The sequence below is a fragment of the Dama dama genome, chromosome 11, assembly GCF_033118175.1.
Source record: "Dama dama isolate Ldn47 chromosome 11, ASM3311817v1, whole genome shotgun sequence".
Taxonomy (NCBI): Eukaryota; Metazoa; Chordata; class Mammalia; order Artiodactyla; family Cervidae; genus Dama; species Dama dama.
In genome coordinates, this window is record NC_083691.1 from 56,585,759 (window position 1) to 56,724,168 (window position 138,410).

Here is a 138,410-nt window from a genome sequence, read left to right on the forward strand (position 1 = left end):
GTCTCTGTCTCAAGTGATGACTACTGGACAGTGGGGATGAGTGACTTTCCACTCTTTTCGGCCTTTTGTAGGAACCACAGGACTTGTGGGGCTGCCTGAAGGGGAAGCCCTGCTCCAGAACTGGATGTCGGGGTGCTGTGTGGTCACGTTCTCTGTATGCAGAGTCTTCTGTCCCCTTTCTAAAGCAAACCTCTGGCTTTAATCCTCTGGCTCTCTGCTTTCTGATGTAATCCTGAAGTTCATGTTGAAAAGAGTCACAAGTCTTAGAATTTTCCATTATGCTGACTATGGATTAATCTCTGCCAAGGAAGATGAAGAAAAACTTTCTGTTAGTTGTTTTGCTGTAAATGTATGCTTTTTCTTTGAAAAGACCAGGTTGTCAAATTTCTAGTGGAGATTATATTATTATAATCATGTACTATAAATACCATGTAGCTATTGGTTTTGAAAATATATATATATTGAAAATATTTATGTATTTTGTATATGTATTTTGAAAATATTGATTTTAAAAAATATGTGTAGCTGTCAATACCATGTAGCTCTTGATTTCCAGACAAACACCCCAATCAAAAAATGGGCAGAACACCTTAATGGACATTTCTCCAAAGAAGACATCCCACTGGTCAGAATGACCATCATTCAAAAGTTTATGGATAACAAATGCTGGAGAGGGTGTGAAGAAAAGGAAATCCTCTGACACTGTTGGTGAGAGTGTAGTTGATGCAACCACTAGGCAATGCAGTATGGAGGGTCCTCAGAAAACTAAAAGTAGAATTACCATATGGTCAGCAATCCCACTCCTGGTCATATACTAGACAAAACTGTCATCCAAAAAGATGCAGGTATCCCTATGTTCATAGCAGCACTATTTGCAATAGCCAAGACATGGAAGCAGCTTAAATGTCCGTCAGCAGATGAGTGGAAAAAGAAGCTGTCTACATATATACAACAAAACACTGCTCATGCATTAAAAAGAACAAACTAATGCCATTAGCAGCAATATGGATGCAGCTAGAAATTATCATAGTAAGTGAAGTAAATCATGAAAGAGAAAGACAAATACTGTATGATATCACTTATATATGGAATCTAAAATACGGCACAAATGAACCTAGGTACAAAACAGAAATGGACCTATAGACATAGAGATCAGACTTGTGGTTGCCAAGGGGAGATGGGGAGTGAGAGGGATGGACTGGTAGTTTGGGGCTGGTAGATGCAAACTATTACATTTAGAATGAATAAACAACAAAATCCTACCATATAGCATGAGGAACTATATCCAGTCTCCTGGGATAAACCATAATGGAAACAAATATGAAAAAATGAAATGTTTGTGAAGTAATTAGCCTCCAACTAATAAAAAAAAAAAAAAAAGAATCAACAGAGGTCTCAAAGGAGAAAGATGATCTCACAGGACTGGGACCAATAGGAGACATTGATCGATTTAAAGGGCAGTTGCTCCTCAACACCACCTAAGCATTACTACTTGGGAGAGAAGTTGGAAATCTGGATTTTTCTGTGAGATCTCTTTGATTTTTGTAAAGTGGGAATTAAGTAAAGTTATTAAAAATATTCTTTAAGTTGAACAAAATAAAAAAAAAGAAAAAATGAAATGTATATATGTGTAAAACTGAGTTGCTTTGCTGCATGCAGAGACTGTCACAACATTGGAAATCACTTATACATCAATAAAAACATATGTGGTTTTGACACAGACTGAGAATCATAAAATATAATGGACTAAGAAAATGTGTCCTAAAACACTGTGTAAATTTGAGGATCTGGGAAAATATCATTAAAAAAAATTATTTATTTATTTTTGGCCGTGCTGGGTCTCTGTTGCTGTACGGGCTTTCTCTAGTTGCAGCGAGCAGGGGCTACTGTTAGTTGTGATGCACGGGCTTCTCACTGCAGTGGCTTCTCTTGTGGAGCAAGGGCTCTCGGGTGCTTGAGCTTTAGTAATGGAGGTACTTGGGCTTAGTATTTGCAGCTCCCGGGCTCTAGAGCACAGGCTCAGTAGTTGTGGCACATAGGCTTAGTTGCTCTGAGGCAGATGGAACCTTCCCAGACCAGGGATTGAACCTGTATCTCCTGCATTGACAGGTGGATTCTTTACCAGTGAACCACCAGGGAAGCCCTGGGAATATACCATTAATGTCTAAAATTTATCAGTGGTTATCGCTAGGTTCAGAGATTATAGATGATTTCAGTTTTTCTTACTTGTGCTTTGTGTTTTTTGCCATAAATAATACTACTTGTATAGTAAAAAAAAAAAAGAAAGTCAAGTCATTAAGACAGTAGAGAGAACATCAGGCAAATAACTTATTCGTAAATTCCACAAAAATAGAACTGGCTAGTCCTTGTGTTATGTGCCAGGAAAGAAATAAAAGAGCTTTTCAAACATTTTCTCACACACACACATGTGTTTTGATCTCATAGGTGGGATAAAAGAACAGAGAAAGATTCTACTTATTGTGATAAAGTCTAGACCTATTCTTCTTCTTCTTTTCTTTATTTTATTTTATTTTTTTTACAAATGAGAAACTGAGTTAGAGTTTAAATAACTTACTTAAGGTCACACAGCCAGAAAGCAGAAAAGCCAAACATTGAACCGAGGCAGAGGATCCAGAGCCTGCTCACTTAACTACTCCAATATTGGCACTAACCTTCTCGGTGTTATAAAGACTAGAAGAGTGATGGGTGCAGAGACACAGGTCAGTGCCCATCAGCTATTACTATTCTCATTAGGAAGCTGGAATGACGGCTAGCAGCATTTAATGTGTTACTGGTGGCCTATTCTGAGAACTTTGTCTCTATTTTACATTAGTGTTTTGTCTTTCTAGTTAATTAAAATAAACACCTATTTGTGCTAAAAGTTAAAAAAAAAAAAAAAGTCACATCAGCCATATACACTGTAAAATCAAATAGTGGATTTTGGGTTTCCCAGGTGGCTCAGTGGTAAAGAATCGATCCCTGGTCTGGGAAGACCCCAGATGCCTCAGGGCAACTAAAGGCAACTAAACCTGTGTGCCACAACTACTAAACTGGAGCTCTAGAGCCTGTGCTCGGCAACAAGAGAAGTCACTGCAAATGAGATGCCAATGCGCTGCAGCAAAGAGTAGCCCCCACTTACTGCAAGTAGAGGAAGCCCTAGCACAGCAATGAAGACCCCTCGCAGCCATAAACAAAAATAAATAAAATTCCCTTAAAAAAAACCTGAGCTGATTTCTCTCTCCAGAGGTAACTACTGGACATATGACTGTTTTGGGGTGCCCATGGACTGAGGCTCGCCAGACTCTTCTGTCTCTGAGATTTCCCAGGCAAGAATACTGAAGTAGGTTGCTATTTTCTTCTCCAGGGGATCTTCTCAACCCAGGGATTGAACCTGGGTCTCCCACATTGCAGGCAGATTCTTTACTGTCTGAGCCACCAGGAATGCTCTATATTACTGTGTTCCTGAGGACTAAAACTCTGATCAAACAGGCAGGAGGTCAGATTGTGCATTCTGGTTTGCAACTCAGCTTTTCTTCCCAAACAATGTACTCAGACTCATTTTCTACTTCAATGCACAGAGTTTGTACCTTATCTTTATGGGAGCTTCTTGGTGTGACAGAACAGGCATGGACCATGATTCTTTAAAAAACAAACAGGGATTTCCCTGGTGGTCCAGTGGTTAAGAACCTGCCTTCCAATGCAGGTTTGATTCCTGGTGGTGGAACTACAATCCCACATGCCATGCAGCAACTACGCCCACACCCTACAACTAGAGAGCCCTCCAGCAGCAACTAGAGAGAAGCCTGTGCATAGCAAGACCCAGCACGGCTAAAAAAAAAATTATATATATAATTCGCTTAAAAAAAATCAGATCCCTGAAAATTTAGGTCCTCCTAATTTTTAGCTATGGTCAACAAAGCAGCAGTGTTTTGCAGACACTGACCGAGCGGCCTGGGTCCATGGGGCACTGTAGGGTGCTGCCAAGTGACGCTGGTGGTAAAGAACCTGCCTGCCCATGCAGGAGGTGCAAGAGACTGCAGGTTCAGTCCCTTTGCCAGGAAGATCCCCTGGAGGAGGGCCTGGCAACCCACTCCAGTATTCTTGCCTGGAGAATCCCATGGACAGAGGAGCCTGGCAGCCTACGGTCCATAGCGTCACACAGAGTGTGCTGCTGAGCAGCAGCAGGGTGCTGGCCCAGAGGTGGGCTGCCAGGCTAAGGCCCTCCTCCTTGGGAAGGATCTGCTCCTGAAACATTCTTGGTCAGGAAGAAAACTTCCTCCCCTAAATAAAATCTGAGAGGGGTTTGAATTTGTAGGAGAGGGGTTCAGCTTTTTTTGTGGGGGGTTCAAACTGATTCTGGATTCTGGTGAGGTGATTTCAGAGAGCCATCCAGTCATTTCCTCATTGTGGGAGGATGAAAGTGAAAGTGTTCGTTGCTCAGTCATTTCCAACTCTGTGATAGCAGGGACTGTAGTTCTCCAGGCTCCTCTGTTTATGGAATTCTCCAGGCAAGAATACTGGAGAGGGTTGCCACGCCCTTCTCCAGGGGATCTTCCTAACCCAAGGATTGAAACCCAAGTCATCTGCATTCTTTACTGCCTGAGCCACAAGAAGGGTGGAATGCAAAGTCCCTGAAAGGACTCAAACCCCAACCCGCCCCCCCCCACCCCCCCCCACCCTCGTCCCCCCGCCCAAGGCATAGGTGGGATCTGAGAGCCTTCAGGCAGGTTACAACTCTGTGCAGGTGTGGATCTGGAGTCAGGCTGCCACTTACTCATGCTTTTGACTTAAGTCAATAGTGAAGGACAAAGAAGCCTGGCGGGCTACAGTCTATGGGGGTCACAAAACAGTCAGACCACTTAGCGGCTAAACAATCACCACCACGCCTCCTAAGTATGCAACATAAACAGTCTTAACAAGCACTAGTAAGAGAGGGGTGTGGTCCAAACCTGTCCACTGGGAGGTGGGTGGGAGGGGACAGGGCTGGGGAAAGCAGGCCCTGCTTACATAGGGCTTGGATATAGTCATACACAGAAAATGTATGCACTGTGATATCTGCCAAGCCTGGCCTATTTTACCTACTACATACCCCTGGAAGCTACTTAAAGTCCTTCTTCCTGGCTACCACCTACCCAGTCTAACCCTGGTCTCTTCACCAGTGCCACATATCAGCCTCCATCCCTTTTCACCCACCCCTGAAACCTTCTCCAGGGAAAAGCAGCCAGAGAAGTCTTTTTAAAGTCAATCTGATTACAGCCAGCACTCTATGCTCCATATCTACAAATGTGAAATCGCAAATACCAGAGCCAGACTGTATTCATAGCCTGAGTCACATTATACAGGCGACCTGAGCATGGGGGCAGGGGCATCCTGGGACCAATTCCCACAGACCAAAGGACAACTGGATGTCTCCTCCAGCCAAGTCCCTCTGTTTCTTACTGCGCTAAAATTGTCCTTTGTCCCATGACTCAGCTGGTAAAGAACCTGCCTGCCAATGCAAGAGTTGCAAGAGACATGGTTGGATCCCTGGGTCAGGAAGATCCCCTGGAGAAGGAAGTGGCAACACACTCCAGAATTTTTGCCTAGAAAATTCCACGGACAGAGGAGCCTGGCGGGTTACAGTCCATGGGGTCACAAAGAGTCACTCAGGACTGACTGAGCAAGCATGCACGCACACACACACACACACAAAAGTCCCCAGGCCACCCACGTCTGACTTCTACCTACTCCTCAGTCTCAAGTACCAGCTGCAACTGCTGCCTGCCTTTCCGTTTCTGCACCCTACCCTCCCAGCCTTCATAGAATCCATGCTCCCTCTGGTCTCTACCCCCAACCCCCATCAGCTTCTCCCTTTCTTCATGGTCTGCTAGGTTATCCCTTTCCAGCCCACTCCTCCACCTCATCTCTGGTCCTCTGGCTTTGTTTTTAGTTGGGATGCTCTATATTAAGACAAACTTGGCTACACCATAGAGTAGGAAGCAAAATTTGTTAAATAAATAATAATATCACATCCGGTTAAAACCAAGTCCTCGAAGACATTTCTTTCTGCTCAGAGCGCACAACATTCCCTCCCCCTTCCCATTGCTCTCACTCTCAGAGATGGAGATTCCAGTCCACTTTTCTCCCAGGGAACTTGTAGGGAGTTTGGGGAGCTCGAACTGCCTCCGGCTCTCCACCTCCCTCCATTCCTGTCCCTCCTTCCATGATTCAGACCAGAACCCTATTAGACACTCGCTGCTCCCTACCTCACCGGGCAGCACCATCACAAGTCCTGCCTGCTCTGCAGGACTGGGGACTTCCCTGGTGGTTCAGTGGTTACGGCTCCCCTGCTCCTAATGCTGGGGGCCTGGGTTCAACCCCTGGTCAGGGAACTAAGATCACACATGCCTGAGGTGCCCCTTGGAGCCACACACACTCAAAAAGCATCCAGGAAGGGAGCATTTCTTTGCATGGAAGCTGCTCCTGTAGGGGGCGGGACCACATCTCTGCTGTATCACAGCTTTGTTGTTGTGGTCTTAAACAATAGTCTTTATGTTTACACAAAGCGGTACAAAATGAGGCAGTTCCTCAAAGGGTGACTTGGGGCTAGAAAATCCATCCTGAGCGTGAAAGTGTTAGTTGCTAAGTCATGCCTGACTCTCTGTGACCCTATGGACTGTAGCCCACCAGGATCCTCTGTCCATGGGGTTTTCCAGGCAAGAATACTAGAGTGGCTTACCATTTCCTTCTCCTCACTGTCCCTTCTTAATTGGCCTTCTAGCTTCTGCTTGATGAGTCTGTTTCCAAACCAGCAGTCAGAATAGTTATTTTTGTTTGTCTAAACTTTTTATTTTTTAAATTATGAAAATATGACTGCTATATCCTTCTACTTCTCTGTATATTCATTACATTAATTTTTGAGAGTTTGATATTTAAACTCCAACCTAAAACCTTATCTACTTAAAAAAAACAATTGTAATATGGTGGAATTATATGTAACCTTGTTCTGTATTTTCTAAGTCTCCTGCAAATGTGTTATCTTGCAGAACACTTGCAAAATAATTTTTTGACTGTATGTAATCCTGATCAAGCCATCACTCCTCTGGTCAAAATCCCTTGGGTATACTTCTTTCCTAAGAAGGAAGCCCAAGGGAACTTCCCTGATGGTCCAGTGGCTAAGTCTCTGAGCTCCCAATGCAGGGGACCCAGGTTCAATCCCCATTCAGGGAACTAGATCCCACATGCTGCCATGGAAGATCCCTCATGCTACAGTGAAGATCAAAGATTCTGTGTTCTGCAACCAAGATCTAGTACAATCAAATAAATAAATATTAAAAAAAAAAAAAGAAAAAGAAGGAAGCCCAAACCCCCAAGGGTCCCTACAAAGCCCAGCCACTATTGGTAGTCTCACTTATCTTAAGTTTCTAGTTTCTCTCTGATAAGCCTCCCCTTGTTCCTCCTTTCTAGCCTTCATTCTCCCTGCCAGAGGGGATGCGTGGGCACCCTCTAGCTCAGCCTCTTGGACTGTGGATCCCAGGGGAAGACTCTCCTTTTTTTTTTCAACCTTAATTTGAATATCATCTTCTCCCAGTTTTGACTGTCCCTTCCCCAACCCCGGGACACCCTAGGTCTGTCCCCTGATTTATTTTTCTCTAGGGCACGTACCTAAGACAGCACTTCTGGCTGTTGTTAAAATGCTGATTCTGATCCAGTGAGTCTAGGGTGGGGCCTGAGATGCATTTTTGACTGCAGCCCTGGGTGATGCTGGATGCTGCATCTGACATACATCTGCATCTGACATACATTTTTAAACTGAAAAATTTGGTCTATTTTTCATCTTAACCACCCTCTGATAGAAACCCCTCACCAAGGGAATTCTCTGGCCATCCAGTAGTTAAACCCAAGTGCTCCCACTGCAGGGGGTGTGGGTTGGATCCCTGGTTCGGTAACCAAGATCCCACATACCGTGCAGAGTGGCCAAAAAATTTAAAAAAAAAAAAAAAATAACTTTTTTAAAGTAAAAAGGGTTTCCCTGGTGGCACAGTGGATGAGAATCTGATTGCCAATGCAGGGGACACGAGTTCCATCCCTGGTCCAGGAAAATTTTGCATACCGTGGAGCAGCTAAGGCCACAACCACTGAGCCCATGTGCCCTAGATTCTGTGCTCTGCAATGAGAGAAGTCCCCGAAACGAGAAGCCCATGAACTGCAAGAAGAGTAGCCCCTCCTCACTGCAACTAAAGAAAGCCTGGGCAAAGTAACGAAGACCCAGTGCAGCTAACAGCAAGAACAAAAATTTGAAAAGAAAAAGAAATATTTCACCCAGCAGAGATTCCTTATTCACTGCTGTCTCATATCAAATTGTGCTGACCTAAGTGCATGCACGCTCAGTCGTGTCCAACTTTGAATTTTGTGACCACATAGACTGTTGCTCAGAAGGCTCCCCTATCCATGGACTCTCCCAGGCAAGAATACTGGAGCAGGTTGTCATTTTCTCTTCCATGGAATATTTCTGATCCAGTGATTAAAGCCAAGTCTTTTGTCTCTCATGCACTGGCAGGCAGATTCTTTACCACCACGCCACTTGGGCAAAGGTAGATGCCTAATTACATACTTGCTAAATGAATATGGGAGGGAAGAAGGGCCTTGACTTCTCTCCACACTTCACCCCCACAAGTCCAGGTGCCCTGGGAAGCCCAGATCCAAGGAGTCCTACCTGCCTCAGCCATGCTCCCCACCCAGCATCCTCCAGTTTGCCCCTCAAGCCACCACCTTTCCCAGCTAGCACGCCCAAAGCCATCAAACAGGAGTGCAAAACAAACAAAAAAAAGCAACCCATTTGGCTCACCTTTAACCTGGAATCACCACCATGCATGCACAAGTTTACTGAGAGAAATTTCCACAGATGGAACCCTTATTTCTCGAGCCTACAAGTCTTTGGGGTCATGTAAGTAGAAGACCTGTGGGCCCACAGAGAGCAGAGTTTTGCCTGCCTAGTACCTCAAATGGAAAGAAGGAAGGAAGGAAGGGAGGAAGGGAGGCAGGAAGGGATCCCTAGCCAGGGGTAGGTTTTACTCAGCTCCAGGAGAAGAATACCAACTTCTTCGCAGCTCAAACTTCTCTGCCAGGTCCCCTGGAAGCAGGGAAGCTGGGAAGCAGGAAGCCACGCCTCTTTGCCTGGGGATTTCAGGTTTTAGAATCTCACCATCTCACAGCTCCTGGCTATCAGGAGAAAGAAATCCAACCAGAGCATTTAAGGTGATTTAGGAACACTTAGGGCTTCCCTTGTGGCTCAGTTGGTAAAGAATCTGCCTGCAGTGAGGGAGACCTGGGTTTGATCCCTGGGTTGGAGTATCCCCTGGAGAAGGGAAAGGCTACACACTCCAGTATTTTAGCCTGAAGAATTCCATGGACAGTATAGTCCCTGGGGTCGCAAAGAGTCAGACAGGACTGAAGACTTTCACTTTTTCTTTATTTCAGGAACACTTAAGCTCATCACCTTGGGACACAGTCTCAAATCTAAACCTTATTATTCTATCCTGTTTGAAGAGTTTAGTTTGAAATATTTTAAAAATAAAGCAAGCCATTCTCAAATCATAAAATATAGCACACAAGCAGAAATGTGAACCTACAGCATGATGATTTATTACAAAGGAAAAGTTTATCAAAATACAGTTTTGGTTGGTAAATAAAATACTGCCATGCCCTGGCTCCTTTCTTTCTTAATCTTAACTCCCCAACTGTGTGGTTTTTATGGTCATCTCATCCTTGCTCCTTATAGTTTATCACTCAAGTGTAAATCTCAAACTATGATAGTTTTACCATTTTCTTGGTTATAACTTTATGTAAATGGAATCATATCACATACAATTCTTTTGTTCTGAATTTTACCACAGTGCACTCATTTTCATGGTGGTATGATATTCCATTCTATGAAAAAAATATACATACATACATACACAACCACAGTTCATTTATCCACTTGTGGGCATCATGAGGGTTTCCAGTCCAGGGCCATTTTTAAACAACAGTGTCATGTATATTTTTACATACATCTCTAGGTATAATTCAGCCTGCATTCCTATAGCCTGTATACCCAGTAGAGGAATGTCTACAATTACAGTCTAGATGGTGTGGCACATTTAGTTCTATCAGACACAGTTCCACACTGTGGGACACTGTTTTTTATCAGACACTGTTTTTCAAGAGGTTCTATCAAGAGGTTAAATCCTCCCAGAATCATTTGAGTGCTTCACATTCTTTCTAATACTTGGAATTGTCTGACTTTAAATTCTGCATTTAATTGCCGCGAATTAGAATCAATAGTATTTCCATGCTCACAATGATACTGAGTACCTTTCCTAATATCTATTGACCACTTGGATTTTCTCGAGCTCTCAAGTGAGTTCTTTGCTGGCTCTGTGTGTATGAATTCTCCTACTCTGTGCCTTGCATCTTCATTCTGTTGGCAGTATCTTTTGATGGACAGAAGTTCTTAATTTTAATGTTGTTAAAGTTAATAATTAAACAGCACTTTTTTGTGTCATATTTAAGATGTGATTTCCTAACCTTAGACCAGAGTTTCTCTACCTCAGCACTACTGACATTTCAGTTTAGGTAACTTTTTGATGTAGAGGTTGTCCTGTGCATTATACAACGTTGGACAGCATCCCTCTTCTTTACCAGCTAGATGACAATAGCAACATCTACCCCAAGTTTTTTAAATTAATTAAATACATTAAATTAATTGAATTAATCAATTTTTTGCTATCTGAATTGCAGCACATGGATCTTCACTGGGTGTTTGCTGTGACATGCGGGATCTTTAAGCTTGGTCTTGAGTGCACTGGTGTTTCCCTGGTGGCTCAGTGGTAAAGAACCTGCCTGCCAATGCAGGAGATTCAAGACATACAAAACCTGTTGGGAAGATCCCCTGGAGTAGGAAATGGCAACCCACTCCAGCACTCTTGCCTGGAAAATTCCATGGATAGAGGAGCCCGGCAGGTTACAGAGCAAGGAGTCTCAAAGAGTTGGACACAACTGAACACACACACCAAATCAAATCCCAGAGACAGAGTTTTGGTAAAGTAGAAAAAGATAGCTTTATTGCTTTGACAGGCAAAGGGAGATACATCAGGCCTATGTTTTGAAAAATTATGTGCCAGAGAACTTGAAAGTTGTTATAACAGCAGGTCAAAGCTAGGGTCTCTGACAAGAATAGGGTGTGAACAGGGCTTGTACTCCCTTAATCTCATTTTAGGTGGGTGGTTTCCTAATCTTGATGTGTTTCTCTGATTCCTTTAATCTTGCCTCAGGTGTTTTTTTGGCTGTTTCTCCCTTGATTAAGGGTTTCCCGGATCAGTTCAGTTCAGTCACTTAGTCCTGTTCTCTTTGTGACCCCATGGACTGCAGCACACCAGGCCTTCCTGTCCATTACCAACACCCGAAGTTTATCCAAACTCATGTCCATCGAGTCGGTGATGCCATTCAGGCATCTCATCCTCCATCATCCCCTTCTCCTCCTGACCCCAGTCCCTCCCAGCATCAGGGTCTTTTCCAATGAGTCAACTCTTCGCATGAGGTGGTCAAATATTGGAGTTTCAGCTTCAGCATCGGTCCTTCCAATGAACACCAAGGACTGATCTCCTCTAGGATGGATTGGTTGGATCTCCTTGCAGTTCAAGGGACTCTCAAGAGTCTTCTCCACCACCACAGTTCAAAAGCATCAATTCTTCGGCACTCAGCTTTCTTCACAGTCCAACTCTCACATCCATACATGACCACTGGAAAAACCATAGCCTTGACTAGACAGACCTTTGTTGGCAAAATAAAGTCTCTGCTTTTTAATATGGTATCTAGGTTGGTCATAACTTTCTTCCAAGGAGTAAGCGTCTTTTAATTTCATGGTTGCAGTCACCATCTGCAGTGATTTTGGAGCCTCAAAAAGTAAAGTCTGACACTGTTTCCACTGTTTCCCTATCTATTTCCCATGAAGTGATGGGACCAGATGCCATGATCTTAAGTTTCTGAATGTTGAGCTTCAGGCCAACTTTTTCACTCTCCTCTTTCACTTTCATCAAGAGGCTTTTTAGTTCCTCTTCACCTTCTGCCATAAGGGTGGTGTCATCTGCATATCTAATGTTATTGATATTGCTCCTGGCAATCTTGATTCCAGCTTGTGCTTCCTCCAGCCCAGCGTTTCTCATGATGTACTCCGCATAGAAGTTAAATAAGCAGGGTGACAATATACAGCCTTGACATACTCCTTTTCCTATTTGGAACCAGTCTGTTGTTTCATGTCCAGTTCTAACTGTTGCTTCCTGACCTGCATATAGGTTTCTCAAGAGGCAGGTCAGGTGGTCTGGTATTCCCATCTCTTTCAGAATTTTGCACAGTTTATTGTGATCCACACGGTCAAAGGCTTTAGCATAGTCAATAAAGCAGAAATAGATGTTTTTCTGGAACTTTCTTGCTTTTTCGATGATCCAGCAGATGTTGGCAATTTGATCTCTGGTTCCTCTGCCTTTTCTAAATGCAGCCGAACATCTGGAAGTTCTCAGTTCATGTATTGCTGAAGCCTGGTCTGGAGAATTTTGAGCATTACTTTACTAGCGTGTGAGATGAATACAATTGTGCAGTAAGTAGTTTGAGCATTCTTCGGCATTGCCTTTCTTTGGGATTGGAATGAAAACTGACCTTTTCTAGTCCTGTGGCCACTGCTGAGTTTTCCAAATTTGCTGGCATATTGAGTGCAGCACTTTCACAGCACCATCTTTTAGGATTTGAAATAGCTCAACTGGAATTCCATTACCTCCACTAGCTTTGTTCATAGTGATGCTTTCTAAGGCCCACTTGACTTCACATTCCAGGATGTCTGGCTCTAAGTGAGTGATCATACCATCATGATTATCTGGGTCCTGAAGATCTTTTTTGTACAGTTCTTCTGTGTATTCTTGCCACCTCTTCTTAATATCTTCTGCTTCTGTTAGGTCCATACCATTTCTGTCCTTTATTGAGCCCATCTTTGCATGAAATGCTCCCTTGGTATCTCTAATTTTCTTGAAGAGATCTCTAGTCTTTCCCATTCTATTGTTTTCTTCTATTTCTTTGCATTGATCACTGAGGAAGGCTTTCTTATCTCTCCTTGCTATTCTTTGGAACTCTGCATTCAAATGGGTATATCTTTCCTTTTCTCCTTTGCTTTTTGCTTCTCTTCTTTTCACAGCTATTTGTAAGGCCTCCTCAGACAGCCATTTTGCTTTTTTGCATTTCTTTTTCTTGGTGTTGGTCTTACTCCCTGTCTCCAGTCCAGTGTCATAAACCTCCATCCATAGTTCATCAGGCACTCTATCAGATCTAGTCCCTTAAATCTATTTCTCACTTCCATTGTATAATCGTTAGGGATTTTATTTAGGTCATACTTGAATGGTCTAGTGATTTTCCCTACTTTCTTCAATTTAAGTCTGAATTTGGCAGTAAGGAGTTCATGATCTGAGCCACAGTCAGCTCCCAGTCTTGTTTTTGCTGACTGTATAGAGCTTCTCCATCTTTGGCTGCAAGGAATATAATCAATCTGATTTCAGTGTTGACCATCTGGTGATGTCCATGTGTAGAGTCTTCTCTTGTGTTGTTGGAAGATGGTGTTTGCTATGACTAGTGCATTCTCTTGGCAAAACTCTATTAGCCTTTGCCCTGCTTCATTCTGTACTCCAAGGCCAAATTTGCCTGTTACTCCAGGCATTTCTTGACTTCCTACTTTTGCATTCCAGTCCCCTATAATGAAAAGGACATCTTTTTTGGGTGTTAGTTCTAGAAGGTCTTGTAGGTCTTCATAGAACCGTTCAACTTCAGCCATTCAAGTTGAAGTTGAAGCTGAAGTTTCCCTGATAGCTCAGTTGATAAAGAATCTGCCTGTAACACAGGAGACCCCGGGTCAATTCCTGGGTCTGGAAGATCTGCTAGAGAAGGGATAGGATACCCACTCTAGTATACTTGGACTTCCCTTGTGGCTCAGTTGGTAAAGAATCCGCCAGCAGTGTGGGAGACCTGGGTTTGATCCCTGGGTTGGGAAGATCCCCTGGAGAAGGAAAAAGCTACTCACTTCAGTATTCTGGCCTAGAGAATTCCATGGACTGTATAATCCATGGGGCTGGAGTTAGACCCGACTGAGCAACGTTCACTTTCACTTTCTTTCCCTTGATTCTGTTCAGTTCAGTTGTTCAGTTGTGTCCGGCTCTTTGTGACCCCATGGACTGCAGCACACCAGGCCTCCCTGTCCATCACCAACTCCTGGAGCTTGCTCAAACTCATGTCTATTGAGTTGGTGATGCCATCCAACCATCTCATCCTCTGTTGCCCCCTTCTCCTCCTGCCTTCAATCTTTCCCAGCATCAGAGTCTTTTCCAGTGAGTCAGTTCTTTGCATCAGGTGGCCAAAGTATTAGAGTTTCAGCTTCAACATCAGTCTTTCCAATGAATATTCAGGACTGATTTCCTTTAGGATGGACTGGTTGGATCTCCTTGCAGTCCAAGGGACTCTCAAGAGTCTTCTCCAACACCACAGTTCAAAAGCATTAATTCTTCAGTGCTCAGCTTTCTTAATGGTCTAATTCTCACAACCATACATGAATACTGGAAAAACCATAGCCTTGACTAGACTGACCTTTGTCGGCAAAGTAATGTCTCTGCTTTTTAATATGCTGTCTAGGTTGGTCATAGCTTTTCTTCCAAGGAGCAAGCGTCTTTTAATTTATCTACTGTTCAAATCCACCTTTTGGAACTCAAGGAAGGCCACGGAGGCTGGAAACTTACCTACAAGAAATGGGGGATAGAAAGGCTCTCCAAACCTGGGAACTCTGTATGTTACAGAGTCTAAGCCTGCTCATTGCATGACAGGTCAATTAACTGAGAGACAAGGTGTTTGGGCAAATAATATGACTTTATTCAGAAAGGCAGCTGACTGAGAGGATAGCAGATTAATGTCTCAAACTAGCCATCTTATCCAGGTCTGGGTGCCAGTTTCACAGGTGGGCTGGGTCAGATTCTAACAAAGGCACTTTAACAGTCAGGTAGAGGGGCAGGATTCCCTGACACAGGGAATGATTATATGATTATAATAACAAAAGCAGCAAAAACAAGGGTTAAAGTCAAAGAAACAGATCCATCTTGGAGTCAGAATTGGCTCTTCCCTGCTACAATTCCCCATTGTCAATGTCCATTCCACAGTCTTGTGGGAAAACGGAGTGATGACTGTTCTAAGTGCTTTATCAGATGGATCCGTCCAAGAGTGTCTGCTGTCGGTGTTCCAGTTGTTGATATTTGTCTTCTTCCATTCTTATTTGGAATGTGTCTACTTTACACCTGTAGACTTAGAAATATTGGACATATAACGCAGGAGGCAGCATCTCAAGTTAAGGAATTATGTGCTTTTCTATGTATGGGAAGATGAAAGAGTCAGGGCTCATTAAAATTACTTCCTTGATATGTACCTTAGCTATCTGGGGCCTGTATCCTGTATCTTCATATCCTGAATTTCCTCAGGGTTCATCACAGGTAGTGGCTGCAATCTGATGACTGCCTGGTGGCAGGTATTCTCCTTCCTCTGTTTTCTCAGGGCTCATCTGCTCACATTAGAGGGCTGAAATTGCTGATGATTGACAGGGCAGGAAGTATTCCATTTCTCACATTCTCCCCTCTTGGTTGGAAATTTGATCAACATTTGGGAGACATTTCATGATCAAATTTTGTCTCATGGTGCTGGGAGGCTCATCCCAGATTGGGTGAAAGCTCTTGATATGCCACTCCAGGTGCTAAATTTTAGATTAGACCCCAGCAATAATGAAAAATTCTCTGGATCTTGTGCCTAATTATGATCCAGCAGACATTTTCCCTTGTTGCTTCTTCCCATACCTAGAATCAAACTGTTACATTTATTTTATGTTATATTTTTAGTCATATAAGCTTTGTTGGAGGTCTGGTTACACACTTGGTATTACATGAGACAACAGTCTTATAAATTAGACAAAATATAAGTAATGCAGCCAGTACCACTGACAAAGACAAAGTGCAGCAGGGAGGCACAGAGCACAAACAGTTTGAAAACAAAGAACAAATTAAAAAGATGATTAGTATAACTAGTTTTAATCCAGTTGCAATAGTCAAGCAACCAAAGGAGTCATAACTGATTTAATGAGCTATCCATAGTTTCATTGTCCAAACTGTGCACAACTTATGCATGGCTTAATCTTTGAGACAAGCATTCGCAGGATCAACCAAATATAGAGAAAAAGATAAATGTTTCAATTCTTCTTACAAAGGTATAATTTACCAAATTATTGTAAGTCATAGTTAGTTTAAGGGGGAGATTTTCCTTATTCTTGGAAAACACAAATTTAAACCAGTAATCTTTTAGATAGAAGCCATGAAACTTATAACCATATTTACCAGTTCACTCAGTTCTATGTAACTAACTTTCCTGGACCACCAGGAAGTCCCTACCCCCCAGTTTTAACAACCAAAAAAGTCTCCAGACATTGTCAAATATCTCCTGGGGAGCAATATTGGCCCAGACTGAAAACCATTGCCATAGATCATAAAGATATATTCTCACAGGATGTCTTATAAAAAGCTTCATGGATACATGATTCAATTGGAATTGATTTTTGTCCAAGCTGTGAGGCAGGCATTCTATGTCATTAGTTCTCCCTTGCAGATATTATATTTTTTCAACACCATTTATTGAAAAATCTATCTTTCTCACTGTTCTGTAGTGCTGCTTTTGTTACATTAAAAAACAAAATTCAACTGAGTAAACTGGAAGATCTAATTGGCTTCATTTGATAGTCTGGCAGTTATCCCTTCTAACAAATAGAAAAGAACTCTGAGGACCTGAACAAAATGGAAGGTTTCATAGACAGAAGGAAGATGGGAAGAGGAAGTTAAGATTGGATTATTTTAGGCAAGGTCACCTCCCTTAGAGAAAGGCAGGGGGCTTTAGGCAGATTACATCACAGGATTTGATCGGGTAATTCTAGATTGATTGGTTTAAAATTCTACTCCTGGGAGGGGCCTAAACTAATCACAGTGGGGCTTAGCCCAAGGGACTCCATTTTGGGCTTTTGGGCTTTTTTTTTTTTGGTTTGTTTCTTAACACTTTTATAAACAGCATTTATTCTACAGAGTACTCTGAAGGAAGAAAGATATGTGCAGCTATTTGTGTTCATTAATACGAATGCAAACATTCTTTTTTGTCCTGAAATACTGAAAAGGCGAATGTGTCTGGTAGAAAAATAATCCTTAAGGGTTTCTAATTAGAAAACAACACCTTTCAAAACAGATTTTTCTTTTCCTGGTAGAAACAAAACAAAACAGAACTCTGGATTATGGGGAAGAAATTAAGCAAAATAAAGTCTAATCAGTTGTTGAGGTGGCTTTAATACAAAGTTTTGTCCATTAAACCAACTTGTCAAAAGCAGCAAGTGGACTTCTCTGGAGGTCCAGTGATTAAGAATCTGCCAAGGCACAGGAGTTGATCTGTGATTCAGGAAGATTCCACATATGTCTCAGGGCAACTAAGATTGTGAGTCAAAACTACAGAGCCCAAGTGACCTAAGAGTCCATGCTCTGAACCAAGAGAAGCCACAGCAAGGAGAAGCCCACACACCATAACTCGAGAAACCCTGTGCACAGCAACAAAGACCAGCACAGTCAAAAATCAATCAGTAAAATAAAAGAATTTTTAAAAACTTTTTTAAAAAGCATGAAATGTTTAAAATATAAATATAAATAGACATTACTGCCCGATTAGTAACACAGTTTCAACAACTTACAATAACACTTTTGGTGTTCTTCCTGCAGAAATAGTATCCCTTCTTGGCACCCTTATGGGGTACACATGCAGGAGAGCTTCACTTGGAACTGTGATTTACAACCGCAAGTCCAACCTCTCACTACATGGGACCATCTACAACACAACAAATACACCAAAATCAATTGGTTTAAAAAAAAAAACAAGTGGGTGGAGGAGGCAGGAGCACAGCCATTATGAAATCTTCCTGAAACCCTTTAGAATAGAGTAGATGTTATTAAAGGCTTCATTAATTTCTCTTCTGACTTTAGCACCTGTTAACACAACTTTTCCAGAAACAAAAATAAGGAGAACAATTCTCGGTTTGATCATTCTGTAGACTAAACCAGGAAATAACTCTGGCTCATAACTGGCGAACTGTCGGTGGCTAAGCAGAAGGGCTTCTAACCTTATGGGGAACTTCACGTCACAGCTCCCCACCATGTTCTGAATCTTGAAGTCCAAGAACTTAGCTGGAAAACCCAACTTCTGTATGATCCTGGCATATTTTCTTGCTGCTAGTCTGGACTGTTCTTCACTCTTGCCTCCTGTGCACACCATCTTCCCAGAACTGAAGAACAGTGCAGTGGTCCGGGGCTCTCTTATTCTCATGATTACAGCAACAAACCTCTTGGGATTATATTCAGCATTTCGAGCAAGAAGGGCAATTCTCTTTAGGTCAAGTTTACAACCAAGATTCACCATGCATACAATATTGTGCAGCTGCGGCACCAATTCAGTGATCTCTGAGGCTGGCATGGGAGGAGTCATGGGGGTTATGGGAGTCATGGGGGATGGATACAGGGGAGTGGTACCCAGCAAGGGTGCGGTCATAAGAGGATGTGAGTTGAAGAGCGGTGGTGTCTGGTCCGAGGCCTCCTGGGTTGCCTGCTGGGACATTGTCGAAAGCTGACCTGTTGCCACCTTCGCCTGCTGCTGCTCCTCCTCCAAAGTAGACAGACCGTCGGTGCTCTGAACTGGCTGCGGAGTCAGTCCTGTGCCATAATGCATCATTGGACTGAAGACAGGGATTCCAGGACTCATGGCCCCTTGAGGGGAGGCCAGATACCGGTCAAATGGAGAGAGGCTATCATTCCGATCCATGATGTTCACTTTCTTCTTGGTGAACCAAAACCTTCAGAATGGAGATTGCCTAGGAAAGTGTTCAGTCTTTTCCTGGAGCTAGTCTAGCACACTCTTCTCAGCAACCGACTTCTGTTACTGGAAGCTCAGCTCCTCTGTACTTCCGTGTCGAATCAAATCCCGGAGACAAGAGTTTTGGGTGAAGTAGAAAAGAATAGCTCTACTACTTCGCCACGCAAAGGGAGATGCACCAGGCTTCTGCCTTGAGAACCTATGAGTCTCAAACCGGAGAGAGCTTGAGGGTTTTTATACTGGTGGGGGTCTGACAAGGTTAGTGTGTGGGCGGGGCTTGCACTCCCTTAATCTCATCTCAGGTGGGTGGTTTCCTACTTTTGATGAGTTTATCTGGTCCCTTTAATCTTGCCTCTTGTGGGTTCTTGACTGCAGCTCACTTTATTAGCAACTTTTCGCATTTGCCCTTTGGAACTCAGGGAAGGTCATAATGACTGGATATGGATACACTAATGCAGTCTAATAAGCATACAAGTGGACTTCCTTCCATTTCTTAACCTCAAAACTCCACTTAATGTTACATTATACAAAGCAGTGTGGTGTGTGTGTTATTTGCTCGGTTGTGTCCAACTGTTTGTGACCCCATGAACTATAGCACACCAGACTCCTCATCACTCATCAGTAGGCAGTGTGCCTCCCTGGGATGCAGCTGACATGAATTAGTGATGGAGGAGGAGGTGGCCTGCAGCACCCTGCATCCGGCAGGAAGACAGCAACGCAATGAAAACAAGGCTGCTGGGCTGTGCCCAGCTGAGGGGTGCCGTTCGGGCTCACTTCCTGCTCCCACCTCGCCAGCAACCTTGGGCGGGAAGTGAAATGGAGTGAAGTGTGGTGGGGAGACCTGGGAGGGCAAGACAAGCAGGCCTGGGGAGGCGCTCACAGGTGCTGGGTTCAGGCCACTCCAGATGAGAGATGAGGTCCCCTTGTGGCAGAGCCTGCTGCTGAGCTCCATTCTCCCAAATGGAGGGGAACCTTTGAGATCACCCATTTCAATGCCCTCTTTTTCTGCCTAGAAACCACTCATTACCCCCTTTCCTATCAGACCAGGACAATAACCTCACTTTTCAAGTGAGGCCTGTGCCCACCGTCACCTGCATATTCTCTCATATACCCTGAGGCTGGGATTCCCTTCTTCCCTTCAAGATCTATGGTAAACGCCATTCCTCATCTTTGGCCCCTCCAGGAAGGCAGCACCTATGTGCCGCGTGCCCCCACCCCCACCCAGTAGGCTTCTCCTGGATTCCAGCTCCCTGAAAGGGGGGTGGGGTGTTTCAAACCTCAGTCCTGGAAGGAGAGATGACTGGGCTCCAGAGTAACCTTGGACAAATCCATTTCTCAGAGCCTCAGCTTTCTTCAGTTTCCTTCAAGTAAAATGGCAGGAGTATTGCAGTTCCCTTTGTGGTGCTTGTGGGCATGAGGTATACAAGGATGTTCAATATTTGCCAGGGCCTGGGGACCATTTGGAGTCCCTTGTTATTAGGGACTCTGTTCTCCAGGCGATCTGTGGTATATTGATTTGATTTGGACATTCACCCTGCCTTTGATGGTTATCCTTTCCTTTGGCCTATTTCTTGCCTGCAGAGGGCCATACATTATACTCCCAGAGGAGCCAGCTAAGTCGCTGAGTTCCCCTGCATCCATTGCTGGGGGTGTTTTTGAGGGGTCTATTGAGGCATGTGGGTCTTTGTTGCCTAAACAAGGATGGAGCCCACATCTCCTGCTTTGGAAGGAAGATTCTTAACCACTGGATCACCAGGGAAGTCCCCTGCTTTGTATTTGGATCTTCTTTGCTCATCTTTTATCACCTACTCGCAAGGTGTAAATTTACTCTTGTTGGAATATTTTCATTACTCTCCTTCCTATCCTGTTCTTTCTATGGTGCCTATACTCTCTTGTATTCCTTTTAATAATTTGATTTTGTTTACTTTTACTATTTTTTCCCCCCTATATCTGTCAAGGTCTTTATTTAGTAACCATGTCTGGCTCTAATTTGATGTTCAATGAATGCCCAATGAATATTTTTGAGTAAAAATTTGAATTACTTTTTCATTACTCTATTATATTTTATTTTTCTTGGAATTGACTACCGTCTTTTTCAGCTGCATAATTGGCCTTTTCATTCCAGAGTTCTTTTTTTGTTTTGTGCCCTTTTTGCTTTTTCCTTTTTAAAAAAGCTAATTTGACCGTTCAGGGTCTTAATTGTGGCATGTGGGAGATAGTTCCCTGACCTGGGATTGAACCCAAGTCCCCTGCATCATGAGCAGGGAGTCTTAGCCACTGGACCACCAGGGAAGTCCATTTTAACTTTTCTTAAAGTTTTAACTGTTTTCTTAATCTCTTTCAGCCTTGTTTGAAGTGTTACATTAGAGCTTTTAATTTGCTTTGTGTTTGCATTTTTTTTGGTGTCTTCTTATCAAAGTATTTTAGTTCATTTTTCTCTTGTAACACTTTGTATGGTTAGATCATCGTCTCCTCCTCCTTTCCAACGTTTAAATGAAATATGTTGACCTGGACTACTGTGAGGACATTTCTGTGGAGAAGGAATGCCCTAGGTACCTTTTCCAGCTTCATGGCTTGAGGGATTTCGCTCGTTACAGTGAAGGGCTCAAGATACGGTTATTTCTCTGTCATTCGGAGTGGAGCTTGGTTCAGAAAAGTTTTTCTGTTGTTTCTTACAGGTCAGTGGGGCTTGCCTGGCAAGGTGGTATTCTCACCTCAGATGTTGTATTTTGCTGTTGCAGAATTTTCTGAGTTTTTCATCTGGCACCTTCCCCTGCTCCCTACTCTTGGAACCTTTTCTTTCCCTTACCCCCAGTGCTACTTCCCTGCCCAATTTGGTTTTTCAGTCTAGCAGTTTTCTTTTCAGGTAAGATTTTGTCTTTCTGGAAGGAAATATTTGCTGGGCATTTCTGAAGTCCACAGTGCTAGATGGCCATGACACTATTTGATCTCTTGATACACCTGTTTTTGGTTTTTACATTCATTAACTCAGAGCCTGTGATGACTTCTCCCAGTTTTCAGCTCTTCTCAGACCTGTTAGTCCTGTTTGGTTCAAATAAACCCAAAACAATACCAGGGTTAGTTTGGGTCAGGGTGGTGGCAGTGAAGATAGAATTGGACAAGAGGAGAGATAATTTGGGGGTAAAACCATGAAGAATCACTGATGGCTCTGATGTAGAAAAGAGTTAAGTGTGATTTTAGTGATTTTTTGGCTTGAACAATTAAGATGGTGTTATTATTTGCAGAGATGGGGAAGACTGAGGGAAGAATGATTGATAAGTGTGTGCTCTTTTGGTGTTCTAGTTGGAAATAGCAACAAATGCAGTTGGTTATGAGTCCAGAACTCAGGGGAGTAATCTAGCCTAGAAACAGAAATTTAGAGGTCACTGTCTCTGTCAGTTTGGGTTGCTTTAAACACATTATCATAGACTGGGTAGCTCAGCTAGCTCTCTGACCTTTTTTTTTTTTAAATTTTTTAAAACAAGTACTTGCAGTCCATCAGCTGAGAGAAAGGGGGCCTGTATGGGAGGCACCAGGGAGGAGAAAGTTTGAGGAGAGCGGGGAGAGAATAAAAGACATTTCTGAGGGTGGGATATTTACTAGGGAAACCTGATGGACTGGAGGTTGCGATCATTAGTTTAAAATAAAATGCATCACCTATGCCCTCTCCCTCCTACACTTCCTTCCTTTCTTCTTCGCTATTTAAGGCCCACTGAGGTAGGAGGCTAGGCAAGGTGGGGACCCAGAGAGGGTTCAGGGCTGAGTAAGGTAGCGGCCTAGCAAGGGTGGGGAGACTGGTTGCATGCAGAGGGTTGAGCAGGTGAAGGAAATGTGTGTGTGCGTGTGTGCTTAGTCGCTCAGTTGTGTCTCTTTGTGACCTCATGGATTGTAGCCTGCTGCGCTCCTCTGTCCATGCAATTCTTTAGGCAAGAATACTGGAGGGAGTTGCCATTCCCTTCTCCAGGGGGTCTTCCCAATGGAGGGATTTAACCTGGGTCTCCTGTACTGCAGGCAGATTCTTTACTGTCTGAGCCATCAGAAAGCCCCAAGGGAATACATAATAAAATACAAAATAAAAAAATCACATTAGCAAAATAATGTTAAAGTTAATAATATATACACACAACATTGTAGAATGCAAAGAGTTTTCATATCATGGCATCTTCTTGTTATCCAAGGCATTTTAGAGGCCAGTGCTTCGAGTTATATTTAGTAATGAGGAAAATAAAGTTGAGAGACTTCCCCAAAGTCACGTAACAACTTGAAGACATAGCTGAGACTAGAATTTTGAGATTCAGATTTCCAGCTCACTACTCTCTACAACAAAAGAGCAGTGCTTGAATACTTGATATGTTTATCATAAAAAAGGGGGTCTATCAGAATGGAAAATACTGGTCAGGAAAGAATAATCTAATGGCATTTTATTTCTTATAAATTCCCCACTTTCAACTATTTGGAAAAACTGTGGTCATTCAGAGATTTCTATCCAAAAAGTGGGTTTAAATTTACTTGGCTATTGCTCTTCCAGAAGAAAATATTCATTGAATAGGAACAGATCATTGACACAAAACAAACAACAAACAGAAATGTAGAAATTAGAACTTTATTATATTATAAACATTTCCAGAATATAAACTGATTTTGTATCAAGACTCTTTTTTAAAACTGTATGTAACTTAAGCTTATTATAATGTATGTCATTTTCCACTTTTCAATCTAGAAAATATACTGCAAGTTAGATCTAACAGAAGAAAATATCTATCTAAATTGCTTCACAGAGAAAACTAATGAATGTAAAAATACCCACCCCAAACTAAAACCCAACCAAGAAACAGACTCTGTTAAGCCTATTAATCTTACTTAAATATAAATGACCTCCCAAGGGAAAAATACTTCCACCATCACAGCAACCAGATGAATAAAAGCAGAGCCACTCTCGTTAAGGGAAATTACATTATGTATAAGAAAAATGTAGTAATGATTTTAGAAAATGAGGAAAAATATTTCCATGTTGGATAGCAAGCGTACTCTGTTTCCTGTTCTCTTAGCCTTTGTACCTGCTCATGTAAGAAGAGGGATTTGAACATGAACACTGTAAAACCAAGCTTCTCAACTATTAGTATAACCCTGGGGGAACCAATGCAAGAGCTTCAAAATCCAAGAATAGACTGGTCCCAAAGCATTTCCTCCTCTGTCCTTTCTTGGCCTTGTTCCTTTTTCTCTTTTCTGCGCTTACGTTCCTCTTTCTTAGAGGCTACATCTCGGCTTTTTTTCTCCTTCCGGTTCTTAAGCTTTTCTGTACTGACTCTGACTGTTTCTGCCTCTGTTTTGCTTGTTTGGATGCTCTTGTATTTGTCTAAATCTATTTCCTCACAAGCTTTTTTCCTCTTATGCTTGGGCCGCTCCTCCTCTGGCTTTTCTCTGCCTTCCTCTGTGTGCCTTTTCCTCTTCTGGTGTATGTGTTTATAACTAGCCTGATGGGCACTGGTACTATTTTCTGAGGAGAGGTGCCTGTAAACTCCAGATTCTACACTGTATGCGCTACAGTTAGACTCGTGCTGACTCAGGTTCGGGGGTACAGGCTTTCCTGAGAAACAGTCCCTGGTGACCTGAGAGCAGCTCAGGGAGTCTAGTCTCAGCCTGCTGTCATGAGCTGGTAGCCATTGAGGTAACTGCTTTTCCACTCTTTGTGAAATACTGCATGATCTTGGGTAGGTTTGGACGGTTCCATATGGGAGTCTTTGCTCAAACATTCTACACCTGGGTCTAGAGTCGACCTCTTCTTTGTACCCATAGGTTTCCAAATAATCCTCTCTCATCTTCCTGAAACAAGTCTTTGGCTCTAAGCCTCTGGCTTTCTGCACTTTGATATAATCTTCAAGTTCATCTTGAAAAGAGTCATAAGTCTTCTTTGAATGCTTCATTAGCTTGACAAGGGATTCTCTGTAGGTAGAAAAGATGGGAGAAAATTCTTCTTACTAGATTATTTAATTCTGAATATTTCCTTTACTCTTGAAGAGTCTCAAAAGACAAAATAAAGAAGCCCCTTCCCCTATCCCAAAATTAAAATCTACTTTGGTGTAAAAGTTAAATATCAAGATATTATATGCCAAAAAGGAGCATAAGGAAGTCAAATATTGCTTACGCCACTCACAAGTAATTTTATCCTTCTCAGAAGTGAGATGAAGGAGACAAGGAGCTGACATGTGTAATTCTTTTTTTTTTTTTTTTTTAATGTATAATTCTTTTGTAGGGCCAAAAATGTAAGGCTTGTAGGGATGTATGGATAGAAGGACTAACACATCCATGGTGAGCGGCCTGATCTGAGTGTTCAAATAATTTCTAAAGTTCAGATTCTTGAACACTGTTGTCTAAGAAAAGTAACAAACCATAGAGAGGTAATTTTTAAAATCTTCTGTTCACTCAAAATAAAATAAACATACATACTCACCAGACAACAGTATTGTAAGACTTAAAAATAAAATTGTAAAATGGTTTGGGAATGCTGGAAATTAGAAATCCAGCTATGAGACTAAACTACTCTTAGGTATAGGGCATGAGAAAAGATGAGGGAACAGAGTTCTGTGTCTTCTGCATAGGGAATTGGATTTCATTCTGTTATTTCTGATTGGTGGAAAAGACATTCTAGAATGCCTTCTGATTTTTTCTCTATTAAAGAGCTCGTGGGAGGGTTAAGAGGAAAATGGAAGTGAAAGCTCAGAGTGGGTATGGATTTATATAGAGAAAAGTTTCAGAAGAAATTTCAAGCAGATATGCTAATCTTTGCTTATGTTTTTGGGAATGGGGCAGTACAACTACTATTTCTCTTTCTGTCCCCCACCTCAAATCCTGCATTACAAATATAGCAGAAAATGTACTTAGTATGAGAAGATAATTTTGGTGATATTTTTGGTGATATGCTTTATTTCCAAAAATTATGAGGCAGTATAACCCATGTAGTTCCTTCCTTTAACAGAAACAAGTCTGACAGCAATCTAGAGTCACCAATGATCAGCTAGTTTTACTGGCAATTTGACTTTAAAAAGGAAGTTTAAATGAAGCCTAATTTGGTGAGCCAGAAAATTTAGCTCCTATTCAACTTAAATAGTAGAAAAATTCTGACTAGAGCAAAATGCAACATAATGATTAAACATGGGCAAAAAAATTTTGACCAGACACTTCAGAAAAGAATATATACAAATGGACAATAAGCACTTGAAAGATGCTCAATATCATTCATCATCAAGTAGATGTCAATTAAAACCACAAAGCGATATCACCATGCACTCACTAGAATGACTGAAATTAAAGAGATTGGTGAGGATGTAGAACAACTGGAATTCTCATATATTGCTGGTAGGATATAAAATGGTACGACTGCTTGAAAATAGCCTGGTAGTTTCTAAGGAAGTTAGACATACACCTACCATATGATCCAGTTATTCCACTCCTAGATATTTATCCTAAAGAGAAGGAAATACATGTCCACATGAAGACTTATACATGAATATTCACAGCAGTTTTATGTGTAATAGCCCCAGAAAGAGAAAAAAAAAACCCCAAATATTGATCAACAGATAAATGCATAAATCAAACAGTGGCATATCCATATAATGGAATCAATGATAAAAAGGATCAGACTACTGATACACTTGACGAAATGGATGAATCTCAAAATAATCAAACTGACTCAAAGAAGCCTGAGAAAAGAGTACATAATTCATGATTCCATGTACATAAAGCTCTTGAAAAAGGAAAACCAACCTATAGCAATACAGTGGTTGCCTGGGAAAAAGTAGTCAGGAAAAAGTAGAAGGAAGCTCAGCTGGTAAAGGATCCACCTTCAATGCTGGAGACCCTGGTTCCATTCCTGGGTCAGGAAGATCTAATGGAGAAGGGAACGGCAACTCATGCCAGTATTCTTGGGCTTCCCTGGTGGCTCAGACAGTGAAGAATCCACCTGTAATGTGGGAGAGCTGTGTTTGATCCCCAGGTTGGGAAGATCCTCTGGAGGAGGGCATGGCAACCCACTCCAATATTCTTGCCTTGAGAATCCCCATGGACAGAGGAGCCTGGCTGGTTACAGTCCATGGGGTTGCACAGAGTTGGACATGACTGAGCAACTCAGCACAGCATTATAAGGGGCATTTCTGGGGGCATGATACGTTTACTATCTTAACTATGGTGACAATTTCATCAATACATATGTTTCAAACCTATCAAATTATATACCTGGAATATGTACAGTTTCCTGTACATATCTCAACTATACTTCAATAAAGCTACTTTTAAAAAGTCACTAATAAGATTAAAAAGATGTTCATAATTGTCAAAACTGGATGATAAGTACAGAAGGTGTCATAATACTGTTTTCTCTATTTTTATGTTTAAAAATGTTTTATAATAAAAAGATTAAAAAAAAAGATTTTACTTCATACTCATAGGATGGCTATAATCAAAAAGATAGATAATAAATAATGTGTTGGCAAAGAGGAGGAAAAACCAGAAACTTCACTCATTCTTGGTGGGAATGTAAAATGGTACAGCAACTTTGGAAAACAGTTTGGCAGTTCTTCAAAATGTCAAACACAGAGTCACCACATAACCCTAGCAATTTCACTCCTATATATATACCCAAGAGAAATGGAAATCTATTGTCAACACAAAAACTTCTACAAAAATGTTCACAGCAGCACTATTACTGACAGCTAAAATTAGAAACAATCAATGTTCATTAGCTGATGAATGGATAAACACAATGTGGCAATTCACACAATGGAATATTATTCAGCAATATAAACGAATGAGGTACTACAAAATGGTGTAACACAGATGAAACCTGAAGACATGCAGAGTGAAAAAAAAGCCAACCCCAAAAGATCACAGATGGTGCAGAGATCAATGAAGACATGAACTGAACCTTACCCTTATCAGATTGAGACCTTGGTGGAGAAATCTGATCATATTCACTCATTAATTGCTTCCGTTTTTTAGCATGAACTTTCTCCAAATAGCGAGACTGTGCAACAACTGAGGAGCTAAAAACCATGACAGCAGAGATTAAAAAAAAATCTATTTTTGCCCAATATTCCACTTCCCTTCACCTGAAACCAAGCAATCTTTTCTTTTTTCTAAAAAAAATTAAACTTGCTTTATTTTGAGGTTTGAAGTTATTGAAGTTAATTGCTCTACAATATTGCAAGCACAATCTTATTATAATGATTAAATAATTCAAAGTTTAGAATTACATCAACATAGATCAATCATCTGAAAACTCACAAAATGCACCTTCAATTTCTTATTTTGCTTCCTGTAAATCTGAAAGCAAAGCCAACTTTTTGAGTGTGTGTTTTGTGCTGTGCTTAATCATTCAGTCGTGTCTGACTGTGCGACCCCAGGGACTGGAGCCTGCCAGGCTCCTCTGTCCATGGGGATTCTCCAGGCAAGAATATTGCAGTGGGTTGCCACGCCCTCCTCCAAGGGATCTTCCCAATACAGGGATCGAACCCAGGTCTCCAGCATTGCAGGTGAATTCTTTACTGTCTGAGTCAAGAGGGAAGCCCAGTGTGTATTTTACACTTGAAAAATAAGTAATATTGTTTATTTTAGAGAAAGTGATCCAAAATTTACACCTCTGAATTTGAAAACAGCACTTGCGAGTTTTACTCAGGAATTTTACTATATTTAGTCTGAACTAAAAGTCTTACACTTTCACTTGCTTTCAAGTCAAAGTATTAGTATAAAATATATAAATAATTCAGGATAAATACATATAAATAATGCTTCAGTATAAATAATGCTAACAATTGAGATGTCCTTTATTTTCAACCTACCTCATAATGTGAAATCCATTATGATTCAAATTATGGCACTAGTTCTTATAAGCCTTCTACAAAATGTATCTGTAAAATGTTCGGTCTTTGCTCACTCAAAGTGGTATCTATGAATAAAATAAAGGCAGGTAAGACATTTATGATAATATTTTCAATCTTCAACCCTGTATCATTTCATATACCATATTAAATCTTAACTTCTGAAGTTAAGACTGCTTACAAGGCTAAAGTACTAGCTTTTTGCTCATTGGAATGGCAATTTCAGTATGAAAACATTTAGCAAGGCTCTGATATTGCATATGAGCTTTAGCAAACTCCAGGAGACAGTGAAGGGCAGGGAAGCCTGGCATGCTGCAGTTCATGGGGTCACAAAGAGTTGGATATGATTTAGTGAAGAAAAACAACAATAATGTATTTTTTTAGTTCAGAAAATACTGTTCTGAAGGAGAAGTTACTGGGGTACATTACAGTAGGACTCTGGACTTGAGGGAAATGATCTGGGGCATCCAGCCTTAGTACTTTGTGTCTTAGAGCAGACATGTTTCTGATTTCTGACCTTTGTAATTGTTAAAATCCCAGCAGTAGCATCTCTCTCCCCATATTGGCTGACTTCTTAATGTAATTGATTTACTTTTCTAAATGCAAGACTTTATACTCTATCCTGTTATATGTTTAGGCCACCATTCTCATCTCTGACGATCTCTAAAATTCAGATTCTTTTAATCTTGGCATTTGCTACTAGTTATAATCTAAAATGGTACATAGTTTTGACAGTTTCTTTAAAAGTTAAACACCTACTATAGGACCCAGTCATTTCACTCATAAGTATTTGCCCAAGAGACATGAAAACATGTCCATGCAAACACCTGTACATGAATATTCATAGCAGCTTTATTTCTTATAGCCAAAAACAGAAACAACTCAATCAGCAGGGGAATGCATAAGCAAAGTGTGGTATATCCATACAACAGAATTATTCAGCGGTGAAAAGGAACAAAATAGCAATACATACAACATGGATGAATCACAAAATCATCATGCTGAGAAAAAGACATAAGAGTACCTATTATGACTCTACTTATAAAAGTTCCAGAAATACAAATTAATCTGTAGCGATAGAAAGCAGATTAGTGGTTGCCAGGCACAACCTCCTGGAGGGAGGGATAAATTGTAAGGGAGCAGGAGGAAAGTGTTCAAACTGGTGGAAATACCTGGCATTTTGTTTATGAAAGTAGTTTCATGTCAAATATCTACCAAAAACTCATTGTACACTTTTAATGAGTGCCGTGTGCTATAACTAAGTAAACCTCATTAAAGTTTATGAGAGGAGCTTAAAGATCTAAAATGAATGTTTTGGGAAAAAATTCTACCTTAACTTGTTAAACTGGATACAGTTTAACACGACTGCTCGGTCGTGTCTGACTCTTTGTGATCTCATGGACTGCAGCCCGACAGGCGCCTCTGTCCGTGGAGTTATCCAGGCAAGAATAGTGGAGTGGGTTACCATTCCCTTCTCCAGGGGATCTTCCTGACCTAGTGATTGAATCCAGGTCTCCTGCATTGCAGGCAGATTGTTCCGTCTCAGCCACCACATATATACACACACAGATATCTGGCCAAGCAACAAGTGGATCTTAGTTCCTAGACCGGGGATGGAACCCACCTGTGTGCCCCCTGCAGCAGAAGCACAGAGTTTTAACCACTGAACTTTAGGGAAGTCCCTAAACTGGATCTTTAAATGTTGGCTTTGTTTCCAGGAAGATCATCCACCTAACATAGCTTAAGCCAACTATGCAGAACTACTGGTTGCCACACAATGTTAATTTTCTCACTGCTTCTAGGAGCTAGACATGGGACCCTGGAGTTAGTTCTGGCACTTATATAGGCTTGGTCAAGTTTCTCAGGTATTGTGGATCTTAAGGAAATTAACAAATGTAAAGTACTTAGACGAGTATATGACACATAGTAAATGCTGTTTTTTTGTTGTTGCTATTGTTGTTATTCGGGATTTCATCCATTTAAGTGAAATGTTTTTCCAACCAATTATTCCAGTAACTGTGTGCTCAGTTGCTTGTCGTATCTGACCGTTTGGGACCCTATGGACTGTAGCCCGCTAGGCTACTTTGTCCATGGGACTCTCCAGCCAAGAATACTGGAGTGGGTTGCCATGGGGTCTTCCAAGCCTAAGGATGGAACCTGCATCTCCTTCGTCTGCATTGCAGACAGATTCTTTACCCACTGAGCCATCTAAAAGCCCATTCCAGTAACTACAGAAAGCCAAATAAAGAAAAGATTATGGCTATACAAGTCAGGAGTGCCTGACAGGAGTACCTAATTCTTTGCATTTCAAGCTAACTCATGTTTCAGAAGGACCTTTTTTTTTTAAATGAAAGATCAAAGTTCAACTTGATTCTTACTATCTTTTCTGATTGCTGATTTTAAATCAACTATTATAAGATTTCAGTTTATGTCCTGTGTTAATGTTTGCTATATGTACTTTGATGTCTAAAAGAATAATGGAATGTCAAGCAGAAACACCCAATCTATTTACCAGTTGGTATTAGGTCTCAAGCAAGAAATAGTTTGTTTCTTCTGAAACTCATTTGGAGTATTTTTCTCAGATTAGGGTTAGTTTTTGTGAAAAAAATCTAGCAAAATTCTGAAAACTTGATGTTCCTATTTGTATACCACAAGTCTAGTTATAGATGACTATCCACAATGCCATTCACTTCCAGGAAAGATATAGTGCAAATAGAAAGAAACTGTAATCTTTTATTTGGAGAAATTAAACTATGTACCTTGTTATTCAATATCTGTACAAGGCTTGGTCTTATTTCAGTGTTAGTAGGTAAAGCCATTGCAAAAGCTAAAGTAATACAAACACTGCGCGCGAACTACTGAGTTAAATATGAAAAATGAGGAGTATGAATTACTTGCAATTCAAAACTGTCTAAAAAGACTTAGTATTTAATAAAATACTAAGAACCACTCCACTTTTCCTAATTCTAGTCTTGTCAGAAAATTTGTTACACTCCAATCACTCTTTCAGGGGCTTCCCTGGCAGCTCAGATGTAAAGAATCTGCCTGCAATGCAGGAGACCAGGTTTGATCCCTGCGTCGGGAAGATCTCCTGAGGAAGGGAATAGCTACCTATTTCAGTAATTTTGCTTGGAGAATTCTATGGACAGGGGAGCCTGGGAGGCTACAGTTCATTGGGTCACAGAGTTGGACACCACTAAGCAAGCATACAATCACCCTTTTAGAAATTGCAAAACCTGAATTTAACTTTTGCATCATATAATATATGTTTTTAATATGCCACAATAGGTTTAATAGGTTTGATGAGTAAATCAACTCGAGTGAAAAATTTACTAAAAATTTTCATGCCCACAGGACACTACCTGATTTGTGTTGTGACATGACATTAAAACTAAGTTTTTAAAAATACTTATTAAATACCTTTAATCACTGAAGGAAAAATGTTTGAGCAAAATTAGAATGTTAATTTGGCAAGTTTTAGGTGTAATTAGTTTCCCTTTAATAAACTCTTATTTAAATATACCAAATTAATGACACAGTACTACACTTCTCAAGTGAGTTCACTAAGAAGCATTAAAGGACATTTTCCCCACCATTTGCATCTTCTCTCAGCAGTGTTATGTACCATTCACTATACTTTGTTGAAGTTACCCAAAAGTATTTTGTTTTTTTCATGCAACAGGTAATAGTATTTTTTAAAAATCTCGATGTCTAATTGCTTGTTACTAACATTTACAGATAGTATTGGTTTTGTATATTAACCTTGTACTTTGTGTCCTTGCTAAACTCACTTATTCTAGTAGCTTTTTCAAAATTCCTTGGGGTTTTCTACATAGATGATCATTTGTTGTTGTTTAGTTGCTAAGCCGTGTCTGATTCTTCTGTGACCCTGTGGACTGTGAACTGCCAGGCTCCTCCGTCCATGAGATTTCACACTGGAGTGGGTTGCCTCTTCCTTCTCCAGGGGATCTTCCCGACCCAGGGACTGAACTTGAATCTCCAACATTGCAGGCAGATTCTTTACCACTGAGCCACCAGGGAGCCCAGAGATGATCAGATCATTAGTATCAGCAAACAAAGACAGTGTGATTTCTTCCTCTCCAATCTGTAAATCTTTTTTCCTTGCCTGACTATAGGATGTCCAGGACAATACTAAAAAGAACTGGTGAGAAGAGACATTCCTGCCTTGCTCCTGGCTCTTGAGTTTGGCAATCTTTTAATACTGTTATAACCTTAGGGAAGACCAGAGCACAGCATATATCATGAAAGGAGTTCCCAACCTCTGGGCCACAGACAGTTAACTGTCATGGCCTCTTAGGAACGGGGCTGCAGAGTGGAAGGTTAAGTGGCCAGCGACCAAGCAAAGCTTCATCTGTATTTATAGCCGATCATCATTGCTTGCATTCCCCAGTCTGTGTAAAAATTATCTTCCACAGAACTGGTCCCTGGTGCCAAAACAGTTGGGGACCGCTGTTTTAGGAGACTAGGTAACTGATTCCGTTCTCTTAACCAAAGTATGCTGCTGTATTCCTTTTTACCAGAGGGTCAAATTCCCTTTAAGAAGTTTTGAGAGATGCAGTGTATACTTTCTAGCATCATGAATATTCTTAACTGAGTTAGTTATTAACCTTGCCTTTTCAGGAAATGAGATTAGTATATGACCTATGAGTTTGCCATAGAACTGGATGACTTATAGTTATTTTACACTAATACAACCACAAAAGTAACAGGATTTGCTATGGCACATTTCCAATGACAAAACATAAAGGAATCAACAAAATCATTAATTGGGATTACTGGTTACACATGTAATACAAAATTTATGTCTATTTATTTTGGTTGTGCTGTACAGCTTGTGGGATCTTAGTTCCCCAACCTAGGCTCCAACAGGAAAAGTGCTGATTCCTAACCATTAGAGAGTCAGGGAATTTCCTGTCTTTATTTAAACTGAGCCTTTGGTAAAGAATCCACTCATGAATTGGACTCAACTCGTGGGTCGGGAATACCCCCTGGAGAAGGAAATGGCAACCCATTCCAGTATTCTATCCTGGAAAATTTCATGGACAGAAGAGCCTGGTGGGCTACAGTCCATGGAGTCACAGAGTTGGACATGACTGAGTGACTGAGCACACCAAATGGTTTGAAAATCAATCATTGTAAGTAACCTATAGCTAGCTAGCTCAAGGATCTTGACTAGATCAACTAAGAAATTAGTTTTACTTGGGCCCAAGGCAGACATTGGCCTTGGGCCCAAATCAGAACGTCATCAAATATGTACCAGTCCTTCTAAAAGGTCAGAAAATGTAAATAGGTCAGTAAGAATGATCACGTCCTAACTTAAGAACCTGGTTCATGGGAGGGGCTCTAAATGGTTTCTGAATAAATATAAGGGCTTATTAGCTTGATTTTCTGTCATTTGTCTTGAATCTCTGCGAAAAAACAAAGGAACACTTCAGACAATTGCTATGTAAATGGGTTAGATTCAGTAAGTAGTTAGAAATGTTCTTTGTTCTCAAAATGAGTCTAATCTTCTTTTAAAAAGCCAGATTGGAAAGAACTGTTTGCTGTGGTTTTGTTTCTACTGATTTCTTAGGAATATTATTATTCTGAAAAGTTTTTAACTGTCAAAAATATTTGAGAAATTTCTTTTAATGAATTACAAAATGTCCTGGAAAATCTTACTACACTTTCACCATAAATGTGATGTATATTTCTTTTCAGGTAAGTCTGGTCATGTGGTATTTGAGTTTTTGTGATTGAGTTTAATTTCTCAATTTCCTATTTGTAATTTACACCTTCTATATATTCCCTGCTTGCAAATTCTTAATCCTTACTGATCTTTATTATCAAGCCCAGTTTAAGAGAAGCTCCTTCATAAGTACTACAGCTATAGGTGAAAATGGATCAGGAGTTTTAATAGTCCTTTCAGGATCTTGAAAATGGAGAGTGGAATTTAATAATTGAAAGGATGACAATTCTCAAACACCTTTTGGAGGAATCTTAAGAAAAAAAGATACTGGCTAAGTACTAGACAAATTTTTTTTTCTCTTCTGGCTCATGTACAATTGGAAATTACATTAGGTGTTTATAAATATCTAAACTAAAAATATACTGGGTCCTACCAGTGTTTTAAATAGCATATTTAATGTTTTATTTATGTTTAAAACATAATTTATGTTTTAAATAGCATATCAAATATTTACCATTTGTTAAGCAGCACTTAACTGAACAATGAACAAGGATATTTACTTAAAAGTGACAAGAGGTAATTTTTAGGTAGTAAATTCTATTTTCCAAATCCTAACAAAACCTCAGCTGTAACTCACTACTCTTTGAACGTCATTTGATGGCCATTGTAAGTCAAAGTTTCACGTTTTATGAATTGCTGTTCTAGTACACAGCCAAGCCAAACCACTTCATAATTTTAAAGCTGGCGAGGTCCTCAGTTTGGTTAGTGCAGACTTCCTCAACCTTGACACTGACATTTCGTGTAGGATAATCCTTTGTGGAGGTTGTGGTGTGTCTATGTTGGTGCCCTGTGCATTTCATGTTGTGTGTGGCATCTCTGGCATCTAGCAGATACCAGCAGTACTGCTCACCAAGCCGTTCCTTGTCCAGTGGCAAAAACCAAGGAAAAAAGTCTCCAAACATTGCAACTGTCCTCTAAGGTAGGGGTGGGGCAAAAGCATCTGTTTGTGATAGTCACTCAATTGGGCTAGTCCAACTCCCCTCCTCACAGATGGCAAAACAAGTTCAGAAAGTTTGGGACTTAAGTGTCATACAGCTAGTTGAGAAATTAGCACTAGAATCTATTTAATCGACTCCTATGCCCACATAACCACCTTGAAGCAGTACAGAGAGATAACTGCCTGCCAACACTCTGTTTTGAACTGATTTTGTTTAGTCTTTAGTAACTGCACATATTCAAAGTCATTGCAAAAAACAAAAAAACCCACTCTGGCAAAAGCTGGGTTTTTTTCCCCATGAGAAACTGTTTCCAAATTTCTGTGATGTAGCTATGGAAGCTAAACTGAATTTTAGTCTTGACATCTTGAACAGCTCAGGCTTGTTAGTGAAAGGCAGGAAGTTTGGTATGAAAGCAGAAAATTCAGATTTTATTTTTTTAATCTCAGAACAGTAATACTAACCCAGGCTGATTGAAGACACTAAACCTAGTCTTCTAAAAGTTGCTATCACTAAGGTACTTAATGAAACATCATTTGGTTGCAGTTTCTGATTTCCATTTTTAGTGAATGGAATTTATGTAAAATACTTACAAAATGTTCTAAGAAATTTATAATATTTTACTGCTTTGCCATTCCTCCAAGTGAAAGGTATAAAAGATTATCTAAGATTACACAAAAATAGAGTATACTGTGGAAGATGAAAATAAAAATTATTTTAATGAAGTTATTATATTTACTGCTGTCCCTCAGGAAAAAGGAAAATTAAATTATCCAACAATGTTCCGGCTTCCACCAAAAATAATGTTTTGGTTTTGTCTCTCTGGAGACAAAAAGCAACATGAGGCAACACTGCAAATACTAAAAATTAACTATGAAACTGAAGATGGCTGAATGTTCTACTAGAATTTTCTGCAGTGGGATCAAGCTCCACCATCCAAAATCATTTTCAAAACTGCCTTAGAGAAAAAAAAAAAAAAAACTGCCTTAGAGGCTAAACTCATAGTTTGGAACCAGCAGTTTATTTGCAGGTATACAGTACTTGTAAGAACTCAAACATCTCTTAGATGGAAATGGTCAAGAAGTAGCTCTTTGTCTTAGGGAAAATGAATTGGTGAAAACTCTAAAAGCTCTAGGCAGGTATACTCCTTTCAAACTTTTGCAGAGACTTGACCAAATTTTAACATGGTCAAGTTCGAATGAACCAGCCCCATCGCTGAGCTCAGGTCTGGAAAGGCTCACGGCTGTCAAAAAATATTTACTGTTTGTTCTAGCCACCACCTGATGAGGTCCCTGGGCTCTCTTTTATACAGTTCTTACTAAAGGGTTTACAATTGCGAACCCTTCCTCAGTCTCTTTGAAAAGTATTTCTGTCTCCTATAGCTCGGGAGTGTCTGAGTCTCGTGATCTGAAAGTCATTCCTTTGAAATGTGATGATCATGTATTTCAGAGCCTCTGTCTCCCAGTTTCTTCGGGAAAACAGAATTCTCACTTCCGTAACTGCCAGCAAGCTGACACTGCCCAACCCTTTGTAATTCCGCACTTCCCCGACTCTACTTGAACCCCACCTTTCCCCATTCCTTCATTTAAGACTCCCAGTCACTTCTGCGAAAAGTCGGAATGGAGCTCAGTCTTTTTCCTACTATCAGTAGTTACTGAATAAAAGTTGTTTTAGCCGCCCTAACTCAAGTCCTGCTTTGACACTGGCAGGTACCTATTAAAACTCACACCACTAATCAAGATGAGCCTGTACATCTTGGAGGCTTGTTTTAAATGGTGTTATCCTCAAAAAACCCGGGGAAACTCTGCGAAGTGATCCCTCAAAAACTTCACCCCCTCTTCTCTTCCTCCAGGGCCCCAGGACCTTTGGGCTCGCGTGTTTACTTCCTATTCTCCCCAAACTCCGACTCCACTTCTCCCTCCGTGTGAGTGAGGTCGCTACTTTCCAGGATGTTGAATTTCACCCAGCGCAGGTCTACGCCCTTCCGCGTCTGGGGCCTTTCCTCTCCTTGCCTCTGTCCCCATCACATCCTCCCCTTCCCTCGCCCTGACACTCTAGATCTACAGTCTCGGCCGGGTCGCCTCTCTCCCGCTCCAACCTCAGCTCCCCCGGCAGCGGAGACGTCCCTTCTCCCTCCGCGATCCACGTGGGAGCCCGGCGCCCGTTTCCCAGGGGTGACGGGTGGGGAGGGGAGCGGAGAGTCTCAGGTCCTGTCCGCTCCGCCATTTCGCACTCTCCGGGCGCGCCGGGCCTTTACCGGGTCGCAGGATGGAGGGGCTGAAGGCCCGGGCCGCCCCCGCCGCCGGGGCGGGAACTCACCTTCTCTGAGGCAGGGGCAGCGTCTACAACTACTGTCCCCCTCCCCGCCAGCGCCGCCAGCCCGGGGATAGGCCGAGGTGGAGGTGGCGGAGAGGCAGGAACAACCGCTGCCGCACCGCCGCCTCCGCCGCTGCCGAACAGGCGGGATAAGAGGAGGAGAAGGAGGCGGAGACCGGACTTCCTGAGGGGAAGTCGCCGCCACCACCAGCGGCTGACTGGACGGAACCGGGGACCATGGCGGCGAGCCGCGCTACTGCGCTTGCGCAGTCTCCGGCTCCTCGAAAACCCCGCCCTCCCGGTTGCCTGACCCGCTGAGTCAGCCACTTCGCGAGTTCTCTTCTACCCTGGCTTGTGTTAGCCTTTCTTTTGCTGGTGCTTGGTGTTCCTTGGTCTTTTGGTGTTCTTTGGTGATTTCCCTGGTGGCTCAGTCGGTAAAGAGTCTGCCTGCAATGTGGGAGACCTGGATTCGATCCCTGGGTCGGGAAGATTCCCTGGAGAAGGAAAGGACAGCCCACTGTAGTATTCTTGCCTGGAGAATCCCATGGACAGGGGAGCCTGGTGGGCTACAGTCCATGGGGTCACAGAGAGTCGGACACGACTGAGTGACTAACTTTAACTTTGCTGTTCCTTGGTCTCTCCATGGGCCTTCCCCGGTGGCGCGAGGGATGAAGAACTCAGCTACCAATGCAGGAGCCACAAGAGACACGAGTCCGATCCCTGGGTTGGGAAGATACCCTGGAGGAGGCAATGGCAACCCACTCTAGTATTCTTGCCTGGAGAATCCCATGGACAGAGGAGCCTGCCGGGCTACAGTCCATGGGGTCACAAAGAGTCAGACAGGACTGAAGCGACTTAGCACGCACCCACCATTGGAAGAGAGGAAAAACTCCTGGGGCAGCTCACCTTGGGAGAGTGAGTCTGAAACCAATTACGAAGCCGGTACCCGACGATTCTACATGCAGGGCAGCAAAGGAGACACAGATGTAAAGAACAGACTTTTGGACTCAGTAGGAGAAGGCGAGGTTTTGAGAAGTGAAGTGAAGTCGCTCAGTCGTGTCTGACTCTTTGCGACCCCATGGACTGTAGCCTATTAGGCTCCTCCATCCATGGGATTTTCCAGGCAAGAGTACTAGAGTGGGTTGCCATTTCCTTCTCCAGGGATCTTCCCCACCCAGGGATCGAACCCGGGTCTCCCGCATTGTAGGCAGACACTTTTACTGTCTGAGCCACCAGGGTTTTGAGAGAATAGCACTAAATCATGTGCGTTACCACATGGTAGTCATATACATTACCATATGCACTTGTACCAGTGCAAGTTCATTACATAAGTTGGGGCACCCAAAACTGGTGCTCTGGGACAACCCAGAGGGATAGGGTGAGGAAGGAGGTAGGAGGAGGATTTAGAATGTGGGGGGCACTGATACATGTGGCTGATTCATGTTGCTGTATGGCAAAACCCATCACAATATTGTAATTATCTTCCCATTAAATTAATTGAAAAAAACAAAAAACCAAAACCAAAAAAACCTAGGACTTTCCTGGTTCTGTAGTTAAGAATCCACTTTGCAAAGCAGGGTACTTGGGTTCACTCTAAGATCCCACATGCTGAGGAGCAACTAAGCCTGCACACTGCAGAGAGTGCATGTGCACCCAGGAAAGATCCTGCATGACACAACACAGACCCTGACTGCTGCAACTAAGACCAGACATAGCCAAATAAATAAAAATTTTTAAAAAATCAGAAAAAGACATGCCTTCCTCCCTTACCAGTTTTTTTGTTAGAGCCTTTAATACAGGGTGGAAAATCCTTGGTCTTGATATGTTGTCATCATTGCTCCGTAAATGATCTCTTTCTCTCTCCTTCTGACACCCTCAGTGTATGCATATATACATACACACCTATTCATTTCATCCTCTAATTCCCTATCTCCCAAGGAAATTAATACTCTGTTTGTGGTCATTTCCTTTCATATGAATATAATATATGTGAGAAAGATATATTCATTTGAAAGGAATATATATGTGACTAGGGAAAAAGGTTTCGATTGTTTTTGAATTTCATAAGATTTATGTCTTTCTCTAGCAGTATTCTGGGACTTGTTTCACTTGCTGTTTTAAGGTACATCCAAGCTGTTGCATATACATGTAATTTACTCGTTTCATTGCTGTAGAATATTCCACCCATCTCCCAGTTGATGGGCACGCCCCCTGGTGCACTGTGCAAAAGTTTCTCTTCCGTATGTTCTTTCTTGTCAAACTAGCATTGCCTAATTTCAGGTTCTCATTATCTTTTGTTAGAGTCATAGCAATATCTGCCTTACTTATCATCATTCCTGATTTTGTTACTGAAAGTGGGTTCTGGCTGATCGCTGCTCAGAAGTCAATAAAGAGGCCAGTGTGGTGGGAAGGAAAGGTTTCTTTATTTCGGATGCCAGTAAGGGGGAGGTAGGGTGGAATCTGTGCAAAGACTAACTCCTACCCTTGACCTAATCCACTGATTAGTGGATAAGAGCTTTTATAGACAGAGGGAGCAGCTCCATGCAGAAACAGCACAGTCAGCTCTGACAGTCACCTTGAAATTGGTCATCAGTGTTCTGACCAGTGTCATCTTGATTGTTTTGTGTGCTGTGCTTTGTTTGTTCAGTTGTGTCTGACCCTTTGCGATCCCATGGACTGTAGCCAGGCTCCTCTGTCCATGGGGCAAGTCTAGGCAAGAATACTGGAGTGGGTTGCCATGCCCTTCTCCAGGGGGTCTTCCTAACCCAAGGATCGAACCCAGATCTCCCGCTTTGCAGGTGGATTCTTTACTATCTGAGCCACCAGGGAAGCCCATGAATATTGGAGTGGGTAACCTACATCACTTACTGGGAAATAGATGGGGAAACAGTGGAAATAGTGTCACACTTTATTTTGGGGGGCTCCAAAATCATTGCAGATGGTGACTGCAGTCATGAAATTAAAAGATGCTTACTCCTTGGAAGGAAAGTTATGACCAACTTAGACAGCATATTAAAAAGCAGAGACATTACTTTGCCAACTAAGGTTCATCTAGTCAAGGCTATGGTTTTTCCAGTGGTTATGTATGGATGTGAGAGTTGGACTTTGAAGAAAGATGAGTGCTGAAAAATTGATGCTTTTGAACTGTGGTGTTGGAGAAGACTCTTGAGAGTCCCTTGGACTGCAAGGAGATTCAACCGATCCATCCTAGAGGGGATCAGTCCTGGGTATTCATTGGAAGGACAGATGCTGAAGCTGAAACTCCAGTACTTTGGCCACCTCGTACAAAGAGTCGACTCATTGGAAAAGACCCTGATGCTGGGAGGGATTGGGGGCAGGAGAAGAAGGGGACGACAGACGATGAGATGGCTGGATGGCATCACTGACTCGATGGACATGAGTTTGAGTAGACTCCGGGAGTTGGTGATGGACAGGGAGGCCTGGCATGCTGCGATTCAAGGGATTGCAGAGTCAGACACGACTGAGCGACTGAACTGAACTGAACCTACTTCTTCTGCAGGGGATCTTTCTGATCCAGGAGTTGAACCAGGGTTTCCTGCATTGTAGGCAGATACTTTACCAGCTGAGCTACCAGAGAAGCCCCTGATTGTTTTAGGTACAGTTAATCTTCAGGGTGGGTTTGTTCCCATTTCCTTGAGGTCAGTTCTTGGAACTGTGGCAGCCTATATCATGGCCTACAGTCTGGTCATCATGTAGTTAATGTCACCTGGGGGGAGAAGTATCTATAAGACAGCTCACAGGATATAGCTCAGAATATTATCTATACCTCTTGAGGAGGAACTAAAGGCCCTTGACTTTGCTTAATGACTGCATTATTATCATTTGGTCTCCTTTGACTGTTTTCCTTTGTTTATGCATTTTCTCACTTCTCTGATTAAACTTATTCTTTAGCTAAAGTTGTTCCATTATTTGGCCCACAAAGGTCTGAGTAGTTAAAGCTATGGTTTTTCCAGTAGTCATGTATGGATGAGAGAGCTGGGTCATAAAGAAAGCTGAGTGCCTTCTTTCAAAGAAGAATTGATGCTTTTGAAGAAGACTGAAGAAGACTTGAGAGTCCCTTGGATTCCAAGATCAAACCAGGCAATCCTAAAGGAAATTAATTCTGAATATTCTTTGGAAGGATTGATGCTGAAGCTGAAACTCTAGTACTTTGGCCACCCAATGCGAAGAGCCAACTCATTGGAAAAGACCCTGCTGGGAAAGATTGAAGCCAGGAGGAGAAGGGGATGACAGAGGATGAGAATGGTTGGGTGGTATCACTGATTCAATGGACATGAGTTTGAGCAAACTCCAGGACATAGTGAAGGACAGGGAAGCCTGGTGTGCTGCAGTCCATGGAGTTGAAAAGAGTTGGATAGGACCGAGTGACTGAACAACAAAAGTATTCCACAGACCAAAGGCAGGCTGAGGACATGGCGGGGTGGGGGATGGCAAGGACCATAGGGTGCTGCTACATTTCAATTTCACCCTCCAGTCTACTCTCGGTACTGCCAAAGGGTACTACCTGGAAGTCATTACTGGCTCTTCATTCAGTCAAACATGAATACTGTACTGTTGGGCTTCTGGGCACCTCCCTGGTCTCATTATCCTCCCACTGTTCTCACCTCCCCACCCTGCTTTCACTTTATGATTCAGCAACATTAAACCTTTACTGATTCCCATAAACGACACGCATAACTCAGTTTATTGCATCTGCCATTCCTTCCTGAAACACCCTCTCCCTACTTCTGAATGAATTCCTCTTCTCCTCAGAAGTAAACACTATCCTGAATTCAGCATTTCTTAGTCTTATGCTCAAAAGTCAATAAAGAGGCCAGGTTGGTGGAAAGGAAAGTTTTCTTTATTTTGGATGCCAGCAAGGGGTGAGGTAGCCTGGTTCTTTATATTTTTACTACATAGATATGCATCCCTAAGTAACATGAAGCATTACTTTGCATGATTTAAAACTTTACATAAATGTTGTTTTGCCTACTATTTATTCCCCTGCAGGTTCCTTTTTTCACTTACTATTTTTTGATATTAACCTCTCTTGAATTGTGAGGTTGTAACTGATTCCCTTTCACAGCTTCATAACATCCATTGTATGAATATACATGAGCTATCCATTCTCCTGTCTTAAGACTTTGAGCTTATTTCCCATTTCTAATTTTACAGACGATGCCGCTTTAGCTTTCTTGTTCAGTCTCCCTATGCACACATGTGGGAGTTTCTCTGGGGGGTTATACTTAGGAGAGGTATCTACTTTTTAGCTAGGAAGTCTCAGTAATACCCACCTCAAAGGATGTCGTGACAGCAATATGAAGTAATGCAAATAAGGCACAGTTTCAAGCATTCAAACACTTATTTCTGCTGTATATGAAACACTGGGACATAAAGGGCAAGATAGTCTGGTGACAGAGGATAAAGTGAAGTATAATATGTGTGCTTCTTTGGCTCCCAGAATACCAACTGATTGTAATTGTCTACACAATATCATGCTGTTTCTTAACCTCCATATCTCTGCTCATACTGCTCTGTCCTTGGGCCTGAAATGGTTCCCCCCCACCCCCACACTTCTCTTTGTCTGCTACTTCTCTGAGCCTTCCCTGATTTCTTAGGCTGCCATTACTACCCTTTCCCCTTTGCCTTGGACATCTCCATATGCATGCGTGAGTGCTAAAGTCATTTCAGTATCTGACTCTTTGCAACCCCATGGACTGTAGCTCACCAGGCTCCTCTGTCCATGGGATTCTCCAGGTAAGAATACTGGAGTGGGCTGCCATGCCCTGCTCCAGTGGGTCTTCCCAACCCAGGGATCGAACCCTTGTCTCCTTTGGCTCCTGCATTTCAGGCAGAGTGACCAGGGAAGCCGCCATTTCTTATAATTCGCTCTAAATGGTCAATGTCTTAGATCCCGGGCCTGTATTTAAAAAAAAAGTTTTTGTTGGAGTAGAGTTGCTTTACAATCTTGCACTAGTTTCCGCTGTAGAGCAAAGTGAAACAGCTATATGTATACATATATTTGGGCTTCTCAGGTGGCGCTAGTGGTAAAGAATCACCTGCTAATGCAGGTTAGATATGAGACTTGGGTTTGATCCCTGGGTGGGGAAGATCCCCTGCAGGAGGGCACAGCAACCCACACCAGTATTCTTGCCTGGAGAATTCCATGGACAGAGGATCCTGGTGGGCTACAGTCCATGGGATGGATCACAAAGAGTCGGACATGACCGAAGTGATTTAGCATGCATACATATATCCACTCTTTTTTGTATTTCCTTCCCATTTAGGTCACCACAAAGCACTGAGTAGAGTTCCCTGTGAAACACACTGGGTTCTCATTAGTTATCTATTTTATATATCATACAGGCCTACATTTTAATCATCTTTGTATGGGGGCACTGAGTATAGTGCCTGGGAAAAGTGCTGATAAATGCATGTGGAATGAGTGCCTTCAGGAGCTCTTGAGAAGAAAGCAAGTTGAGCTGAGAATTTCTAGGAGTTGAAGGAAGAAAGATGGAAGCAAGAGTGCTACTTTAGTAAGAACGCAGGGACCAGAGAGAGTGTGAAGTTTTGTCAATGATGTAATTTTATAGGATTGTTGCTGTTGTTGGATAGTCACTAGGTCATGTCCGACTCTATTGCGACCCCATGGACTGTAGCCCGCCAGGCTCCTCTGTCCATAGGCTTCCCCAGGCAAGAACACTGGAGTGGGTTGCCATTTCCTTCCCCAGGAGATCCTCCCGGCCCAGGGATCCAAACTGTCTTCGGGGTCTCCTGCATTGGCAAGTGTATTTTTTACCACTGTCCCACCTGGGAACCCCGATTACACAGGATATAATGGACTATTCAGGCAGGAACCTGCTCCTCTCATTCTGGAATGTGAGGGTTAGGTGTGCCCACAAACCTCTTTGATCCTGTGATTATGAAATGATAATGAATCAGCCAGTGAATGCACTTGAAAACAGTGAGCAACCCCTGGCTTATTTAACACTGCTAGGTGTTAGCTACTATTAGTCTAAAGCAGGATTGGCAAACATTTTCTGTAAAAGGCCTGACAGTAAATATTTTTGACTTTGTGGGCCATGTGGTCTTTGTTGCAGATATTCAACTTTGGGGCTATAGTGTGAAAGAAGCCATAGAAAATATGTAAACATATGAGTATGGCTGTTTTTTTTTAATATGATTTTATCATTACTGAAATTTGAGTTTCACATAATTTTCAAGTGTCACATAATATCCCTCTTTTGATTTCCCCCACTCTATTCCAGTGCCAGTCATTAAAGAATGTACAAACTGTTCTTAGTTCACAGGCCTAAAGGAACCTTTTCAACCCCTGGCCTAAATGGATCTTAGCTCTGGGTACAAAGGAAGGTCGAATCCAATGATAAAGTGCTGTACTTTTACTAAAATAATAAGGGTGAAGAGTTTCTCCCCTGGAGTAGGAAATGCAACCCACTCCAGTATTCTTGCCTGAAAAATCCCATGGACAGAGGAGCCTGGTGGGATACAGTCCAGGGGGTCGCAAAGAGTCAGATATGACTGAGCGACTGAGCACAGAGTTTCACAGTGGGGAATGAGACAGGCTGGGAGACCTGGGAACCTTTGCTAAAATGCTTGCGCCTGGACACACCTCTCCTCCGAACAGCAAAATAGGAAGAAACTATACAGGACTAAAATTAACTGCCTGCATGCACAGTTGGGGCAAACTCTGGACAAAAGATACAGAGAGACGAAAAAAAAAAAAAAAAAAAAAATCTAACTGCCACTTTTGAAGAGCCGGGAGCAAAAACTGGGTGTCAGGAACAAAAGCAGGGTACAGAGCATGCCCTCTGCCCACAACACCTAAGCCATCCCTTCAGCCCAACTTCTGGGCAAATCACCTAAGCCACCCCTCCAGCCCAACCTCTGGACACATCCCTACCCTCACCCCAAATAAGGAATAAGCTTGTCCCCTCCCTAGGGGAGCAAGCAAGCAAGGGAACCTGTTGTTTATTCTTGCTCCGCCATGCTGCAGCAGGGTCCCCAATAAAGCCTCGCCTTCGGGGGAGGGGGGGTGGGGGGAAGGCCTTCAAAGATTTAAAATCTTGCAGCTCTCTTGATTTGCCACTAGGTGGTGGTCTCTGCAGGTGTGTGACTGAATCTCACCAAAAGGAAGGATTGAGTGTGGTCCCTCAGCTACCATGATACACAGGTACATAAACTGTCTCAGTGGTTCAAAATCATTACTCTGGGTTTCACTGACATCTCCACCTTCACACTTATTTCTACATATTCCTTGAATTGCAGCATATCCAACTGAAGGGAATGCAATCACTCTCTCAAGGCCTCTGAGATTATTTGCTCAAAAATCCAGGATAATAATATGAAAACAGAATATGATTAAAGATTTTGGGGCTTAAAAAAAAGATTTTGGGGCTGCGATGTGGAATCTGGGAACAGATTCTACCCTAGATGAAAGTTAACCAGTGGCAAATTATCATATTGCATACCTTAAACTTATGCAATGTTATATGTCATTATATCTCAATAAAGCTGAAAAAAATAAAGTAAAATACAGGGGTAAATAAAAAATGAAAAAGAAAAAATAATAACAATGGCTTACAACTTATTGAATAAAATAAGAATCTGAGAATCTATACCATAAATAAATAAATACATACATAAATTAGAAAAAGAAAAAGAGAAAGTCTCAAGAATACTGAAGTGGGAAGCCATTCTCTTCTCCAGGAGATGTTCCCAACCCATGGATTGAACCCGGGTCTTCCACATTGCAAGCAGATTCTTTACCATCTGAGCCCCCAGGGAAGCCCCCCCAAAAATACATAAATTAAAAAAAATATGTTAACCAGTGGAGCTTATGGTAAGGGTTACTTGAAGCCCATGTTTAGGCTTGTGATGTTATGCTAACAATTCTTTCCAAAATAGGCCCCAGTCTTGGCCACTTCATGTTAGCTTCTTCTACCATGGAGGTGCAAGACTGGGGACCCAGCAATGGTTGCCCGCACTGCTTTAGGGTGCTCAATAGCCATAGTAATGTCCTTGGTATGTGTGTATGGCCCGAGTGGGGAGGCGAATTCAGCTAAAATTGAGGTAAATGGAACCGAAATGGAGCAGGACCCTACGGTCCTGCCACCTTCTTCCCCTCCATTGTCCCACCCATGTTTTCTGCTAATCTTTTGCCTGTGGAAAAACTTCAGCCAAAGAATACGTCCAGGGGCTTCCCTGGAGGTCTACTGGTTAAGAATCTGCCCACCAACACAAGGGACAGTTTCTCATCTGGGAAGATTCCACATGCTGTGGGGCAAATAAGCCCATGTACCACAACTACTGAAGCCCTCTCCCCCTAGAGTCTATGCAGTGAGAAGCCCCTGCAAGGATAAGTCTGCGCACCGCTATTAGAGAGTAGCTCCAGCTTTCCTCAACTAGAGAAAAAAGCCTGAGCGCAGCAAGGAAGATCAATGCAGCCAAAAATAAATAAATAAATAAAATAAAAATATTAAAAAAAAATAAATCTAGTCAGAAAAGTAAGAAAATGCAGAAACAAAAGAAAACAGTCAAAGGAGACCAAATAATAATAATGTAGTCATTAAGCACTGTTAAGGACCTCTAGTTCCTTCTCAAGAGCTATAGATAAAAATCTGAGCCATATCCTGTGAGCTCTTTTATAGACACCAAAACCCCCACCGGGTGGGGAATTTAACTATATAATGACCAGACTGTAGCCATGACATAAGCTGCCACAATTCTGAGAACTGGCCTCAAGGAAATGGGAACAAACCCACCCTGGGACTGAAGATTAACTGTACTTAATCAAGATGATGCTGCTCAGATCACTGATGACCAACTTCAAGATGACCGTCAGAGCTGACTGCTGTTTCTGTTGTTTCTGCATGCAGCCCCTCTCTCTGTCTATGAAAGCTCTTGTGCCCTAATTGTCAGGGGTTGGGGAGTAGTTGACCTTTGGACAAGCATCTGCCTTCCTGACTCCTGGTTGCCAGCAACCAAAATAACGCAAACTTTTCTTTCCACCTGCCTGGCCTCTTTAATGGTTTTTGAGTGGCGAGCAGCTGGATCCCACTTTCAGTTACAGAACCACTGTAGTCATTCTCATCACCCCCTTGTCTGCAGTCTCCTAACTCAGCCGGTACTCGTGGGACCAGGGGTCCTTTGACTTGCACAATCTCATTTTTCTTTCTTTCTTACCACCCTTCTTTATCTGTTAATAGATACATCAAAGAAAGAGCCTGGATGACTATTAAAGTCATTAACAATGGGAAAGTTTCCATCTTCTTGGAGCAGAAAAGTGCTCAAGAGAGATAGGATTGTGAGGGTCTGTGAAGCTCAAGTTTACAATCTTAACCTTGACACCACATTGCCAAATGGTTATGTTCACTCTGGACCCTCGTTTGCTCTCTTAAGAAACGTGGAATGAATCTACTGCTTCTTCCATGCTTTGATGAATGATGCTGAAGAAAGCTCTCATGTCCTTCTTGAATCTTTTCTGGTTAAACATCTCCAGTAGAGCGATAAGAAATCCACTAAAAACTCTAGATGTGCTTTTTCTGATGATGAAGACAGCAGTTTTCAATGGAGGCAGTTCCACTAGTTAGGGGCCATCTTAGAAATGTTGGGGGGATGTTTTGCTTGTTATGATGATTGTGGGGTGCAATTGCCATAATGTGGGCTTCCCAGGTGGCGCAGTGGTACAAAATCCACTTGCCAAGGCAGGAGACCTGGGTTTGATCCCTGGGTTGGGAAAATCCTCTGGAGGAGGAAATGGCAACTCGCTCCAGTATTCTTGCCTGTTAAATCCCATGGACAGAGGAGCCTGGCGGGCTACAGTCCATGGGGTCGTGAAGAGTCGGACACAACTGAGCAGGCACATGCAAGCACTGGTGTATTGTTGGCAGGAGTAGGGCTAGGGCCACCAAGAAAGGTTGGGATCCCAGTGGGAAAAAAATGAACTGGAGGTGGGTAGATGGGCAAAAAGCCTTTGCACAGGATTTGTGTTGGTGTGTGATACAGCAGGGCCCTGTGCTCCCTTCTCCATCACCTGCCTGATAACTAGAGTCAACATCCCCTGTCTCGCTGGTCCTGGGATGCCAGATGTCCTGGGAAGTAAGTGACAGCCTTGTACTTCAAATATCTGGATATTCATTTCATTTATGTAAAATCTTATTTATAATTATCTGAGTCTAGAACACTGTCTTATGTAATCATAGATCAGTTTCTGTAAATTTTTTAAAAAACTGGGTCCTTTTATTTTTTAAATAGTATTAACATTTATATAAGCTAGTTTTTTTTTGTGTGTGTGTTGTTCAGTTGCCAAGTTGTGTCCAACTCTTTGAGGCCCCATGGACTGCAGCATGCCAGGGTTCCTTGCCCTTCAACATCTCCTGGAGTTTAGAATGAATATATGTTATTTTATTATAATTTAACTGTCATTTTTCTTTTTCCCGTACTAGGTTAGATCAGAGTCTTAGTCCATCTGAGTTGCAATAACAAAATACCAAAGCCTGGATAGTTTATAAACACCAGAAATTTATTTCTTACAGTTTTCGAAACTTGAAGTCCTAGATCAAGGTGCCAGCATGTTTGGATGAAGGCTCCTTTTCAAGTCACAGAATTCTCCTTGTATCCTCACATGGCAAAAGAGAAGGGCCGAGGCAATCTCTGGAGCCTCTTCTGTATATAAGGCACGAATCTCATTCATGAGGGTTTCACCTTCATGATTTAAGGATCTACCCAAGCCCCCACAAAGTAATACCATCACCTTTGAGGGTGAGGATTTCTACGTATGAATTTGGAGGTGGAGGGGACAACTATTCAGACTTTGTGAAGTGAACCCATTAGTCGCTCAGTTATTTCTGACTCTTTTGTGACCCCATGGACTGTAGCCTGCCAGGCTTCTCTGTCCATGGAATTCTCCAGGCAAGAATACTGGAGTGGGTTGCCATACCCTTCTCCAGGGGATTTTCCTGACCCAGGGATCGAACCTGGGTCTCCTGTGCTGCAGGCGGATTCTTTATCATCTGAGTCACCAGGGAAGCCCCAGAGAAGTTAGTAATTTATGTTTTTTAGGTTCAAGAACTAACACATTATATTCTCTATGAATTTAATTTCATATATCAAAAAGGAGTTTATATAATATTTACTCTAATGTAAAACAAAATATAATAATGTATGTGTTAGTTTCCTATTGCTGCTTTTTAATAAATTACTTCGTGGTTTAAAATAACATAAATTTATTGTATTAGAGTTCAGTTGTCAGAAGCCAGAAATGGAGGGTTCACTAAGTTTAAATCAAAGTGTCATCAGTGCCATGCTCCCCCTGGGGGCTCTTGGAGGAGCAGCCATACCCCTGCCTTCTCCAGTTTCTAGAGGGCATCTGCCTTTCACCTTGCTCCTTCCTCCTACTTCAAAGCCAACCATATAGCATCTTCAAATGTCTCTCTGAGTCTAACCTTCTTGCTTCCATTGTTACATCTCCACCTGACATTGACCACCTCCCTAACTCCCTCTTATAAGGATTCTTATGATTTCATTGGGCCAACCAGACAATCCAGGGATAACCTCCCTCTCTCAAGAGGTTTAATTTAATCACACTTGCAAACTCCCTTTTGTCATGTAAGATAATATATTCACAGGGCTGCGGAGTAGGACCTGAGTATCTTTGGGGAACCATTTTTCTGTCTATCATATTTTAAAATTTATTTATTTATTTATTTAGGCTGCCCTGGGTCTTTGTCAGTTTGTGTAGGCTTTCTCTAGTTGTGGCGTGCTGGCTTCTCATTGCGGTGGTTTCTCTTGTTGCAGAGCACAGGCCAAAGGCATGTCTGCTTCAGTAGTTGCAGCTCTCAGGCTCAGTAGTTGTGGCATACGGGTTTAGTTGCTCCACGGCATGTGGAATATTCCCGAACCAGGGACTGACCTCATGTCCCCTGCCTTCTCATCTACTGCACTGCCCTCTACCATGTTTTAATAATATAATATATTAAATAATATAATATAATATATATTAAATAATATAATCTTGTTCTGAGAAGGTTGAGACTCACCGTTGAAACTAAAGCACCAGGCTTGATGCTCCTTGATGTCTTCCTTGACCTTGGGTTGGGCTGAACTGTGTGTCCAGAGAAGAATGAGGTCATCTCTACCAGGCAGAGCTGCTGGCTCCCAAGGGTAGACCCTGGCTATTGCCAGGCAACGTGGGTGCAGACATTCATTTGAGACTAACCTGAAGAACTCCTATTTAATCATTTATTTTCCCCCAAGAGCATGGGATGTTTACTTTTGGGGGCACCCAATTTTAAATGTCTTAATGTGCTTTGCCCTTTGGGCTAGATCAGAGTTTGCTGAATTATTCTCTAGTTCCAGGAACTATGTGTTATGACCTAAAGACTGGGATACATGGAGAGGGCTTCCCAGGTGGTGCTAGCCACCCGCCGACGCAAGAGACACAAGAAAATTGGGTTCGATCCCTGTGTCAGGAAGATCCCCCGGAGGAGGGCCTGGCAACCCACTCCGTATCCTTGCCTGGAGAATCCCAGGGACAGAGGAGCCTAGCGAGATACCATCCATGGAGTCGCGAAGAGTCAGACATGACTGAAGTGACGTAGCATGCATGCAAGGTCTGACAGATGATTCTCCAGCTGCTTCCAAGAGCAAAGAAGCATCAGGAGATACAGTTAATTTGAAGACACATTAGAATTTCGAATGTATCTTGATGGTTTTGGGGAAGAAAATGGACAGAATAAATAAAATAAATTTGCCATCATTTAGTAAGTTCTGTATGGACACAGCCAAGTGTTGGGCCATGTCCATTGTACCTATTATCTCATTTACCAGTGAGACAGAAATTATCACCCTTGTTTTACAGGTACTATCTCAAAGTTGTCCCACTAAGTTGCTTCAGTCATGTCTGACTCTTTGCGATCCTATGGACTGTAGCCTGCCAGGCTCTTCTGTCCATGGGATTCTCTAGGCAAGAATACTGGAGTGGGTTGCCATTCCCTTCTCCAGGGGATCTTCCCCACCCAGGGATCGAACCCCGGTCTCTTATTTCCCCTGCATTGGCGGGCAAGTGCCACCTGGAAAGCCCACGGTCCTAGAAGGCTCAAAATTCAAATGCAGACCTGTCTAACCCAGAAGCCAGTGCTTGTAAACTAGTACACTTACAGAAACCCAGAGCACAGAAATCTGTAAATAGATGCATCCCAGGAACTAAAAATATTATCTGGAAGATAAGCCATAGCTCCAGATCTGCAAATGTCTCTCTTTTCAACCTCAGTGAGAGCTGCCTGGTGATCAAGATGAGCGATATCCAGTTCAATAGCTGGGATTTTAGACTAATCCTTCCAATGTCCTCATTCTTGGGAAAGAAGGTATTGGTACTTTTCTGGTAGCAGACATAATGTTTAAGGTAGATTTGACAGAATGATAATAGACATGAGGGCTTTCATCTTTAAAGCCAGCCTCCTTTCATAACACATCCTAGGGTCCAACATACCTACATTCATCAGAGAATGCTCAGACCTCCATGCCCTGGGTGGGGCACTATGGGAGAGCCACGGAATATTAGAGAAGAGGGAGGCCCTTTGGAGCCTAGAGAGTACGTAGTCGCTCAGTCATGTCCGACTCTTTGCGACCCTATGGACTCTAACCCGCTGGGCTCCTCTGTCCATGGGATTCTCCAGGCAAGAATACTGGAATGGGTTGCCATTCCCTACTCATGGGATCTTCCCGAGCCAGGGATTTAACCTGACCCTCCTGAATTGCAGGCAGATTCTTTACTGTCTGAGCCACAAGGGAGGAGAGAGGTTATATATATTGGCAAAGGGTCAATTTAGCATCTGTTACTTTCTGCCAATAGTCTACCCATGGAGGAAACAAGGGGCCCATCTCACTTGAGAAAGTCCAAGCCTGACAGCTGAAGGGTCCCAGAGCAGCAAGCATCACCTCGCCTCTTCTCTTGGACCACTTCAGCTGTCTCTGCTTTGGATTGACAGAGGCATCTGGTTGCTAAAAATACCCTACTGACCAAGTGCTGCCCATTCCAACTAAAGCTGAGCATGACTGCAATCCAGGACTTAACTACTCTTTGCAAAGGAACTTTTCCAAAGTTTTCAGGCCCAATTTGAGAAGCACAACAGCCCATGGTCTTTTTCTACTTTGTCAGCTTGGCTGGGCGGTGGCGGGGATCCTTCCCAGATCAGTGTCCTCTGGCCTGCCCCATCCCGGTCACAGGAAAAGAAGCAGAAGGGGGAGTGAGAGAGGGCCCAGGGGCTGGAGGGGGTAGGGAAGGGGAGGTGCTTGTCCATTTATAGACGTGCTCTTTGGGATGCTGAAGGTGCTGAAATAGCTGCGAGGACAAGGGACTTGGCTCAGTGTTAGATATCTGCCGAGCTGCCTGAAGACTCTGAGATGACAATAGGGGAAATGGAGAATGTGGAGGTCTTCACTGTTGAGGGCAAAGGCAGAGGTCTGAAGGCCACGAAGGAGTTCTGTGCTGCCGACATCATCTTCGCGGAGCGGGCTTATTCCGCTGTGGTTTTTGACAGGTATGGAATTGGGTTGTTGCCTTCTTTCCTCCTGGTGATTTGGCCAGTGCCACACTCTCAAATACTTTGCTCTCAAATTTGAGGGAGAGTAGCACTGACATATATACACTACTGTGTGTAAAATAGGTGGTTAGTGGGAAGCTGCTATATAACACAGGGAGCTCAGCCTGGTGATCTATGATGGCCTGGAGGGGTGGGATAGGGGTGGGGTGGGAGAGAGACTCAAGAGGGAGAAGGTATATGTATACATGTAGCTGATTCCCATTGTTGTATGGCAGAAGCTAACACAACATTGTAAAGCAATTATCCTCTAATTAATAAAATGAAAAAATAATCATGGAAAGGGATGAAATTCATGTGGCTGTTGATAATGAAGGGTACATGCACAGCTAACTGTTTGCTGGCATTACTTTTTCTGCAAAGGGTCAGGGTCAATGGGATTTACTCTGGTGCCTAGGAGGGTTGCAAAGGTGATTGAAGGCTTTAGGGCATGCTCTCAGAACACTGGGCTTCCCTGATGGCTCAGACGGTAGAGAATCTGCCTGTAATGCAGGAGACCTGGGTTCAATCCCTGGGTGGGGAGGATCACTTGGAGAAGGAAATGGTTACCCACTCCAGTTTTCTTCCCTGGAGAATCCCATGGACAGAGGAACCTTGCGGGCTACAGTCCATGGGGTCGCAAAGAGTTGGACATTACTGAGTGACTAAGCACAACACAAGCACTCAGAACATAAGTGAACTTGGCCGAGTGGGAGTGCTGTGTGTGGAGACGGTAGAGGGAAAGGGAGTGAAAAGGGGGTGTGGTGTCTAGGAGACAGTCTCCTATGGAAGGCTCCATGTTGTTTTGCTTCTGAGGTGTAATAATTATATTAGAGGATTAAGTAATTGCTGAGACTTTAAAAAAGTAACTGCAAACACACAAGTAACACCGGAATCCATTTACCTTTTAAAATTAGAATATCACCAATGAACTGTAATCCTGTTTCACCTTTCCCCCTTTCCCACCCCTGGTCCCAGTTCCCTCTGTCTTTCTTCAGAGGTAATCCTTGTTTTGATTTTAATGTGTTTCCTTCTAGAATGTTCTTGTACTATTATATCTCTCTACCTACATACATATATATATACTTACCAAAATGCATAGCTAGTTTGTTTTTTCTTTTTAACAGAAATGGTAATTTTTTTTTCCTGGCCACACTGTGTGGCTTGGGGGAATCTCAGTTCCCTGACCTGGGATTGAACCTGGGACATGGCAGTGAAAGCACAGAATCCTAACCACTACGTCACCAGGGAACTCCCAATAATATCATACTTTCAATGTTATCCTTGAACTTGTTCCTTTCACTAAACAACATGGTTTGATATTTATCCTCATGGAAACTGTTAAGTCTATAGCCACTTCTTTTAAATCTTCAAAGATCTGTGAGGTTTTTTTTCTTTTTTTTTTTTTTTGCCCACATGTAAGTCTATCCATTTTGGTCCATATGCTATATGGACCACCAATTTTAACTGCTGTGGGTATTTTACCATATGAATATATGAACTTTTGAAAATCTATTGCCCTGTTGAGAGACATTTGGTGGTTTCCAATTTTTCATAAAAGCAAATGTTTTTGTGATTGAAATCCTTGACCGAGTCCACTTGCATACATGTGTGATTATTCGCTAGGCTAACTCGCTAGGAGAGAAATCACTGTGCGGTTGGGGTGTGCTGTTTTCCATTTTAATAGGCCCTCCAAAGCGAATCTATTAAATTTACATTCCCATTTCCCCTACAGTCCTGTCCATACTTGACCATCGCACTTTTGCATGCATGTGTGCTCAGTTGCTTTAGTTGTGTCCGACTCTTTGCGACCCCATGGTCTGTAGCCCGTCAGGCTCCTCTGTCCATGGGATTCTCCAGGCAAGAATACTGGAGTGGGTTGCCATACACTCCTACAGCGGATCTTCCCGAACCAGTAGTGATAATCTTTATTTAAAAAAACCCCTCTACTGTGATAACATTATGACAATATTCTCTGAGTCCCCAAATTGGGGTGACCTGACTGACACTGACGTGGTCTTAATTAAGATGGCCTCTGATAACCTAGATTTCTTGGTTGACTCACTGTATGACCATCCTAAGAATAGGCACAGCTTTTCAGGGATAATTTAGGTAGCATTCAAATTCTCATTTCTTCCTGCCCACCAAGACCTTCAGGGAAAAGGCTGTGAATGGTGTATGTGGCTAGCTATAGCTGAGGAATTTAGAGAGGCTGAGATGACAGTAATACTTCTTCAGGGGGAGTGTGTCTTACTTTATTTACTTGTGTGGGTGTGTTGGGGGCAGTTGAGGAATCAATTGGATTCAGAATTAAGACAGAAAAAGCTAGAAACACAGGAACTCTGAACAATGATCTTAGTACTACTACTGAGTCACCATCTTGCCTTTTATAGAACATCCATGGGTGTTCCTAAAAACCAATATTGCCAATCAGTTTCCCTTTCAAGAGTGTCTGAAGTTGAGTGGATTTTGCTTCTGTTACAAGAGTAAAACTCAGGAAGAAAAAAATGTATCTTCACATGAAGCTAACATTGACATGGTTGTCTATTTCCTTCCAGCTTATTTTAAAATGTTGTTGTTGTTTAGTCATTAAGTCATGTCTGACTCTTTGTGACCCCACAGGCTCCTCTATCCATGGGATACTAGAGTGTGTTGCCATTCCCTTCTCCAAGGGATCTTCCCAAGCCAAGGATTGAACCTGAGTCTCCTGCATTGGCAGGTGGATTCTTTACTACTGAGCCACCAAGGAAACCCATTTTAAAACATAGGTTTCATTTATTTGTACTATTAGTTGGGATCTTATCTAAACTTCGAGCATGCCCAGTCATGTCTGACTCTTTGGGACCCCATGGACAGTAGCCCACGAGGCTACTGTCTGCAGAATCTTCCAGACAAGATTACTGGAGTGAGGTGCCATTTCTAACTCCCGGAGATCTTCCTGGCCCAAAGGGATTGAACCTCCCCCTCTTGTGTCTCTTGCGCTGGCAGGCAGATTTTTTTTACCACTTCCCGACCTGGAAGATTTTCATTTAATGATTTAGGTATCTTCTGTGTTACTATACTCTCTTTGTAGAGTTTAAGACTGCATACTTTCTGACCATTCCTTTATAACTGGACATTCAGATTGTTTACATGTTTTTTTTATTATAAAAAATTCATCATTCATTTTAAGCAATAACTATATAAAAACAGCTTTAGTGCATGTTGCAGATAAAATGCTAATCAAATCTTATTGTTATAATAGTAATAAAGATTAGGATGATTAGAGTAAATGCTCTTTAAAATGATTTAAAAAATAAAAAGGATTATTTTTAAAAGTGATTTACCCAGTACACCTGAAACTAATACAACATTTCAAGTCAACTATATTTCAATAAAAAAGAAAGAAATATAGAAATTGAAATGACTGCTTTATAGTTAAAAAATAAGTGATACAATCAAACTTATCACTGCAAAGATGAGGGAACTGCTCGGGTGTACCTGAGACAGCCTGGAGAAGCTTCAGAGGAAAGCTTTGCTCATCCTATCCTCACTCCAATTTTAGGCTCCTGGTGAGATTCAGCCACTGTAAGGGAGAAACCTGACTGGGGAGGTAGGACCAGGTGACCCACAAAAGTCACCTTATGAAAGAAGCATTTTCTAACACTGTGTTACTGCAAACCAGGCTATCTGTATTAACTTCCAAAGACAAAAATGAAGATTTTATCTTTAGTTGAGTAGTGCATTAAATGAAAATCTCTTCTTGCAAACAATACATGAAATATATATGTATGTATATATATATATTCTGTAAATCATTACAGGGCTTCCCAGGTGGCACAGTGGTAAAGAATCTGCCTGCCAATGCAGGAGACGCAACAGACGAGGGTTTGATCCCTGCATCAGGGAGATTCCCTGGAGTAGGAAATGGCAACCCATTCCAGTATTCTTGCTTAGAAAATTCCATGGACAGAGGAGTCTGGCCAGCTAAAGTCCATGGGATTGTAAAGAGTCAGAAATGACTGAGTGACAGCACACACACGAACATACATGAAGCATTACAATAAATGAGCCCCTGTGAAAACACCATCCTACTTAACTAGAACATTCTATTACATTCATCTTGCCTATCTTTCCCTATCCTGTCCCATACTTACCCCAAAGGTAACTACAGTAGTATCCTGAATTTCGTGTTACTTATTCCCCTGTGTTTTCAATGACAGTTTTGTCATGTATGTACATATTCCTAAACAATATATAATTTAGTTTTTATAGCTTGTTTTTCATCTTTTAAACCAAGGTATACAGTTATAGGTGGTTTTATGCTCTTAGTTCTTTCATTTAAATGTTCTTCTATTATTTATCCATATGGTTTTCTGTAACTAACAAAATGAGTAAGCTCTGTATGTGTATGTACCACAATTTATGTTTCCATCCTCCTGCAAGTAGTTGCTATGGACATTTTTGTTTGTATCTCTTGGTGAACAGATACATGGGGTGTGTATCCTAGGAGTGGAATTTCTGGTTCATAATGCATGAGATATTTAGCTTTAAAATATAATGCTGCACTGTGTCATGTTGACTTGCAAGTTGAATTGTGTCTTTGCTAGAATAGTCTGGGCTTAGCATTCAGAGCAGCTCTCCAGGCCCTTATTATATAGCCCTTAGTCTGGTTAGAATCTCTTTAATTTGGTTGGTTGGAAAAACAGGTCACCTGCTTAAACATAAGAGGCCAAGAATAAAACAGAGATCATCCATTGAGACTTGGCAAGTGTGCAGCACTTGGGCACCAGGATCCCTGGTAGACATGGCTAATCAGCCAGGCAACACCTTCTTCCTGAACTCCAACTTGGCCTCACTGTTCTAACAGGGTACCCCAGACAGCCACTGTGAATCAACTGAAACTGATGTTTAGAAGGGAGCCTGTGTGTCATGCTTTTTGGGGATTCTGAGTTTCATGCTGGAAAGGGATGAAGGCAAAGTAGGTGGATAAGGTCAATTTACCAAGGAGTCGTCTTTCATGGATTTGGTCTTTGAAAGTGGGTGTGACCCCAAGCATGGTGGATGAGCTTGAGTTGTTCAAGGTTTCTCTCTTCTCCTTTTGCTCTGCACTTAACTTTACATAGGCTTATTTGTCCCGCGGCATGTGGGAATCTTCCCTGATCAGGGATTGAACTTGTGTCTTCCTGCAATGGCAGACAGATTCATTTTTAGGAGCTTCCCTGGTGGCTTGGATGGTAAAGAATCTGCCTGCAATGCAGGAGACCCCAGTTTAATCCCTGGGGGAAGATCCCCTGAAGAAGGAAATGGCAACTCACTCCAGTATTCTTGCCTGAAGAAATTCATGGACAGAGGAGCCTGGCGGACTACTGTCAACAGGGTTGCAAAGAGTTGGACACTTTCACTTTGACACAGGAAAAAAATGTTTATAATAATAAACCAATGTGTTAGTTTCCTTTGTTGTTGTTGTTTAGTCACTAAGTTGTGTCCGACTCTTGCAACTTCATGGACTGTAGACTGCCAGGTTTTTTTTTTGAAAGTTCTTGACCAACTCCTAAATAATTCTGTTTAAAGAGCTGGAAGTGCCCAAGAGAACCTATCTATCTATCTGAGCAGGTAAAAACAAAGATGAAAATATGAGAAAAAGAAAGATTTTTTTTAAACTTTTTATTTTGTATTAGAGTATAGTCAATTAACAAGCAAAGTTGTGATAGTTTTAGGTGAACAGCGAAGGGACTTAGCCATACACATACATGTATCCATTCTCCCTCAAACGCCCTCCCATCCAGGCTGCATATAACATTGAGCAGAGCTCCCTGTGCTATACGGTAGGTCCTTGTGGGTTATCCATTTTAAATATAGCAGTGTGTACAGATCCATCCCCAATTCCCTAACTATCCCTTCTCCTCATCCTTTCCCCCGACAACACAAATTCATTCTCTAAGTCTGAAAGTTTGAAAAGAAAGTTATTTTAGAACAAATTACTGTCAGCTGGGCTTTTTTGAAAATTAAACCAGCTATGAGCTTCTTCAGGTCCAGCAGAGAGGGCAGGGTTTTCAGCACATGTAATTCTATGTGGACCCAGGGGAACCACCAGAATTAACCATGGCATATGCACAAATACATGTGTGGCCTTAATCTGGTAACAGCTGGGAGGTAGGTGGTGGGATATAAATGATGCTATAAATGGAAATAATTTAATAAAGGGATTAGAGAAATTCCTGAACAGATAGTTCAGAAAATGAGTGAGTAACTGTGAAAGTATTCAGCTTACAGTCTTCAACATTTGCATTTGATGTTAAGGATAACCACAGAGTAGATTTAGACATATATCTTTAATTTGGCACTTTAATTCATCTGCGGAGGTCAGACGTGTTGATATGTCACATGACCCATAGTGAGCTGTGTTGCTAAACTTTATTAACTAATCCTTAAATGCAGAAGTTTGGGGATAATAGCCTCTTAAGCATAGATTAGGTCAAATGCCAAGTTGTCCCCCAAACAATGTCACCTTCTCTCATTTGCATCTGAAGATGTGTTCTGAGTCTGGGAAGAGGGGTTTAGTAGAGTGTGGGAGGTGCATCCAGGTCTGAGTGAGGTGTGTGAGCCTTGTCCTGGGAGCTACGGCAGAGAAAATCTTGAAAGTTGCTATTTTAATCAAAGAAATGTTAAAAATCTCTAGGTCTGGTCTAGGGATGTAGCACCACCTAACTTCTGCTAAGGCAAATAACTGTACAAACGTCAATCCCTTAAGGATTTACCTGGGCCATTTAAAAAACAAGATTAGGGGGCTTCCCTGGTGGCTCAGTGGTGAAGAATCCACCTGCTGGTACAGGAGATACAGGGTTTGATCCCTGATCCGGGAAGATCCCACATGCTGTGGAGCAACAAAGCCCAAATGCCACAACTACTGAGGTCTAGAGCCCATGTACAACACTACTGAAGCCCACTCGCCTAGAGCCCATGCACTGCAACAAGAGAAGGCACTGCAATGAGAAGGCTATACACTAGAGAATATCCCCCATCACAACTAGAGAAAAACCCGAGCAGCAACAAAGACCCAGCAAAGGCAAAAACAAACAAATAAATAATTTAAAAAATGACATTGGGTAGATGCCGTAGTAAGAGAAACTGAGTGTCCCAACTCTGGCCGTGTTTCTCCTCTCTGCAGAAGCCTCCACTGGACCATTCTCTACCCTCCCCTCCCCATCCCCGCCCCCCCACCCCCACCCGCCACCTGCAGAATAAGGTATTACCACTGAAAGATGCATTCTAGGTCCCCCACAGTCCAGTCATTTTTCCAACATTATTTCCCAGTAATGTGATCTTGTCAAACAGTTCCTCCTGTCTCCTAGACACACCTGCCCTAAACTGCTTCCCCCATGGAAGCCCTTGACTCATGCTAGTGCCTCTCCGTGGCAGAAGCACTTGACCTTCTATGTTCTATGTATAACTCAGCTCATCTTCAGATGGTCAGAACCATGCCTCCCTGCCTCCCTGGTGATGGCCTTCCCAGATTCCACCTTCCTTGACTTTGAATCCTGCAGCAGGATTCCTGGGGGGCATGCCTCACCTTCCTTATATGTGTTTATGCCCCAGCCCAAACTGGGGACTGCTTCAAGGCAAAGTCTGTATCTTCTTTATCTGTCAGCTAGCTCAAGGCAAGGCACATAATAGATGCTCAATAAAAGCTTTTTAATAAACTTAGAACTTTTAATTTACTTTTAAAAATGGAACTATAGTAAAAAATAGAAATAAAACAAAAAATGCAAAAATTGAAGTATTTTTAATTTACAATATCATGTTAGTTTCAAGAGTACAACACACTGATTCAGTATTTTTATAGATTATACCCCATCTAAAGTTATTACAAAACACTTGCTATGTTTCCCTGTGTTGTATCCTTATAGCTTATTTCCTTACAGCTTATTTATTTTATACATAGTAGTTTGTATTTCTTTTTTTAAAAAATATGTCTTTACAGAAGGAAGTGGTAGGATCATGGAATCATTATCAACGATGAGACTTTTTTTTTTTTAAACAATACCTTCTTTTTAAAAATTTTCTTTATTTTTTTATCTTTTGGCTGCATGTGGGATCTTAGTTCCCCAACCAGGGATTGAAACTGCATCCCCCAGCATTGGAAGCACAGAGTCTTAACCACTTGACTGCGAGGGAAATCCCAGTAGTTTGTGTCTCTTAATCCCGTACCTCTATCACGACCCTTCCACCTTTCCTCTCCCCACTAGTAACCACTAGTTTGTTCTCTATATCTGTGAGTCTGTTTCTGTTTTTGTTATACTCATCTGTTGATTTTATTTTTTAGATTCCACATATACGTGATAACAAACATTACTTATCTTTCTATTTCTGACTTATTTCACTAAGCATAATGCCCTCCAGGTCCATCCACATTGTTGTAAATGATGCCCAATAAAAACTTGTGAAAGAAGAAAGATGGGAAGGAACAAGGAAGAAAGAAGGAGTTCAAAATATTGTAAAGTTCTCTGGGTACTTGAGGGATGCGATGTTCTTTTTTAAAATTAATTATTTTAATTGGAGGATAATTATTTTACAATATTGTGATGGTTTTTGCCATACATCAACATGAATTGGCCATAGGTATATATGTGTCTACCCCTCCAACCTGAAACCCCCTCCCAGATGTGATGTTCTTTAAGACAGATGCCCTCCCCCGCAATTTTTGAGGGGAGACCTCCTCTCAGGCTACAAGTTTTTAGGTAGCCCAGGAAGCCAGAACAGTTAGTCCAGTCCTCTCTGGCTGTGTTTTTAGAGGGCTCCTCTACCTTGCAGGCGCCTTCTATTTGCATTTATCTGTCCAGGAACCGGTTATTTCCATACAAGGAGCTGAGCAGCAGCTGCCTTTCCATCCCTCTTGACTCTGACAGATGATACAACCCAGGGCTGCAGAGGAAAGAGCGAGCAGGGACCCGATGGCTGGGGCAGGGCACACTCAGGGCTGTATACAGAGCAGGTAGGTTTGGGAGCTTCCTCTGCCTTCTGTGCTGGGAACAGTGTCAGGCACCAGGGACCCCTATGGGAATAATATCCCTGGGAAGACAGTGATGACCTATACACTAAAGGGTTGTTGCGAAGGTTTAACGAAAGAGAATTGCTTAAAAATATCTCTGAAAATTGCAAAGCACTGTGTAAATGGGACTCTTGTGGGGACTGAAAAAATGAGACTAAGGAGGGGAAATGTGGCTTGGTGAAGGTCATCCGCTAAGCTGGCTGGCAGAAGCAGTCTTTCTCCTGGAATCTAAGACATGGTTTTAAGCGGGAGAGGGATAAGCTGGGAATGTGGGATTAACAGGTACACACTACTATATATAAAATAGATAAACAACAAGGACCTACTATACAGCACAGGGGACTATATTCAATATATTGTAATAACCTATAATGGAAAAGAATCTGATAAAGGATATATATATGTATAACTGAATCACATTACTGTATGTCTGAAACATTGTAAATCAACTATACTTCAATAAAATAGTCAGAAAGTGGTCTTAGAACTTTATTTATTTAATTAAAGTACAGTTGATCTGTGGTATTATATGTCACAAGTGTACAATGTAGTGATTCACAAATTTTAAAGATTATACTCCATTTATAGCTATGACAAAATATCAGCTATATTCCCTGTGTTGTACAGTATATTCTTGTAGCTTTTTTTTCCCCAAAATTTAAAAATTGTAGAATGGAATTTAAAACAGATTGGGGGCCTGAAGACAATGATTTGGTGGTTAACATTTGGGACCCACCATGAGCTCACTAGAAGACTGATCATGTTTTCTTCTCATGAATTGTAATTAAACATTTATTATAACAAAGTGATTGTAAAGATTCTGATGAGATAAAATGAAGGCAAGATATTGTGAACTGGTGGCTGAATTGAGTTAAGGCCTGATAAAGGATTATATACATTGTTGCAAAGGTCTCTCCATCACCCAGTATGGGGTGAGGTCTATACTGTAGTATCTTGGGGCTCTGTCCCTAGCCTTCTCCTGGTCCAAGTAGTGGTAGTGGCATAGTAATTAATGGGCTGCAATTCTGTGCAATTGCAAGTAATTCTACACTTCCTCTCTCGCTGGGAAAACTTCAGGGAATACAAGGGAGTGAGGAAGACATTACAATGGGAATAACCTAACCTGTAAGTAAGCACTAACCTTTCAAACCCTTGAGCACTTTATGATTCATTACCGGCATTGCACTTCACAGCAGATGGGGCAGAGCAGTTTGTGGAGTTGGCCACCCATCGCTTCCAATTTCTCTCTGAGCCAAGAGAACACATCACATAACACTGGTGACATCAGTAACTCTGTCCTTCTTACTCTTGCCAAACACGCAGAACTATGACATAAATGTGTAGATGTCATTTTGGGTAAAACAGGTCATGTCCCATTATACTGTAGATAATTATGACTTTTTTATTCTTTGGGGCAACGGACAGTCTATTTCAACAATGAGAAGGGCACGTGACACAGAATGCTCTCTCCCAGGCCATGGTGCTAATGACCTGTGACTTTCAGCGAGAGGACTATGAGGAATTTCCACCCACTCCCTTGGCTTAGAAGACTTCCCTGGGTCCTAAAGGGGAACTCCTATGTCGTGATCCAGGAACACCCTGTGTCCCTCCTGTTAAAATGCTGCTCATGTTGCCTGGTAACCCCAGGTTCAATTGTTCCTCCAGCAACTTGTGATATTCCCAATGCCTAACGCATACAGGTCGTAAATCTATACTTACTGAATTAAACTGAAGGGTTTATTGCAGAGTTCAACAGTGCCCCCTTCATTAGTTTCACTGAAAAATATCTGCCAAAAGAATAGTTCCAGGGCTTCCTTGGTGGCTCAGTGGTGAAGAATCCACCTGCCAATGCAGGAGACATGGGTTTAATCCCTGATCTGGGAAGATCCCTCATGCTGTGGAGCAACAAATCCCGAGCACCACAGCTACTGAGTCTGTGCTCTAGAGTCTGTGCTCTAGACCCACGACTACTGGAGCCCTAGAGCCTGTGCTCTGCAACAAGAGAAGCCACCGCAATGAGAAGCCCTGGGACTGCAACTAAGGAGTAGCCCCTGCTTGCTGCCACTAGAGAAAACCCTCGCAGCAAGGACGACCCAGAAGAGCCAAAACTAAATAAATAAAATTGTAAAAAAGAATGGTTACAGCTGGAAGGGACCTTTGGAAACCCAAGCCCCTCATTTTGAAAGGTGGGACTCTGAAGCTGAGAAAGACAAGGACAGCCCACTGAGCCCATACCCAAACGTGTCTCCCAACAGCCAGTGTGGTGCCCGGTGGTCACAGTTTTCTCCCTCTATTTCCAGCCTTGTGAATGTTGTGTGCCACACCTGCTTCAAGAGGCAGGAGAAGCTCCACCGATGCGGGCAGTGCAAGTTTGCCCACTACTGTGACCGCACCTGCCAGAAGGATGCTTGGCTGAACCACAAGAACGAATGTTCGGCCATCAAGAGATATGGCAAGGTGCCCAACGAGAACATCAGGTCAGAGCTGGGCCCTGGGGTGGGGCTTTGGATTCCCAAACGTCAGGTGAGGAGTGGGGTGGCAGTGGGGGCACCACGCCTCGGTCCGAGCAAGCTGGGCTAAGAGCAAATCAGGAGAAAGCCCCAAGGAGACTATGATTGCTTCTTCTGTGCCCTCCCTTGGTCTGGGCTGTGCTTAGTCACTCAATTGTGTCTGGCTCTTTGCGACTCCGTGGGCTATAGCCTGCTAGGCTTCTCTGTCCACAGGGATTCTCCAGGTGAGAATACTGGTGTCGGTTGCCATGCCCTCCTCCAGGGGCTCTTCCCAACCCAGGGATCGAACCCAAGTCTCCCACATTGCGAGTGGATTCTTTACCGTCTGAACCATCAGGGAAGTCCCACCACACTTGGTCTGGGAAACCCATTTATGAGGGAATCTCCACTGGGTGGAGCTGGCTGCAGACTTGTTCTGTGTGGCTCCTCAATGTTAAATTTTAAAAAATTGATCCGAATATCATATAATATGGCTTATACGGGGAATCTAAAAACAAAAAAAGTCCAAATGAACATATTTACCAAAGAGAAATTGAGTCACAGATGTAGAGAACAAAGTTATGGTTAGCAACTGAAACTAACACAACGTTGTAAATCAAGTATACTCTAATAAAAATTAATTAAAAACTGACCTGCGGTGTCAAAAAATTAGGAAGTTGCACATTAAAAAATTCAGATTTCTGGCTTCTCTTAAAAAAATGTGAAGATGTGGCAAAATGAGAGTGCAATAGCAACTAACCTCTTTAAAAAAAAATAGAACTTCTCAAATTATCACAGCTCCACTCATCCCCATGGTTGTACACTAGCCCTCTGGACTCATTACACCTGAAAGGCATTTGCATTTGCAAAAATCTCTGCACCAATACCTTAATTCCAGAGCTACCAAGTCCAGGAGGCTCCGCCAGGGTAGGACCTGATGCTAGATTGCAGGTAGGTGCTTAGGCAGCCGGCAATGGAGAGTGGAGGAGATGGGGATGGTGGTGCTGGAGCATTTGAACTGAGCTTTTTACTGTGAAGTTAAAGCCCAGACTGGAATCATCATATCCTGGTAACTTATGGGAAACTGCAAAATGAAATTGCTTAGTCAGCCTCCCCACCCCCTGTCCCCCTTAGTTCCATCTGTTGAAATCTTACTTCTTCTTTTCCCCCATTCCTTCTTTTTGTAATTTCATGTGAAATTTTATTTATTTATAAATTTCCCCCTTATTGAGGTGTAATTAAGTCATAAGATATTGATATTTAAAATGTACATTGTGTTGATTTGTTATACATGTATATTGTGAAAGATCCATTTATCCGTGGTCACCCAAGACAAGCTTTCTAAGCGAGTGCCCCGCAGGTTCAGAATGCCACCACCAATCTGGAGTGGTGGGCCTCTTTCTTTGGTCTCCTCCTGCCTTCTGTAAAGGGAGGACAGCACTCTGGAGGTTAGCATGGCAGGGAATGTGTATTACCCTCACATTGGAGAGGTTCAGAGAGGGCAAGCAACTTGCCCAGAGTCACACAGTAAGAAGTGGAGTCATCAGACTTCTTCTAGTGCTCATCTCAGTTAGCTGCAGGGTCAGGAGAGACACAGGTGACTGGACCTCACTGTGTCCCCTGACCCCTCTCATGGTTTCCCAGACCCACACAATATGGCTTGTGCTTCCGTTTTCACCTTTATTCACTTTCCTCTCCTTGCTTCCTAGCTCCAGCACCTTGCTGTTTCTCCACGCCCCCCCCCCCCACCCCCACCCTGCTTCTTTTTACTGGACCCTGCAGCATGTGGGATCTTAGCTCCCCAACCAGGGACTGAACCCATGTCCCCTGTTGTGGAAGTTCAGTCTTAACCACTGGACCACTAGGGAAGTCCCCACTTTGCTGCTTCTAATCATGCCAAGCTCTCTCTCTCTCTAGGGCCATTGTACTCGCTGCTCTTTCCCCATCTGCACAGGGCTGGCTCCTGTTCACTCCACTGGCAGCCCCGTGTGCCTCCTCCAGCCTCCCCTGAGCACCTTGGCTTCCCCTCCCCCTCCCCCTCAGGTCACCGTTTGATTTTGGGCACAGCACTTAACACTAGTTTAGATTATCTTTTCAACTTAGGTCTCCCAGACTCTAAGAGGGCTTCCCTAGTAGTTCAGTCAGTAAAGAATCCACCTGCAATGCAGGAGACGTGAGTTTGATCCCTGGGTGGGGAAGATCCCCTGGAGAAGGAAATGGCAACCCACGCCAGTATTCTTGCCTGGGAAATCCCATAGACAAGAGGAGTCTGGCGGGCTACAGTCCATGGGATCGCAAGAGTCAGACAGGACTTCGTGACTAAACTACCAACCACCATTCTAAGACGCTTCATGACACAAGACATTCCATCCATCTAATTCAGAACTGTTATCCTGAGCCCGACACCACGCCGGGCGGCAGGAGGCACTCCGCAAGTGGTTGTAGAAAGAAGGATCGCAGCAAGGCCTCACTCACTCTGCCCTTCCGCACAGGCTGGCTGCACGCATCATGTGGCGGGTGGAGAGAGAGGGCAGCGGGCTCACCGAGGGCTGCCTGGTCTCCGTGGACGACCTGCAGAACCACGTGGAGCACTTCGGGGAGGAGGAGCAGAAGGAGCTGCGGCTGGACGTGGACACGTTCCTGCAGTACTGGCCGCCGCAGAGCCAGCAGTTCAGCATGCAGTACATCTCCCACATCTTCGGCGTGGTGCGTAAGAGTTCGCCCAACGTGGGGGTGGGGTGGGGTAGAGGTGGGCTGCCAGGTCAGAGAGGAGGGGGAGGGACTTCCCTCGTGGTCCAGAGGTCAACACTTCCCCTTCCGACGCAGGGGGTGCAGGTTCAATCCCTAGTTGTGGAGCTAAGACCACACATGACAAAAACAAAACAAAACAAAACAGAGGCAGTGTTGTAGCAAATTCAATAAACACTTTAAAAATTATCTGCATCAAAAGAGAAAGGGTGGACTGGGGAGGCCAAGAAAAGCTCTGGAGCACGAAGGAGGCCTTAGATGGGGAGCTCTCACTCAGTTTTCTTTCTGGTCTTGCTTTACTATGAGATCATTCCTGTGGGGTCTGAAATCAACATCCCACACGAAAGCTACTCTTTATCTCCCACCGCATATTTGGATGATGATTGACTTTCTTGTTCATCTGCACTTCCTATACGTTCTCTACTCCACACTGAAAATGAAGACCCAGGGGGACTTCCCTGGTGGTCCAGAGCTTGAGACTTTGTCTTTCAATGCAGGGGGCATGGGTTCCATCCGTGATCAGGGAGCTAAGACCCCCACATGTCTCATGGCCAAAAAACCAGAGCAACAGAAGCAATATTGTGATAAATTCAATAAAGACTAAACATGGTCCACCACCGCTCCCCCGCCAAAATCTTGAAAGAAAAGAAAATGAAGATCCAATCACTATTTCTTCTTGCCGATGAGGCACTTTGGAAATAAGTTTCTTCCTTTCTCCAGATTTAATGGGCTGATCATGGGAACCCAGGGAGAGGAGAGGAGGGGCTTTCTGGAGGGCGCTGTCTTGGCCGCAAATCCAGGCCTCCTGAAGCCATGAGGGAGGAGGGGATGGGAGCCCAGTGGGTCAGCAGACTCAGGCTGTGGGCTCTGGGGGCTTGTCTCCCATCTGGCAGGCTGAGTGCCTCCTGGGCTGCTGGTGAGTGGGCTGAGGAGGGAGTTCTTGTAATAAAATAGTATGATCATACTCAGCACCTCTGAGTCCTCCCCATGTACCAGTGCTTCTGTAGTATAGTTTTCCAGAGAAATAGAACCACAAGGGTGCGCGCGCGCGCGCGCGTGTGTGTGTGTGTGTGTGTGTGTGTTGTGTGTAGAAAGAGAGAGCTCGAGTGAGAAAGAGATTTAATGAACTGTCTTTTGTGATTGTAGGGGCTGCTGGTAGGCCAGCAGCCTGAAGACCCAAAAAGAAGAACTGTGTTTCAAGTACAAAGGCAGTTTGCTGAAAGAATTCCTTCTTACTTGGGGAATCAGTCTGGCTTTATGAAGGTCTTCGACTTATTATATGAGGCCCACTTCCATTGTGCAGGCTAACCTGCTTTACTCTAAGTCTCACAATTTAAATGTTCACCTCATCCAAAGAAAACCTTTTAGAAACATACAGAATCATGTTTAACCAAATATGTGGTCACCACAGCCCAGCCAAATTGACATAAAATTAACCATCCCAGTGTCCCAGATATTATTTTATTATTGTACGCAATCTCTGCAACACAAGAGGAAGTTTGTGGCTTTTTCTGGCACTGCTGTGTAGCTTGTGAGATCCTATATCCCCAACCAGGGACTGAACCCCTGCCCATGCAGTGAAAGCAATGAGTCTTAATCACTGGGCCACGAGAGAATTCCCATCTTGGACTTTTTTAGAATACAGCTACCCCAGACTTTCAAGGTAATGGTGCAAATTGAGACTCTCACAAGGTACTAATCTTGAGGGTCATTTGGAATCACATAGAGATCAGGAGACTAACTGTTTTGTTTCCAAACTCTCTAAGCATTTCCAGAATGAAAACAGGTCTTCTATTTTTAAAAAACTTTTAACAGCTGGTTAGTGTTCTGCACCAAGTCTGTGTCTGGTCTGTTAGCTGACTCTCATCTTTTCTTCTGGGCAGATTAATTGCAATGGTTTCACACTCAGTGACCAGCGAGGCCTGCAGGCTGTGGGCGTGGGCGTCTTCCCCAACCTGGCCCTGGTGAACCACGACTGTTGGCCCAACTGCACTGTCATATTTAACAATGGCAAGTGAGTATGTCTTGAACTTGGGTTGGTGTGCTGGGGATGGGAAACAGTAGGATATCATATCTACACTTGACTTAAACCAAAAGTAAACTGTTGGACCTGAACCAGCATGGATTTCATCTGGATAAAAAATTGAAATTTTATTCCAGAATAAGTGTAGAGAGGACAAATGTAATGAGGAAGGTAGCAAAGTGATTTCTGAGTCTTTGTATATTTCTTGAGGTTGCTGAGATATGTTAAATAAACCTTTAACTACTATGTAATTTTGAACTTGAAGCCTGAGATTTTCTTTCTAGGGGTCATTGCAGAGCATCATCGGCAGAGAAGGTACTTGTCAGGAGCATGTGTTAGTCAAGTTACCAGGAGAAATCAGAAGGCACACTCAAGGGTTACCCTAAGAGAATTTAATAAAAGGGCAATTGATAGAAGTGTAGGTAGAGCTGAAGAAACTGACAGAAGAATGGTGAGGTGTCCAGGGTCTGGGCAGCAACATGAAATCATGACCTCCTCTAGACCTGGAGGGGTGATGGAGGAAGTGCTGTTCCTGTGGCTGATGAGAGCTGTAGCCATGGGAGGGGGCCCTTTGTCCCCCAGCCCAACAGCTCAGCTGTGCCTGTAGGGAAACCAGGCACAGCTGGAACTGTGGTCAGGCAGAGAGGGAGCCAAGAGACTAAACACCCCAATTTCTCTCTCCTCCCACCTTCTTATCTCCTCCCATTGGCTAAACCAGAAGCCAGAAGACCAAGGAATCTGGTGATGAAAACTTCAGAGGTCAGCCTCTCCCCCAGGAAGGCACAGATCAGGGGACCGAAGGGCAGAGAACAGAATTTGGGGTGGGGTGCAAATGGAGAAGCGTCAGAAAACATGATGAACCCAGGTTGTCCGTGGTTCAGACTGGGGGAGCTTTGGGGATACGAAGAAAAGTGTCACTCAGTTGGTGTCTGACTCTTTGCGACCTCATGGGCTATAGCTCACCAGGCTCCTCTATCCATAGGATTCTTCAGGCAAGAATATTGGAGTGGGTCTTAGCCACTGCACCACCAGGGAAATCCCAGGAATGTGGGGGCCTTCCTGACCCAGGGATTGAACTTGGGTCTCCTGCATTGTAGGCAGATTCTTTACTGTCTGAGCTACTGGGGATGAAAGGCCTAAGATATATTTCTTTTACTCTTAGAGACGAGCTCTTATGATGATGCAAGTTGACTATAAGCCATCAACAATAACAGGTTTCCCCCCAAAGATAATGGTTTCTGGTTCTTAGCCAAGAAACAAGTGCATGCTCCAGTGGAGCCTGGACTCCGATTTCCCTTTTCCTTCCTAATTCTGGAACAAGGGCAGGCCTGACTTTTGAGCCTAGGCTTTTGAGCATTTGAGAAAGTCCCTCAAGACAGGAAAGTTTATTTTGGACTCAGATGACAATCTTTTTCTGGTATATTTGTGTTTCCCTTCCTAAACATCTTGGCGTTCCTGGCCTGGACCTCATGGAATCCTCCCCAGAGGGACTGGTGTCTGGAGTTACCCTGGTAGGCAGAGAGGATCAAATTCACAAGTGGGGCTGGTCTTTCTGGGTACCACTCCCATAAGTGGTGATGACCCAGTGCCTTTCTTGTCACTACCACAGAAACCTGGGGGCCCTTTCTTCAGATCATCACCAGTGTCTGCTCTGGCTTTGATGCATCCACTAATTTTGAACAGGCACATGGTACCTGAGCTTCTTGGCTGTTGTGTGAAAGAAGGTGACTTTGCAGTAACAGTCTAGGTGCCTGCCATAGTGGAAAGAATACTGGTTGTGGTGTTAGGAGTCCAATTCTAATCCCAGCAATTTTTACATACTACCTGTGTGACTGGTCTCCAGACACATTCAAACTCTTCCCAAGACAGACATCAAAAGAGGCCACCCTTATGCCCAAGAGGCTTGTTTAGAGGGATAATAATATGTAGCTTCCCATGTGGTTTTTTAGCACTCTACCTTATTTATGGAAAAGAATGCTTGCAGGAACATTTATTTCATTAAAAAAGAAATTGATGTTGTTCAGTCGCTTAGTCGTGTCCAACTCTTTGTGACACCATGGACTGCAGCACGCCAGGTTTTCCTGTCCTTTGCTATCTCCCGGAACTTGGTGAAACTCATGTCCATTGAGTCGATGATGCCATCCAACCATCTCATTCTCTGTCACCCCCTTCTCCTCTTGCCCTCAATTTTCAATTTAAAGAGAAATTAGCTAGAGTGAACCATGCAAAGATTGTTTGATTCTGCTTCTTGATGGCAATGCAGCTGGTAACTTGAAGTTGAAGCCCTATGGGTGTACCACTCAGAAGACCCTAAGGCTCTGAGGGGCTACTCCAAGCCCAATTTGCCCATGATTTGGCGTTCAAACTTGACTGGGCAACCAGGAGCATCTTTCATGAATGGTTCACATGCTTTTTTTTGCCCTGCCGTTGAAAAATATGGTAGCCCTCTACTTTTGAATTCATTGTCTTATGACAGTCTTGTTGCCAGCTTACAGATGAAAATACCAAGGCCCAGGGTATTTGTCCAGGGCTGAGTCCTTTTGAACCCAGAACTTCTCATTCCATATCAAATGTATTTTCCATTATACCAGGCTACATCTTGGCAAGGAAGCTCAGCTAGAAGGGGTTGGGAGAGAGGTGGTCTTGCTGGCCAAAGCTTTGATGGCATAACCTGGAATGCTGTGCACTGTTGCTGGTTGTACGGGATGAGCCAATGGTAATGATTTCCATTTGGGTGTCTGTTTTGTTTTTCAGTCATGAGGCAGTGAAATCCATGTTTCACACCCAGATGAGGTGGGTCAGTCTTTGAAAACCTCCCTGTTCTCTGACCCATCTCCCTCACTTGCCTGATTTTTGCTGGGACTGCCCCTTCCTGAGATCCCTTGGTTGCTGTCTGTCTGTAATGCCTGTCTGCTCCCCCAAATCTCGTCTTTGCTGAATGCTGTATGTTTAATGCATTTATGTTCATCATCTTGTTCTTCACCCACCACTACCTGCTGTGCTGTGCTTTCCTTTGCTCCCTTTCTTTCTTCTGTTTTACTCCTCATTTCTTTCTCTCCTCCAATCCCAAAGTATGACAGTCCCTTCCAGTCCACATCATCTTAGAAAACCACACATGATTCCTCTAAACCCTGTTTACCATGAAATGAGGACTGTTGATATTACTGACCTACTAAAGGACTGTGTGTTTGTTCATAACCTCCAATTTCTCACTCAGACTAGTTCTAAAAATGGTATCTGTAAATGTGATGTTTTTGGTAAGTATTTATTCATGTATTCTCTTTACGGCTTCTGGGCCAACTATGAATTAGTGGCCAGTATGATATGATAAAGCTCTTGAGTTCAAAATCTTGGCCCCATTGCCAAAGTGCTGTGGGACCTTCAGGGGAGTTACTTCACCTCTCTGGGTATCAGTATCCTCATCTGTGAAATGAGGAGGTCAATGCCCTGTAGCTGGGACATATTAGGATTCTAAGCAGAGCTGCGAGTAGGTCATTTTGCCCTTCTCTCCTTTTGCTTTTCACTCCTTCAATAACAGTCAAAAATTAGAGTGGAGATGAAAGGAAACAAGGGACTAAAGATGACAATTTTGCCGGTCTCCATATAAGGGGTGTGTGTGTGTGTGTGTATGTATAAGTGTATATATATATATATATATATATATATATATATGATCACATTTATTGGGCATGGCAATGTACCCCACTTTGAGAGAAGCAGTCACCTCAGATACCTGAACACACGTGTCACTGCCATTCCGCTGTTCCTTGCTGGGCTGTCATCTCAGAACATGTGGAAGGGGTTGCCTCTGACTGAGACCATCTCCTGCCTTTCACATGGCATCTGACTCAGCCTCTCTGGGAGGTGAAGGGAATGACTGTGGACCTCTCTGCAGATGCTTTCCTAGCCCTCTGCATCCTGCCCCTTACTCTCTAGGTGATGGGTTCCCTCTGGGAAGGAAGGTGCCAGGATCTTGGGGAGATACAGGAGCACAGCTTAGATACAGAAGCACAGTTTGCTGGGCTCACTACTCTTACTATAGCTTCTGGCCTTGTGGGTAGAAGTTGCATGGCTGAGAGGGCCATGGGCTGGTCTCTGCTGGTTTGGCTTAGCTGGATGTCTGTTGTGCAGTGGCCTTTTGTCTTCAGCACATTCTGTCTCTATTACATGGTGAGGTGTGTAGTGTTGTAGGTAACTGGAGGCTCAGGTCTAGGCTGGAAGGTAGTTGAAATGTCATCTGCTCTCTCTAACCGACCTTCAACCCCAAATCCATGTGCCCCAGTAAACAAAAAAGTGAAAAATGCAATGGGCTACTAAAGAGCCAGCCTTTAGTTGCCTTCAGAGATTTCCAAGCATAACTCTCCCCATTTAATGTTGGCTTGAACCATTGGGCCAAAAGTTTAGATAAGCCAGGGCTTATAATTAGACACAAAAATGGGCTAAGATTGTGGGTAACTGAATATGTGTGTTTCTGAGAGAAGCAGTCCCTGACTAACCAGACATGACTATTAAGTCTTCTCTTGTTTGAAGTTTGTACCTTATTATTTCTCCCTTCTTTTGTTACAATCAGTGGCTAAACACACAGGGATAATTGCAGACATGGAAGCTTCATATGCTTTTGTGACCAAGCCCAGCTCTGTACTGGGAGTCTATTTGAGCTGATTCCAGAGCAACAGACTGAATGGAGCAGATTTGATTGTTATGACAAGTAGAGCAGACCTATTCAGAAAACTGTCCTTTATGTCACAATTCCCCCTTTTGGAGGAATGTTTTCTCAGAGTGTTAGTGGAAGTTGTCTTTGAGGTTCAACTCCTTGAAACCTTGAAGAGCATGTATCCCACCCTGGATTTGATTGACTCTTCTGCTTTACCTTGGTCTAGAATTGAGCTCCGAGCCCTGGGCAAAATCTCAGAAGGAGAGGAGCTGACAGTGTCCTATATCGACTTCCTTAACATCAGTGAGGAACGCAAGAAGCAGCTGAAGAGACAGTACTACTTTGACTGCACGTGTGAGCACTGCAAGAAGGGGCTGAAGGATGACCTCTTCCTGGGGGTGAAAGACGACCCGAAGGTACATGCAGCCCACTACTGGGGTGCTCTTGGGCATCTTCCTCAAGAGCCGGACCAGGGTGGATTGCCCAGCTACCCACGGTGCCCTTGCCTTCCTGACTGTGGACAGAGCACCACAGATGGGTCCTAGCTAGTGTCTTAGTGCCACTGCTTGCCAGGTTTTTGAGTTTGGGGGAGTAACTCTGTTTTCTCAATTGTAAAATAGGAACATGACATCCACTGTGAGGGGCTGTTATGAGGATTAAACAGGATGATCTATGTAAAGGAAATGGCATAGAGAGTAGACACTTAGTAAATTTAAGTTCCTCTTCTTGCCCCCTTGCACTTTAAGTGATGCAGAGAGTTTCTCATAGAGAGCCCAGATGGGCTAAGAGATTTGTTGTCAGATTATCACAAATATTTTCCTAGTCTTAGGGAAATGGGCGATGTGCAGACCAGGTGATATTTAGATTGGTTAAAATGTTTACCTCCTGAGTAGCTCTTTCCTCATCAATGGTGAGACTACTGAGCATTGACAGTCTTGTCAACGAGGAGGTCGGGGCTTGCTGAATTGGGAGAGCTAGGCTTCTAGGTGTCAGAGTAGCCAATGAAAGCAGCAAGCCTTTAATTGCTTCCTGTAATGGTAAAGCATGAGGCTGAGACTGGAGTGGATGCTGATTCCCCCAGTCCATTTTCCCCCCATGGGAAGGCACACAGATGGAGGGTCAGGTAGATTAGCATAGATGTGAGGGTTGGCTCACTGCTGAGGGACCCAGAACTGAAGGCTTTGTAGTTTTATGGACCCTGAGGCATGTGAGTGAGGGGGTCAGAGGTGGGGGAAGAGTTAGGAGTGGAAAAGTCCTGGATACAGAGTCAGAATGAGGAAACATGTCTTAAAATCCCCCAGGGACTTCCCTGGTGGTCCAGTGGTTAAGACTCCATGCTTCCAATGCACGGGGTATGGGTTCCATCCCCAGTCCAGAAGCTAAGATCCTACATGCTATGTGGTGCAGCCAAGAAAATACTTAAAAAAAAAAAAGAAAAGAAAATCTCCCTCAACTCCATTTTCACAATAAGCAGGCCTCAGTAGAGGCTCCTGAAGACCTCAAGACCTCAGTTAATCAACTATACTTCAATTAAAAAGAGAGAGGGAGAGACTTAAGAATGAAGGCACATGGGTCAGGAATGCCCGTATGCGAAGAGTGTGACCTGCCAGGATGGGCCTGAGCCCTTGGCTGCACCTCCCTTCAGAGACTGCGGTGCACTGGCTTTGCACCAAGTCTCTTGTGGGGAGGGCAGCTTTCCCTCCTACCTGTGTGGCGTGCCAGGTACAGCTTATAGTCAGACCTGAAAAAGCACATATAGGTTTTTAACCAGGTGCCAGACTCCTTGGAGAGACTAACTCAGTACTTCTGTATAATGCACAAGCCATCAGTGCATTTGAAGACACAGATATACTTGTGAATTAACTTAACTTCTGTATCCTATTGGGCTTCCAAGGTTGCACTAGTGTAAAGAACCCACTTGCCAAAGCGGGAGACATAAGGGACTCGGGTTTGATCCCTGGGTTGGGAAGATCCCTTGGAGGAGAGCATGGCAACTCACTCCAGTATTCTTGCCTGGAGAACCCCCTGGACAGAGGAGCCTGGCGGACTGTAGTCCATAGGGTCGCAAAGAGTCGGACGTGACTGAAGTGACTGAGCACACACACACTGCATCCTGTGTGTTGGCAGAAACTTGTTTCTGATTAGAGCAAAGGCTACAAATAAAATTGACTTCTAGGTTCAGATGGTGGGACCCCACTCAATTACTTAAGGCATCAGTGCTACTGTCCCCCACTTGTTTCTCTCTCTCATCCCCAGGCTTATTCTAGACTTTTTTTTTTTTTTGCCACTAGCTTATTTTTATTTTTAATAGATAATATTTTTTACCCTTTGGCCAAGGTGTTCTAAGAATTACCCTGCAGATATACTTGCATACATGCATGGGTATATGTATAAAGAGAGAGGACACTGTGGCATTGTTGGAAACAACAAAATATTGACTAATACCTAAATAACCACCAATAGGGAAATATTTAAGTTAAGGCAATATCTCAAGCTCACTAAAGCTGATGAGGTATATCTTTATGTACAAACATGAAAGGAGTTCTATTTCTTTTTTTAATTTATTTTTTTAATTGAAGTATAATTGATTTACAGTGTTGTGTTAGTCTCTGGTATACAGCAAAACGATTCAGTTATACATGTGTGTGTGCATGCTAAGTTGCTTCAGTTGTGTCCAACTCTGTGTAACCCTCTGGACTGCTGCCTGCCAAACTTCTCTGTCTGTAGGATTTTCCAGGCAAGAATACTGGAGTGGGTTGCCATGCCCTCCTCTAGGGCATCTTCCTGAACCAGGGATGGAACCTGTGTCTCCTACGTCTCCTGGATTGGCAGGCAGGTTCTTTACCACTACTGCCACTGGGAAGCCTATACACACACACACACACACACACACACACTCACATAATTCTTTTTCATGTTTTTTTCCCATTATGGTTTATCATAGGATACTGAATATAGTTTCCTGTGCTATATAGGAGGACTTTGTTGTTTATTCATTCTATAGATAATAGTTTGCATCTGCCAGCCTCAAACTCCCAGTCCTTCCCTCCCCCCACCCCTTGGCAACCATAACTCTGTTCTCTATGTCTGTGAGTCTGTTTCTATTTTGTAGACAAGTTTGTTCATCTCATATTTTAGATTCCACATGTAAGAGGTACCATATGGTATTTGTCTTTCTCTTTCTGGCTTACTTCACTTAGTATGATAATCTCTAGGTCCATCCATGGAGCTGCAAATGGCATTATTTCATGCTTTTTAAATCTCTGAGTAATATTTCACTGTATATATGTGCCACATCTTCTTTATTCATTCATCTGTTGATGGACATTTAGGTTGTTTCTGCATCTTAGCTATTGTGATTAGCTGAGCTCTATTTCTTTTTTTAAAATAATTTATTTGTTTATATTTGGTTGTGCTGGGTCTTCCTTGCAGCGCACAGGCATTCTCTAGTTGTGGTGAGCAGGGGAAACCCTTCGTTGCAGTGCTCAGGCTTCTCATTGTGGTGGCTTCTCTTGTTTCAGAGCACATGCTCTAGATGCTTTTGTAGTTGTGGCACACAGGCTCAGTAGTTGTGGCTTGTGCACTCTGGAGTGCAGGCTTAGTAGTTGTGGCACATGGGCTTTAGCTGCTGTGGTTTAGCTGCATGGGCTTTAGCTGGCATATGGAATCTTCTCGGACCAGGGATCAAACCCATGTCCCCTGCATTGGCAGGTGGATTCTTGTCCACTGTGCCACCAGGGAAGTCTGAGCTCTATTTCTTAAGGGAAAAGAGTTAAGGGGCCAAACATTGACATATGAATTTGTGTCCTGGGGCTGCCATAACACCCAAGACCCAAACTAGGTGACTTACAATAGAAAAATATTTCCCAGTTCTGGAGGCTAAAATTTGAAATCAAGGTCTTGGCTGGACTGGTTCCTATTGAGGGCTATGAAGGAGGGATCTGCTCTAGGCCTCTTTCCTTAGATGGTAGACAGCCCTGAGCTTCTTTCCATGGTCTTCCCCTCATTCGTGTATCTTTCTCTTTACCTGGCATTCTTTTTATGAGAACACCAGTGCCATTGGATGACGGGGCCACCCTTAATTAAGTATGACCCCATCTTAATTAATTACATCTGCACTGACCCTATTTCTAAGTAAGGTCACATTTTGAGGTACTAGGGGTTAGAACTGAAACATATGAATTAAATTTGGGAGGGGAATGTAACACTGTATGCAAATTAAAATTAAATTTATTTAATTATTAAAATTAGAAGGGACACATGCACTCACACAGATAGGCGTACCCACATGTGTGTGCAAGCAGAAGTCAGTCAGTCTCGATACAGGGCAGGATACAAAACACTCAGGAATGTGTTCTTTTTAAAAAATTATTTATTTATTTATTTATTTTTGATTATGCTGGGTCTTTATTGCTGCATGTGGGCTTTCTCTCGTTGAGTCGCGGTGAGTGGGGGCTACTCTTTGTTGGGGCACACTGGCTCTAGGGCCCTCGGGTGTCAGTAGTTGCAGCACGCAGACTCAGTAGTTGTGGCGCACAGGCACAGTTGCTCAGTGGCATGTGGAATCGTCCCAGACCAGGGACTGAACCGATGTCCCCTACATTGGCAGGCAAACTCTTATCCACTGCTGCTTGCTGCTGCTGCTAAGTTGCTTCAGTCGTGTCCGACCCTGTGCGACCCCATAGACGGCAGCCCACCAGGCTCCCCCGTCCCTGGGATTCTCCAGGCAAGAACACTGGAGTGGGTCTTAGCCACTGCACCACCAGGGAAACCCCAGGAATGTGTTCTTTATAAGAACGACCCCATTTTCACAGAGTCAAAGGTTCTGTATTCCGGGAAATGTGTATTGGCGTGTATGTATGGGGGCACTGAGCTCAGTACCACAGGAGGTACAGAAAGGAATAAGCTACTGTGTCCACCCTTACCCTGACCTTCCAGAACCTGCAGGTTAACATGTGTCTTATCTGCAAGCCAGCCAGCCTTCCTGCCTGCTGCCTGGACCTGAGTAATTTTTTCATAACTTGCTTCTGCTGCTGCTGCTGCTAAGTCGCGTCAGTCGTGTCCGACTCTGTGCGACCCCATAGACGGCAGCCCACCAGGCTCCGCCATCCCTGGGATTCTCCAGGCAAGAACACTGGAGTGGGTTGCCATTTCCTTCTCCAGTGCATGAAAGTGAAAAGTGAAAGTGAAGTCACTCAGTCGTGTCTGACTCTTAGCGATCCCATGGACTGCAGCCTACCAGGCTCCTCCGTCCATGGGATTTTCCAGGCAAGAGTACTGGAGTGGGTTGCCATTGCCTTCTCCATAACCTGCTTCTACCACTACCTAATTTTTAAGAGGCCAGACCTTCTTTCTCCCTTCTGAAATTAAATGAAATAACTGTAGTTATTTCTTTGAATCTTTTGAAATTTCTTTTTATAGAAACCAAGTTAAGGTATTAGTTTAATTGTAAATTAATTAGTACAAATGAACTAAAAATAAATTAGATAAGAAATAGGTATTACTTATTTTGACATGGAATATCTGTTTCTTATCTAATTTATTTTGAGTTCATTGCAGGCATGCTCAGTTGCTTCAGTTGTGTCTGACTCTTTGCAACCCTATGAACTGTAGCCCGCCAGGCTCCTCTGTCCATGGGATTTCCCAGGCAAGAATACTGGAGTAGGTTGCCACGCCCTCCTTCAGGGAGTCTCCCCGACCCAGGGATCAAACCTGTGTCTCTTTATGTCTTCTGTATTGGCAGGCTGACTCTTTACCACTAGTGCCACCTGGGAAGCCCCTTTGAGTTCATTAGTACTGATTAATTTATTTCCCATTTACTTACCCTGAAAGGACCCATGTATGCTCATATAATACACTGTACATGTAGATTTTAAGATTTTTGTATATTTTATACATTTTTAGGAGAATATCCTTATACACACCCAAAACTCTATAGTTACATTTTAAGATTCTGAAATCAGATATGTCGATTTTTCTTTTTTTCATTTAACCTTTTAATTTTTTATGGGAGTATAGCCAATTAGCAATGTTGTGTTAGTTTCAGGAGCACAGCAGAGCAACCCAGCTACACATATACATGTATCCATTCTCCTCCAAACTCCCCTCCCATACAGGCTTTTGAATTTTTTGATATTTACCTGGCAATACCAATAGTTAAGTAGGTGATGTGTGGTTGTTTGTTCCTGCCCCTTCACTTTAAGCTGCTACCAGATGATGACCATATGCCCACATCTTCCAATCTGAATTGAAGAGCTGACATCTCTCTTGATACAAAACATCAATGATTTCTGCTTGAACTGACCTGGATTCAAAGCAAAAGCTTTTTATTATTTTTATATCAAAATGGTTTCTCTATTAAAATAAAGAAATAACAATAACTTGGGTTTTCATGGTGGCTCAGACAGTAAAGAATCCACCTGCAATGCGAGAGACCTGGGTTTGATCCCTGGGTTGGAAAGATTGCTGGAGAAAGAATGGCTACCCACTCCAGTATTCTTGCCTGGAGAATCCCACGGACAGAGGAGCCTGGTGGGCTACAGTCCATGGGGTCGAAAAGAGTCAGACATGAATTTGGTTTCTCTATTAAAACAAAGGAATAACAATGACTCAACCAAAACAAGTGAGCAGAAAAAATTTTTTGAGTACAATTTTTTAAAAGCAAGTGCATTTGAAGACATAATAAAAGGCTGTTATAATATAGCAGACTGAAGAAGGGAATGGCTACCCACCCCAGTATTCTTGCCTAGAGAATTCCATGGACAGAGGAGCCTGGCAGGCTGCAGTCCATGGGGTCACAAAGAGTCAGACATGACTGAGTGGCTAACACTTTCACTTTTTTTCCCCTCCATAATGTAGTGGAAAGGACACTGGAGAAAAAATTAGGAGGCTGTGTTCTCATTCTGGCTGTGACCCTGAATGTCTAAGCTTGGGCAAGTTTCTTCCTTGTGGGTTTCAGTTTCCTCATCTGTGAAGTGGGGCATTGGACTAACTTATTAACAGTTCCTTCAGGCTTTTCTATGATGTCATCACAATTGCTTTTATTTATTAAATAATGCTTTATCACAGCCTGATAAGCTCTCTCTGTAGACCAGCCTTTGTGAGTCAACTTCAAACCTTCAGTTGGCATCAGATTGTTTCAGACTCATGTGTGTGTGTGTGTGTGTGTGTGTATATATATACATATATATATATATGTATGTATATGTATATATGTATATATATATGTATACACACACACACACATATATATACACACATATATATATATACATATAGAGCTGGATTAAAATAAAAACCAAATATTTTTAAAATGAGAAAATAACACCAATTTCCCTCAGTTGTAGCTTTGAACCCTCCTTGTTTAGGTTGCTGTTTTTTTAATTTTTAATTTTTTCCCTCTTTCTCCAGCCTTCACCTATTTCACAATAGGAATGTTTCAATTTTTCAAGTTTGGGGAGCCAGTGTCCCTCTTTCCCTCCCCTCCTCTTTTTGGTTCCTCCTCTGGTTCCTCCCGCTTTTCACCACTAGCTCCTCCCCCTTCTCCTCTGGCTCCTCTCTCTTCCTCCCTGTTTTCTATTAATCTTGGTGCTCCTGGAGAGTAGAACCTCTCTCTGCGGGGTTCCTTAAATCCTATCTGCAGATCAGGTTTTCCTGCCTTTACTATGAAAAGAGAGCCAAGTGGAACAGCCCATTTCTCTTCTCAGAATAGCTTTATCACATGTTGCATGGGTCAGTTAACAACTTTTCAGCCAGATTGTTTTGAGAACCTTGGCAGTTGCCTCCTTGAAAAAATTTAACTCCCTTCAAGAGCTTAAAGTAGCACTTTTTCTTACAGCATCAAATTGAAGAAGATTTTTAAAAAAATGCTTTCTATAAGAGATGCACTTTATTTTTTTTAATTTGTTTTTAATTGGAGGATAATTGCTTTACAACATTATGTTGGCTTCTGCCATACAACAATGTGAATCAGCCATAAGTATGCAGATATCCCTCTCTCTCGAATCTTCCCCCATCTCCCCATCCCACCCCTCTAGGTTGTCACAGAGCACCGTGTTGACCTCCCTGCACTATACAGCAACTTCCCATTAGCTATCTATTTTCCATATGGTAATATATATATTTCATTGTTACTCTCTCAATTTGTGCCACACTGTCCTGCCCCCGCTATGTCCAAGGTCTCTTCTCTATGTCTGTGTCTCTATTCCTGCCCTGCAGATAGGTTCATCAGTACCATTTTTCTTAACATCTAACAGCTTGGTATTCTCTGAGTTTATCCTGCAAGTTATTGGTTACTCGAGAAGATTCACTAAGAATTTTGAATATGATGGAACTTACAGTAGCTTGGAGACTAGTAGTCATCAACTAGATGGGATTTTGAGCCAACACTTGGGCAACAAATGATAGGTGAAACTGAAGATATAGGTTTGATGGATGGATGATACGATACACCTCTGGACCCTACTCACAGGACCCTGCACACCAGGCAAGACGTGGACTCCTCTCACTAATGTGGTTGATTCAAACGCGCTTAGGGAAGCAGACACACACTGAAATGATGTGGTCTGGGACCAAGACATGACCAGTTAACTAACAGGGGGCTGAGTAGTACTCAGGCGGGAAGTCAACATTTGGGTCATCAAACAGGAAAGCAGCCAGAAATCTCAGCCAAATCAAAGGTCAAGGTGAAGTTTAACCCAGGGGTGAGACCCAATAGAAGGCAGAGCACTGATATATGCATCAATTGTTGGGGTCAGGCTGTGAGGCAAGTACAGAGACAAACACAGAATTGTGGGGAAGCCCAGGCTTTCCTGGTAGCTCAGACAATAAACAATCTTCCTGCAATGCAGGAGGCCTGAGTTCCTTCCCTGGGTTGGGAAGATCCCTTGGAGAAAGGAATGGCAGCCCACTCCGATATTCTTGCCTGGAGAATTCCATGGACAGAAGAGCCTGGAAAACTAGTCTATGGAGTCACAAAGAATCGGTCATGACTAAGTGACGGACATTTTCACTTTTCAGGTACAGAAGGATATGGAAATGAAGGTAGTTAGAATTGTAAGGATAATGAAGAATTCTGCAGAAGTCAAAGTAAGTGGAGGGGAGGGGAGAAAAAGAAACATAATCCCACTTCTTTAAGTGATCCTGATGTTTGAAGCAAGCTTTTCTTGGTTGGCAGCTCTCCTACTGCAAGGTGAACACAGCAGAACTGGCTCAAGGCAGCTGGGAGCCTGAGGGAAGACCCTGATCTCCATTTATGGAGGAGGGTTGTTTTTAAGGGAATAGATGCCCATTCTCTTGTTAGTTTTTGATAGTTTAGGGAAGGTGACTCCACAAAACAATTTAAGCAGAAAATCTAAACAGAGTTGTTGACCCCAATTCCCTATGGTAAAAAAATATTGGATATTTGGAGACCTGATTAAATAAATTAGTCTAGCTTCATATAGTAGAAAATTCTAGTTATTAAAAATGCAATATGGGTTTTGTTTTGTTTTTGTTTTTTTTTTTTTTTTAGAAAGCAATTCCAGGGCTTTTATTGCCTGGGATAGACATTTTCTTTAGAGAATTGGTCTCATGCTCCTTTCCCTCCAGACTGTTATGCTTAGAACACAGAATGAATGAGAGCTTCATGTGGGAAGCATGATAATGTCTGTAAAATTCTGTAAAATGCTTGGTAGTTTTGTTTTCATATTTATATTGAGGAATACCTACTGTTCAGTCACTAAGTCGTGTCCAACTCTATGCGAACCCGTGGACTGCAGCATTCCAGGCCCCCCTGTCCTTATCTGTCTCCCTGAGTTTGCTCAGATTCCTGTCCATGGAGTCAATAATGCTATCTAACCATCTCATCCTCTGCCATCCCCTTCTCCTTTTGCTTCAATATTTCCCAGCACCAGAGTCTTGAGTCGGCTCTCCGCATCAGATGGCCAAAGTACTGGAGCTTCAGCTTCAGCATCAGTCCTTCCAATGAATACTCAGGACTGATTTCCTTTAGGATTGACTGGTTTGATCTCCTTGTACTCCAAGGGACTCTCAAGTCCTCTTCAGCACCAGACTCTTCTTCAGCACCACAGTTCAAAAGCATCAATTCTTTGCCATTCAGCTTTCTTTATGGTCCAACTCTCACATCCATACATGACTACTGGAAAAACCATAGCTTTGACTATAATAAGTGGAAAAAAAAACAAACAGGCAATAGAGAGAAATATGTTACTATACCAGTTAGAAAAACATGATGCTATTGACGTAGACACACTCACGCATGTGTGAACATGCAGGACCGAAGTTAAGCCAGTGTAAGGTGATATGGTCATGTAGACATATTATTGATGTGTCTGTGCCTTTGATCTGTCAGTGCTTTTCCTATACTAGTTGTTAAATATTTAAAATATTATTCTTGTGTATATGTATTAGAAAATACTCCTCAACATACTGTGTCCATCTTTGGGTGAGTTCTGGGGATTTCCACTTTTTTCTTCATATTTTTTTTAACAGTTTGCATATATTAATTTTGCAGTCAGAATAAATAATAAAGGGGTTTTTTTTTTTTGGAAAAAATTATATCAGATTTGCCTAAGCAAAAAACTTTTTTTTTTTTTCCCAGAAAAGAGCTTCTGATATTGGTAAGCATTGCAGGCAAACTCTTTCTTTGGTCTTTGAGAAATCTGGCACTTTTTCTTCAAAATTATGCTTTCATGGGAACTGGCTTCTTAATTATGGTACCTCAAATATCAAAACCTCATTTTTGTTTTACAAGGTCACTAGACTGCTTAGGCAAACATAGGAAGCCTAATTGGTCTAGATTTCACAGCTAACAAATTCTCTCATGATAGCCTTTTAAAAAAAATCACGCATTTATTTATTTTGTTGCATCAGGTCTTCATTGAGGCACACTGGGCCTTTTGTTGCAGTGTACCGACTCTGTAGTTGTGTAACCCGTGTTTCAATAGTTGTGTCATGTAGACTTGGTTGCTCCGAGGCATGTGGGATCTTATTGAACCTGTGTCCCTACTTTGTAAAGTGGATTCTTAACCACTGGATCACCAAGGAAGTTCCTCCTAGGAACTATGAGCTGGATGCAGAGACACGTGAAAGGGTTGACAGCCCATAGCCACAGAGCCCTGTTTAATGAGCTTCAGTGGCAAACCAGAGTATGATTATTTTGGTCAAACCCTCAGCCTCTGTCCTCAGTCCTGTGCTGGCCAGTATTTGGGTGGAAACAAAAATTCAAGGGCATACCTATAGAATATGTGGTTGATTTGAAGTCAAGGGGAAGAATGGCAAACATTTTGAGTGAAAGAATACAATAAGAATCCAAAATGCCAGAGAAAACACAACAGGGATTAATGCCAGATTCTTCACTGGGGTCTATAAACCCAGGCACGAGCTGGGCTGAGGAACACGACCCAGCAGCAAGGCTCTGGGACTTGGTCAATGGAAAATGCAATGTACATCAGAAGCATAATGAGGGAGCTGGAAAAGCTATAGGGATCCTGAGTGGCATTTACAGAAATGAAGCATTCACAAGGAGGAAGGCATTAATCTTGTACTACAGTAAATGTCAATAAGAGCAACTGAACCTATTTGCAGGGTAGGAATGAGATGCTGACATAGAGAACTAAAATGTAGACATGGTGGGGGGGAACACGAGGGTGGGACAAATTGGGAGACTGGGATTGATGTATATACTCTGCCATGTATAAAAAGAGAACTAGTGGAAGCCTCCTCTATAGCACAGGGAGTTCACTTCAGTTCTCTGAGATGGGGGGTGGGGGGGTGGGAGGGAGGTCCCAGAGGGAGGGGGATATGTGTACAGTTATGGCTGATTCACTTCATTGAATGGCAGAAACTAACACAACATTGTAAAGCAATTATACTCCAATAAAAAAAATGTTGGCTGTTCAGAGGTGGGGTGGGTTGCCTCAGGAAGGGGCCTCCAACTCAATGTCCCTTCCTTTCCCAGCCCTCTCAGGAGGTGGTGAAGGAGATGATACAATTCTCCAAGGATACATTGGAAAAAATTGACAAGGCTCGCTCCGAGGGTTTGTACCACGAGGTAAATTCATTTTTATAGGGGGTAGGGGTGGGGAAGAGGTCAGAAAGGTTTTCTAGTAAAGGAGGGAAATGGTGGGGGGCAGTCAAGATGGGGAGGCTACCAAGCAGGTTTTTTTCTGGAAGATGTCCCATGGTTGAGACCATGACTCTTCTCGCCCTTAAGCCATGTAGCCTCTTTTAGGGGTGTGTTCTCACTGATGGTTCAACTCACTAAAACTGGATTTGAGGAAATCACAGGCAGCCTGACAAATGTCCCTGGGGTTTGGGAGATGGTCTGTAATATTTTAGGTTGGCATCAGGGATGGAGGAATGGAAATGGCAGTGGATGGCTTGCTTTCTGGTAACTGAACGTGTGTCCTGACTACAGTTTCCAGGCTCTTCTAACTGTGCATTCAACCCTGGCTCTACACTAGAGCCAGGCCGTACACTAGAATCATTGAAAAATACTGATGCTCAGGACAGTCCTTCCAGAATCTCTTAGCATGGGACCCAGACATCAAGATTTTTAAAGCTCCCACGTGGTTTCAATGTGCACCTAAAGTTGAGACCCACCACCAGCACTGACCTGCAGAGCACTTATTTGCATTGATTCACTCAGGCAGTTTGTTGGAAATGCAGATTCCTGTGTCTCACCCCCTGGGATGTGATTCACCCAGTCTGCAACAGAACACAGGGATCATCACAGTATTTTTTTTTTTTCCCTCCAAGCTCTTTAAACAACTTGTGTGGCTGGGTTTGGATGCCACTAGGATGTGGCAGTGTGGGAGATTCATTTCTGTTCATTTCTATCAGCTTTTCTGTTGTCTTCACTCTTCTTTCCTCACTCATTCATTGCCCATTTTTGAGCCCTTATTGAGGTGACCAACACAGGACATGCTGCTTGCCTCCCAGGAGTCTGTCAAGTCTCAGGGAGAGTCCCCATGAACAAAGTGTTGCTGTACAATATAAAAAATCTAGAGGTTTGAGGTAGGAGCTTCAGCCCCTGATTCCATTCCTTTGTCCTCTCTTCTTTGTTTGTCCTCTTCTGCACTCAAGCTGGGCAGGGCCAGATGTAGGGCTGGACACTGCCTACGAGTTCATGATTGTTTTCAGGATGGATTGTTTGTTAGCTCACACTCCGTCACACCCCAACCCAGTTGCCCCAGGGGCTTCTGGGAGAATCTCAGAGAAAACTAATTTCCACTCGTTAGAAATGGAAAGAATTGTGTGACGTTTCTCCTATGAGATTGGCAAGGGAAAGAGAGGAGAGCTATGAACCACTAAAATCTAGAAATCATCTGACTTTGTAGGGCATCACTGAAGCTATGTCTACATGTGACTTAGTCAGGAAAGCCTGACTCCAAGTCCACTGGGATTGAGCCCATCTTCTTCCTCACCAGGACGAATGTGGCCTCCTTCTAGTCAGTCTCCTGGACCCTCTCTCTGCCAATCCATCCTGTACACTTCTACCAGGTCATGACATCCAATGTCACTGTGCATAAGGGCCACCCAGGGGCAGATATGAGCTACAGATGCCAGGGTCCCTCCCCTAGATATTTAGTTTCTTTGGTCTAGGGTAGGACTCAGACACTGGGATTTTACAAAGCTCTCCAGGAACTTACATAGATTTTGTCCCAATGGTACCTGAGTGCACACTGGTATCACTAGTCCAAATGATGCGTTTTATAGCCATAGAGGTGTGGAAATGGAACCATAGCTTGGATTCTACTGGTTACATCACCTACCATACTACACATGTCCTCCTCGCCTAATAAAAAGCTTTACAAGGCTGTCAAAGGCTCAAGTGAAGCACTGCTTTATAAGCAATACTTCCTGACAAGGGGCCATATCTTCCAGGATGTGGTATACTCTTTGTTTTTCCAGCTTTATTGAAGCATAGTTAAGAAGTAGAAATTTTACTGGTTCAAGGTGTAAAATAAAAAAAAGCTCTCCAGATGATTCCAAAGCACAGCCATGATGGAGAATCATGGACATGATGGTTAAGATAAAGCTCCATTGGTTGGTTTGAATCTGCACTCCATCACTCACTCTCTGTGTAACTTCAGCAAAGCAGTTACCCTCTTTGTGCTTCTGTTTCCTCATCTGGGAAAATGAGGATATTAGCAGTACCTCTCTCATCATGCTGTTGTGAGAAGAAGTAATGTATGAATATAGCTTTCATAACTCCCTACTGACTTCTTTTTTAATTGGAGGATAATTACAATGCTGTGGAGGTCTCTGACATACATCAATGCCAATCAGTCATAATTATATATGTATCTCCTCCCCCTTGAGCCTCCCTCCCTGACACAGTCGACCCTTCTAGGGAGTGCCAGGCTGGACTCCCTGTGTTATATAGCAGCTTCCTGCTAGTTTTCTATTTTACACATGATGGTATATATATGTCAATGCTACCTTCTCAGTTCATTCCTTCCCTCTCTTTCCCCCGATGTGTCCATTCTTTATATCTGCGTCTCCATTCCTTCCCTGCAAATAGGTTCATCAATACAATTTTCCATATTCCACATATATGCATTAACATATAATATTTATTTTTCTCTTTTTGACTTACTTCATTTCACTCTGTATGACAGCTCTAGGTCTATCCACATCTACAAATGACCCAGTTTTGTTCCTTTTAATGGCTGAGTTCCTTTTAATATACCATTGTGTGATTCCACTATTCTTAACCAGTTTTATTTAGGTTTCTGTCAATTTCTAAGGAAACTCCTGACTAGTAGACATATATACAGCAGATAGGAAACTTAATTCATGTTTGTCTGGCCACCTTCCATGCATATCATCTCACTTCATCCTCACATGGCAGAGGTATGGACACAGAGAAAGATGTCTGCATCTCCATCTCTTCTCTGTGAATAGATTCATCAGGACTATTTTTCTAGATTCCATTTGTTGTTGTTCAGTCATGTCAGACTCTTTGCAACCCCATAGACTGCACCACCCCAGGCTTCCTTGTCCTTCACTTCCCTGTCCTCCCGGAGTTTGTTCAGGCTCGTGTCCATTGAGTCGATGATGCCATCCATCCATCGCATCCTCTGTCATCCCCTTCTCCTCCCACCCTCAATCTTTCCCAGGGTCAAGGTCTTTTCCAATGAGTCAGCTCTTCACATCAGGTGGTCAAAGTATCGGAGCTTCAGCTTCAGCATCAGTCCTTCTAACAAATATTCTAGATTCCATATACATGCATTAATATGAAATATTTGTTTTTGTCTTTCTGACTTACATCATTCTGTGTAACAGGCTCTAGGGTCATCCATCTCACTACAACTGACTCAAATTCTCTTCCTTTTTATGGCTGAGCAGAATTCCCTTGTATATATGTACCATTCATCTGTTAACAGACTCCATACTAACTTCTGTGGTAACTCCTCATCCTGCCATGTCAGCGCTGTGTCCCACTGTTACCCTTTCCATCCCTGCATCTTAGCCAAACGGGAACCACTTTTCCCTTCAAATCACAAGCTGGTGCTTTCCCATCTCTGTTAGCAGTTTCCTCAGTCTTCGAAGCACGAGTGTCCCGTGGCATCATGATGCTCCCGTATGTGAATTACGCTTGTGCTCTGGAGCAGGGAGTACGGACAGGGCTTGTGTCTCCTAGGTTGTGAAGCTGTGCCGGGAGTGCCTGCAGAAGCAGGAGCCGGTGTTTGCCGACACCAACATCTACACGCTGCGGCTGCTGAGCATCGTTTCCGAGGTCCTCTCCTACCTGCAGGCCTTTGAGGAGGCCTCGCACTACGCCAGGAGGATGGTGGATGGCTACATGTAGGTGACGATCCTGGGTCTCAGGTAGCCTCCAGAAATGTGTCTGTTTCAGGGATGGTAAGAAGATGGCAGGCATATCACTAGATCCCTCCCTCTGGCACCCACAGCAGGCATTAGTAATCGATCACCATCCTCTTTACGACTGAACGTCTTTATCATGGTGTGCCCAGCAATAATGTCCAAATAATCAGATCTGATACTTGAGATGAAATCTGTGTGTCAACCTTTGTCTTTCCCACCTCGAGGTTGTCTATTATTTGGGTGGCATCTTCTGCTTTTGGTTTCCTTAAGGCTAAATCTGGCTTGATTTTATATGCCTAGAAAGGTTCCCCCCACCCCCAACCAATCAACCAATCAACAGAGGCAATCTTGCAGCTTTGGAGTTTATCCAAAGAAAAAAAGAGAGGGACTTCCCTGATAGTCCAGTGGTTAAGACTCTGTGCTTCTATTGCAGGGGGTGAGGGTTCAATCCCTAGTTTGGGACCAAGATCCTGCAAGCCCCACAGTGTGATAAAAAACAACAAACAAAAAAACAGGAAGAGAAGAAAAAAAAGAAAGAAAATAAAAGAGGTGTGGGCCATCCTTGCTTATAAACTGTAAAAGGCAACTTCCTTGCCTTTCCTCTGCTAATGTTTTCTCTTGCCGTATGTGTCCACATTGGTGTGTGAATTTGTATTTCTGGCCAAATGAATACTTTTGCATAAGGAAGTTGTATTTTTTTGAATGGAGGGTACCCTCTTCAATCCATGGAGGTAAGAATACCACTCTGTCCCACGAAGAACATTCAAATTATTTTTTTCCCCTAAACTTCTTAGCTTTTTCCCAAGGAGAGGTTGAGTGCTCCTGAAGGCTGCCAGCTCCCAGTACTCAAGTTCCAAGTACAATCCTGACCCCGTTTCCCTGTGAGGACTTGGCTCAGTGGCCCAGGTCAGAGTCTCCACCTCACAGCCTCACCACGTGGGGTGTTTGGCATCTGACTGTGGCTCTGTGTGCCTCAATCTATCTTTGATGGTGGATACCTCCCAGGGCTGATGGGAAAGCAAATGGACTTAGTCAGTGATGTCACTTTGTTTTATTTATTTATTCTATTTTGACTGCCCTGGGTCTTCACTGCAGTGTGCTGAGGCTTCTCTCTAGTTGCCCCACAGCAAGTGGGATCTTAATTCCCCACTGAGGGATTGAACCTGTGTCCCCTGCATTGGAAGGAGGATTGTTAACCACTGGACCACCAGGGAAGTCCCATGGTCCCTTTATAAGCTGTCAAATGCTGTGTAGATGCAAGGCAGGTTGGGAATGTGTGTTATGATTACTTGCTGTGTCCCCACAGGAAGCTGTACCATCCCAACAATGCCCAGCTGGGCATGGCCATCATGCGGGCAGGGCTGACCAACTGGCATGCTGGCAACATTGAGGTGGGGCATGGCATGATCTGCAAAGCTTATGCCATCCTCCTGGTCACACATGGACCCTCTCATCCCATCACCAAGGACTTAGAGGCAAGTGGCATCTTGGGGCCAGGTTGGGCTATCTGAAGATGAAAGCTGAGTACTAGATTCTGCTTTTGCAAAGACCCTAGTTGTGTCAATTCAGACTTGCTTAGTCCCTCCTCTCGTTTTACATCTGAAAAAACAAGCCCAGGAGGGAATTCAGGAGGGATTCAGACGTGCTTAGTCTCTCCTCTCATTTTACATCTGAAAAAACTGAAGCCCAGGGAAGGAGAGTAACTTGTCCTTAGTCACAAAGCGAGTGGATGGCAAAACTCAGACTTGAACCCTAGGTTGCTCCAAGCCTGGACTGAGAAAACCTAATGGTGTGCGTGTGTGTATAACAGGTACATTAGAAAACCTGCTACGGGGAGTAGAGTCAGAGAGCACAGGCTCTAGAATCAGACCACTGCTGGGATCCAATTCCTGCTTTACCACTTTCCAGCTGTGTGGCTGCTAATAATGTATGGGCCTCAGTCTCCTCATCAGTGAAATGGAGGAAAAAGACAGGGTTGGCACAAGGGTTTGATGAGTTGGTGTGTGAATGGCATGCTTTTCATAGCTGCTGGTTTCCTTTGTGCTTTGAAGACTGATTTATTTGAAGGTAACAGAGTCCAAAGGAGTGTACTCAGGCAGCAGTATAGGGAAAGAGGATAGACTCTGGCGTCATAGAATGTATGAGAAGACTAACTTTATGTCAGTATATTAAGCTTGTCAAATAAGTCATTGTCACCGAATTCACTGCTCTGACCTTAGCCCTGCAGCGAAGCCTGGCCCTTAATAAATATTTCTTGAATTAACATTATGAGGGTGAGGGTTTTGCTATGTGTCACAGGCTGTAGTCTTCCTGGCACACTGTAAAGTACAAGGGCATCTCACCCATTTCAAGTATGAGCAAACTGAGGGCTGAAGGGATTAAACAGCCAAGGTTCAAACCCAGGTCCCCACTTGGCACTTCCTAAGAATAATCTCCGCTGAGAACAGTCCCTCAAGCTACTCTCTCTCAGTGGTTCGTGTGACTGCCTCTTCCTAACAAATGGAGCCCACTGTCAAGACATTCGACCCCCAGTGGATGAGTGTGAGTATACATGTGTGCATGTGTGTGTAGGGTGTATGTATGTCCTTTCCAGTAGGGCCAACGTAAGTCAGAGACCGACACGTTCTGGGGCTTTGTCATCACTGTTTTCGATGTATCTGCGTCCCACAGGCCATGCGGATGCAGACGGAGATGGAACTGCGCATGTTCCGCCAGAACGAATTCATGTACCACAAGATGCGCGAGGCCGCCCTGAACAACCAACCCATGCAGGTCATGGCCGAGCCCAGCAACGAGCCGGCGCCGGCTCTGTTCCACAAGAAGCAATGAGGACCTGCAGGGTGGGGGAGGGGCGCCGTGGCTGGGGGACTGGGGAGACATCCTGGAGGTGGTGGGTTTTTGGGGAGACCCTTGATGAGGAAATCAGGGTAATACGCAACTTTGTTGCCATGGGAACGTACTGCTCTGTGGTCCCTGGTGTCATTTTCTTTAACTTCAACTCAGTCCAGTTCAGTTTAACTCTATCCCAGCCCCGCCCGGTCTAACTCATCCTACAAGTGTTTATTGGGTGCTAGACCTTAGGTATAAAGAAGCTCCAAAGGCAACTGGGGAGACGAAACATAAACAGTTAAACACGGTGTGATAATAAATGCAATGGTAAGCTCTATGGAGAGAGGGATATGTGTCTAGAGTGTGTGTGTGTGTGTGTGTGTGTGTGTGTGTGTGTGTGTGTGTGTAGTTGTCGGGGTGGTGGGCAGCGGTTGGTCATGGAGGAGATGACCTCTGAGCTGAGGGTGTCAGGTACCTGGAGTCTCAGTTGTCTGCTCACCTATCTGTACAGGTGTCTCAGGGATGTTCAGGATTTGCTGACTAGAATGGGTGTTGTCCAGTTTCCACAGGTGACTGTGGAGTTATGAAGAAGGGACTGTGTTTGGGCCACGTGAGTCCTACTCAGAGAACTAGAACCTCTTTAATAAGGGTACTATGCAGAAGGAGATGGAGGTTTGCTCAAACCACTTAAGGCCTCAGTTTAAAGTCTTGGTTCCCAGCATTATTCTGAAACTACTTTTAGAACAGAGAGGGAGTGGCTCCCTTCCCCACCCTCTGTGTCAAGCCTTGTGATTCCCATGATGTGGGAGTAGTTGGACGTTAGCTGAGATTTCTCTGGCCATTGGCCTTCTAGGATTGAAGAAGTCTCTTTAGGGTGAAGCTGAGAGAAAAATTTGGAAACCCACCTACCTGATAATCATGGGTCCAGCAGAATTGGCCTTTGGGTATTTGATTTGGCTACATGTGCCTGGGTGGTCTGTATCAGCTTAGACTTCATCACTGACCCCTAGGAAATCTCTATTTTTAGTTGTGAATAATTATGACTTCCTTGGGTTAATTTCTTTCATTGTGCATACCCTGGGTTCTCTGCTTTTCTTACCAGAAGGAATGTCTAATCTGGACGCTTCACATTTAGGTTGGGACCTCTTTGGGGTATAACCAACATGCCCTCATCTCCTGGGGAGCTGCTCTTGATTTTTCACTCAAGAGTGAGGGTCTTGGGAATCAACCAATCCAGCTGTCCCGTTGGCCTGGGACAGTTGTCCTAATTGTGCTTTTGTATCTTCTGGGAGCCCAAACTTCTCACCAGTGTTTTGGGGGATCCTGGACCAAAACACTCTTTTTGGGAGTGTCACCAAGTCTTCTATATCCTTTGGAGCCACCCTTGACCCCAGAGCTCTGACTAACATCTTGAAGTCACATGATCCCCCCAGGACCTATATTTGTCACTTGTGCCTAAAGAGTCACTTCCTCCATCCTTACACCCCTTCATCCTCAGAATGATCCACTGCCTCCCTTGGAACATAACAGCTCTGCCAATGTGCCAAAATCTTTGTCCAAAAAGTTCTGCAAAGATGCCAACTCTTTGCAGAATACTTGTACTTGGCACTTGGCTCTTTATTGAGGACACCTGCTTCTCTAGAACTTTCACTGGGAGAGTGACCGTTCTTTTAAGCTCACATACTACACGACAAAGGACGGAACCAGCCCTCTCCCAGGGAGCCAACTGTACCAGTTCAAATGGTCCTTCTTCCATCCCCAGTCTTCCTAGGTGGCACTAGTGGTAAAAGCTGGCCTGCCAATGCAGGAGAGCCTGGTTTGATCCCTGGGTTGGAAAGATCCCCTGGAATAGGAAATGGAAACCCACTCTAATATTCTTGCCTGGGAAATTCCATGGACAGAGGAACCTGGTGGGGTACAGTCAGTGGGGCCACAAAGAGTTGGACATGACTGAAGTGACTTACCCTCATATAAAACTTTCCTCCAAATCTGTTTCCTTCTTTGTCACTCTCATCTGCCACACTGCTGGTCATTCCCCCATACTCCTGGTCTGTTTTCCATCCCCTCTTCCTCAAATTAGGTGTCTGTCTTCCTTTTGACCCATGCCCCCTTTCAGCGGAGTTCTGACCTAGATTAATTCAGCTGTCTTATTTTTCCTCTGTTGTATCTGGAGGTCTGTGTGCAGCCAGGAAAATGGCACCTTTCATCATAGGTTCCTCCACAGACTCCTCTCCAACCTCAGCTGGCCTTGGGGTGCAGCCCAGACGTGCTCCCTGTGCCCCTCGCTGGCCCCCCCTTTGCCCAGTGGTTATTTCAGGTCTTCAATCTGGTTCTTGAGTTCTCTGCTTTCAGCAGGCCCTCATTGCCTACTTCATGGAGGGGCCAGGAGATGGGATTTCCTGTTTCCTCTTCCCACGAGGGTTCACACATGTCGTATCTGTGCTTGTGCTTCCTGTTCCGCACCCCCCCACTCCCCCCCCAACCCCCCCCCCCCCCCCCCCCCCCCCCCCCGCTTCACACTCCCTTCTACTCCAAAGCCAAACTCTCCACTTGTGCCTTGGACCCCTGTCCCCTCCTGGGTCTTTGAACCTCGCCTCCCCTATATTCTCTCTCATCTTGGACTCTTCACATTTCTGGCTTATTTAAAGCAGTTAATTGACATGCCGGGGACTCATAATCTTCAAAGCTAACTATTTTTTAAAAGGTTTTGTCTCCCATGGTTATTAACAACTCTTTTAAAACAATTTTACTGATTTTGGCTGCATTGGGCTTTTTTTTTTTTTTGGTTGTGTTACATAAACTCTTACTTGAGCATGTGGGATATATTTCCCTGACCAGGGATCGAACCCAGGCCCCCTGCATTGGGAGCACGGAGTCTTAGCCACTGGACCACCAGGGAAGTCCCTCTTTTTTAAAAAAAATGCCTTTTTAAAAATTGTGGTAAAAGTTACATAATATGAAACATACTATTTTAACCATATTTAACTGTACATTTCAGTGGCACTAACTACATTCCCATTGTTGTGCTAGTCTCACCATTGTCCATCTCCCAAATTTTTCACTTTCCTAAACTGAAGCTCTGTCCCCATTAAACACTAACTCCCCTCCCTGCCCCGCCCCGCATCAACCAATGTACTTTCTGGCTCTATGAATTTGACTATTCTGGGTACCTTGTATAAGTGGAATTAGACAGTATTTGTCTGCACCTACTGTATACTGGAATTTAGCTTTCTTCACTTTCCATTTCTTCATGAACCCACTGCAGAATGAGCATGGCTCTTTCCAAGGTCGACTCCTGGCGGGACATTTCAGCCTTCATATTATTTGGCTTCTCTGCTTCAGTTGGCATCACAGCCCCTGATTTCTGGGCACCACATCCTTGTAATGACCCTCTGTTGAGGTTTCTCTCCTGCCCTTGACAGGCTGGTATTTCCTAGAACTGGTTTTGTTCATTCTGGTCACGCTCAGTTGGTGCTCATCTCCCTCTGCACACCTTCCCCCAGGAGCTCAGCCAGGCTCTTTGTTTCCTCACTGTCTCAGGGCTTCCCTGGTGGCCCAGACGGTAAGGAATCTGCCTGCAATGCGGGAGACTCCGGTTCAATCCCTGGGTTGGGAAGATCCCCTGGAGAAAGGAATGGCAACCCACTCCAGTATTCTTGCCTGGAGAATCTTATGGACAGAGGAGCCTGGCAGGCTGAAGCCCAAGGACTCGCAAAGAGTCAGACACTACTGAGTGACTAACACTTTCATACTTTTGAGGCTGATGTCCTTAAATCTGTACCCTCTAACCTTGTTCTTGAACATCAGCCCCACATATCCTGTCGAACGTTCTGCCCCCCTAACTCAGCCATGTCCAAAAAGGAACTCTTTCTCTTTCCTTTCTCCCCACTCCTGCGCCTGTTCCTCCTCAACACCCATTGCCCCCAAGGAGAACATCCGACTACTGGTCTAGTTACTTCCTGAGTATCTACTTCATCTGAGATTTTAGTTAGAGCCACTTACTCATGGGTCCTTGGGTGACCCATGTCCTCCTGTGCCTCTCTGAGTTTTGAAACATTGTGTCTAAAATATGTAAAACCTATCAACTACTATTCATCTTTCAGAACCCTCTTTGGAAATCACCCCTTCTGTAAAGCCCTTCCTGAAAGCTTTAGATTCAGCTGGCTGCCTGTCTGAGTCATATTACCCTTGAATCTCCCATCATAACATTCTCCTCATGACCTTATATCACCTTTTTACTTGTCTGCCTCCTCCATCAGATTGTAAGCCTCTGGAGGGCAGGAGCTTTGTCCCTTTATTCATCTTTCTAATCCAAGAACCTAGCACAGGTCACGGGACATAGTAGGTGCTCAGTTAATATGTATTGAATGAATGATTAAGTGAATGAATTTGCTTAGATCAGAGCACAAGAAACATAGAACTGTGTAACTTGAGTTTTTATTAAAGCAGTCCACAGAGGCTATTAAATTTCCATGTTTCCAAGCAAATGTGTGCAGCTTCTTTCTTTCTGTCAGTCTGTTTAGAGCAGTGTTACTAGAACTCTCTGTCATGATGGAAATGTATTTTATCTGTGTCCAATACAGTAGCCACTAGCAACATGGGACAACTGAGAACTTGAAATGCATCTAGTGTGAGTGAAGAACTGAACTTTTAACTATCTTATTTCAACGGAGATAGCCAATGTGGCTGGTGTCTACTATATTAGCGCAGTTTTAGAGACTTCTTCAGTGTAGTTTTTAAGATCATGTACACTGATACAAATTAGGTTCTTATCAGTGGTCCTGATATTAGCTAGATGATCTTGGACTGGGTATTTCATCCATGCTTCAGTTTCATTATTTCTGCATACCATGGAGTGTTACTATAAGAGATACACTTAAAAAAATATAGATCTCTTAGAACAGTGCCTAAGTGGTCCATAAGCATTCCACCCATGCTTCTGTTGGGGTGCCCCTTCCCCTACTAAAAAAGTGGAGGTGAAGAGAGACAAGCAGTGGTGTGCTAGACCAGTTGACAGTCAGCCACACACACCTCTTCCTACCTCTGCATAGCATCACACTGATAACCTGCCATTGGCCTTGGTGGGGATATTTACGTCATGGTGATCGGTTGAACTTTAGAAGAACGCATTAATTTGTAGTGTTATCAGTCGATAAAAGTGGAGTTTGCTACATAGATACAGCAGAATGGATAGAAAGATCATTAAAGGGTGAACTCTGCATTCTGAAACCTCTGCCATCCAGTGCCACACCAAACAAATTTAGACCTCTGATTACTACCCTTCAGACTAAGCTTCTTGTCCACTGCCCCACAAGTGAATTGACAGATGTGTATTAAAGGCCAGATACAACCTTTAACCTGGATGTCTCAGGTTTACTTCTCTTAAGGATGCAGAAAGAAATCAATAAGGAGATTCTTGGGGAAGAATCTGTGTCTTGTCTTTTCCATTTTCTAAGTGCCTCTTCTGGAATGCCCACATTCCTTGGTTTGTGATCCCCAGTCAGCAGCACATCACTCCTTCTCTGACCCTCCTTGCCTGCCTCTTTCACCTAGAACTCGTATGATTTCATTGACCCCAGTGGGATAATCCAGGATAATCTTCCCATTTCAAGGTCTTCACTTTAATCATAGGGTCCATGACTCAGATGTGACTACCACCTTTTTCTACATGGTGTGCCAGTAAAGGATATTTCTCCATGTTTAAATAGGTTGGAAAAAAACAACCAGAGACTTCCCTGGTGTCCTGTGGTTAAGAGTCCACCTTCCAATGCAGGGAACATGAGTTCAATCCCTTGTCTGGCATCTAGGATCCCACATGCCTCAGGGCAACTAAGCCCGTATACAGCAGCTGGAGAAAGCCTGTACACTGCAACAAAGATTAAGCATAACCAACATTTAAAAATTAAAAAAAAAATTAAATTTTAAAAAAGTTTTAAAAAGTCAAAAGAAGAACACATGAAAATGATATGAAATTCAGATTTCAGTGTTCAAAAATAAAGTTTCAGTAAAACACAGGCACGCCCACCTGTTTGAGCATCATCTGTGGCTGCTTCATTGTTAACCACAGCAGAACTGGGGGTCTGTGGCAGAGACTGGGTGGCCCACAAAACTGAAAATATTTACTTCTTGGCTTTTTACAAAAGTTTACTGATCCTTGTTATAGAGACTTGGATGCCATTTACGGAGTTTGACTTTCATGTAGAAGTCAGTGAATTGGGATGCATTATGACCCGTGCTGTTTTTAGGGAAGATGACAGTTCATGGGGTAAATGTTCACAGGTAAGAGAGAGAGGCAGGGAGTTGCCATTATGACCTATGATACTATGCAAGTAAAAAGTAATGGGGCTTCAGCTCCAGAAAAGGGAAGAAAGAAGGTGGGAAAGGTGATAGAGTCATTTGTTCATCGAGGTACATTTTTTTTTTAAGAAGTGAATTTCTGGAAATGTATTATTTAAAAAAAACTTTATATTTTGTATTGGGGTATGACTGGTTAACAATGTGAAAGTTTTAGGTGAACAGCAGAGGAACTCAGCCATACATACACATGTATCCATTCTCCCCTGAACTTCCCTCCCATCCAGGCTGCCACATAACATTGAGCAGAGTTCCCTGTGCTGTGCATAAGGTCCTTGTTGGTTATCCATTTTAAATACAGCAGTGGGTACATGTCCATCCCAAACTCGCTAAATATCCCTTCCCCCCACTCTTCCTCCTGGCAACCATAAGTATATTCTCTAAGTCTCATCAAGGTACATTTGTTGAGAGATTTCTGTGGGCTGGAGGCAGTTATGAGAGCTGAGGGATGTAAGATAGAAATTCCAGAGCTTGGCAGCTCTCTGGCTGGCTCAGACAACTGATATTTGTTATATCAGAGTTCTGGAGGCCAGAACTCGAACATCAAGGTGAACAAGGCTATGCTCCCTTCGCAGGAGGTAGGAAAGGATCTTGTCCCAGTCTCTCTCCTGGTTTCTGCTAGCTCCTCAGCTTGTGGTTGCATAACTCCAGTCTCCACATGGCATACTCCCTGTGTGCATGTTTCCATTTCCTTAAATTTCTGCTTTTTTAAAAAAAATTTAACTGTGTTAGGTCTTAGCACGAGGAATCTTTGTTGTGGCATGCATGCAAGATCTTTACTTGTAGCATATGAGATCTAGTTCCCTGACAAGGGATTGAACCCAGGCCCCTTGCATTGGGAGCGTGGAGTCTTAACCACTAGACCACCAGGGAACCCCTCATCTTGCTTCTGCTTGTACTCAATTGTGTCCAAATCTTTACAAGTCCATGGACAGTAGCCTGCCACAATCCTCTGTCCATGGGATTCTCCAGGTAAGAATACTGGAGTGCATTGCCATTTCCTCCTCTAGGAAGGGGAGGAGATCTAGGGGATCTTCTCAACACAGGGATCTAACTCATGTCTCCTGCATTGGCAGGCAGATTCTTTACCATTGAGTCACCTGGGAAGCTTGAAGTCCCCATACATTTGCCGTTTTTATAAGGATACCAGCCATTTTGGATTAGGGACCCACCCTACTTCAGCATGACCTCATTTTAACTTACCTACTTACATCTGCAATGGCTGTGGTGGAACAAGGTCACAATCAGAGGCTGAGGGTTAGGACTCTGACATGTGAGTTTTGGGGAGATGCAACTCAACTCATAACAGTTACCAGAGCCTGGAACAGGGTACCATTTGGGAAAACACCCCTCTTCTCCCTTAATCTGCTTCTGCCCACAGCCCAGAAGGACTTTCTACTTGAGGTTCCTCTGTCCACTTCTGGCGCCCCCTAGAGGGAGAATTGTCCACTGGGTGGTTCAGGGCCTGCTCCTTTTGTTTATGTCCCTAGGTGGGTGAGGCTGGTGGGGCTGCTAAGGCCACACTTGTGGGCATGGCTTTCCTTTGCCTGTCCAGCGATCCTGGTCTCTCTGTCCCCACAGGAGTGACCTAGTCCACCACACAGCCTCATGCTCCAGCTCCTTGCTGTGTGGCTGTCTGGCGGGACATGTCATTCCAGGGCTGGTCTACAGATCCGGCTACCTGTGTTCCTTATAGGACTGCCTGAGTGGACAGCCTGGGGTCTGCTTTCAGGGTGAGAATCAGACTTAACCCTGCAGGATGTAATATGTAGATGATCAAGATTTACAAAACTAGAGGTGATCAGTGTTCAAGAACCCCATTAAGGAAAAGCCATCAAGAAGAAAGGACATTTTGGGGACTTCCCTGGTGGTCCAGTGGCTAAGATTCCCAATGCAGGGGGCCCAGGTTTGATTCGTGGTCAGGGAACTGGATCCCACATGTTGCATGCCGCAACTAAGCTGATGAAGCCAAATAAACAAAAATAAATATTAAAAGAAGAGAGAGAGAGGCAACACCAGGTCCACTTCTCTCTCAGTCTCTCTCCTTTACCTCCCTTTCCCCTTCCTCCTTTAAGCAAAAAGAAGACATTTTTTTTTCTTAAAACAAAGTTCACTTTATTACATTAGTTGTACACGATAAAAGAATACGAAATGCAGACTTTGTCTAAATTCTCTTGCTGACTCTCTTGAAGACAATGTCGCCCTTCGTCATGGTCTGAAAGCCAGAAAAGAAATCATGAAATGTTCATCTGATGTAGAATTATAAAGAATAGTTAAGCCCCAGTATGCTAATATATGCAGCAACTCAGAAACGCCTCTTTTCTCTATAGGACCGGAGGAAGGGTAGGCAATCTTTGCTAAAATCCCATGCCAAGTCTTTGTCACTTCTTCACATTCAGAGCTGTCCTGCGTTTTACAGAATTCCTTTCTACATCAGTGACTTAGAGCAAGACCATCCAAACCAGTTCAATCCAATCCAATTTCTCAACATTTCATTGAATACTTCTTGCTCCTGCTCATTCTCTAACTTGTGTCTGATTCTTTGTGACCCCATGGACTGTAGCCTGCCAGGCTCCTCTATCCACGGGATTCTCCAGGCAAGAATACTGGAGTAGGTTGCCATTTCCTTTCCCACAGGTGCCTTATTATTCATTGCAAGATGGTAAGAAATGTACAAAGCCCCTCTGTCTGTAATGAGAGTGGCTCCTTCTAGGGTTATGCAGTGTATCACCATGGATATCCAGTTCAGAGGAACCCTAGCCCTGCCATCTCCTGGCTGTATGCTGCCTCAGTTTCCATATTTAGGAAATTCAGCATTGGTGGGAAGATTTGAGAAAATGTGTGGAAACTGCCTGGGGCACAAAGGATGCTCAGGAAGTAGTAGCAGAGACTGACCACAGGAAATAGTCACTGCTCTTCATGTCTCCCCTGCTCCCCCACTATCCACCTCCCCACCCAGCCCCAAGTACTAGGACGCCCAAGCTGAGAGCACAGACTTACACTGGTGACAGTGTCACCATTGAATTCAGTCACAGACTTGATGCCCTTGAAAGTTGTCACCAGTTTATTATCACCTTCCAGCTGAACCACCGCCTGTAGGGGACAGAAGAAATAGCCTGTGAGGAGGGGTCCAAGAGGGAGTAACTCTTGCTAATGAGGTTGGCTCCCCCGCAAGGGACTCTGCTTACAGCAACCAAACCGCCTTCCCTGGCTCTGAACACAAGTGAGGTCATGTAAGAACTGAAGAAAACAGCAGGGCTTCTTTTGTCAGACTTTTCATTTATGGGCTGTGATCCATGAGTCAGCATAAGATGGCTAAGTGGTCTCAAATCAAACACTAAAGTCAAGTAACAATTTTCCAAGTTAATGGAGGGAGGAAGTAGTAAGATTCAAAACACTGGCCATTTGGGAGAACAACTGTCTTGGTTTTGTGTTACCTTATGTTATTCCTTCTAGCACCTTTATCTTTTCTCTTATGGTCTCCTTTTCACACATGCAGGAAGAGGTAACAGAAACCCAGCAGGGAGCAGAAGATACTGGCCAAGGTTAAAATTTGCCTCCAAAATGGACAGCTGGAAAGGGCCATGACAGCTTGCCCCTTACTGTAGGCGTATAAGAGAGTTTCCCTTCTAAAATGTATCATAGGTTTCCTGACCTGTAATGTTTTATCTGGGGAAGCAGAAGTCAAGAGTTACTAGAAAAGATTAAAAAAAAAAAAAAAAAAAAAGACCAATGGTTGTGCTGAGACAGATCCACAAAGTTTTCTGGGGTCAGGGGATACTGGGGTAGAGGAGTGGGGATCTCTGCTCAGTGGTATTGGTGATGCTAGTATTGGCTTGTGGGGTTTGGGAGGGAGGAATAGAGACCCTTTGTGAGGGGCACCCCCTTGCCTGTATCTCCCTGCCACCGCCTGCCCACCACTCACACATCCTACCCCTCAGCTTGAATACCTTATCCACAGCCCAGTAGAGGTGATGCTAGCTTATCCACTGTCTTTGCTCTGGGAAGTGACTGTGCCCATTTCACAGATGAGGTAGCGAAGACCAGGGGTCACTGACCAACCTGCAAGGCTTGATCTGAAGGCCTGTCTGGGGCCTTGGTTCTCTGGTATTAGCCAGCACCTTCTTCAGGAAGTCTCTCCCCATGACCACCAGCTCTAGGCTTGGCAAAGCCATTTCCTTAGGATCAGGGATGAACTTAGGGCTCTGCTAAGGTTTTGCACTGACTCCCATTTGCCCGTTTCTGGGCCTGGGAGAATCTGAATCTTTTAGACTCCTGCTCTGGGCCTGGTTCCCCCATACCCTCCATATGGGAGAGCTCAGATTCTCCTCTAGTCAAAGCTATGGTTTTTCCAGTAGTCATGTATGGATATTAGAGTTGGACCATAAAGAAGGCTGAGTGCCAAAGAATTGATGCTTTTGAACTATAGTGCTGGAGAAGACTCTTGAGAGTCCCTTGGAATGCAAGGAGATCAAACCAGTCAATCCTAAAGGAAATCAGTCCTGCATATTCACTGGAAGGACTAATGCTGAAGCTGAAACTCCAATACTTTGGCCACCTGAGGTGAAGAGCCAACTCTTTGGAAAACACCCTGATGCTGGGAAAGATTGAAGGCAAGAAGAAAAGGGGGCAACAGAAGATGAGATGGTTGGATGGCATCACTGACTTCAAAGGACATGAGTTTGAGCAAACTCAGGGAGATAGTGAAGGACAGGGAAGCTGGGTGTGCTGAAGTCCATGGGGTCACAAACAGTCAGATGTGACTGAGCAACTGAACGACAATAATAGATTCTCAGGCCAGAGTTCCTCCAGGAGGTCCCAGGAAACTGACACCTCCCCTAAGAGCCTCTTTCTTAAGAGCTGGTTTATTTATTTATTTTTAATTGGAGGATAATTTCTTTACAATATTGTATTTTTTGCTTGTGTGTTTAGTCACTCAGTTGTGTCTGACTCTGTAACACCATGGACTGTAGCCCGCCAGGCTCCTCTGTCCATGGGATTTCCCAGACATGAACACTGGAGTGGGTGGCCATTTCTTACTCTAGGGGATCTTCCTGACCCAGGAATCGAGCCTGCGTCTCCTATGTCCCCTGCATTGTAGGTGGATTCTTTATCCACTGAACCAGGTGGAGACAGTATTGTCTTGGTTTCTGCTATCTCTCTGCCTTTCCACCCCAGCTGGGGGTTCAGAGATAGGGTCTCAGCAGTAGGAATTGTGAGCTGGGAGCCTTGAGGGAGGAAGCCTGGGGCCAGGCTCCAGGAAAAGTTCTGGAAGCAGAGGGTGGCTGGAGGGGGCGACTCTTACCTTGATCTTCTCCCCAGTCATGAACTCCATCTCACACTCCTCCCCCAAGGTGAACTCATTCTGGATCACTTTGGAGCCAGCGGTGATGGTGAACTTGAAGTGCTTCCCATTCTGCACGATTTCCGACACCCCCTTGATATCCTTTCCCTTCTGGATGATGTCATCGGGCATCCCTGGAGGGAAGCATTGAAGGTTTAGAGGTGGGTAGAAGTGGGAGTGGGGCATCCCTGGTGGCTCAGTCAGTAAAGAATCTGCCTTCAATGCAGGAGACCCGGGTTAGATCCCTGGGTTGGGAAGATCGCCTGGAGAAGGAAATGGTTACCCATCCCAGTATTCTTGCCTGGAGAGTCCCATGGACAGAGGAGCCTGGTGGCCTACAGTCCATGGGGATGGAAAGAGTCGGACACGACTGAGCCACCAAACAGCAGAGGTGGGACCTGCAAGTTGGCGGTCACAAGAGAAACCCTGTGGTGAGAAGGGGGAGGAGAGATCCCTGAGGCCTTGGCACTTCCTGGAGCCCTGTGAGCAAACTGAGCTTTGACCTCTGAAAGCGAAGGTCAGTGGCCTGATTTGGCCTGACCTCAGGTGCCCACTATCTTGCCAGTTTGGTTTGTTAAAAAAAGAAAAAATCACTTCTCTGCCCCGGGGAAGCTTTCCTTAGCTGAGCACCTGCTTCTTACTCGCTCCCCCTCCTCCATCCTCCCTGTTTAAAGCTCGGAGACTTTGCTTTTAGAGTGCAAGTATTTTTTCCTCCACACTCAGGGTGACCATCAGCTTGCCTCCCAAGTCAGGTCCCTCCTGAGAGTGAAAGGGAAGCTCTTAAAAATTATGCCAGGATGGGAGGGAGATTCAAGAGGGAAGGGATATACATACACTTATGGCTGATTCATGCTAACATATGACAGAAACCAACACTACATTGTAAAGCAGTTATCCTCCAATACAAAATAAATGAATTAAAAAACTATTCACGGACAAGAATAAGCTGCAGGATCGTGCCTGGCAAGCCTATGCCCCCCATTCCTACCTCCACTTCTGCCGTCAAGGCTTTTAAGGAAGATGGACCAGGAGTCCCTTCTCCGGGGACAGAGTGTGATGAATAGCAAAGTGTATCTGTGCTGTCATATGAACTGAGGCTCAGGAAAACCGGGTGCACTGACAGTGATGGGGAGGCTCCTGTTGCCAGGTGAGGGATACAGGGACAAGAGGTGTTGTGTTGTGTCCTAGAGAAGAAGATCCCAGCTCTCAGCCACCCCAGAATGCTTCCCATCTCTGCCTTTGCTATCTTCCCCACCGTCTCCTGCTCAGCACTCTTCCTTGTCTCCCCACCCCATTTGCTTCCTCCCCCTCGAGCACAATATCCTCCTCCAGTCCCCAGGGGACACTTTCTCGTCTCTCAAGACCCAAGGCTCACCTTCGCTCCTACCAAGCCTTCCCCTGACACCCTCCCACGGGCACCACATTCTCCTGTAAGTTACTCAGTGGGGTGAGTGGGTGACAAGGATTTAAAGTGGGGTCCCTGGGAACCAGTGCTGGCTTTATATCTCAACTCAGTTTGGGATTATGATCTGTGTGACCCCAGTTGGCATTAGTTGCTCTTTCAAGGCCTTCATTGCCTTGCCTGTAAAATAGGAAAAATAATAGTGCCGAGCTCAGAGTTTTTGGTGAGGACTCAACCTGGTGGCTCATACAGTAAAGAATCTGCCTGCAATACAGGAGACCCAGGTTTGATCCCTGGGTCCAGAAGATCCCTTGGAGAAGGGAACGGCAACCCACTCCAGTATTCTTGCCTGGAGAATTCCATGGACAGAAGAACCTGGTGGGCTACAGTCCACGGAGTTGAAAAGAGTTGGACATGACTGAGTGAGAGGAGGCTAACAACAGGAAGTTGCCCATCTGGGGCTTTAGCACGAGACCTGGCACTGAGTCAACACTCAAGACACGTTAGAAGAGGCTGTGTTGCATTCATTTCTTCTCTTTTTTCTCTCTCTAAATTGTGACCTTGGAAATGCAGCTCACTGTTATCTGTCTCTGTGGTATCTGCTCAGCACAGCACTCTGCTCAGCGTGTGGTTGGCCTTGAATAAGAGTTTGTTAGAAGAATGAAGAAAGGAATGAATGAGTGAATGAACACGGTCACTCAGTGAGGTAGCTACGGAGGTGGCTTCAATCTAGATCAGATCTTAGTTCAGTGCCATTTCCACTTGCCTAAGGTATAGTCTTGTCCAGGGAGGAATAGCCCAAAATTGCACAAGAAACCTGCAGAACATGATTCCAAATCTGGATGAAGCTTGAACTGCTCCTCCTATCTGACTTCAGGACCCTGACTGGCCACCACTCGCAGGGCCAAGCCTTCATGGCCATGATCCCAGCCTCGGCCCAGCACTCACCGACTGCCTTCATGAAGGCCTCGTAGTTCTCCTGGGTCTGGACTTGGTACTTGCCGGAGAAGTTCATGGTGGTGGAGAGGCTCTCTTCACAGCTGATCCACCAGCTCTTCTGGCAGGGCTGCCAGTGTGGGCTGGTGTGGGCTAATTTATAGGGGGCTCCTTCCCCTCCAAAAGTTGGTCACAAGTCATCAGCTGTCATCTCCTTTATGGCCAGGGTCAAACATTAACTCTTGAGAGCAATGGTCAACGATAAAAAAACAGGATGGGCCTGGCAGCGGATTGCTCCAATTCAGCAAACATTGGTGAGTGTCAATCAGGTACAAAGCCCTACAACCCTGCAGACTTTAAGGCGCTACTTTCTGTAAAATGTGTGTGTGTGTGCGCGCATACATTCCTATTGTTGTTGTTTAGTTGCTCAGTTGTTTCTGACTCTTTGCGACCCCGTGGATTGTAGCCCACCAGCTTCCTCTGTCCATGGGATTTCCCAGGTAAGAATACTGAAGTGGGTTGCCATTTCCTTCTCCAGGGGATCTTCCCAACCTAGGGATCGAACCCCGGTCTCCTGCATTGGCAGGCAGATTCTTTACCCCTGAGCCACCAGAGAAGCCCATATATACCTATACACACAAACCTGCATGTGTGTGCATGTTCACATATACACATATACATATAGGTGTGTGTGTGTATGTGTGTGTGTTGGGGTCTAAATCTAGAAGCTCCAGGAAAAATGCCAAGGAATCCCTTCAGTCTCAAAATCTCACTTTAGTTACATAACCTTACCATCTCTTCCCATCTTTAAAAAAACAAATTTTTAAATTAATTTATTAGAGGATAATTGCTTTATAATATTATGTTAGTTTACATACTGTACACTATGTTGCTGGACAATATCATGAATCGGCTGTAAGTACACATATGTCCCCTCTTTCTCAAGCCCACCCCTCTAGGTCATCACAGAGCACTGAGCTGAGCTCCCTGTACTATACAGCAGCTTCCCATTAGCTGTCTGTTTTGCACATGCATATATATAGTGTATATATATGTCAGTGCTACTCTCTCAGTCCATCCCCACTATGTCCATAAAGTCTTCCCATCTTTATCTTCACACAAACCTGTCATCAGCCCCTAGAACTGCTTTGTATTCTGGGAATCCCTCCTTGATGACCATGGGTACACAGTCTCCTTTTGGAAGTGTGAAAGAATACCTTTAAATCAGACAAGTAGAAATTGAGATGCATTTAATTAGCCAGAGACAAGTTAGGAGAAAGAAGAGGGAAGGACCTCCTGGATCAACTGAACCTATTGGGGTATCCCTGCCTCCCTGTTGGCTTTCACGGGGCTCCCTCTGCCTCTCTTTTCTTCTCCCCTTGGTCACCTTCTCTGTGAATACTCTGGGCTCAGAGATCACGTTGCAAATATCTATATTCTCATTCCTACTGGGATTTTTTTTTCTCTGAGTCTTCTTTTCCACTGTACCTTTTCTTTGGTATTCCCAGCACATAGGCACGTAGTCAACGTCCAGTGAATGATGAGTCAGCAAATAGAAACGGTCAGCAGACAATGAGGCCACGTTGTTTCTCGTTAAACAAAAACGAGAGATAGAGTAGTCAGGTTGGTCCACCCTATCAAACCACCGAATTGTTGGCGCTGGGCAGCCAAGAGATTTGTGTGTGTGTGTGTGTGTGTGTGTGTGTGTGTGTGTGTGTGTGTATGTGTATCTAACAGATTTGCTCCTGGCTGAAAGTTTAGCATGAGTGGATGTGAATAGGGTTGGTACTGTGGACCCCAGGTCCAAGAGCCAGTGACTGCTTCCCACCCGTGTCAGTCTCTCTCCCTTCTCTGCAGTCTGGTCTGCCATTCCAGCTTGAGTCTGAGTGGATGGTGGGAGATTGCAGACAGAGCTCTCTCTGTTTGCTGGATAGTTCTCTCCGCTGCTGGGGGATCCTATCTGGTCCTACCTGTAGCACAGTTACCAAGATGCTCACTTTCTCATCTGCCAAACTGGCAGCCCTCCCCACCAGAATTCTGCACCCCAGAACTTGCTGGGCTGCTGGCCCATCCGCTCTGCAAGCCTAGAAGCCCTCAGATTCTGACTGTGCATGAGGTAGGGGGCCCATGAGTAGCTGAGGACTCATGACAGGGGACACCGGTGCCCCAGAGCAAGACTAACAGGGTGTGTCAGCCCACATAGAGGTGCGTTCCCTTATCTCCAGCCCTCTCACAATACTTTGCCAAACTTCCAGAGTTCAGAAATGTTGATCCAGCAGAGCACCTTAGAAGTCCTTGTGCTCATGCCAGAGCCCAGCTCTGGCTTTCCTAGCAGGTGCACTAGCATACGTCCTGCCACAGGGAGATCACTACCTACCGAACAGTGTGGGCAGAGGGTAGTGGCTGATGTGCCTGGGGATCTGGCACCAGTAAACCTTTCCCTCCAAGTGTAGAGGCGGGCTCTGTTCTGCCCTCCCTCTGACAGTGCCTGGGACACAACGTGCTTTCCAGGCCGCAAGTCAGGACGGTCCCTGGAGAACGTTAAGCAGCAGACTTGTATGCTGAGAACTCACAGCCATTTTTAGTCACCACGAATGCCCTGGCCCTGGCATGGAAGTGGGGAAAATGGCTCAGAGAGGATGCCGGCACAGCCTCCTCTTGTCTTGTTCTGAACCTTGATTGTGTGAGTCACTTACTTGTGTCCAACTCTTTGCCACCCTATGGACTGCAGCCCGCCAGGCTCCTCTGTTCATGGAATCCTCCAGGCAAAAATACTGGAGTGGGTTGCCATGCCCTCCTCGAGGGAATCCTCCCAACCTGACCCGGGATCAAACCCAAGTCTCCTGCACTACAGGCAGATTCTTTACCATCTGAGTCACTGGGGGAAACCTTAGGTTCCTTAAATATGTCTCATTGTACTGAGGGTCTCCACCAGGTGGGACGATGATTTTTTTGGGGAGTGGGATATATAAGAAAGTAAATGGAGAAGGGCATGGCAACCCAGTCCAGTATTCTTGCCTGGAGAATCCCATGGACAGAGGAGCCTGATGCCCTATAGACCATGGGGTCTCAAAGAGTTGGACAGGACTGAAACAGCTGAACACACACACACACACACACACACACACGCACACACACATACACACAAAGAAGTAAAATCCATTATCTTAAGAATTGGAATCAGAATTCGTCTCAGAGAGGAAACTCTGTGTGTGTGTGTGTGTGTATAAGAGAGAGAAAATGATCAGATAAGCTGCTTGGGAGAGAGAGCAAGGGAGCTGGGGAGGTGTTCAGTGAGGCTGAGATGATGAAGCAGGGCTGTGCTGATCAGGAGATGGAGAGAGAGACACTGGTTACATCTTCTTTCTCCTTCCCGGATGGTTGGAGAGAGGAGAGCAGGGCAGCATGCAGAAAGGAGAGGGGCCAGTAATATGGGGTGACAGGTCAATAAGGCACTCCCAGGCACAGGGAGGTTTCTAGGAGGACTGATGTTGAATCTGAAACTGCTTGTTTGCTGCCAAGTGAATCCCCATCCATCTTTCTTTAATTCTCTCGCCAGCTGCCTCCATGTTTCAGTAAAGTATAACTCTTGCATCAATAGATGTGCAAGAGGAAAATGATGAGGGGCTGAGCTTCACTTCTGGGTTGATGTGATGGAGCCGAGACAGCACAGTGAAAACAAGAAGTGCTGAGAACAGTACCTGGTACTGAAAGCAAGAAATACTCAGAACAGTATCTGGTACTGAAAACGGTACCAGGAAGACCAGTGGCCAAGGGATGCATTTCCTCAGGGATCTCCCAAGATCTTAGGTTGGGTTTAGGAGAAATTCAAGCTAGTTTTGTTCAAATCCCAGAGGACCATCCAATCTCTGCTGGCATCTGGGTTACATAGGCTATTGTTGTTCAGTTGCTCAGTCATACCTGACTCTCTGCAACCCCGGGGACTGTAGCCCACCAAACTCCTCTCTTCATGGGATTCTCCAGGCAAGAGTACTGGAGTGGGTTGCCATTTCCTTCTCCCCAGGATCTTCCCAACTCAGGAATCAAACCCAAATCTGCTGCATTGACAGGCGGATTCTTTACCACCAAGCCATCAGGGAAGCACATGTAGGCTAATGCCCACAGGCTGATAGCTGGCATGTGTCTGTCTAATGACTGTGCGGTGGTTGAGCCTTGGGCTAAATTCATTTATACCTGAGACCTCCTCTTACCTCAAAACCTTCCCTGCTCTATCTGGGAGGACCAATGGCAGTGCCCTGGACACACCACACTCTCATATGCAGTCATGCCTGCCTAACACCCCTCCTTGAAAAGGGATACCTGACATAAATTCCACATCTGGACTCTCTCCCCTTGACCAGGAATGTCAAATGCCACACCCACAGCGCTGCTCAGTGGGCTCCAAGGTGGAGAGGGGGCCAGAGCATCATCAAAGTTTCTTCATAGGGCAGGACAGTATCAATCCCAGAGACCTCTCAGGAAGCCTGGATTGGCTACCTTTTCTGGTGTCTGAGGGAGAGCAGTGCCTAAGAACCAACTCCCTGCAAACCTTCCACCTGCCCTGCGTTCCCTGCCTCCCCATCCAGGCAGCACTGAGCATGACCAGCTCAGAGACTGGGCAAGGGGCTGGCCTAGCTGCTGGAGACCCTACAGCCCCCACACAGAGACAGCCTGACAGAGGCATGTGGGCCAAGACTACAGGTATGAAGCAAGGGCTTCTTCCCTCCCCCAGATCCAAGACAGGAAGACTCTCAGACAGCCCTCGATAACCTGCTCTCGGCTAGGCTGTGGGGGGTGGGGGGGGGCATGTGTGTCTTGAAGCCACAGAGATTAGTGGTCATAGCAAAATTTAACACTTGTAAATGGTTTTCCATAAAATCAAAAAGGTTAATGACATTTCTCGCCCACGAGCTAAGTAAACACAAGAGGAGATAAGTCCAATTTCGATGACAAAGTTCAAGTGGCTTCCAATAAGAAAAAAAAAAAAAAAAGACTCCTATTTCACGGTCTCAGCTTCTGATTTTTGTCCACTCCGAGACTGCAGCCCCCTCTGAGCCCCACCAGACATTCTTTCTCCTTACTTTCCCTACTCAGATGAGCAGCGTGGAGGCATGGAAGTAGGGACAGCCTTTTGGTAGCCAGAATATGACCGCCATTCATTTGAGGCCAGGCTCCTCTGCACTTGGATCTGACCCCAGGATGCCTGCAGCTCCAGTTTGCCCAATTTCCTGGGTGTTTTGGGAGATGCCACGTGAGCCATACTTCTTTAGAGGTAGGGCTACAGGAGGGGAAGGACTTGAGTTTGGGTCTAGCTCTCCTTGCTAACAGATGTGTGACCTTGAACAAAAGCCCTGAGCTTCTCTGGGGCTCCACTTACTTATCTGTTGAATGATCCTGACAGTCTCTGTATCTTGAAAACACTGTCAACCTGTGTCACCTTCAGGGATGTGACGCTCCTATCAGATGGGGGGGTTACAGCACTTTGCATCTGCTTCTGTAGGGTGTCCAGAGGTATCTCCGCTCAAGACCAACTTTTCTGTTGATCTGACTTGAGGACAGGGCTTCCCAGGTGGTTCAGTGTTAAAAAAAATCCCTGCTGCCAATGCAGGGAACAATGAAAGTTCGATCCCTGGGTCTGGAAGATCCCTGGAGGAGGACATGACAACCCACTCCGGTATTCTTCCCTGAGAAATCCCATAGACAGAGGAGCCTGGTGGGCTATAGTCCACGGGGTTGCAAAGAGTTGGATGTGACTGAGCACACACACTCGCAAAACTTGAGGACAAGCTTCCTTCCCATCTCCCTGGGCCAGTGGGTAATGTCTCTAGGTGCTCCAGGCTCAGCTCACTGCTTACTGTTCCAACTTTCAGTTCCTACGGAGCTCCTGGCATCAAGGGATTTTTCTTTATTTTCTTGTAACCTCAACTGTACATCGGAAACACTGTTATGGTTCAAGTGGCAGGTTCATCCTGAGGGAAGACTTCATATCAGCTTCGTCGGCCATGTCATCGCTCCTGCAAGTCTCTTGTTTCTGTCACGTGCTATTTCATATCCTGTGGGTGGGATTTCAGGATGTACATCCTTCGACAAAAACGTTTAAAACACCTTCTTAAGCCTTGCTGATCATATTCTATTCTGCCTCTTCAATCATTGTAAGCTCCTTAAAGAATCTCATCCTAGGACTTCCCTGGTGGTCCAGTGGTTAAGAATCCACCTTGCAATTCAGGGGACGCGGATTCCATCCCTTGGTTGGGAAACTAAGATCCCATATACTGAAGAACAATTAAGCCCATGCACCACAAGTAGAGAAACCCTGTGCGCTGCAATTACTGAAACCCACATCCTCTAGGACTGGCGCCACACAGCTAGAGAGCCCTCGAGCTGCAACTACTGAGCCTGTGAGCCACAACCAGAGAGTCTGTGCCCTGAAGTGAAAGATCCTACATGCCACGACTAAGACCTGATGCAGTCCAATAAATGACATGGAACATAAATAAATGTTAAAGAAAGAATGCCCTCCTATAACAACTGTCCAGTACCTGGAATGGGAACCACTCAACATCCTTGGCCTTTTAGAGGTCTGGCCTGCTTGAAGAAGTCACTAGGGGGGCACAAGGACAAATATGCCAAACAAAAATGGTGGGTGGTAGCTTGCCCTGTAAGAGAAATCACATTTACACAGACTATACTGAAAAATGTATTCAATACAATTTCCTTTTCTACAATAACCTTTTGGACTATCCCTATGATGAAAAGTGAGTCCTTTCTGTGATTCACTTTGGGCCCACAGTGAGTTTACTGTGACACAGTAAAGCAGAAAATCTTGTGAATTGCACGGGAGGCAGTAGCACTAACTTGAGGGCTGATGTAATCAAGGAAGAACTTGGAACTTATCTGCAAGGCTGGTTTGTACAGCTCCTGTGTTGGCTGTAAAAGCTAACAGTGTTTGCTTGCCCCGTGTCCCCATGTCCTTGTGTTCCTTGCCCTCTGAGTATTGGAAGCTTCCAGTTGGCTTCAAAGTCAGTCAGCCTGGCACTTCAAAAAGAAAGCTCTCCCCAGGCAACCCTTGACCAACTTAACACCCCCACCCTCCAGCGCTGCATTCTCTTTGTCTTTGGGCCGTGAATCATTAGCCATTTAGGGTCAGAATGGTCACTCTCCTGACACTGCTCAAGGCTCAGCTTTACAGTCCCTCTCCATGTAGCCCTCCTGGGGGCTCAGCTCCTCTAGATCGACAACTTCTTTCGTGATTTCTATTCAGTTCCATAAATTCTATGACATTAACAGTGATAAAATGCACCTTCCACTAGTTGACTAAGTACATGCTTTCTCTGTGAATGGACCTAGAACCTGCCATACAGAGTGAAGTAAGTCAGGAAGAGAAAAACAAATATTGTATATTAACACATACATGTGGAATCTAGAAAAATGGTACAGATGATCTATTTGCAAAGCTGAAACAGAGACACAGATATAGAGAACAGATGTGTGGACACCACGGAGAGAGGGGGAGGGGTGGGATAAAATGGGAGGTTGGGACTGACACACACACACTACTGTGTATAAAATAGATGACTAACGAGAACCTACCGTAGAGCACAGGGAACTCAGCACAGTGCTCTGTGGTGACATAAATGGGAAGGAAATCCAGAAAAGAGGAGATATGTTTATAAATATGGCTGATTCACTTTGCAATACAGTAAAAACTAACACAACATTGTAAAGCAACTATATCCCAATAAAAAAAAAATGAAAATGATTACTGTATCTTCAAAACAATACTCTAGGGTAAGCATTATTATTCCCATTTTTCAGATGAGAGAACTAAGGTAAGAAGTGATTAGTAATGGCTACCCAAATAGGAAGCTGCCAAATAGGAGCATAAACCCCAGGTGTTCAACCCCTAAAGCTTATGTTTTTGACTTTTATTATTTCCATATTATAATTCTTTGAACTTTTTATTTTGTATTAGGGTCTAGCCAACTGACAATGTTGTGATACTTTTAGATTAATAGTGAAGGGACTCAGTCGTACATATACATGTATCCATTCTCCCTCAAATCGCCCTCCCATACTGTAATTTTAAAAGAAGTATCTTGGTTAATCCCCCCAAAATTATTCTAAACCAGAGATTAGCATTGCACTTTCCATGGAGCATGAGTCTAGAAAATGTTGATAAGACAACAGGCTAGGTGCTATTGACCTCTTGAGTCATTGATGGCTGGGTTACTGTCGGTTTAGAAATGTCCTATTGCTCTAGACCAAATAACCAGACAGTCCATGTGCATGAAGCAAGATTTGGAAGAAATGAAGGGTCCTGAGGTTACTGCTGAGCCCTCGTTCAGAAGAGGTGCCCTGCAAATCATATTTTATTGAATTTTAATTCATCAAAGTTAGGATCTGCTGCTCTTCGTGTATTAGATTTACTGGAATATTTCATTTGGGCCACTCTGTCAGCACTCATCTTGTGCTCCATAGTGATCATGTGCACCACTCTGTTCCCTCCTCCAGGGTGGCCTTTGCTGCTGCTGCTAAGTCACTTCAGTCGTGTCCGACTCTGTGCGACCCCATAGATGGCAGTCCACTAGGCTCCCCCATCCCTGGGATTCTCCAGGCAAGAACACTGGAGTGGGTTGCCATTTCCCTCTCCAATGCGTGAAAGTGAAATCGCTCAGTAGTGTCCAACTCTTAGCGACCCCAAGGACTGCAGCCTACCAGGCTCCTCCATCCATGGGATTTTCCAGGCAAGAGTACTGGAGTGGGGTGCCATAGGGTGGCCTTTACCCAGCCTCAAATCCCACAGAAGCCACAGGCATCAGATAACTCATCTACTTCTTGACTATTCACTCAACAAGTGACAGGCTGACCTACTATATGAAGTTCCTGCACAGATTGTATTTTGAATCTACAAACGAATTCACTGAGCAGGAGAATGTGAAAGAGGTCAAAGCCACCCTTTGACTGGCATGAAGTTTAAATGATGCTTTAAAATGTAGGGATGATTAAATTAAGAGTAAGAAAGAATTTTCTGGTCAAGGAAGGAATCAAGATAGTTTCATGAATAGAGAACAAAGCATGCAAAGATGTGACAAAATATGCTGTTGCTGAAGAAAGGCATATGGTTTGGGGAAGAAGGACAGAGAAGAGGATGGAAGAGTCTGTAGGAGAACCAGAGACAGGAGCTGGGGAGGGAGGCCACAACCAGATGGTGATGTGGAGGCTGCACTGTAGCCTCTAGACTGTAGTTTCCCAGAATGGGGTGTATATCAGCACAAGAGATGATTGAAGATGGGAGACAGGGCTTTCCCAGTGGCTCAGTGGTAAATAATCCCCCTGCCAATGCAGGAGCCATGGGTTTGATCCCTACTGGGGGAGGATCCCTCATGCTCCAGAGAGCAACTAAACCCGTGTACCAGAACTACTGAACTTGTGCTCAAGAGCCTGGAAGCTGCAGCTACTGAAGCCTGAGCACCCTAGAGCCTGTGCTCCACAAGAGAAGTGACCACAATGAGAAGACTGAGGACAGCAACTAAAAAGTAGCCCCTACTCACTGCAACTAGAGAAAAGCCCATGCAACAACGAAGACCCAGAACAGCCAAGAACATAAATAACTGACTAAATAAATACATTTTTTTCAAAAAGATGGGAGATAGATGAACAACTTAAATATTAATAGTTCTGCACTTAGTCTAACATGTATTAGACAAACATACCCCAATGTACAACCAAATGGATATTATTGCTTTGGATAAGGTCAATTTGCTTCTTTTTTAAAAGGTGTCACTTAGAGAAAAATAGTATATAACTAATAGTACAGGAGCCCAGTATGGAAAACAGATATTATCCTAGGTATTTCAAATGCAGGAATTGAATACAGGATATTGGTTACCAAGGTGTTGGAGAAGCTGTAAGAGCAGAAGGGAGATGGGGATTCGAAGCTGGTGGTGCCCCTGGGCTGGAACCCAGAGATCTAAACTTGCCTCTGCAGTGTTGGAGATTGTTGGCACCTTCAGTTCTGGATCCATCTTGACCTGGTGGCTGGAATCTAGAGCCACTGTACTCCTACTGTCACAGAACAAGCCATGAGAACTTCAAATAAGGAAGATTGCCTCTTCCTTTTGACTTCCAATTGGCTTCTGGTTGGATGACTGGCATACCCTACATCCTAACAGAAAAGCAGCTGGCAAAGGAGTTCAGAAAATATAACTTGTAGATTCCAGTCCCCAAAACACAGAGCAGAGTGGTGAATCGAGGGGAAGGGAGTGAGACACAAATAAAGAACTGGCACAAGAATATAGGGAGATGTGACAAAAAGATGGGAAACTGATATGCTAGTGAAAAAATTTAGGATATTGCTGTGCTAGGTGATGGAAAGTCAGCCAAAGTTCTTAAGCAGAGGAATGATAATCAGATTTGTGATTTTGATAGATTGTCCTTAGATAGCATGAAATATGGGTTGGGTGGAGAGAGAACTTGAGGTGGATAAGTAGATTAGGAAACTCCTGTGAAAATTCTGGCAGGAGAGGATGAAGATCTAAATGTGGGAAGAGGTGAGTGGGTGTGAATTGGAGAGCTATTGTGTGATTGTAACTGAGAGCATTTGGGGATCCATCTCAGATGGTAAAGAAGCTGCTTGCAATGCAGGAAAACTGGGTTCCATTCCTGTGTCAAGAAGATCCCATGCAGAAGGAAATGGCTACCCACTCCAGTATTCTTGCCTGGAAAATCCCATAGACAGAGGAGCCTGGTGGGCTACAGTCCATGTGGTCAGAAAGAGTTGGACATGACTGAGCGACTAATTTTTGCTTTTTCACTTTTGTAGGTGGGTGGGAAAGTATGGGAGGAACTGAAGATGCTCCTGAAAGCTCCAGCCTGGGTTACCATGGTGATGTTAACACCAGCCATCTGCTCAGGTGGGAGATGTAGGGAGAAGATGCTGAGTCCTGCTTCAAGGCCACAGGTGTGAGGCCTTGTACCAAGGCCATAGAAGTGGAGCCCAGAACCAAGGTCCCTTCTGAAGTTGACTGAACCCCTTTGTAAACATTTCCAAAAGCCCCTGTGATCATCACCAGCAGGCTTTGTGACCTCAAATTAGGCAAAAATACCCACTCCAGTAATCACCCTATAGTGTCTTACTTAGTCTTAGTTGCTCAGTCATGTCCAACTCATTGCAATTCCATTGACTGTAGCTCACCAGGCTCCTCTGTCCATGGGATTATCCAAGCAAGAATACTGGAGAGGGTGGCCATCCCCTTCTCCAGGGGATTTTCCAGGGGATTTTCCCAACTCAGGGATTGAACTCAGTTCTCCCACATTGCAGGCAGATTCTTTACCATCTGAGCCACCAGGGAAGCCCTAACCAACCTCCTAATGCCAACCTTCCAGCAGGAATTTTCTGTCTTGAGGGTATAACAATGGCTACTAAACCTTGAGAACCATTGACTCGCCCTGGTCTGTCAGAAGTTTGGCCCACTGCACTTGCAGTGCTCACATTATCACTGCTTTTTGTTCTTAATAAACTCATCCCCTTCTGAAATGCTCTGTGTCTGGAAGTTCTTTTCCAACTCACATTAGGACTGCTTCCACCAAAGAAAATCATCTGAAGACAATCTTCCTCCCCTTTTCCCTTTCTGCTCCTCCAAACTGGATGTATTTCCTCCTCACTCTAGACTCCAGTTGCTATGCCTCTCTCACTGTTTATATAACTCTATTTTACAACCTCTCCTGGTTTTATGTCTTCTCCTCCCTCTGATGCAAGGTGCTCGGTAGTAGGGTACAAGCATTCATCCTTGTCTCTGCTACTGGGCTTTCATAGTCTCTGGCACAGAGTCAGGATCAGTAAATGTTTGATTAAAATAGCAGTGGCTGTAATAATGTAATGAAGCTATTTGTGTACTTGGGTGCCCTCCCTTCTCTGCTTCCCACTCATCTTTAGTTCCTAGTAGGTTGTTTGTACATAGTCACATGTCCATGATGCCTTTAAAATCCCAAGGGCAAAATCCAGTATCTATGTCAACAGCTCAACAGAAATAGTCAAAGCAGATGAAAGTTGTTTAGCAGAATTCCTTCAGGCTGCCTTGTCACTTGACCCCTGTGCCAAGCTCCCCTACCTGATAGGATTCTCTGGTTTCATATATGTATCATGGGCTCAGCAAATCCTGATTAAACTTTAAAATGTAGTCCCCACTCATTTCAAGGGTCTGTGACCTGGAATATCCTGGACCCTAAAGCTTGAACTTAGGTTCATGAATGAACATCCTCCACATTGATACTCTCTTTGTAGCGTTATTTAACACAATTTCCCCCAAAAGGAGTTGGGGAGAGGATAACTAAAATATTCACAAGTAGAGAATTGTTTACATAGATTATAGTCCATGAACAAGAATGAATGCGTTCTGTTTTGAAAATATTTCCAAAGATGTATTATTAACGTAATAAAAGATTGTTGTTCAGCCACTAAGTTGTGTCCAACTCTTTTGCGACCCCATGGACCGTAGCCTGCTAGGCTCCTCTGTCCGTGGGATTTTCCAGGCAAGAATACCAGAGTGGGTTGCCATGTCCTCCTGCAGGGGATCTTCCTGACTGAAAGAATCTTCCTGACCCAGAGATTGAACCAGCGTGTCATGCATTGCAGACAGATTCTTTACCACCGAGCTACTGGGGAAGCCCCAATAAAAGGTAGTTATACAAAAAAAATGCATAATATGATTTCATTTAAAATTTTAAAACCCAATAACCATGATCATAGATGTACATACACTCACGTGTGTGTGGAGAAAGTTTGGAAGGAAGTGTTTATCCCAGACGGTTCACAGGTGTGACCTGTGAAGAGAACAATGGGAAGAGAAAGAGTAGTGGAAAGGTACTGTTGACTTGCTTTTATTTGGTTTTTCCCCCACAACGTATTTATTGTCTGATAAATAATTAATTAATTGATTAAAATGAGGCAGTCATTGCCATGTGAGAAATACTCAGCGCAGTCTCTCTTTCTGCTAAATAAGGACTTCCTGGCTCCTTCCTGTGGTGATGAGAACAACTGGGGACCAGTCACTCCCAGATCTAGACCACGGTCCTAGACTCAAAATTGCAGGGCCACCCTGTTCCTCTAGCATGCCCTTGATTATTACAGCTATCCACTACACAAGGCTAATATTGAACATACCATGCTACTGGTTCATTTATATGAATTATCCCATTTATTCAATATGTTAAAACCTACTTTAGAGATGAGCACTGTGAGGAATAAAGAAACTTACTCAAGCTCTCCCAGGTAAGAAATAGAGAAGCCAGGATTCAAAACCATGGATCCATCCCTGCCAAGGGAAGAGTCTGGACCATCCCTATCAATGACATCAGTGTGAGATGAGAAGTCAGACTCCATCAGATTTCCCAGGTGCATCAAGAAGCACAGGGATTGATATTCACCAAATGCATAGGAATCATGTACAGAAACCAGGGCAAATGGGTTCATTAATGTGAGAACCGTTCTGATCTCCTTATTGATACTGGACCTAGGACTGACTCCACTTAGGAGGAACCACTGTCATGCCTTCCTCAGTATGCTTCCCACAAATGTACAAAAATTGGGATGGCTGCACAATAAATGATATCTCACCAAATGGTCTGTAGTGTTTTGAGGCTGCCAAGAAAGATCTCAAAGAGCTGTAAGTTCCAAAAAGTAACCCTGAGCTATTCTGTAGACCCACCAATAGGCACGGGAAAACCCAAGGCTCCATTCAGTCTGAAGCTAAAGGGGAAATCTTGGGACTCTTTCAATAATCATCTCTCCCCTCATGCTTCCAACTCTGGTGGGATTATTAAAATTTTGCATATTGTGCCATATGTAAAATAGATAGCCAGTGGGAATTTTCAGTATGACTCAAGGATTTCAAACCAGTGCTCAGCAACAACCTAGAGGGGTGGGATGGGGTGGGAGGTAGGAGGGAGGTTCAAGAGGGAGGGGACAGATGTATACCTGTGTGTGATTCATGCTGAGAAATAGCAGAAACCAACCCAATATTATAAAGCAGTTATCCTCAATTAAAAGAATAAACTGAGAGAGAGAAAAAATTTTTTTTGAGTATTGTGGACTTTAGATTAAGCAATAAATTTTCCGCAAAAAGCAAAATTCTTATTTCAGTCTATTGAACTATGATTGGGAGGATTTCAACTTTCAGGAAATAATAATCATAATATTAAATCAGAGGTACAGTGATAAAACCAGATAAGAAACTTTTGGGTTTGTAATGACACTTCTTTTTTTTTTTTTTTTTCATTTATTTTTATTAGTTGGAGGCTAATTACTTTACAGTATTGTAGTGGTTTTTGCCATACATTGACATGAATCAGCCATGGATTTACATGTGTTCCCCATCCTGAACCCCCCCCCCCCCCACCTCCCGCCCCATCCCATCCTTCTGGGTCATCCCAGTGCATCAGCCCTGAGCACTTGTCTCATGCATCCAGCCTGGGCTGGTGATCTGTTTCACTTTTGATAATATACATGTCTTGATACTGTTCTCTCAGATCATCCCACCCTCACCTTCTCCCATAGAGTCCAAAAGTCTGTTCTACACATCTGTGTCTCTTTTTCTGTCTTGCATATAGGGTCATCGTTACCATGTTTCTAAATTCCATATATATGCGTTAGTATACTGTATTGGTGTTTATCTTTCTGGCTTACTTCACTCTGTATAATGGGCTCCAGTTTTATCCATCTCATTAGAACTGATTCAAATGTATTCTTTTTAATGGCTGAGTAATATTCCATTGTGTATATGTACAATAGCTTTCTTATCCATTCGTCTGCTGATGGGCATCTATGTTGCTTCCATGTCCTGGCTATTATAAATAGTGCTGCGATGAACATTGGGGTACATGTGTCTCTTTCAGATCTGGTTTCCTCTGTGTGTATGCCCAGGAGTGGGATTGCTGGGTCATATGGCAGTTCTTGTAATGACACTTCTATTTCTGTTTTCTTTTGTTTATTATTTGTAAGTTTCTTGAGGGCCAGGAGTGTATGTTTATGCACATCTTTGGAACTTAAGAAAGTTGCTGAGAGTAGAAGCCACTCAGGACATGCCTGTTGAATGGCTGAGTGAACAGATAAGAACAAAACAAATGCTAAAAATTTTGCCTGCCAGTGGCAGCTCTTTCTAGCATTTGCATCCTGATGAATCCTTAATTACACAGGATAAAAGAATAAACTGTGCCTTGAGTGAAGATGAGAGAAGCTTGGAGTCTGTTTAGTAATATCCTTATAAGCATTTCATAGAAACTGTAAAGCTCACTAACCTTTGGAAATAGTTGGGGGCTTCCCTGGTGGTTCAGTGGTTAAGAACCTGCCTGCCAATGCAGGGGACACAGGTTTGATCCCTGATCTGGGAAGATCCCACATGTCCTTGGGGCAACTAAGACTGTGCACCACTATTACTGAAGCCCAAGTGCCCTAGAGACTAAGCCTGCACTCTGTAACTAGAGAGTAGCCACTGCTTGTCGAAACTAGAGAAAGCTCACAGCAGCAATGAAGACCCAATGCAGGCAGAAATAAATAAGTTAATTTAAAAAAAAATCTTTAAAAAAAAAGGAAATAGTCAGGGAAGACTATCGTTCCATGATGCAGACAGAGCTCACAAAATGTACATTGTCCACTGAAAGCAGGAGTAGGACCAGTCCCCCATCTGCTGATAGGTATGTGTGTTGGGGTTGTGGGGTGCACTTTATATCACAAGTCCAGCTCTGACCCAAATCTTTCCTTTGACCAAACTTTTGACAATTTGGTTAAATTTCAACTAATTATTAGTATTTGACAGAACTACTTCTTGTAACTCAGGGCATTGAAGTCTGTCCTCTTTCTTTGGCTGTCTTTGCTGAAAATAGCTCTGATGGGAACTGTTCTCCAAAGTCAGTGCAAAGCTTTCCAAGAAAACCCTGGTGTCCAGAGAAAGGGCAGGATTAGCTGTGAAAAGTGGATTCAAAGCTTTTTTTTTCCTCATAAAGATATATGGGTCAAGGTGGGACTTGTCAGTGTCTCAGACCATTCCCTTGACTCCTTTTCCAAGGAAAAGTCAGACAGACTCTTGACTCTGGTTTTGGTTGATGCTTTTCATTATAGTTGGGGAGCCCAGTTCAAAGAAACTCCAAATTTCCAAATGTTATTCTGCACAGCACAGCTTACAAAGACCTACTCATTCCCAACAACCCGTTGGGCAGACACGGTTTACACTATCACTCCCGTTTCTCCGGAGAGAAAACTGAGACTCAGATAGGGAAAGCATCTTGCCTGAGGCCACACAGCAAGGAAACGGCTGAGAAGGCAGGCCTTCTGAGAGTGAGCCTCAAACTGTCTGCTCTATGCCAGGGGTGCCTCCCTTCACACCTTCATTCTAAATGCAAAGCAAGGTGTGGATTTCTGTTACTTCATGAGTGAAGCTCTTCTGGGGAAGGTTCTGTGGAGGAGATGGGATGTGGTGGCTGGAGGTCCCCTTGAATATCTTGGGGATCTCTCCAGGGGGCTATCTTTCCCATTTCTCCATCCCTTTTGGAAAGCCCCTTGCTAGACCTTCAAGTTGCCCACTACATTGTCTATTCGAGTCTATCAGTGGTCATACATCCTGGCATCCAGAGACCCCTCTGGCACTCAAGTGGGCATAATGAGACTGCCTTGCTTTGAACCATTCACAGACTCCAACTGTCATGTACGGTTTATTGCTGTCAATCATCTTCAGTGACTCTTGGGGAGGAAGGGTCCTGGCCTCTGCTCTCAATCTCTTCATTGAGCATATGAAATTGTCACCCAATCAAAACTTAGGCCCACTTTCCTGAGTGCAGTAAAGCCTATCTACTGACACTGGGTTGTGGTTAAGGAAAGTGCAGCGTTTATTCTAAGATGTCATACAATGAGTCTGGGACAGTTAATGCTCAAAAGGCCTGAACTCCCCAGTAGGTTTCAACAAAGAATTTTTTTTTTTAATAAAAAAAAATGTTTTGCTTATTTTTATTTTTTGGCCAGGCTGTGCAGCATGTGGGATCTTAGATCCCTGACTAGGGATCGAATGATGTCCCTTGCACTGGAAGTGCAGACTGCCAGGGAAGGTCCTTTTTTAACCTTTTATTTTGTATTGGAGTGTAGTTGATCAATAGTGTGTTAGTTTGAGGTGTACAACAAAATGATTCAGTTATACATATACATTATCTAATCTTTTTCAAATTTTTTTCCCATTTAGGTTGTTGCATAATATTGAACAAGGTTCCTTGTGCTACATAGTAAGTCCTTGTTGGTTAAAAATGCGGCAAAGTGGGCTTCCCTGGTGTCTCAGTGGTAGAGAACCTGCTGCCAATGCAGGAGATACCGGTTTGATCTTTGGTCCAAGAAGATCCCACGTGCTGTGGAACAACTAAGCCCATGTGCCCCAGGTATTGAGTCCGTGCTTTAGAGTCCGTGAGCCACAACTACTGAAGCCCATGCATCCTACAGCCGGTGCTGCATGACAAGAGAATCCACTGCAAGGAAAAGCCTAGGCACCATAGCAAGCGAGTAGCCCCGCTCACCTCAACTAGAAAAAAAGCCCAAGCAGCAACGAAGACCAGCACAGCCAAATATAAATAAATACAGAAGTAAAAATTATTTTAAAATGCAGCAAAGCATTTTTAAAGGCAAGGTGAGGGAGGGGAGTCACTGTGTGTGGTCAGTTGGTGCACAGTTCTCTGATTGGTTGATGGGGGGTAATAGGGTGGTCACAGGGTTTAACATTATCAATCCTTAGGGGCCAGTAGGTCTGGGGGTAAATGGCTCATGCTTATCAGGTGGTTAATTTCTTTCATTTGTTGGGGCTTTTAGCATCTGCAAAACTATTCAAGAAATGTGCATCAGATACTATTATCTGGATACTTCAGAGAGGAGCTACAGTAGAGTATACGGGGGTGGGATCTAGCCTGGGAAAGCTGCAAAGGGTCCCGATTGGTTACAAAACAGGCATTGCCATCAATCAGAAAAAGTGCAGAATTTGTAGTCATGTTACCAAAAGAGGCTGTGGATCTGGCTGCTTGCCGCTCCAAAGCCAATAAACAGGCCAGGTTGGGGAAAGGAAAGTTTGCTTTATTTCAGATGCTGGCAACTGGGGTGGGGGAAGGTGATGGATATCTGTCCAAAGGCTTACTTCCCCCACCCTTGACAAGCAGGCAGTGAGAGCTTCTATAGACAGACTGTGTGTGTAGGGGGTGGGGGGGGGGGGGGAGGGGATACATGCAGAAAACAGCCCAGTCAAATCTAACAGTCATCTTTAAATTGGTCATCAGTGGTCTGACTACCTCATCTTGGTTGTTTTAGGTACAGTTAATCTCCATTTCCAGGGTCCATTTTTTCCCATTTCTTTGCAGCCAGTTCTTGGAATTGTGGCAGCTCATGTTCTGGATACAGCATGGTCATCATGTAGTTAATTCTCCACCTGGTGTTTTAGTGTCTATAAGACAGTTCACAGGATGTGGCTCAGAATATTATCTATAGCCCTTGAGAAAGAACTGAAGGTCCTCGACTATACCTAATGACTACATTATTATTATTATTTAGTCTCCTTTGACAGTTTTCCTTTGTTTCCAAATTTCTCACTTCTCCGATTAAACTTATTCTTTGGCTAAAGTTTTCCACAGGCAAAAGGTAGGCAGAGGACATGGTTGGGGGTGGGGGTCAAGGACCACAGGCTCCTGCTCTGTTTCAGTCAGATCACAGAGTCCTGGTTACACAATCCCAGTTTCCCCAACAACAATTTTGTCACTTGCAAATTAAAAGCAATGTATTTATTGCCTCATGAAACTAGTGTTTATGAGGCATTTACCTCATGCTGGGATGTTGCTCATCCCTTGTTAATACCCAAGATGTTAACAAGTTGCAGCCCCTGTCCTTGAGGAACTCACTGATCTTCCCAGCATGGCAAATTATCTCCTGGCACTGCTTGGGGTTTTAATAGAGAGACCAACCATGTGGGTATCTTCCTCAAGAACAAAGGCTGAGGAGCCTGGGGGGCTACAGGTGCCTCTTTGCTCCTTGGGCAGCTATGCAGAAGTTGAAGGTGCAGGAGCAGGGAGGCTGGGGGGTGGGCAACTCATTCCACCTTCCTGAAGCCTGTTCCTTCAATGATGAAACAAGGAGCTAAATGTGCTATACAGAGCAAATGGTCCAGACTTGGCTTTTGTAAGGATGATAAGGGGTCAGAGGTGTTAAGGGATTTGTCCAAATTTCTGGTATTGAAGCTGATATTCAAACTTCACTCAACTTCTGATCAGGACTGTTTCCCTACACCATGCTTACTGATGCAGCAGACACTGTGGTGGATTCCTAACGTATATCCCCACCCACTTCTTTTCTAACAAAACCTCAACCTTGTTCAAATGGTATTGCGTTTTCTCCTACTTGCAGTTCTGTAAATGTCTGATAAATCAAGTACTTTTTGTATCTGTGTCTATATCTATATCAATCTAAAGAGAAGCATTATCTTTATAACACTGTCATCTCATCAAATGCATATCTGCATATCCTCTTATATTCTTTGTTGTTGTTCAGCCACTAAGTCAAGTCTAATTCTTTGGAACCCCATGAACTGCAGCATGCCAGGCTTCCCTATCCTTCACTATTTCCTAGAGTTTGCTCAAACTGATGTCCTTTGAGTCAGTGATGCCACCCAACCATCTAATCCTGTCACTCCTTTCTCTTGTCCTCAATCTTTCCCAGCATCAGGGTCTTTTCCAGTGAGTTGGCTCTTCACATCAGGTTGCCAAAGTATTGGAGCTTCAGCTTCAGCATCATTCCTTCTAATGAAAATTCAGAGCTGATTTCCTTTAGGATTAACAGGTTTGATCTCCTTGCAGTCCAAGGAACTCTCAAGAGTCTTCTCCAGCACCACACTTTGAAAGCATAAGTTCTTCAGCACTCAGCCTTCTTTAATAGGATTCAAAAATTTCCCCACATCAGGAATTTTCTGGTGGTCCAGCTGTTAGGACTCTGTACTTTCACTGCCAAGGATCCTTCAAGCTACATGGCATATATATATATTTATTTATTTCCCCACAGAAGTGTCATGTGTTTAATAAAGTTAATTTCTCAATGTTTTAGAGGTTTTGCTAATATTATGCTCTGTGCTCAGTCCCTTAGTCATGTCCAAGTCTTTGTGACCTCATGAACTATAGCCCATGAAGCTCCTCTGTCCATGGGATTTTCTCAGCAAGGCTAATATTATAGATGTATCATATTTTCTATTGTATTTTTTAATTGAAGGATAATTGCTCTACAGAATTTTGTTGTTTTCTGTCAAACCTCAACATGAATCAGCCATAGTTATACATATACCCCCCCTTTTTTAATCCCCTCCCTTTTGAACCTCCCTCCCATCTCCCACCCCATCCCACCCCTCTAGATTGACACAGAGCCCCTGTTTGAGTTTCCTGAGCCATACAGCAGATTCCCATTGGCTATCTATTTTACATATGGAAATATAAATTTCCATGTTACTCTTTCCATACATCTCACCCTCTCCTTCCCTGTCCCCATGTCCATAAGCCTATTCTCTGTCTGTTTCTCCATTGTTGCCCTGTAAATAAATTCTTCAGTACCATTTTTCTAGATTCTGTATATATGCATTAGAATATGATATTTATCTTTCTCTTTCTGACTCACTTCACTCTGTATAATAGGTTCTAGGTTCATCCACCTCATCAGAACTGACTCAAAAGCACTCCTTTTCACGGCTGAGTGCTATTCTGTTGTGTGTATGTACCACAACCACTTCTTTATCCATTTATCTGTCAATGGACATCTAGGTTGTGTCCATGTTCTAGCTATTGTAAATAGTGCTGAAATGAACAATGGGATACATGTGTCTTTTTCAATTTTGGTTTCCTCAGAGTATATTCCTAGGAGTGGGATTGCTGGGTCATATGGTGGTTTTATTCCTAGTTTTTCAAGGAATCTCCACACCATTTTCCATAGTGGCTGTATCAATTTACATTCCCACCAACAGTGCAAGAGTGTTACCTTTTCTCCACACCCTCTCCAGCATTTATTGTTTGTAGACTTTTTTGTGATGTGAAGTGATATCTCATTGTAGTTTTGATTTGCATTTCTCTAATAATAAGAGTGTTGAGCCTCCTTTTATGTGTTTGTTAGCCATCTGTATGTCTTCTTTGGAGAAATGCCTGTTTAGGTCTTTTTCCCACTTTTTGATTGGATTGTTTATTTTTCTGGCATTGAGTTGTATGAGTTGCTTGTATATTTTGGAAATTAAACCTTGGTCAGTTGTTTCATTTGCTACCATTTTCTCCCATTCTGAGGGTTGTCTTTTCACCTTGCTTATAGTTTCCTTTGCTGTGCAAAAGCTTTTAAATTTAATCAGGTCTCACTTGTTTACTTTTGTTTTTATTTCCACTACTCTAGGAGGTGGGTCATAGAGGATCTTGCTTTGATTTATGTCATCGAGTGTTCTGCCTATGTTTTCCTCTAAGAGTTTTGTAGTTTCTGGTTTTACATTTAGGTCTTTAATCCATTTTGAGTTTATCTTTGTGTATGGTGTTAGGAAGTGTTCTAATTTCATTATTTTACATGTAGTTGTTCCATTTTCCCAGCACCATTTATTGAAGAGGCTGTCTTTGCCCCATTGTATATTCTTGCCTTCTTTGTCAAAAATAAGGTACTCATAGGTACATGGGTTTATTTCTTGCCTTTCTGCCTTGTTCCATTGGTCTATATTTCTGTTTTTGTGCCAGTAGCATACTGTCTTGATGACTGTAGCTTTGTAGTATAATCTGAAGTCAGGAAGGTTAATTCCTCCAGCTTCATTCTTCTTTCTCAAGACTGCTTTGGCTATTCAGGGTCTTTTGTGTTTCCATATGAATTGTGAAATTTTTTGTTCTAGTTCTGTGAAAAATGCCATTGGTAATTTGATAGGAATCACATTGAATCTGTAGATTGCATTTGGTAGTATAGTCATTTTCACAATATAGATTCTTCCTACTCAGGACCATGGAATCTCTCTCCATCTGTTTATGTCATCTTTGATTTCTTTCATTAGTGTCTTATAACTTTCTTATATTCCCATTAATACTCTTGACTTTCATTCTGGGATGTGCTTTCAAAACAATTTGATTCTGTTGGATCTTTAATATTTGAGAGGCAGGCTGGAACAGTGCTCTGACTAGGAATTATTATTCCCCAGTACTGAGATCAGCTCTTTCAAAAGTAAGTATTCAATTCCCGTAATTCATGTGGTAGGAGCAGGTACTATTATCTCTAATCCTCTGGCTTGGTTCTTTCCTTGGCTTTGGAGTAATTCCCTTGCTGATCAGTTCTCTGGTAACACTTGAAGATCTCTGGGATTCTCTGCCTGTGATGCTCTCTCCTCTCTAGTCCTCTGTTTTGCTAGCTTTCACTGACTTAGTCTTCCAGACGTTCAGTTTTGTCTCCTCAACTCAGGGGGTTCACCAAGGGCTGCCTGGGTTTCCTCTGCTTGTGCCATAGCCTAGGAACTCAAGGCAGGGAGTTGGGGCAATCATAAGACTTATATAATTTACTTTCAGTCTTGCAAGATTAATTCTTTCACTGTATGCTGTCCAGACTTCTGAAAACTGTTGTTTCACATATTTTGTTAGTTTTTTTTTTTTTTTTTTTTGGTTGTTTTGGGCAGAAAGGTTAATCATGGCCAGAAACAGAAGTCCTCTCTCTCTCTTTAAAAAAGTTTTTTTGGTCTTGGGTTTGTTTTCTTATTTTCTCTCTATTTAAAAAATTTTTTAAAATGTTTACTTGGCTGCATCTTATTTTAGTTGTGACATGCAGGATCTTTCTGTGTGGTGTACAGGCTCAGCAGATGTGATGCACAGGCTTAGGTCCCCTGCGGCATGTGGGATCCTAGTTCCCCAACCAGGGATCAGACCCCTGCCCCCTGCATTGCAAGGCAGATTCTTTACCACTGGACCACCAGGGAAGTCCCCTCTCTTTTTAATTACTGATAATCATATAATCTTCAAATAATGACAATCTAATCTCTTCCTGTCCAATTCTTATACTTATTATTTCTTTTTCTTGCCTTATAATCTTGGCCAGGACCTCCAGAGCTGTGATAACAATAATGGTAAGAGTAGGTCACCTTGCCTTATTTCTAATTTAAAGTTTTCATGTTTTTACCTATGGTTGTTGATGTAGGTTTTAGCCAATAAACTTCACTTGCTTCAGTCTGTTTCATTTGAGTTCAGTGAAGTTTCTTAACACAAAAGTATGCCAAGTATTCCCTTGTAGGTGCTGGGCATAGAAAGATGCAGGTGGTAGTCTTTGAGGAAAAGTTCATAGCTTAGTAGGAAAAGCAGGAAGCATCCTTGGTCCCTCGGGAGTCACAGGAAGCTTAGCTATTAAGGTCTTGGCTGGGGAGATTTCTATACTGTTTGTATCTGCGAGTTAGTGACCAGCTCTTTGATCCCATTAAAAGCAGAATGAAGTACCCATTGAGCATATACCAGGAGAGCCTCATGGACAGAGATTCTAAAGCTGATCTCCAGGTTGAATCCAGCCCTCTCCCCCAACCAGCCTGCCCACAGCATCCAGAATCCAGATCAACCTTGAACATCAGAACTGCAAAGGACACGTTCTTTGAAAACATTCATTCCAAGAGATTGTAACCAAGAATCTATGGGACCCAGAAGGGTCTAGAAACATTCTGAAATTGTGTACAAAGTATCATATTGCATTTTTCTAGAAAGATGTTCTTTTGATTCTCAACTTTCGCCTCTCAAAACATGGAAGAAGTGATCCCTTGTTAACTTTAGGACACAGAGAAGTGAAGTGAGTGGCTCAAAGTCTCACAGCCAGGAAGGAGTGGAGCTGGAATAGAACTTGGGGGGCAGCTCCATCCCACTCTGTCCCCCAGCTTGGAACCTAGAATAGAAGCCCCCAAAGAGGTCCACCGAGGTCTTGTACCATGTTCAACATCCAGATATCTGAAACCACTGCAGACCCACCAGTTGGATCTCTGAAGGTGGAGTCTGGGTGTTTAGGAATCTCCCCTTGTGTTTTGGGGCACAAAACAGTTGAGAATCTAGGACCTTTCCTAGAATTTTAAAATGCACATCAAAACACACCTGGGGCTACCTTGATGGTCCAGTGGTTAAGAATCTGCCTTGTGATACAGGGAACACCGATGGGGGAAGATCCACTTGCTTTGGAGCAGTTAAGCCTGTGGGCCACAACTACTGAGCCAGTGCTCTAGAGCCTGAGGGCCACAGCTACTAACCCGTAGGCTGGAACTACTGAAGCCTAGAGTGAGTGCCTAGAGCCTGTGCTCCACAAGACAAGCCATCGCAAACAGAGACCTTCACACTGAAACGAAGAGTAGCCCCCACTCACACCAATTAGAGAAAGCCCATGCACAGCAACTAAGACCTACCATGGCCAAAAAATAAAATAAATAAATCTTTTTTAAAAAAAAACATCCAATAAAAAGTAAAAGTAATGAGATCATTACAACCACTTTCAACTTTTAGCTTTTTTTTTTTTTATGATACTTTTCTACACATTTCTAAATAACACGTTTTATGATCGTTCCTTTTTCTTCTTTTCCTCCTCTCATTCCTTTTCTGGCTTAAGATACTATCAATGACTCATTATCATGGAAGATTAGGATCACGAGGCTTATTTGGTGGTTTTCAGGTGCCCAGTTGGGAACACCTCTGCTATCTTGCTGTCAGAGGATGCCCCGGCCATGCCCCACAGCACGTGCCATGGAAAGTCCAACCTCTCCTCACCTTGTGGAGTGTGGGCAGAACACGCACAAGTGACAGAAGATGGCGCCAACTGGAGACCATGAAAAAAAGTAAGTATAACAATACCAGTGTGTATACCAGGTTCCTGGCCAGGAGGTGGGGTAGTAAGAAAAGATAATTCTCAGTGGTGGTCCAGTGGCTAAGATTCTAAGCTCCCAGTGCAGAAGGTCCAGGTTCGATCCCTGATCAGGAACTTGATTCTACATGTTGCAACTAAAGTGTTCACGTATGGCAACTAAAACCCTGCATGAGGAAACTCAAAAAGATATCACACGCCGCCACTAAAGATCTGCATGCCGCAATGAAGACTGAAGATCTCACATGCTGCAACTAAGACCCCTGAAGACAAATAAATAAATAAATATTAAAAAAGAAAATTCTCATAGCAAAACTCTAGTTTTGCCAACTTTCTTTTCTTGGCCACAGCAGGCAGCATGTGGGATCTTAGTTCCCTGACCAGTGATCAAACCTACACCTCTGGCATTAGAAGGCAGATTCTTAACCACTAGACCACCAGGGAAGTTATACCAATTTTCTAGGAATACATGAGGCAGTAATTTCGAATCACCATGAAATCATACTTTAGTATTTGCCCAATTTTTCAGTAATTTTGGGCGATGGATATAAATGTCACATACAAATGTATGAATTAAAGTAAAAGAAATGGAAAACCCTATTGCCACAAGATTTCTCCTCTTATCTCCTTTTCCCCCATAAAGCAAAATTGAAACTAGTTCAATTGAAACTAGGGTTGACAGTAACAAAGCCACTGTAGCAAGCACGTTTGACTGAATACTGCCCTCTAGTGGCAACCAATGTAATCACTCTGGTTTATGCTGGAATCAGGAACCAAGAGTTGGAATTCAGGGTGGTGGTACCACGCAGGAGAGAAGGGAGTCAAAGGCTCCTATCACTTAAATTTCTGCATGGTGTGACTGCGTAAAAGACGCCCTCTTCAGCTCCACCTAAAGTTGCAAACTTGAGCCCCCCAGGCTGGACCAGGGGCCACCTCTTCCATGAAACTCTGGCTATATCTCCTGAGCCCCAAATCTATGTGGTGAGCCAGGCCTATGCTTGCTTCCCTTGGAGCACTTGTCGGTTGGACTGTGTATGTCTTTCTGTCTGTGTTCCTCTGGTCTGCAGGCTATGGGATCATGAAGTGCAGAGCCTGGCCCAGTGCCTGGTACTTTTTTAGGTGCACTATATATATATGTGTGTGTGTGTGTATATATATATATATATAAAATATATTTAATTATTGGGCTTCCTGGTGGCTCAGATGGTAAAAGAATCTGCCTGCAGTGCAGGAGACCTAGGTTTGATCCCTGGATTGGGAAATCCCCTGGAGAAGGGAATGGTTACCTACTTCAGTATTCTTCCCTGGAGAATCCATGGACACTATATATATATACATATATATATAAAACATATTTAATTATGCATCATATATGTATTGTACATTAATTATACACCATATATATTATAATTTATGCAATAAAATGCGTGAATGGCAGAGTAAATGTTTATCACTTTAACAATGTCAGCTCCAGAGAATGAGAGTTCTACTCCTCTGAAATCATTTTCTAAATGAGGAGGGTGCTGTAATGCTCTGCTCACACTCTGCTTCGGGAAGGAAAAACGTTTTCCTCAGCTGCTGGGAAACCCTGGGAGAAGACTTTCAACCCAGGAAGCTAGGGACCCCTGGGAGAAGAACTTCAACCCATAGCATTCTTTGGAGATTCTATCAGCTGATGGGACAATTGTAGACACCGATTGTATCGGCTTCATTCAAGGTCACACCTCCCCCTGGGGCAGCCGTATGCAATGACTGACAGATGTCAGAGTGACTTATAGCAATCATATCTGATTCCTGAAGACACTGTGATGTCTCCAAGGTCTGGCCTCAGGGACCTTCTTCCCCCAACACTGGGTAACTTGCCCCATTCTTCATGTGTGCTCAGTCGTGTCCAACTCTTTGCAACCCTGTAAACTGGAGCCTGCCATCAAGGCAAACACACTCTTCTCCCCTCCCCTCCTACTACTTGGGATAGTGCTCCTTCCATCCAGGAAGCTCTGCTGAGCATCGTAGATTTAAAAAATGTAGCCTAGGAACTTCCCAGGTGGTCCAGTGGTTAAGACTCCTTGCTGCCAACTCGGGGGGAGTGGGCTCAAACCCTGGTCTGGGAACTAAGATCCCCTGAGATCCCACATGCTGCATGGTGCAGCCAAAAGATCAACCAACCAATCAATCAAATAAAAAGAAAACTGTGTTTTAAGCTGTTCCCCTTGCCCCTGTGCCCCTCTGTGACTCACATAGTTTCCTGACCTCAGTGCCTGCCTTCCTTCCCTTGGCAGATGTTTTCTTGATGCTGCTTGTGGCATCCCGTTGTGAGATAGATGGTCAACAAGTCCTGAATCTCCCTCAAAGTTTTCAGACAAATACCTCACAAGTTCACGCTCTCCCTGTCAATTCTACTCAGGAAGAAGCTGCTAGAACAGGGTAAGCAAACATCTTCGGTAAAGGGCCAGAGAATAAACATGTGAGGCTGTGCAGGTGTAGACAAAAAATGGCACCTGCCTTATTGGGAAACAAAGGATGTTGGAGCCATCAAACCTTCAGCCACTGCAGCCTCCATCAGACTATACACCCCGGGATTCCCATTGGAGAAAAGCGGGATACTGGCCCTAGACACCGAAGGTGCATATCAAAGGAATGATTTCAACGAACCGAGTCTCTTACATCTTCCTGTATGTAAGTGCTAAATTCATTAATTTGACATGCCTGATTTCCTTTTTGACAGTTATCTCTTAATGTTCTGACTACCTGGTTTCTGTTGCAAAAATTCCTATATATTCTAGCTCTTCCCTTACCTCTTTGGAGCAGTGTCTCAGAGCTATCTGAGAGGCTGCCTCCCAGGCTTAAGTTCTCAGTAAGTCTGCCAAACAAAATGTAATTCTCAATTTTTGTACATTTTTTCCCCCAGGGACATGGGCCGCAGAGTCTATGGTACAGCTTCTCCACTCTGTGCAAAAGCAGCCATAGAAGGTACTCAGATGAACGGGCACAGCGGGGTTCCTGTAAAACCGTATCCATGAAACCAGGCAGTGGGCCAGATTTGGCCCGTGGGTCATAGTTTGCTGACCTCTGTCTGAGACAGTTGACATCTGCTCCCAGCCTAGCTTGATCTGTGACAGTCCTGCCTGACTTGTGTCCCATGTTGTCTCAGGTGTGTTCTCTGACCTGTGTCATCCACATGGTGTGTACAATACTTGTATTGACTTGATGGTCACCTATTGTTTCTTAACTCACCTGAAGTAATAAATTACATATTGACCTTACTCTATTTTGCCTCTCTCCAAATTTGTTGAAAGCCACACACAACCACACTCAGAGTTATTGTTTAGTCGCTAAGGCATTTCTGACTCTTTGCAAATTTGTAGCCCACCAGGTTCCTCTGTCCATGGGATTTCCCAGGCAAGAATACTGGAATGGGTTGCCATTTCCTTTTGGAGGGAATCTTCCCGACCCAGGGATTGAACCTGCATCTCCTACATTGTCAGGCAGATTCCTTACTGCTGAGTCACCAGGGGAACCCTCAATCAGAATAGCATTACTCATTAAAAGGAGTTAACTGATTGTTTTTATTCCTGGTCATGTGCTGGTAAGAAGTTTGGGACTAAGAGGCACCAGGAGGAAGGGAAGGCATCAGAGTAGAGACAGTGTCAAACATCTCCATCACTGCAGTAATGTCTTCCTTCCTCTTTAAGCAAATACTTTATCAAGCATTTACTATATGACAGACACTGTTCTGAGCCCTGGGGATAAATCAGAGAATGGAACAAAACTATCCGATGCTTTCCTGGGATCTTCCAGTATGGTGAGGAGAAACCAGTGACCCTCTAGATTGTCTGGGGGTGATAAGTTTATGGAAAAGAGTAAAGCAGGGTAGAATAGGGACAGAGTAAAGGTACAAAGTGAAAGACTGAAAGTCAGTCACTCAGCCGTGTCCAACTCTTTGTGATCTCATGAACTGTATGTAGCCATGGCTCCTCTGTCCATGGAACAGTACTGGAGTGGGTTGCCATTTCCTTCTCCAAAAGGTACAGAGTAGGTGATTAAATAGTTCATCTCACTAAAAGATTTAAGTGAAGAAAAGTATGGGAATCCCTGTAAGTTAATGATCACTCAAGCAAGCAGATTTGGGAGGGAGGCACCAGAGGGAGGAGATACATATATTCTTAGAGCTTGTTCACATTGTTGTATAGCAGAAACTAACACAACATTGTAAAGCAATTGTACCCCAATTTTAAAAAAGGAAAGAAAGTAGATTTGCTTAACCACAAAACCAAGCAGGCTTGCTTAGCAACAAAACCATGTAATAGAAGCATAAGACATACCCTAAAACAATTAAACAATGGTGGCATGAGACCCACATCCTGCCTAGTGAGCTCACTAAGTTGATGATTCCTAGGACACACTCCTCTGCATGCACTAAAAACAAAAATATAAGGAAAAAGTGAGATGATTTACCACTTTTAACATACGTTACTGCCTTTTTGCTCATTTCCATTGTGCCATGACAGCACGCCAGGCCTCCCTGTCCATCACCAACTCCCAGAGTTGATTCAACTCATGTCCATTGAGTTGGTGATGCCATCTAACCATCTCATCCTCTGTTGTCCCCTTCTCCTCCTACCTTCAATCTTTCTCAGCATCAGGGTCTTTTCAAATGAGTCAGTTCTTCCCATCAGGTGGCCAAAGTATTGGAGTTTCAGCTTTAACATCAGTTCTTCCAATGAATATTCAGGACTGATTTCTTTTAGGATGGACTGGTTGGATCTCCTTGCAGCCCAAGGGACTCTCAAGAGTCTTCTCCAACACCACAGTTCAAAAGCATCAGTTCTTCTGCACTCAGCTTTCTTTATAGTCCAAGTCTCACATCCATACATGACTACTGGAAAAACCATAGCCTTGACTAGATGGACTTTTGTTGGCAAAGTAATGTCTCTGCTTTTTAATATGCTGTCTAGGTTGGTCATAACTTTCCTTCCAAGGAGTAAGCGTCTTTTAATTGCATGGCTGCAGTCACCATCTGAAGTGATTTTGGAGCTCCCCAAAATAAAGTCTGACACTATTTCCACTGTTTCTCCATCTATTTGCCATGAAGTGATGGGATCAGATGCCATGATCTTAGTTTTCTGAATGTTGAGCTTTAAGCCAACTTTTTCATTCTCCTCTTTCACTTTCATCAAGAGGCTCTTTAGTTCTTCTTCATTTTCTGCCATAAGGGTGGTGTCATCTGCATATCTGAGGTTATTATTGATGTTTCTCCCGGCAATCTCCCGATGGAGAAATGGAATCTCCCGATTCCAGCTTGTGCTTCTTCCAGCCCAGCATTTCTCATGATATACCCTGCATATAAGTTAAATAAGTGGGGTGTCAATATACAGCCTTGACATGAAAAAGCCTCCTTTTTCTATTTGGAACCAGTCTGTTGTTCCATGTCCAGTTCTAACTGTTGCTTCCTGACCTGCATACAGATTTCTCAAGAGGCAGGTCAGGTGGTATTGTATTGCCATCTCTTTCAGAGTTTTCCACAGTTTATTGTGATCCACACAGTCAAAGGCTTTGTTATAGTCAATAAAGCAGAAATAGATGTTTTCTGGAACTCTCTTGATTTTCTGATGATCCAGCAGATGTTGGCAATTTGATCTCTGGATCCTCTGCCTTTTCTAAAACCAGCTTGAACACCCGGAAGTTCATGGTTCACATATTGCTGAAGCCTGGCTTGGAGAATTTTGAGCATTACTTTGCTAGCGTGTGAGATGAGTACAATTGTGCCATAGTTTGAACATTCTTTGGCATTGCCTTTCTTAGGGATTGGAAAGAAAACTGACCTTTTCCAGTCCTGTGGCCACTGCTGGGTTTTCCATATGTGCTGGCATATTGAGGATTTGAAATAGCTCAACTGGAATTCCATCACCCCTACTAGTGTTGTTCGTAGTGATGCTTCCTAAGGCCCACTTGACTTCACATTCCAGGATGTCTGGCTCTGGGTGAGTGATCACACCATTGTGATTATCTGGGTCGTGAAGATCTTTTTTGTACAGTTCTTCTGTGTATTCTTGCCACCTCTTTTTAATATCTTCCGCTTCTGTTAGGTCCATACCATGTCTGTCCTTTATTGAGACCATCTTTGCATGAAATGTTCCCTTGGTAGCTCTAATTTTCTTGAGGTCTCTAAGTCTTTCCCATTCTATCGTTTTCCTCTATTTCTTTGCACTGACCACTGAGGAAGGCTTTCTTATCTCTCTCCTTGTTACTCTTTGGAACTCTGCATTCAAATGGGTATATCTTTTCTTTTCTCCTTTGCTTTTGGCTTCTCTTCTTTTCTCAGCTATTTGTAAACCCTCCTCAAACAGCCATTTTGCCTTTTTGCATTTGTTTTTCTCGGGAATGGTCTTGCTCCCTGTCTCCTGTATAATGTCACGAACCTCCGTCCATAGTTCATCAGGCACTCT

At 43.6% G+C, this 138,410-nt stretch overlaps 4 protein-coding genes across 10 annotated transcripts; 1 reads left to right on the top strand and 3 right to left on the bottom strand.

Moving 5' to 3' along the window:
* Positions 1-18,018: 18,018 nt before the first annotated feature.
* Positions 18,019-18,927, bottom strand: LOC133065537 (TATA-box-binding protein-like). The gene has a single exon (XM_061156270.1). It carries the CDS (start codon positions 18,925-18,927, stop codon positions 18,019-18,021), a length of 909 nt encoding a protein of 302 aa, XP_061012253.1.
* A 4,638-nt stretch (positions 18,928-23,565) lies between these two features.
* KRCC1 (lysine rich coiled-coil 1) lies at positions 23,566-38,067 on the bottom strand. 6 transcript variants are annotated; one of them, XM_061155304.1, is made up of 6 exons: positions 37,854-38,067; positions 28,812-28,918; positions 27,904-28,016; positions 26,820-26,938; positions 26,406-26,441; positions 23,566-24,921 (listed from the first exon to the last, which is right to left on the bottom strand). In XM_061155304.1, the coding sequence occupies exon 6, from the start codon at positions 24,900-24,902 to the stop codon at positions 24,129-24,131; it is 774 nt and encodes a 257-aa protein (XP_061011287.1). In that variant the 5' UTR covers positions 24,903-24,921; positions 26,406-26,441; positions 26,820-26,938; positions 27,904-28,016; positions 28,812-28,918; positions 37,854-38,067; the 3' UTR covers positions 23,566-24,128. The 6 variants fall into 6 exon arrangements, with proteins under 6 accessions (XP_061011287.1, XP_061011283.1, XP_061011286.1 ...); XM_061155300.1 differs by having other exon boundaries at positions 26,743-26,938; XM_061155303.1 differs by lacking the exon at positions 26,820-26,938.
* A 15,198-nt stretch (positions 38,068-53,265) lies between these two features.
* SMYD1 (SET and MYND domain containing 1) lies at positions 53,266-93,060 on the top strand. Of its 2 annotated transcripts, XM_061156271.1 has the most exons (10): positions 53,266-53,410; positions 64,781-64,957; positions 67,462-67,675; positions 69,601-69,731; positions 72,495-72,533; positions 74,621-74,810; positions 86,354-86,446; positions 90,044-90,207; positions 91,535-91,703; positions 92,899-93,060. In XM_061156271.1, the coding sequence occupies exons 1-10, from the start codon at positions 53,274-53,276 to the stop codon at positions 93,055-93,057; spliced, it is 1,473 nt and encodes a 490-aa protein (XP_061012254.1). In that variant the 5' UTR covers positions 53,266-53,273; the 3' UTR covers positions 93,058-93,060. The 2 variants fall into 2 exon arrangements, with proteins under 2 accessions (XP_061012254.1, XP_061012255.1); XM_061156272.1 differs by lacking the exon at positions 72,495-72,533.
* Positions 93,061-101,500: 8,440 nt separating this feature from the next.
* On the bottom strand, positions 101,501-107,305 carry FABP1 (fatty acid binding protein 1). Its single transcript, XM_061156273.1, has 4 exons — positions 107,106-107,305; positions 104,717-104,889; positions 102,412-102,504; positions 101,501-101,626 (listed from the first exon to the last, which is right to left on the bottom strand). Exons 1-4 carry the CDS (start codon positions 107,170-107,172, stop codon positions 101,576-101,578), a joined length of 384 nt encoding a protein of 127 aa, XP_061012256.1. The 5' UTR covers positions 107,173-107,305; the 3' UTR covers positions 101,501-101,575.
* Positions 107,306-138,410: the final 31,105 nt, after the last annotated feature.

Bases quoted from the DNA above. Each gene is read 5' to 3' on its own strand.
- FABP1 (XM_061156273.1), bottom strand. From the start codon at position 107,172: ATGAACTTCTCCGGCAAGTACCAAGTCCAGACCCAGGAGAACTACGAG. The intron at 104,890-107,105 runs GTGAGTGCTGGG...GCTTCCCTCCAG, and splicing joins GGCCTTCATGAAGGCAGTCG to GGATGCCCGATGACATCATC. The intron at 101,627-102,411 runs GTAAGTCTGTGC...TCTGGCTTTCAG, and splicing joins ATGGTGACACTGTCACCAGT to ACCATGACGAAGGGCGACAT.
- SMYD1 (XM_061156271.1), top strand. From the start codon at position 53,274: ATGACAATAGGGGAAATGGAGAATGTGGAGGTCTTCACTGTTGAGGGC. The intron at 69,732-72,494 runs GTGAGTATGTCT...TTTGTTTTTCAG, and splicing joins GTCATATTTAACAATGGCAA to TCATGAGGCAGTGAAATCCA. The intron at 86,447-90,043 runs GTAAATTCATTT...TGTGTCTCCTAG, and splicing joins CCGAGGGTTTGTACCACGAG to GTTGTGAAGCTGTGCCGGGA.
- LOC133065537 (XM_061156270.1), bottom strand. From the start codon at position 18,927: ATGGATCGGAATGATAGCCTCTCTCCATTTGACCGGTATCTGGCCTCC.